At 43.7% G+C, this 144179-nt stretch overlaps 2 protein-coding genes across 3 annotated transcripts; both read left to right on the forward strand.

Annotated features, from left to right (window-relative positions):
• The first annotated feature begins 28197 nt into the window (after positions 1-28197).
• Positions 28198-107376, forward strand: LOC139323660 (adhesion G-protein coupled receptor G1-like). 2 transcript variants are annotated; one of them, XM_070953096.1, is made up of 15 exons: positions 28198-28286; positions 79199-79380; positions 81457-81885; positions 82900-82956; positions 83914-84052; positions 85542-85686; positions 87156-87284; positions 90274-90396; positions 94693-94738; positions 95365-95468; positions 96042-96160; positions 99325-99593; positions 101546-101654; positions 103952-104220; positions 107012-107376. In XM_070953096.1, exons 2-15 carry the CDS (start codon positions 79341-79343, stop codon positions 107125-107127), a joined length of 2094 nt encoding a protein of 697 aa, XP_070809197.1. In that variant the 5' UTR covers positions 28198-28286; positions 79199-79340; the 3' UTR covers positions 107128-107376. The 2 variants fall into 2 exon arrangements, with proteins under 2 accessions (XP_070809197.1, XP_070809198.1); XM_070953097.1 differs by lacking the exon at positions 82900-82956.
• A 17098-nt stretch (positions 107377-124474) lies between these two features.
• ADGRG1 (adhesion G protein-coupled receptor G1) lies at positions 124475-142228 on the forward strand. The gene is made up of 12 exons (XM_070952967.1): positions 124475-124514; positions 124652-124781; positions 126755-126902; positions 128296-128421; positions 130349-130465; positions 132018-132063; positions 132329-132432; positions 133685-133800; positions 135928-136196; positions 137200-137308; positions 139050-139318; positions 141894-142228. The coding sequence occupies exons 1-12, from the start codon at positions 124475-124477 to the stop codon at positions 142007-142009; spliced, it is 1590 nt and encodes a 529-aa protein (XP_070809068.1). The 3' UTR covers positions 142010-142228.
• Positions 142229-144179: the final 1951 nt, after the last annotated feature.

The raw sequence follows: 144179 nt of genomic DNA on the forward strand, positions 1-144179 counted from the left end.
TACTCAGATGATGCTGGCTGATTACTTGACGGTATGAACCTAATTCTGATCGAGAGATAGCGGAGATTGCGGTTTGGGGAATCCAGAGATAAAAGTCATTGCGAGTGTAATTTCTGCATTTCATCGGCTTAAAGTCTGTAGAGATTCTCAGTCCTCGAGGTCATGGGTGTCCCAAAGGTGCTTTTTTTCAGGAGGCAACTGGATTTTCTTGGTTGTTTTTTTTTTTGGAAGACATTTAGCTTCTCGTCCAAGAAGCTTCTTCAGCTCTGACCGGATGGTGGGGAATGGAAGGATTTATATTCCTTGCAGACAGCTGGACATTTGCATCCTTTTAGAAGGTTGTTGAAGCACTTGGAGGTTTGTGTGTGTCCTCAGGGTCACCTGAGTGGTGCTCCTGTAGTCTGCAATTTTTTTCCCCTCTGGAAATCCCTTCCGACTCCCACCCCATTCCAAGGATGTTCATCCCAATTTGTATACCTAAAACCCTGTAGAGATTCTCGGTCCTCCAGACAGGTCATGGTTGTCCCAAAGGTGCTTTTTCAGGAGGCAACTGGACTTGCAAAAGAATGCAGATGACCTGCGGTAATTGAGCAAGTGGTAACTGATAGAAAGAAGGACATGGAGTTCCAAGAAGAACTAAATAGGCTGCCTCTCCACAGCAGGGACAGAATCAAGCAGGGCGTGTGGGAATCAGCAAGATATCTAAATGATCTGATCTTCCCAAAACAAAGAATAGCTTTCTTCAGAGCCAGATTTAATATTCTCCCCTCAGCACTTCTTCAGGGTGGGTACAAGAGAACACCAATAGCAGAACGGGTGTGCATATGTGGAAAAGGAGAAGTCGAAGATATCTCACGTTTTATTTTTTATTTTTTTATTTTTTATTTTGATTTTGATTTATATGCCGCCCTTCTCCGGAGACTCAGGGCGGCTTACAGTGCGTTAAGCAATAGCCTTCATACTTTTGTATATTTTATACAAAGTCAGCTTATTGCCCCCACAAACTGGGTCTTCAATTTACCTACCTTAGAAAGGATGGAAGGCTGAGTCAACCTTGAGCCTGGTGAGATTCGAACTTACTTTAATTGCAGACAGCTGGTGTTAAATTACAGTGTTTCTGTCTGTTGAGCTAAACCAGGCTCCTATTGTACTGTGAGTTATACAGAGTATGTAGGTCAATATATACTGCTCAAAAAAAATAAAGGGAACACAAGCAGAAGACATCCGAGATCTGAATGAATGAAATAGCCTGATTTTTCATCAGGTTCGCCTGATCCGCCAGTTGCAGCCCTTTCTGGATCGGGACTCCCTACACACAGTCACTCATGCCCTCATCACCTCCCGCCTGGACTATTGTAATGCTCTCTACATGGGGCTCCCCTTGAGGTGCACTCGGAGGCTCCAACTGGCGCAGAGTGCGGCCGCGCGGGTGGTTATGGGAGCAACATGGAGCTCCCATGTAACACCTCTCCTGCGCGAGCTGCACTGGCTCCCGGTGGTCTTCTGAGTGCGCTTCAAGGTTTTGGTTACTACCTTTAAAGCGCTCCATGGCTTAGGACCTGGTTATCTACGGGACCGCCTGCTACCACCAATAGCCTCCCACCGGCCAGTACGCTCCCATAGAGAGGGGCTCCTCCGGGTGCCGTCGGCCAAACAATGTCGGCTGGTGGCCCCCAGGGGGAGAGCCTTCTCTGTGGGGGCACCTACGATCTGGAACGAGCTCCCCCCAGAGATACGGAGGATCCCGGATCTTCGTACCTTCCGTCGCGCGCTTAAAACGTTTTTATTTCATCAAGCTGGCCTGGCCTAAATCATCTCCTCTTTTAAATTTAAATTTTAAACATAAATTTTTAATCCATTTAATTATGGGGTATTTTAAAATTCAGCCTAAATTATTTAATTTGTTTTAATTTATTTTAGATTTTGTATTTCCTGTGTTTTATCTTCTGGCTGTTCACCGCCCTGAGTCCTTCGGGAGAAGGGCTTTATAGAAATTTAATAAAATATAAAATAAAAATATAAATATTAAATACTTTGTTCTTTACATACAGTAGTTTATACACTGCTCAAACAACTAAAGGGAACACAAAACTACTGTATGTAACGAATGAAGTATTTAATAAAGCTATTTCATTCATTCAGATCTCGGATGTCTTCTGCTTGTGTTCCCTTTATTTTTTTGATCAGTGTATATTCACCCCTTACTAGAGAGATTGCCAGGACAGATGACTTTTATGTAGGTTTTCTCCTCCAAGACTCAAATCTGGCTACCACGCGGGCAGTGGCAAAATTCTGTGTCATTGCAATGTCCACAAGAAAAAAAAACTGGTTACAGAATTATAGATGTCAACTGGTGCCAATTTTTTAGAGGTATCTATAACAATTATTGGAAAAATACATTTACTCAGATACTTATCGGCTCTCCACTCATGTAAATTAGGGAATGACCCTAACGATGTGAGATTATGTATTTACATAACAGGGATGTTACTATTCATGATTAATGTCAGTATTATTTTTAATTTATTGTATGCCTATTGCTGGTCGAGAACCGTAATAAAGTTTTATTCATTCATTTGTAGGAAGTTAGCACCCACCCCTTTCCTTGAAGAATGAAATATTTTAGGAAATATTAAAAAGGCAGAATATTATATTTCTCTGGATGAGAAATGGAGAAACATGTTTTAAAGACAAAGAAGCTTCCTGCCTCCCCCACACACACCTTTGTTAATGGGCCATAATCTGCAACACAATAGCAACAGAAACTAACACAATGGGACCCATCTAGGACAGAAACTCAGCACATGGCACCTGGGAAGATTAGATCAGCCAGCAAGGCTAGCTAAGACCCCCCACCCCCTGGGAGTCTGACAACCAGTCAGGATACTCTTTCTGGGCCCCAGGAAGTTCAAAGCCAGAGAGGGCATAAAACCTGGGGACTCGCTGTATCTCACCCCTTTTCTGTTCAGGAACTCAAATCATGTGATTCTGTCCACCATTAAACCATCTTTCCAAGCAGTCTCCATGTTTCCAGTGTCTGTTTCCCCACTTGGAGCAGAACCCAGAAGGATATTTCTTCCAACGCATTCATTCAGCTTCTAGGATGAGAAGTGAAACGTCTTTAAAGAAAAAACAAGGAAGTCCAGTTGCCTCCTGAAAAAGCACCTTTTGGGCCAACTATGACCTGGAGGACTGAGAATCTTTACAGACTTGTAGCTATACAGTTTGGGATGAAGAGCCTTGGAATGGGGTGGGAATATGGAATGAATTTCCAGAGGGGGAAAATTGCAGGAAAATTCCAGGAGCACCACTCAGGTGACCCTGAGGACCCAGATAACCCTCCAAGTGGCCTCAACGACCTTCTAAAAGGATGCAAATGACCAGCTGCCTGCAAGGAGTATAAATCCTTCCATTCCCCACCCTCCAGTCAGAGCTGAAGAAGCTTCTTGGATGAGAAGCGAAACGTCTTCAAAAGAAAAAACCCACCAAGAAAATCCAGTTGCCTCTTGAAAAAAAACACCTTTGGGACAATTTCATCTGCTTCTAATGTTTAGTCATCCAGCAGCAAGCAATTTCTGTTGCAATATTTTCAGGATCAGACTCAATAAAGATAATAAAAGTTATAGGTTTAAATATAATTCTCTTTAATCATAATAGGCATTCTATATTCGCTGAATATTCAAGATAGAAGCAAGTAAAATGGGGAGGATGGCTCCTTTTATATACAAGGGGCGGAGCCAGGAATGGGAGTGGTAAATTATGAATACACTAAAGCTCAAGTAATAAGTTAACCCCTGATGTTCCATATATACATTATTTACACATTAGAGAATAAGGCATTTACATCTGACAAATCCCCCTCTAAATGCCGGTTCGTTATACAACACCAGTTACATTCAGATTCAGGACAATATAATACATATAATTTAGAAGTTAAATATTTGTGTTGTTTAGAAGGTAAGGGTTTTGTTAATATGTCAGCTAATTGTTCAGAAGTATCACAATGTATTGCTTTGATGAATCCGTCTTGAGATAGTTGTCTCACGTGCTTAAATTTTATATCAATATGCCTGGACCTTTGTCCAATTGCATCGGATCTAGAAATTTCAATGGCCGCTTTATTATCTTCATGCATAATAAAGGGTAAAGTAGGTTTCTTCCAAACATCTGTGATCAAATCATTGAACCATACAAGGTTATTTGCAGCTTTAGACAAGCAAACATATTCTGCTTCTGTGGTAGAGGTGGCTACCAGTTCTTGTTTACCAGTATACCAGTAAACTGGACAATCGTTCAATAGAAAAACATAACCAGAGGTACTCTTTCTGCATGATGTATCACCGGCCCAATCTGCATCAGCATAACAAGTAATTTTTGGTTCTTTGTCATTATTGGGTTCCAATATTAAACAAAAATCTAATGTACTTTTCAGATATCTTAAAATTCTTTTGACAGCTTCCCAATGATACAAGGTTGGTTTGCTAACATATCTTGACAATAAATTGAGAGGTAATGCAATATCTGGCCTAGTCCAATTAGATATATAAAGGAGTGAACCTATAATTGATCTGTAAAATGTGTTGTCTTTAAACTCAGGGGAAGATTCATCATTGTTTCTAAGAAAATCAGTTTGCATAGGTGTGTCACATGTTTTGGCATTATTTAAGTTACATTTGTTTAGGAGTTCAATGATTTTATCTTTCTGAGTAAGTTTGAATCCCCTTTTTGTTTTGTTAATTTGTACACCAAGGTATTTATTCACTCTACCTAGTGATTTCAATGAGAAGTGTTCGTTTAACTTATTTACAAAGATTTCCCTGCTCTCTTTATGCTTTCCAATATATAAAATATCATCCACATAAATTAATACAAATTCAATATGATCATTACTCTTTTTTACAAAGAAACAGTTATCAGCAGTGGTGGCGTTGAAATCCATGGTCTTTAATACTTTTACCAAACAATCGTACCATCTTTTGCCAGATTGCTTCAATCCGTACAGACTCTTATTTAGTAACCAAATTTCGTTCTTATTAGTGTATTGACTGTGTGGTGCTCTTACATATATTTCCTTATCTAATTTTGCATGTAAGTATGCAGTCTGTATGTCATATTGAAACACGTCTAGATTGAGTGCAGATGCTACTACAAGAGCTGTTTTGACACTCTCTGTTCTCACTGTGGGTGAATATGTGTCAGTATAGTCTTCTGGATATTTTTGTGCATAACCTTGTGCAACTAGTCTGGCCTTGTATAAGGTATTACCTCCTTCTAAATTCTTAATTTTATAAATCCACCTGGTACCTATAATTGTTTTATCCTTAGGTGCGATCGCAGGTGTGAATACATTTAATCCTTGTAAACTTTTCATTTCTTTTTCCATAGCTAGTTCCCATTTTTCTCTTTCTTCACGGGGAAGTTTCAATACTTCCTCATATGTATTAGGTGTTATTTGTTCCCCATCCATATGCATAATATAATCTTTGTATTTATTTGGTATTTGGTTTCTATTATTTCTAATATTTCTTTCAGGTTTGCTATGGTTGTCATGCAAATATCTGGCTTCCTTTTTTGTTAATGTGTCTGTCTTTATTTTATGCTGACTATTTGTCCAAGTTTTGGTTTTGTTCTTACTTTTGCTAATATTTTGATTTTCTGTTGTTCCTTCCTCGCAAGGTATATTATCTTTGCTTTTATTAGGAAAAATTTCATTAAGGTGCAACTTAGACCAATTGGCCTGCTCATGAAACACAGCTGTTCTGGATACTATAAATTTGTTATTATTATCGATGAATCTGTACCCTTTGGTTCCAGTTTCGTATCCCATGAATCTTAATCTCCTGGATACGTTTTCTCCCTTTCTCCTCAATTGTTTAGGTATGTGCACGTCTGCAGTAACTCCAAATATGTGCATGTGTGCTAATTTAGGTTTTCTATTGTACATCACCTCATATGGTGTCTTATTCACAATACTGGACCATGTTCTATTTTGAGTGTAATTTGAATAATGTAAGGCTTCTGACCAAAATTGTTTGCCTAAACCAGCATCCTCTAATGTGCATCTAATCATGGTTTGTAGTGTGGAGTTCTTTCTCTCTGCAATTCCATTTTGAAAGGCAGAAAATGGATTGGACGTGAAATGTAGCATCCCTCTATCCTTTAACCATTGGGAGAATTCTTTAGACATGAATTCACATCCCCTATCTGTCATAATTTGTTTTATTCTGATATTATGTTGTGTTTCTATGCGTTTGTAGAATTCCTTAAATTTCTGAAAGGTTTCATCCTTGTGCTTTAATGTGTAAACAAAACCATAGCGACTGTAATCATCCACTATTGTTAGGAAGTAACGTTTTCTATAGGTAATTGATGGAGTTAATGGACCAACTAAGTCCATATGTACCAAATCAAAAATATTGTTAGTTGATCTGTTAGATTTTTTTGGTCTAGGACTGGTTTTTAGTTTGGTGGATTTACATACTGAGCATTCTAAATAATTTTCACAATTTTTTATTTTTACACCTTCTGCGTGTTCAGTCATTTTTTGTACTACAGGAAAGCTTGCATGTCCTAACTTCCTGTGTAAGATATGAGCACACTCATCATGAATTGGTTTACCTATTTTTGGTTTCTTCTCATTGTGTGTATTTTTGTTATCATGAGTTATTTTACATTCATCATTGTCACTGTTACTGACATTTTCATCATCTGCTTCAATACAATCTTCCATATTTGAATCAATGTTATGTAACCATCTTTCTTTGGTTATCAGATAGGGTAGACCCCCTTTTATCATCACAGTGCCTATATTTGTTTTGTTCTTTTCTATAGTTGCTTTCCCCTTTGAGAAAACTATATTGATGTCAGATTCTCTGCTTAGTTTTATAGCACTTAGTATGTTGTGAGGTATTTCTGGGATTAATAATACCCCCTCTATTTTCCCTAAACCAGGCAAGGTCACATTTCCTCTGCCTAATACTTGAACCTTTTCTTGATTAGCTACCTTTATCACAAACTTATCTTCTGTAAATGAAGATAATATACTTTTGTTATTAGTGGTGTGATTTGTTGCACCAGAATCAATAAGCCAATTATTGTTCTCATCTTGTTGTGTTTTGGTGCTGTCTTGTTTATTTAGCCCATTTAGTGACCCAGATTTTCTCTCTTTTGAATTTTCTCTACCCCCTCTACTTTCTCTGTAGTTTGGTGGGCTTCTATATTTGTGTCTATCTGTGGAAGATTGTCTGTAATTGTATTTGCTCCTATATTCTGGCCTATGTCTCTCCCTTGGGACTTTGGGACAGTCTCTTTTACTGTGTTCCCTGGATCCACAATTGTGGCATCTAAAGGCCTCATTATATTTATCTTGAAAGACTACTTTCCTAAAAGATTTGTGTTCTATTTGGTTATTGGAACGATTTTTTCTTGAATTGTCTTCTGCTATCAATTTGTTAGATAGACTTTCTATTGATAAATATCCCAAATTAATGGTATCTAAGTGTGACATAAAGCTATCCCATGATGGATCAAGTGAATTGATAATAACACTTTTCATAGTTTGATCTGAAATCACTTCCCCCCTCAATTGCAGCTCAGCTCTTATTTTGTTTAGATTTATCAAATGTTCACTTATAGAAACCCCTGGTTTCACTCTAGAAGAAAAGAAATCCTTAGACATTCTTGTGGTTGTGGCTACGCTATCGCTGTGAAATAGATTAAACATGCATTGAATTATTTCTGATACAGTTAGGTTTGGTTTGATGCTATGATACATTGCAGGAGACACGCTAGAAATTATTATGAAAAATGCTCTATGATGTAAACAGTCTATTTTTAAAGTCCAAGGTCTTCTTGGAGGACTAGTTATAAAGAATAGTAAATTTTCTTTCATAAAAATAACCTGAAGCTGTTGGTACCACTCTTGTAAATTAATGCCATCAACTCTAAGTTTTGGGAAGTCACTGGGTAAGTTCCCCACATTATTCTGTCCATTACTTACAACCTGAGGCAGTCCGTGGTCTCTCAAGTGCAGGAAATTACAGAACGGCATTGGGATGCTTGTAACGAGTCTGCGCGGTTCTCTGGCCAGTTCAAGTCTTTCGGGGCCGTCTACGTAGTTTTGCACATGCGCGTTGCTCATTTCTTCTTTGGCGCCGTTGTGGAAGGTTCTCTCCATTTCAGCTCTCTCGATCCGCTCCTCTTCAGATGAGTCGGTCTCTGGCTCGGTTTTTGGGGCTTTGGTGATGGCGGCGGTTCTTCTCTTTCTCTTGTGTGTGCTGGCACTCGATTCTGTCTGCGGTGTAGGACGGAATCGGCATGGCTCTCTGGGCTCGGGTGTCGTAGTTTTCGAAGTCAGGATGGGAGCGTGCAGGTCTTGAGTTGTCGGTTTGATTGCTTGCTTCTTCGTTGATGTCTTAGAAATTTTCAATCTTGGCCCAAAAGCAGCAAAAAGTGTTTTCATTGCTGACTCTACTTGAGACTTTGTTAAATCGTCTTCACTTTCTGATTTTGGTTCATCTGAAGAGTTTGAGACTTCTTTTTCACTTTCTTCGTCTGATAGCGTTTTTCGCGCCAGAAATTTTGAACTGAGCGTTTTGATTGGCTCTGCTTCACTCTCTTTTGAAGTTCGTTGAAACCAAGATGGCTGCCGTTCAAAATTTCGCGCGGGGGTCACATCTTTTCTTTTTTACAACTATTTTCTCAGTAGTCATTTCACTCACAGTTTTTTGATCTTTGGGTTTTTCTTTAATGATGTTTTTCTCTCTCGCTGCTCCGCTGTTCCTCAGCATCTCCTGGAGGTCCGCGATGAGGCTTTCATCATTCTTTTGGCTTTTTAGTATTTTTAATATTTCTGACCTGAGTTCGTTATTTTCTATCTCGATTTCTTCCTGGTCGTTATTTTCACTCATCAGTTCTTCTTCTTCAGTGGTGTATTCTTCGGATTCTCTCGAAATCGCATTAGTGGATTCGTTGATCATCTCTTGATCAGTTTCTATTTCTTTGCTGTAGGCCCTGGTGTTGGGCCTATCTTTCTTGGACATTTTTAACTACTTATTGAGTCAATTAACCATCCTCTGCTACCAGCTTGTTGCAATATTTTCAGGATCAGACTCAATAAAGATAATAAAAGTTATAGGTTTAAATATAATTCTCTTTAATCATAATAGGCATTCTATATTCGCTGAATATTCAAGATAGAAGCAAGTAAAATGGGGAGGATGGCTCCTTTTATATACAAGGGGCGGAGCCAGGAATGGGAGTGGTAAATTATGAATACACTAAAGCTCAAGTAATAAGTTAACCCCTGATGTTCCATATATACATTATTTACACATTAGAGAATAAGGCATTTACATCTGACAATTTCAATAAAATAAATTCTTATCCAGAATTTGATTTCAATTCCTGAGGTATCATTTGCCAATATAATCAGTTATCATTTTATTTAACGAAAAGCTTCTTCTAGCAGAAGCAGTACATTTAGTCCTCGACTTCATTTAGTGACCGTTTGAAGTTACAGCAGTGCTGAAAAAAGGGACTCCTGACCGTTTTTCATTCTTATGACCATCCCCATGGCCATGTGATCAAAATTCCAGACACTTGGCAACTGTCTCATATTTATGATGGTTGCAGTATCCCGGGGGTCACATGATCTCGTAAAAAGAGACATGATCTCTTTTTACGACACTCTGACAAGTCGATGGAGAAGCCAGATTCACTTAACAACCAGGTTACTAACTGAACAGCTGCAGCGACTCACTTAACAGCTGTGGCAAGAAAGATTGCAAAATGGGACAAAATTCACTTATATCTGTCTCAGTAGCAAAAATTTGAGAACTGAATAACAGAAAGTCGAGGGCTAGCTGTATTTGTGTCGTATTTTTTAAAGTTCTCACAATGAATTTTTTTCCCCTTTAAATATTTTCTCCCATTAAATAACTTGCATGCAAATTTCTCCTAAACGTTGACATGTTTTTGCTTGCTACAACTCTCGTAATAGAAAGGCAGGCAGACCTCATTTTCAAGGAATGTTGTTTAACTCCTATAAAGATCTGTCAAGCAGGAAAGCTCTTCTGCTTGAATCTGCCTAGGTGAGGAACATCCTTCTCTCTCTTATTCCAAGTACGGAAAGGATGAAAACAAGAGACACCAGTTCCAATTTGCAGTACGTTGACGTACACAGTATCTAATTTTGAAAATAAGTGTCAGTTAATTGAAATATTTCTTGCAAACCAGACAGGAAACGGGACTAGATGAATTACATCTATTTTTTTTGTGAGCCTATACTAACAGAATCTTGCAAGTCTGAAGGCACAAACTTTCCACCACTCTTTTTATTTAATCGATCCATTAAGAATGAGCTGGAAGGGACCTTGGAGGTCTTCTAGTCCAACCCCCTGCTGAAGCAGGAGACCCTAGACCAGTGTTTCTCAACCTTGGAAGCTTGAAGATGGGTGGACTTCAACTCCCAGAATCCCCCAGCCAGCGCTGCTGGCTGGGGGATTCTGGGAGTTGAAGTCCACCCATCTTCAAGCTTCCAAGGTTGAGAAACACTGCCCTAGACCATTTCAGACAAGTGGTTGTTCAATCTCTTCTTAAAAACCTCCAGTGATGGAGCACCCACAGGATCTGGAGGCAAGCCATTCAGAATAACAAGAGTCGGAAGGGATCTTGGAGAGCTTCTGGTCCAACCACCTGCTCAAACACAAGACCCTAGACCATTTCAGATAAGTGGTTGTCCACTATCTTCTTAAAAACCTCCAGTGATGGAGCATCCACAACTTCTGAGGGCAAGATGTTCCACTGGCTAATTGTTCCTATGGTTAGGAGGTTTCTCCTTAATTCCAGGTTGCTTCTCTCCTTGGTTTTATTTATTTATTTATTAGTCATATTTCTATGCCGCCCACTCTCCGAGGACTCTGGGCGGCTTACACCAAAGACAGTACACTAAATAGCATATTGCCCCCTAATAATCTGGGTCCTCATTTTACCCACCTCGGAAGGATGGAAGGCTGAGTCAACCTTGAGCCGGTGAGATTTGATCTGCTGATCTGCTGAACTAGCAGTCAGCTGAAGTAGCTGCAGTACTCCACTTTAACCACTGCGCCACCTTGGCTCTGTTTGTTAGTTTCCATCCATTGTTTCTTGTCCTGCCTTCTAGTGTTTTGGAAAATAAGTTGACCCCCTCTTCTCTGTGGCAGTCCCTCAAATACTGGAAGACTGCTATCATGTCTCCCCTAGTCCTTTTTTTTTTCTAGATTAGCGAAACCCAAATCCTGCAAACGTTCTTCATATGTTTTAGTTTCCAGGCCTTTAATCATCTAAGTTGCTCTTTTCATAACTCTTTCCAATCTCTCAATATCTTTTTTATAATGTGATGACCAAAACCAGTTGCACTATTCCAGATGTGGTCTTACTAAGGTTTTATAAAGCGGTACTAATACTTGACGTTATTTTGATTCACTTAACAATGTTTTAAGGGGATCTAAAAGGTGATTGTTCCTGGTATCTTTATATTGACTGTTTCCCTATGACTATCATTAAGTGTTGTACCTTATGATTCTTGACGAATGTATCTTGTCTTTTTATGTACACCGAGAGAGTATGCACTAAGACAAATTCCTTGTGTGTCCAATCACACTTGGCCAATAAAGAGTTCTATTCTATTCTATTCTATTCTATTCTATTCTATTCTATTCTATTCTATTCTATTCTATTCTATTCTATTCTATTCTATCCTATCCCATCCCATCCCATCCCATCCCATCCCATCCCATCCCATCCCATCCCATCCCATCCTATCCTACTCTATATTCCAGTCTACTCTAGTCTACTCTAGTCTACTCTAGTCTACTCTACTCTACTCTACTCTACTCTACTCTACTCTACCCTACCCTACCCTACCCTATCCCATCCCATCCCATCCCATCCCATCCCATCCCATCCCATCCTATCCTACTCTATATTCCAGTCTACTCTACTCTACTCTACTCTACTCTACTCTACTCTACTCTACTCTACTCTACTCTACCCCATCCCATCCCATCCCATCCCATCCCATCCCATCCCATCCCATCCCATCCCATCCCATCCCATCCCATCCTATCCTACTCTATATTCCAGTCTACTCTACTCTACTCTACTCTACTCTACTCTACTCTACTCTACTCTACTCTACCCTACCCTACCCTACCCTACCCTACCCTACCCTACTCTACCCTATCCTATCCTATCCTATCCTATCTGCCAATTTTGTGCCAGCAGCAGCGAAGATACCAACCTCCACTGCTGGTCTTTCTCTGCCCAGTTGGCCCCATGATGTGTTGGCATGTGAGTGTGAGTCTTGAGCATCAGAATCAGAGCCACAAAGATCCAAATCTGCCTCGATAAGGAAGACTTTTGTCTCTCTTGTTCCAAGTACTGAAGGACAAAAACAAGAAAAGCCAGTTCCAATCTGCAGTAGGTTGGCATACAGTATCTAATTTTGAAGTTAAATGTCAGTTAAAGGAAATATTTCTGGCATTTGTATAGCCCAAATGCAAACCAGACAGGAAATAGGAGTAGATGAATTACATTTATTTTTTTTGGTGAGCCTATATTAACAGAATATTGCAAATCCGAAGGCACAAACTTCCCACCACTCTTTTTATTTAATTGATCCATTAAGGAAGAGTCCTTCCTAAGAGCAACAAAAATTATTAAGTTCTAGAAAAGAAGGTTGAAATTTACTCCTCAATTGTTCCTATTGGGTATAACTATGGACTGTACAGTATCAGAGACTAAATTGATTTTGAACTTAATATCAGCAGCTAGGCTGTTGGTAGCGCAATATTGGAAGAAGGACTCTTTGCCTACTATTGAAGAGTGGACACTGAAAGTAACGAACTTAGCAGAAATGGTGAAAATCTCAGCGTACCTGAAGGACTATACACAAGAAAGATATTATATTCAAAATAAGTATCAGACAAGAAAATATCAAATAGCTTATGAATGAATGTTAGAAGTATTATGTTATCTATAGTGGAGTTAAGGTTTCGGGGGGGAGTTAGTCTGAGGATAAGTAGGTTAATCTAGTTTATGATTGTTAAATGAAATACCTTGTATTTTGCTCTGGGAAGTCTGGGGGGGAAGGTGGGTTGAGGGGAGGGAAAGGGTGGGGGTAATATGGGGAGGAAGAAAATTCTTTTTTTTCTGTAAAACTTTTCAATAAAAAAAAATTATTAAGTTCTGGAGGCTACATTGTATGACCAACCATTGAACCTAACGAAGAGAAGGATTGGGGGAGTGGGGACATGATAGCAGTTTTCCAGTACTTGAGGGCTGTCATAGAGAAAAGGGGGTTGGCCTATTCTCTAGAGCACCTGTGGGCAGGACATGAAGCATCAGGTGGGAGATCATTAAAGGGAGATCCAACCTAGGAGAAATTTCCTGACAATGAGAACAATTAATCAAGGGAATAGCTTGCCTCCCAGAGCTGTGGGTGCTCCATTACTAGAGGTTTTCAAAAAAAAAAACAAAAAAAACCCAGTCTTTCAAAAAAAAAAAAAAAAAAAAAAGACCAGAGAAAAGACCAGGATGGTATGAGACTCCTGCCTTGAGCAGAAAGTTGGACTAGAAGATGACCAAGGTTCTTTCCAGCCCTGTGATTCCTCTTTTTTTCTCTGATGGTCAAGTCACCAAGGGCTGGGCTTAGGACAACTCGCCATGGCCAACTTGCTGTACCTACTTGCCATAACCATGTGGCCAACTTGCCACCGTCAGTTCACCATGGCCAACTCGTGTGGCCAACTTGCCATGGCCAATTTGCCATAGCTAACTCTTGCAGCCAACTCTTGCAGCCAACTTGCCATTGCCAACTCTTGCGACCAACTTGTCCTGGCCAATTTGCCATAGCTAACTCTTGCAGCCAACTTGCCATTGCCAACTCATGCGGCCAACTTGTCCTGGCCAACTTGCCCTGGCCAACTTGCCATAGCTAACTCTTGCGGCCAACTTGCCATCACCAACTTGCTGTGAGCCAACTCGCTGAGGGACAAGAGTTACACTAATATTGAAGAAATGGTAGAATAGGATCATTTAAGAAAGGCTGTAAAAGGAGGGACCAAATGTAATGTGAATGACAAAATTTAAAATAATGTTTACTTATTGTAAATAAGTAAATTGAATTGTTGCATTGTCGCCTGCGATGAGTTGAACCGTGGCAAGTTGGCCACAGTGAGTTGGCTACAGCGAGTTGGCTGGGTGAGTTGGCCATGGTGAATTGGCCACTGTGAACTGTCCCATTCCGCTGAGGGCTCCTGCCTCTCTTATCTAATTGCTTCCTGGGCAGCATCTCTTTCCCTCTTCCCCCAAGGTCATCCACACACATTCCATTACATTGACTGAAATGGGTGTAGTTTTAAAGCACTCTTTGCTGAAAATCTCCAACAGATCCCCAAAACCAAGGAATGCTGTCTCAGCTACGAACATTTTAATCTTTCCTGCCTTCGGGCACTAGGCTGAGACAGAAGATACATAGGATGCAACCTTCCATTAAAACACCCCTTCATGAAAGGATAGCATTTATGATGCATTCCTGACTCTAATTTCTAAAAGTAATTTGAGTGAGATTTTTCAAACAATATCAGACTGCACCCTTGTTTTAAGTATTACTTATTGTATGCCACCTGGTTGCATGACTTCAGGCAGCTTCCTATCCACATTAAAACATCCATCAACTCATTCTGGTATTAGCCTAAAAGCAATTCTCACAGCTGCCCTGCTACAAAGTGTTTCTCACTAAAAGACCTATGGAAGGAATTGTTTTTACCGATTTCTTAAAACATGAAAGGGTTGGGGGCCAGTCTGATTTCTGGAACAAGTGGTTCCACTGAGAAGGCCATTCCCCAATATTTATTTATTTATTTATTTATTTATTTATTTATTTATTTATTTATTTATTTATTTATTTATTCATTCATTCATTCATTCATTTATTTATTTATTTATTTATTTATTTATTTATTTATTCAATTTATATCCCGCCCTTCTCCAAGTGGACTCAGGGCGGTGCACAGCCAGAACTAAAACACATGCCAATACAAAATTTAAAATTTTTAAAAGAATTATATGACTTTGGCCCAATATTTAAAACATTCAAACTAAAACCCATTGACAATTTAAAGAGCTAAAAAAAGGGGGGGGGTTCACGCCAGCCCTGCTTGATGGAAAAGAAAAGTTTTCAGGGCACGGCGAAAGACCCGGAGATCCGATATCCTTCGTATCTCCGGGGGCAAATCGTTCCAGATGGCAGGAGCTGCCACAGAGAAGGCCCTCCCCCTGGGGGTCGCCAGCCGACATTGCCTGGCTGACGGCACCCTGAGGAGTCCCTCTCTGTGGGAGCGTACTTGTTGGTGGGAGGCTATCGGCGGCAGATCTCTCTAGAACAGTGATGGCTAACCTTTTCTGGACCGAGTGCCCAAAGCATGCATGCCCGAATTCCCAAAATGCAATGCATTCATGGCCCCTCTGCATATGTCCCCCCGTGCATGTATGTCCACCCTCCACATGTGCCCCACCCCTGCACATGTGTGTGTGCCCCCCATATGTGCCTCGGTCCCCCGCTCCCCCACTCCTTGCACGCTGCCTCCTGCACATGCCCAGCCTGCCTCCTGCACATTTGTGCGTGGCACCCCCGCATGCACCCCACCTCCCGCGCATACATGGCAGAGGCCCAATGATTAGTTGGCCGCCGGGAGGCGCGCACACTTGCGTGGCGGAGCTGAACTGGGGCGACGGCTCGTGTGCCCACAGAGAGGGCGTTGAATGGCATGCGTACCATAGGTTCACCATCACGGCTCTAGACCGATGTTTCTCTGCCTTGGCAACTTTAAGATGTGTGGACTTCAATTCCCAGAATTCCCCAGCCAGAAAAAGCTCCATAGTGAGGATAGCAAAGTAGACTTTTTGGCTTCCTCAAGGATGGGTGAACAAAATCCTGACCAACATATCCAAAAGGAAAATGATGGGCCAGAATCCTTTCCAAGAGTTGCATCTGCGATTGACCTTAAAAAAGGCTGTGGAAATGGCTTTTTTTTTATTTTAGCTATTGTTTTGTATGCCCTGTTTCCCCCAAAATAAGACATCCTCTGATAATAAGCCCAATCGGGCTTTTGAGTGCATGTGCTAAAATAAGGGCCTCCCCGAAAATAAGCCTTCCCTGAAAATAAATAAACGCAGAGCTGGAAATCAGGTAAGACGGCAAGAGGAGCCCCATCTTGCTCCAGGCGCCCCAAAATAATAAGACCTCCCCAAAAATAAGGCCAAGCGCTTATTTCGGGGTTCAAAAAAAATATAAGACAGGGTCTTATTTTCAGGGAGAAATGGTATTTCCATTTTCCTAAGTAAATTGGTGTGTTTTCATGTGTCTGCACATCTGCTGGCATTCATGGCTCTTGTTTTAATTTGATTTTAATGTGTTTCATTTTTAAAATGCATCGAGAACTTTTAGTTGGAAACCGCTATATGGGCTGAAGCTTGTAAATGATTGTTTTATGATGAAGAATTTTAAGTGTTGCAGGATCCAAAGAGATATTTTGTAGAATTATGAATTTAATTGCAGCCTAAAATAACTTTTCTGCCTCCATCATTTCTTCTACTGGTATTGTTGATGGATCGGTTAATGGTGGACATGGTGATACTGATTCTTGGGAATTCCTTCCTTCCTTCCTTCCTTCCTTCCTTCCTTCCTTCCTTCCTTCCTTCCTTCCTTCCCTATTAACAAATGTAAGTATATTCAGATTTCATGCCTATTTAGGGATGCATCACATCTCTGTAGGCTTCCAGAGATGGAGGACACCAGATTAGCAAATGTGCTTAAGGCTCCTCATGCACAACATCATGAGAACATCAGTCAAACTTCATGGGTTGGTTGAGCTTCTGCTACCATCTCTGAGTCAAACAGAGTCATCCCAGCATCATCCTTTTCATGGAGCTCCCAGAATCTCAGGGTTGCGCAAAGGAATTCTTAGCTGGAATCTCCTACTTGGTTCAAGCTATCAATCAAAATAGAATAGAGCTGGGAGGGATCTTAGTTCAACCCCCTGCTGAAGCAGGAGATCCTATACCATTTCAGGCAAGTGGCTCTCCAGTCTCTTCTTAAAATCCTCCAGTGATGGAGCACTCACAACTTCTGGAGGCAACTTCTGTTCCACTGGTTAATTGTCCTCACTGTTAGGAAGTTTCTCCTCAATTCTCTTTAATTAGTTTCTCTTTAATTAGTTTCCATCCATTGCTTCTTGTCTTGCCTTTTTGGTGCTTTGGAGAATAATTTGACCCTCTCTTCTTCGGGGCAGCCCCTCAAATACTGAAATAATGCTATCATGTCACCCCCAATTCTTCTTTTCCCTAGACTAGACAAACCCAAATCCTGCAGCCATTCTTCATATGTTTTAGTCTCCAGGCCTTTGATCATCTTACTTGCTCTTTTCATCACTCTTTCCAATCTCTCAATATCCTTTTTTATAACGTGGTGACCAAAACCGGTTGCACTATTCCAGATGTGGCCTTACTAAGGCTTTATAAAGCGGTACTAAATATTTGACGTGATTTCGATTCACTAAACAATGTTTTAAAGGGATCTGCCAATTTTGTGCCAGCAGCAGCGAAGATACCATCCTCCGCTGCTGGTCTTCCTCTGCCCAGTTGGCCCCTTGATGTGTTGGCATGTGAGCGTGAGTCTCGAGCGTCGGAATCAGCGGCACAAAGATCCGATTGTGCACAGAGCAGACATGAGAAGCCGCGTCATCCTGCCTTCGTCACACTGTTTTCACAGAAGGCCATCTGTTCAAAGAAAGCCAAATTAGCCATGCTCCTGCTCCTTTTCAAGTCCGCATGGGAATGAGGGCACACAGTCGCGTCCTATCAGCTATCCCTTTCTATCGATGGGCGCGGCCTTTCCAATGTTGCCTCAGGAAATCTGATCAGAGCTGGTTTTGTTTCCCAGGGTTACAGAAATAATTGCTCAGCCTTCTCCAACCATTCAGGAGAACAGAGATGGGGGAACGATGGCCCCTTTGATGACTTGTGGACTTCAACTCCCAGAATTTCTGAGCCGGCATGGAAATTCTGGGAATTGAAGTCCATAAGTCATCAAAGGACTATGGTTCCCTTCGCCTGCGGTAGAGAAATGGGAGATTGTCACATGATATAAGTCACTATAATTACTATATATATAGTAATTATAACATGTACATGTTAGCAGTTGAAAGCACTACTACTTTGTATGCTTAAATAGTAAATGGTAAGAGATGATGGATAGATACATAATACTTCTTAATGTGGGAGTCGTGGTATTAGGGGTTAGAAAAAAGAGGTAGAAAGTAGAAACCGGGAAAACATTATTATGTACACTGCTACATAATATAATATATTATAACTACGCTGTATTTGTAAGTCTTAGAAGTTGAAAGATTACTATCATGTATACCTGATACAGTAACAGTAACAGTAACAAAGGGACCTTGGAGGTCATCTAGTCCAACCCCCTGCTCAGGCAGGAGACCTATACTAGGGATTTGAACCGCCGAACTGCCGACCTTTCTGATCGACAAGCTCAGTGTCTTAGCCACTGAGCCACCTAGCCAGGCTAATATTATATATAATACCTAATTATTATTATTATTATTATTATTATTATTATTATTATTATTATTATTATTATTATTATTATATCGTATGAAGTAAATTGACCCAGGCAATGTACTGTTCACTAAACACTCATATATGTTAAAGAAAACACCATAAATAAAATCATAAAAAGGAAAGAAAGAAATGGGAGAACTGAGGGGCCGGGAGCTGTGATGTGGCCACGGTTCCCACCAATGGGAAACGGGCACTTCAAGTGGTCCAGGGTCCCAACTGCAGAAATCACAATTTGCAGCGATTCCACCTTGTCCTTTGATTAGCCAGAGATCAACTTGTTTTGTGGCCTACGGACAGTGAGAGTCTATCAAGGACGGGGATGATGTTTGGGTTTTTTTTAAATTTGCCAAATACCATTTGCATGACCGTGACTATAAAGCCGCCGAGAAGCTCGCAGGAATATTTATTTAGAAAGAAGTCAAGCTGTGTGGAGTGAGATATTTTGGAGAAGTATGAATTTAATTGCAGCCTAAAATAATTTTGCTGCCTTCATCTTTTCTTTTAGAGCAGTGTTTCTCAACCTTGGAAGCTTGAAGATGGGTGGACAGTTGGATTCTGGGATTTGAAGTCCACCCATCTTCAAGCTTCCAAGGTTGAGAAACACTGTTTTAGATGTATTGTTGATGGATTGATTAATAGTCATCACGGTGGTGTTGACTTTTGGAGTCCCTCTCTCTCTTTCTTTCCTTACTTTCTTTCTCTCTCTTTCTCCTTATATCTCTCTCTCTTTCTCTCTCTCTCTTTCTCTTTCTCTTTCTTTCCTTCCTCCTCTCCTCTCCTCTCCTTCCTTCCTTCTTACCTATATCAATCTGTCAGTTTTTTGAGGTAGATCTGACTGTAAATGCTAAAACTACTCTTATTATAGTTTCACAGTAACCAAATCTTGCACATTTTAATGTGCCTCCCCTCACCCTGCCTTTATCCTATTTTTTTTTTTTTTTGCCAGCTGTGGTCATTCTGTTTCTTTGTTCAGGTAAGGATATATCCAGGGGCGAAATCCAGCAGGTTCTGACAGGTTCTGGAGAACCAGTAGCGGAAATTTTGAGTAGTTTGGAGAACCGGCAAATACCACCTCTGGCTGGCCCCAAAGTGGGGTGGGAATGGGGATTTTGCAATATCCTCCCTCCAGAAGTGGGGAGGGAATGGGGATTTTGCAGTATCCTTCCGCTGCCATGCCCACCAAGCCACAGAACCGGTAGTAAAAAAAAATTGGATTTCACCACTGGATATATCTCTGAAATGATGACTCAACAGGGCACAGGTTTTCCAGTCCTTTATCATATCAGGACATCATGGGAAGATCGTTTCCAAGGTCTTAATCACCACAACTCTACCGAATGCTGCTCTGCAGGACTTTTGGATATTTATTTATTTTATTTTATTTTATTTTATTAAGCTTATATACCGCCCTATCTCCAACGGACTCAGGGCGGCTCACAACAATAAAAACCACAATAACCATTATACAAAGTTAAAATACCTAATTAAATCAGATAAAAATTAAAAACCAGTATAAAACCCCATCAGTCCAGGCCGGGGGACTCAAATAACCAAGTTTTTAATTCGCAGCGGAAGGTGAGAAGGTCAGGGGCCAACCAGAGCCCCAAGGGGAGTTGATTCCAGAGGGTGGGCATGCCCACAGAGAAGGCTCTACTCCTGGGGGCTGCCAGCCGACATTGTCTCGCCGACGGCACCCTGAGCAGGCCCTCCCTATGGGCACAAACTGGACGATGGGATGTTGTTGCTGGCTGCAGGTGGTCCGCCAAATATCCTGGGCCTAAGCCATGTAGGGCTTTATAGGTCATCACCAGGACCTTGAATCTCACCCGGAGGGCAACCGGTAATCAATGCAGGTCGCTCAGGAGGGGTGTAACATGGGAGTATCGGGATTCTCCCATCACAACCCGCGCGGCTGCATTTTGCACCAGCTGAAGCCTCTGAGTTGGTACTTTGTGAAACTTTTTGGAACTTTTTGAAAGTTCGTATACAGGGAGTCCTCAACTTATGACCAGAACTGAGTCCAACATTTCTGCTGCGAAGTGAGACATTGGAATTTTGCTCTGTTTTCTGACCTTCCTTGCCACATTTGTTAAATGAATTATTGCTGTTGTTTTAAGTTTGTAACCCGGTTGTTAAGTGAGTCTGGATTCCCCACTGACTTGGCTTGTCAGAGGATCGAAATGATCCCGGGACACCGCAAGGGCCATAAATACATGCCAGTTGCCAAGTGTCTGATTTTTTTGATCACATGACTTTGGGGATGCTGCAACATGTGAAAAATGGTCATAAGTCACTTTTTTCAGTGCCGTTTCAGTGTAACTTTGAAGGTCATTAAATCAATCAATCAATCAATCAATCAATCAATCAATCAATCAGCATAGAGCTGGAAGGGACCTTGGAGGTCTTCTTGTCCAGTTCCTTGCTCAAGCAGGATCCCTATACCAGTCATGGCTGACCTTTTCCGGACCAAGTGCCCAAAGTGTGCATGCCTGAATCACCAAAATGCAATGTGCGCACAGCAGGGGTGAAATGCTCCCGGTTCGGAGTAGCGATGGAGGCGGGTGGTTCGGAGAACTGGTAGCAAAAATCTCTGCTCCCCCCACATTGCCCAGCTGAGCCGCGCAATCATCAGAGGCTTTTTTTCAATTTTTAAAAGCATTTTTTCTACAACTCCTTTGGCTGAAAAAAATGCTTTTAAAAGGAAAAAAAAGCCTTTGATGATCGCGCGGCTCAGCTGGGATCATCAGAGGCTTTTAAAAGCATTTTTTCTACAACCTCTTCGGCCGAAGAGGTTATAGAAAAAATGTTTTTAAAAGGAAAAAAAAGCCTCTGCCGATCAGGCAAGTCAGCTGGGATCGTCAGAGGCTTTTAAAGCATTTAAATGGTTTTAAAAGTAAAAAAAAAAACGTTGGCCACGCCCACTCAGTCATATTACCCCACCACCACCAAGCCACGCCCACAGAACCGGTAGTAACAAATTTTACATTTCACCACTGGCGGACATCCCCCATGCATGCACCACCGTGCATGCTTGCACGGCCTCTGTGCAAGCTCCCCCACGCATGTGCATGCTCCCCCCAAGCCACTCCCACTCATGCACGGCAGAGACCCGATGACTAGCTGGCTGGTGGGAGGCGTGCATGCATGCGCGTTGGAGCTGAACTGGGGCGACGGCTCGGGTGTCCACAGAGAGGGTGCTGAGTGCCACCTGTGACACGCGTGCCATAGATTCGCCATCACGGCCCTATACCATTTCAGACAAGTGACTGTCCAGTCTCTTCTTTTTTTTAATAATTTTTATTTAGTTAAAAAAGAAAAACAAACAAGTGCAAAAATGACAATACACAACATACACAACAAATAAACGTAGATCAAGTCTTATAACTTATATTTTAGATAGTCACATCGGTAAACTATATTTCTCTATGTATATTTCTACACCTTTAGTTATATAACGATATTTTGAATTCTCTTCTTAATTGATTGTTTTCTTAGTTGGTACCCAATTCCTGTCTGATTAGTCCATTTCCTTTAGTGTGATCCTATTTTTGTTTTATTTTCCTTTTCCCCAGCCAATCCTACCATTTGTGCCATACCAGGTTTCCTCTTTTTCTTGCATTTCTTTCGTGAGTTTATCCATCTCTGCGCACTCCATCACTTTTAATATTATTCTATCTTCCGATGGTATATTTTCCGATTTCCAGCTTTGTGCAAAAATGATTCTTGCTGCTGTTAAGATGTGGATAATTAAATATGTTATTTCCTTTTCATAATGTGTTGTGAATATTCCTAATAGATAAATTTCTGTCCAGTCTCTTCTTAAAAACCTCCAGGGATGAAGCATCCACAAGTTCTGAAGGCAACTTCTGTTCCGCTGGTTAATTAATTACTATTATAAATTGAGGACATTCTGTGAAGACCTGGCTTTTCCGGCAGGCCTGGGGCTGTTGATCTTGCTCTTGTGATCTGGCGAGATCCGGCCATGAATGGCGTGAATGAGTTTTTAATGATTTTAATTTTTCAACGTTTTTTTATAATTATTTTTTAAAATGTATTGTGAGCCGCCCTGAGTCTTCGGAGAGGGGCGGAATATAAATTTAATTAATTAAATTAAATTAATTAAATTAAATTTTGATACTTTGACTCCTTAGCCTCCTTCACTCATCTAAAGAAACAAAATCTACCTCGCCATCAATCAGAGGACAACCCTCGATGGCTACTCAACATAATATGCCCATATATGCGCACCCCTCAGAATTAATTTGGAATCAGGTGGTGCTTAAACAGAATAAATGATATTTTTAAAAAAATAACCGTGTCCTTGCAGGACACAAAAATAATTGTAAGGATTGTTGATCAAGAGCGGCGTTATTGAGGGGAAGGAAAAATGAAAACATGTTGATTCTGTCTTTGCCACATCCTCTTGTTTTGGCTCACAATGCTATTTTCCCAGGCCTAGCTAGACAAATATTATCTTTATGTTTAGCCACGGCTGCAACTTGCGATTTCATGTCAAGAAGAGGTGGAGAGAAGAAGTAGATAGGCACTGGGCAGAGTAAAATCAAAGTGTTTTGTTGCATTAGGTCAGAGGTCGGCAACCTTAAACACTCAAAGAGCCACTTGGACCCGTTTCCCACAAAAAAGGAAACACCGGGAGCCACAAAACCCTTCCCGTGCCTGACTATTTCTTGAGCGGCCACAAAACTAGCATATGTAGTTGAATTAAATGTTCTGTTTTCTTCTGAAACTTTTCTTTTCTTGGATTTATCCATGGTTGGCCTACCGGGGATTGAAAAGCTCAATACATCGTGTGCCGGTGGGTGTTGCACATTGGCGGTTGTGACGCATATTTTGAGTGACAGGGAGCCGCATCAGAGGGGTGAAAGAGCCACATGCGGCTCCAGAGCTGCAGGTTGCTGACCCCTGCATTAGGTACTTGCTATGCATTAGGGACTAGCTATGCTCCGCCATTGCTACCGGATCACCGAACCACTGGCCAAAATCGCTACCGGATCGGGCAATCCGGTCTGATCTGGGAGCATTTCCCTCCTGCTTACTACCGTTGCTGCACCCTCATAGTCATGAGATTAAAATCCAGATGCTTCATATCTGACTCATATTTATGACGGTTGCAGTGACTGTGATCAACTTTTGCGGGGCAAAACGGGGCAAAATTCACTTCACAAATGTCTGACTTAGCAAGAGAAATTTTGGGCGCGATTGCAGTCGTACGTCGAGGACTACTAAAGCAGGAGAAAACAGGGTAGATTTTTCTTAAAATGAAGACGACAACACTTGCTAAAATTACACCATTCTGTTTTCAGGAGTTGAGTAATCATGTGATAAATTTTGCAGCACTGGAAACCTGGCTGGGTTACCGTGCAGGGGAAATCTCACTGCAAGCGTACAAAAAAAAAAAAAAAAAAACCACCAGTTAGGAAGAGAGGCTGTGTAGTTCTGGAAAAAATGAGGTTCTGCAGGTGTGCTGAGGAGGCCTGTAAACAATCTAGCCCAGATGTCAATGCAACAGCTGCATACCAGGTGTGAAGCCACTTTGCCAAAGGCCACCGCATTTCCATACAAACCAGAGCTGTGATGTCGTGGGGAACTGAGGTCACCTGGGATTCCCCCCCCCCTTTTTTTTCCTTGGCTTGGGGAATTTTTTGCAAGGGTGAGCTGACAATGTTACCATAATAAGCCTTTTTTTAAAGATTCGCTCTCGAGTTTTCATGTGTTTTTCATGTAAAAAAAAAAAAATGGCAGGAAACCAATTTTCGCAAATGCAGCTCAGCATCAACTGTGCACTTTGGAAAGTCTGCCAAAAAAGTGGATTCAAGGGCTTTCTTTGCAAATTGCTCCCGCCTGTGATTTCTTTTTCTTTCTTAATCCTTGGCTTAGTTTTTCGTGGTTTTCATTGCTCGAATCCAGTGATTCCAGTTGCAAATTGGCTTAATCTGGAAGGGCCCTGAAATATTCTTGAACCGGAACCGAGTCACCGTTTCTCCCTTCCTTCTGTTCTCCTTCCATTTTGAGCATTTTGCAGACTGCATTTAGCAGTTGGTTGGCCGAAATCTGGAAAATGCTATGTGCCCAATCCTTGGGCAGAAGTGAGCATTTGGGGACCGTGGCATTAACCTCCCCCTCACACACCCTTATGGTTATCATGTTGGGGAGATGCCCTTTGTGCTCTCCTGTTACAAGACTCAGCGGGATTACGTTGTGCTGCGTCACAGAGCCTGTTCTGGATTTGCTAAACCAGGAGTGTGTGTCCAACCTGGGCAATTTTAGGACCTGTGAACTTCAATTCAGAGAACAGGCTAGGGAATTCTGGGAGTTTGAAGTCCACAGATCTTAAAAGTTCCCAAAGTTGGACACCCCTGTGCTAAAGGTATTCTTTCTAGCTGTGTCATTGCCAATTTCAAATGCTGGTGCATGCAAGGAAAATCAAGGGTGGGGTTTTGGTCTTCATCTCAGTGGTAGGCTGTCTCAGGTCTCTCATCCCAGTGGTTTAGCACCCATAAATTCTGACCTTTTATTATAAAGGAGAGTCCTTGCTTTCAAATGTGGTTTAGAATTATTTTTTTTCAGAATCTTTCTCTTTCTTTCTTTCTCTTCCTTTCCTTTTTTCTTTTCTTTCTTTCTTTTTCTTTTTTTCTCTCTTCTTTTTCTCTCCCTTTTCTTTCTTTTTTCTATCACTCCCTCCCTCTCTCTCTCTCCCTTTTTCTTTTTTCTCTCTCCCTCTTCTTTCTTCTTTCTTTTCTTTCTTTCTTTTTCTTTCTCTCCCTTTTCTTTCTTTTTCTTTCTCTCCCTTTTCTTTCTTTTTCTTTCTCTCCCTTTTCTTTCTTTCTTTCTCTCTATCACTCCCTCCCTCTCTCTCCCTCTTTTTCTTTTTTCTCTCTCCCTCTTCTTTCTTTCTTTTCTTTCTTTCTTTTTCTTTCTCTCCCTTTTCTTTCTTTTTCTTTCTCTCCCTTTTCTTTCTTTTTCTTTCTCTCCCTTTTCTTTCTTTCTTTCTCTCTATCACTCCCTCCCTCTCTCTCCCTCTTTTTCTTTTTTCTCTCTCCCTCTTCTTTCTTTCTTTTCTTTCTCTTTCTTTCTTTCTTTCTCTCAATCACTCCCGCCCTCCCTCCCTCTCTTTTTTCTCTCTCCCTCTTCTTTCTTTCTTTCTTTCTTTCTTTCTTTCTTTTCTTTCTCTCTTTCTTTCTTTTTCTTTCTCTCCCATTTCTTTCTTTCTTTCTTTCTCTCCCTCCCTCCCTCCCTCCCTCCTTCTCCTTCTCCTTCTCCTTCTCCTTCTCCTTCTTTTTCTTTTTTCTCTCTCCCTCTTCTTTTTCTTTCTTTCTTTTCTTTCTTTCTCTCTATCACTTCCTCCCTCCCTCTTTCTTTCTTTCTTTCTCTCTCTCCCTCCCTCTTTTTCTTTTTCTTTTTTTCTCTCTCCCTCTTCTTTCTTTCTTTCTTTCTTTCTTTCTTTCTTTCTTTTTTCTTTCTTCCTTCTTTCCTTTCCCTTTTTCTTTTCTTTCTTCTTTTTCTTTGGTTTTTTTTAAATCTCAATTTTGTTATCTATATCTATCTATCTATCTATCTATCTATCTATCTATCTATCCATCCATCCATCCATCCATCCAACCATCCATCCATCCATCCATCTATCTTTTATCTATTTCTTGTATAGGTTCTCCTACTTTGCAGCGGGTTGTACTAGAAAACCTCCAAGGTCCCTTCCAACTTTTGTTATTCTGTTATGTTGATCATTTGACTTTTACCATACTCACCTAATACACAGTCTTCATATGAAAAAACTATAGAAACCGAATTGTCTTTTAAAAATACATTTACATCCACTGCCCAAAATATTTTTAGCTTTTTTTAAAAAAAAAAAAATAGAATATGCATTTGGTCAAGTTTTTCTTCGTTTTGCTCTTGAATTCTCTTTCCTAAAGCAGAACTTGAAACCTAATTATTAATATTTTTATCCTCATGAATCTCTTTCAGATTTGTCCCTTTTCCGGGTTATTCAGGGTTATTCTTTATTTTTGACTCCAAGAAAATATGGCCACCGTCCCCACAGGGCACCAAACAGAACGTAGCAAAGGGCAGTTGGCATCTTGGAGGCAGCCCAGAGACATCAGCTGCTGTATCAGCAAAACACCAAAACAGCTGACAAAACCGTTGGCAGAGCTTGGCTGCAATAATCATTAATTAATTATAATAATAATTAACCTTAACAGGTCTTGTTTTGATAGTTAAGTGTCTTAAGTGTTCCACTGACCTGATTCCCACAGCATGCAGGGTGGGAAAACACCCACAAAGGATTGAGATCTCTATTCCTTCCCATCTGCCAGATGTGTTAGCCAGGGGTGGGTGAGGACACAGCTGGGGAGAGCAACCTGGAATTAAGGAGAAACTTCCTAACAGTGAGGACAATTAACCAGTGGAACAGCTTGCCACCAGAAATCGTGGGTGCTCCATCATTGGGGGATTTTTAAGAAGAGATTGGAGAGCCACTTGTCTGAAATAGTCTAGATTCTTCTGCTTGAGCAGAGGGCTGGACTAGAAGCCCTCCAAGGTCCCTTCCAGCTCTATACTATTTATAGTATATGCTATATACCAGGGGTGAAATCCAGCAGGTTCTGACAGGTTCTGGAGAACCGGTAGCGGAAATTTAGAGTAGTTTGGAGAACCGGCAAATACCACCTCTGGCTGGCCCCCGAGTGGGGTGGGAATGGAGATTTTGCAATATCCTTCTCCCAGGAGTGGGGAGGGAATGTGGATTTTGCAGTATCCTTCCCCTGCCATGCCCACCCAGCCACGCCCACCAAACCACGCCCAAAGAACCTGTAGTAACAAAAAAATGAATTTCACCACTGCTATATACACTGCTCAAAAAAATAAAGGGAACACAAGGAGAAGACATCCGAGATCTGAATGAATGAAATAGCCTTATTAAATACTTTGTTCGTTACATGCAGTAGTTTTGTGTTCCCTTTAGTTGTTTGAGCAGTGTATAAACTACTGTATGTAACGAACAAAGTATTTAATAAGGCTATTTCATTCATTCAGATCTCGGATGGCTTCTGCTTGTGTTCCCTTTATTTTTTTGAGCAGTATACTATAGTATTCTATTCTAATCAAGGAGAGAAGCAACCTGGAATTGAGGAGAAAGTTCCTAACAGTGAGGACAATTAACCAGTGGAACAGCTGGCCACTAGAAACTGGAGATCTAGACTCCTCTTAAAACTTCCAATGATGGAGCACCCACGATTTCTGGAGGCCAGCTGTTCCACTGGATTGTTAATTGTCCTGTTAGGAAGTTTCTCCTTTAGTTCCAGGTGGCTTCTCTCCTTGATGAGAATAGAATAGGGTAGAGCTGGCAGGGGGCTGGACTAGAAGACCTCCAAGGTCCCTTCCAGCTCTTATTCTAACTGATTGGGTGGGGGAGTGAAGCCGCCGCCCGCCTCTGACTCCGCCTCCGCCGCCGCCTCGCCTTGCCCAGCCGGACGGGCGAGGAGCGAGGAGCGAGAAGCGCCGCCGCCCCTGCAGACCGAGCCGAGCCAAGGCGAGCGCCAGGCGGAGCGGATCCTCTTTGCGCGCGGGGCGCTTCTCCAGCCAAGGTAAGGACCCCCGCCCCGTCCCGCCCGCCCGCAAGGGGTCTTCAGAGCCGGGGACGGTGCTGAACCCGGGCGGGAAGGTTGGAAAGGACCGATAGGCTTCGTTCCTGGCGCCGCTCGCAGAGGCAGAAGCGATTTGCAAGCCCGGGGGAATCGCTACTCCCGCCGCTGCCCCCTTCTAGCCTCCCTCCGGGGGCGCTGGACTACAAAACCCCTCGGGCGTCCCCTGCCTGGACTACAAAACCCCTCAGGCGTCTCCAACCAGGACTACAAAACCCCTCGGGCGTCCCCAACCTGGACTACAAAATCCCTCGGGCGTCCCCAGCCTGGACTACAAAACCCGTCAGGCGTCCCCTGCCTGGACTACAAAACCCCTCGGGCGCCCCCAGGCTGGACTACAAAGCCCCTCGGGCGCCCCCAGGCTTGACTACAAAGCCCCTCGGGCGCCCCCAGCCTGGACTACAAAGCCCCTCGGGCGCCCCCAGGCTGGACTACAAAACCCCTCGGGCGCCGCGGGCGCGGCAGGGAGCGCTCTTGCAAGCACCTGCCGGAGACAGGTTGGTGCCTCGGATTCTTGGCTGGTTTTTTTGCCTGGTTTTCCGCTGCGGAGCTTCGCTGGTTCTCTCGGGCTGCCAGTTCAACCGGTGCAGCGGGGAGCGGCTACGAGGCAGATGGGAGCCCCCCCTCTTTTTTCCCCTGCCGGGCTGCTTGGAAAGCGGTGGGGGTGGGGGAAGCCACCAAACCAAATCAATTGACCTGTCTGAAGGGGGGATGCTGGTAGAGGCCCCCTTTCTCTCGGGTTTCTGCTGTTGTTGTGGCCATTGAGTAACTGCCCATTTGTTTGTGTGTGTGTGTTGGGGGGGGAAGATCGCTTCTGGGGTCTTGCAACAATAGGGTTACCACACCCACCTCCCTTCACCGGTTCCCTCCGCCTGGATTTGAAAAATGCATAAGAGCTGGCCAGGACTAGAATTCCCACTTGACTCATAAAGGAAGGTTCCTGCAGCTGAGGTCTGAGTGGAGTGGGGTGGGAGTGGGGGGGGGGGTGTCTTCAGGCGACTCGGCTGCTTCGGAAGAAGGCAGTGAAGACCCTGAGATACCTGTGGTATCTTGCTGTTTCTCACCTGGTTTTCTCCAGATGTGCTGGAACTATGGTTCCCAGAGTTCCATACGGCTTGGAGATTCTGGGAGATCCTTGCAAGTACATCTGGCCGCTGCCCTTGATGCACCTGGAGAAAATGAACAGGGGGCTGCACTAGAAGACCTCCAAGGTCCCTTCCATCTTATTCTATTCTATTCTATTCTGTTCTACTCTACTCTGTTCACTCTATTCTGTTTTACTCTACTCTGTTCTACTCTACTCTATCTACTCTTGTTCTACTCTATATTCTGTTCTACTCTACTCTACTCTACCCTACTCTACTCTACTCTACTCTTGTTGTTGTTGTTAGTTGCAAAGTTGTGTCCAACCCATTGGGACCCCATGGACAACGTTCCTCCAGGCCTTCCTGTCCTCTACCATCCTCTGGAGTCCATTTAATCTCATACCGACTGCTTCAATGACTCCATCCAGCCACCTCATTCTCTGTCGTCCACTTCTTCTTTTGTCCTTAATTGTTCCCAGCATTCGGCTCTTCTCCAGTGAGTCCTTCCTTCTCATTAGGTGGCTAAAGTATTTGAGTTTCCTCTTCAGGATCTGGCCTTCTAAAGAGCAGTCAGGGTTGATCTCCTCTAGGACTGACCGGTTTGATTGCCTTGAAGTCCAGGAGACTCACAGGAGTCTTCTCCAGCACCAGAGTTCAAAGGCCTCAATTCTTTGGCGCTCAGCCTTCCTTATGCTCCAACTTTCCTACCCTACCCTACCCTACCCTACCCTACCCTACCCTACATTCTGTTCTACTCTACTCTACTCTACTCTACTCTACTCTACTCTACTCTACTCTACCCTACCCTACCCTACCCTACCCTACCCTACCCTACCCTACCCTACCCTACCCTACTCCACTCTAATCTACATTCTGTTCTACTCTGCTCTGCTCTGCTCTGCTCTGCTCTGCTCTGCTCTGCTCTACTCTACTCTACTCTACTCTACTCTACTCTACTCTACTCTACTCTACTCTATTCTAAAAACCAGTTGATTCAATTCTCTCTCACTCAGAACATTAAATGCAAGTTGTGTATGCATCAGCCTGGGCTCAACAGTATGGCTTGTGAGACCTGGTCATCTTAAATGAATTTGATTAAATTTCTAAAAATGCAGATTTATCTCCCCAATTTGGAGACATATATTTGTTTTAGACTGGCAGTCTCTCTTAAGTCACTATCTGTATTCTTTTATGCAGCTAGATTTGGGGCACTTATAACATGGATTTGGGACTTTTCATGGCCACACACATATGCATCATGTTACAGAAGAAAATGTTAAAATCCAGATGAGATGCGGAGATATCTGACCTTGACTGACAATTAGTAACCGTCAATTTCAGGAAGTAATAATAATTTAGATAGATAAAGGGGGGAGAATGTAGGACTTCCTCCATCTTCCACTGCAGTTCTCCATTTATTATTTTAGTGAAGTTTCATAACTGAAAATTGAACATAAAATTAAAGGGTTGGAAGGGTCCTTGGAGGTCTTCTAGTCAGACCCACTGCTTAAGCAGGAGACCTTATACCTTTCTGGACAAATGGCTGTGCAATCTCTTAAAGACCTCCAATGATGGAGCATCCACAACTTCTGGAGGCAAGCCATCCCACTGATTAATTCTTCTCACTGTCAGAAAGTTTCTCCTTTAGTTCGAGGTTGGATCTCTCATGAATGATGAACTTCCACCCACTGTTTCTTGTCCTGGTCCTGTACTTACTGGGGAAAATCGTTTGGGGTAAAAATATGTTTTTGCAGCTTCTCCTGTCCTTTTTATTTTGGGACTAATCGCAGCCAAATTGAATTCTCCCACTCTCAGATCAAGTCGTTTATGTAAAAACTATTTTATGGAACTCCCAAAGGTGCTTTTTCAGGAGGCCACTGGACTTCCTTGTTTTTTTCTTTTGAAGACGTTTCGCTTCTCATTCAAGAAGCTTCTTCAGCTCTGGCTGGGAATGGAAGGATTTGTATTCCTTGCAGACAGCTGGTCATTTGAAGAATGACCTGTCGGAGCTGAAGAAGCTTCTTGGATGAGAAGCGAAACGTCTTCAAAAGAAAAAAAACCAGAAAGTCCAGTTGCCTCCTGAAAAAGCCCCTTTGGGGCAACCATGACCTGGATGGCTGAGAATCTCTACAGACTTATTTATTTATTTATTTATTTATTTATTTATTTATTTATTTATTTATTTATTTATTTATTTATTTATTTATTTAATTTGTATACCGCCCTTCTCCCGGAAGGGACTCAGGGCGGTGAACAGCCAAAATTAAAAAACATACAAATGCAAAAGTTAAGATAATTAAAAGAATTAAATCACTGGCTACCCAATTTAAAACCCCAAATCCATAAAATTTAAAATCCCAATTAAAACCATTTAGGCTAGGCCGGCTTGATGAAATAAAAATGTCTTCAGGGCTTTATGGAAGCTAGGAGACACATTGAGCTCATGCTGCGTGTGAAATATAGGCCATAGTTACAACAAACTTCGCACAGGTTTTCCAGCTAACACACACCTTGTGTGCAAACCTCTGAGCCACCCAGAATCATCGTGAGTCAGGTAGCATACAAATTTAATAAATTATTACCATTAAATTATGATTCAATCTTTGCCTTAAGAAAGTTCAAAACATTCTTAAAGATCCCTCTCATTCTGGGCAACCCCCCCTTTTTTTTTTGAACTATTACCATCTGGCAGACGGTACAGGATAATAAAAACAAGGACAAATAAGCTGAAAAACAGCTTCTATCCCAGAGCAGTAACTATATTGAATTCTATTTTATACTGCAATATTAATGCAATATCAGGAGTTTTCAATTCAATTGTATAGAATGTGAAGGATGTGGGTTTGTGTTTTATTTTTATAGTTATAATGTACACTGAAGATGGCATTTGATTTCGTTATATGAGGTGCAATGACAATAAAGTAAACTAACTTTAAGTTGCCAAAGTGATGTCAGCCCAACAAGCCAGGGCTATTAGCAGGTATAAGGGAAAGTGAAGTAGGTGAGGGACCACTGAGGACGTGAGTGTGTTCAGTGGTTACAGATGTGTAAGGCTTGTGCAAGGGAATGGAGAATCGCAGAACAGGGCAAGTTGCATAGAACTCAGAATGAAGCAGCTCTAGAACCTCAATTGCAATTTTAGGAAGGACAGCCTAAAAATTCACTTTGGGTGGATTTGCAGCTCTGAAAATGTTTGGTCCAAATTTGGGGTGCTTGCAGTTTGGGGTGTCGAGTTAGAAGAGGTGTCCAGTCTAGCAAGGGAGAAACTGGTCTGGGATACGAGAGGACAAATTAAGAGATTTGGGGGTTCTCCGGACAGGTGACCACCTCTCTCTGTGTCTTCTCTTGGGTTTACCGCAAAGATCCTTAATCTGGATTTCTCATTTATCAATATATATCAAATCAAGTCTCTTTATTATGGTCTTTGACCAGCCTTTTTAACAAAAGTAAAAAAATTGAGGAGACCGTGGGTTCCAGTCCCATCTTAGGCACGAAAGCCAGCTGGGTAACCTGGGGCCAGTCACTCTCTCTTTGCCCAACCCACCTCACAGGATTGTTGTGGGAAAAACAGGAGGAAGAAGTTGTATTGGATATGTTTGCACCTTGAGTTATTTGTAAAAACCAATAAAAGCAGGATACAAATAACTAAGAGCTAAAAAGGGAAATAATTTAGCAGATCAATTTGTTATTGGGGAATGGAAAAAAAAATAACAGCAACAAACTTAATTAAAAGTTTTGTGCAGCGGTATATTTATATTCTGTGTTCAGTGAATAGAATAGAATAGAATAGAATAGAATAGAATAGAATAGAATAGAATAGAAAATATGGAATGGAATGGGATAGGATAGGATAGGATAGAATAGAATAGAATAGAATAGAATAGAATAGAATAGAATAGAATAGAATAGAATAGAATAGAATAGAAAATATGGAATGGAATGGGATAGGATAGGATAGGATAGGATAGGATAGGATAGGATAGGATAGGATAGAATAGAATAGAATAGAATAGAATAGAATAGAATAGAATAGAATAGAATAGAATAGAATAGAATTCTTGATTGGCCAAGTGTGATTGGACACACAAAGAATTTGTCTTTGGTGCATACGCTCTCAGTGTACATAAAAGAAAAGATACGTTCAACAAGAATCATAAGGTACAACACTTAATGATAGTTATAGGGAAACAGTCAATATAAATCGTAAGGATACCAGCAACAAGGTTATAGTCATACAATCATAAGTGGGAGGAGATGGGTGATAGGAACGATGAGAAGAGTAATAGTAACTAGTTTGACAGTGTTGAGGGAATTATTTGTTTAGCAGACTGATGGCGTTCGGGAAAAAAGTGTTGCTCCAAAGTGACCTTCAAGTGGCCACTCCAAAGCTCCACTTGTGCTTCTGAACAAAGTTGCTTTCCAAGAACTCTGCTCATCAACATGACAGGAACCAAGGAAGGTGAGCAAACAGCTGGATTGCACCGTGAGAAAGAAAGAGACGACCGAGAAGCTGCTTTGCAGGTCCTTCGTTCTGGAGAGGAAGGGGTTAAGCCGCCCTCCATCTGTGTGCTTGCTTGGCTTGAGTTCGGCCCCTTTTTCATTCAAAACACACACACACACGGGGGGGGGGGGGAGAGAGAGAGCATAAAAGGAGTGTGTGATCTCTATTGGTTGAGCCAGTTGGCAGAGTGGATTCTGCTTTATTTTCCCACCCCCCTTCCTACCAGATCTAATTCATTTCGAGATGAGAAGCAATTTGCCCGAGCAACATTTTTTTTCGAAGGTAAAGGTGGGTTTTCCAGGACAGGTGGTCCTCGACTTATAACCACAATTGAGCCCAAAATTTCTGCGGCTAAGCGAGACACTTGTGAATCTCCGTTGTTAAGCTAGTCACACAGTTGGGAAGTGAATCTGGCCAGAGGTGGGTGTCACATACTGTTACAACAGGCTCGCCCAGAACAGAAAATGTGAGCACGCGTGGGAAAAAACGGCAATTGGTGGCGCCTTGGTGGCGCAGCAGACTAAAGTACTATTAAGTAGCACCAGCTCCCTGCAATTACTGCAAGTTCGAATCTCACCAGGCTCAAGGTTGACTCAGCCTTCCATCCTTCCGAGGTAGGTAAAATGAGGACCCGGATTGTGGGGGCAATAAGCTGACTTTGTATAAAATAGAACACCGCTTAGGGGGGGGCCAAAAGCCCTACTAAGCAGGTATATACAAAAGTATGAAGGCTATTGCTTAACGCATTGGAAGCCGCCCTGAGTCTCCAGAGAAGGGCGGCATATAAATCGAACCAATAAATAAATAAATAAATATAGGATGGGATACCACCTCCCAGCCGCTGGTCGGAACTACCGGTTCGCCTGGTCAGAAAATCGCAAAAGCTGATTGCGTGACCTTGAGACGCTGCAACCATCATAAATACGAATCAGATGCCAAGCATCTAAATTTTGATCACCTGACTGCAACGGTCATAAATGTAAAAAAAAAAAAAACCCGGTCATAAGTCACTTTTTTCAGTGCCGTTATTTCGAACGGTCACTAAACAAACTGCTGTAAGTCGAGGACTATCTATACTTCCCAGAGAGTTTATTAGGAATAAGGCAGGGGTGAAATCCAGCAGGTTCTGACAGGTTCTGGAGAACCGGTAGTGGAAATTTTGAGCAGTTCGGAGAACCGGCAAATGCTACCTCTGGCTGGCCCCAGAGTGGGGTGGGAATGGAGATTTTGCAGTATCCTTCCACCAGGAGTGAGGAGGGAATGGGGATCTTGCAGTATCCTTCCCCCAGGAGTGAGGAGGGAATGGGGATCTTGCAGTATCCTTTCCCTGGAGTGGGGTGAGAATGGGGATTTTGCAGTATCCTTCCCCTGGAGTGGGGAGGGAATGGGGATTTTGCAGTATCCTTCCCCTGGAGTGGGGTGGGAATGGGGATTTTGCAGTATCCTTCCCCTGGAGTGGGGAGGGAATGGGGATTTTGCAGTATCCTTCCCCTGGAGTGGGGTGGGAATGGGGATTTGCAGTATCCTTCCCCTGGAGTGGGGAGGGAATGGGGATTTTGCAGTATCCTTCCCCTGCCATGCTTACCAAGCCACACCCACAGAACTGGTAGTAAAAAAAAAATGGATTTCACCACTGGAATAAGGTACACCAGCCCTTCTCTCTACAGCCTTCTTGGGTTCTGTTCAGGGGGGCAGGAGGGGAGTTCTCGGGGTGCGGGGCGGGGGAGAAGCTTTTACAGTCATCCTGTTTCTGTGATGGGGACGGGCAGTTCTGTTGTCCTGGTGAAACTGCAGGGGAATTTCTTGGTTGCCCCCCCCCCCTTGGAGAAAGTCAGAGGAATTGTCCAGACAATTCTCTGGAAATTCCTCTGGGGTGGGGGTAGAGAAACCACCGGAGGCCAGTTCAAGTCAATTTAATTAAGGGAAGGATATTGGCAAAAGATGCTGAAATACAGAATATAGGAAGATGTTTGTAAGATAAGATTAAAAGCCAGTCTCGTCTCAGGGCCTCTGGGAAGCTTCCTTCTTGTGCAACTGTCCATCAATGGGTTATGTACATGCATGAGTGGGTGGGTGTGTTTGTGTGTCTGTGTGGGAAGAGTGAAGGTGGCATCCATGTTTGACCAAAGCCCTGGAAAGCTGGTGCCAAAAGTCTGAACTTCTGAACCTTCTGAATTTTCTACAACCGAGAGTTGGCCTATCCTGCAGCGGTTGGTAAGCTTCGCGGGAAACCCCAAGAAATTAGACTGCATCAGAAAAGAAAGTCCAACTTCCATATTAATTAATCTGAATTAATTAGGTTGGTGGAAGGTTTTATCAAGGATGGGCAAACAGGAATGGCCAGTGTTGGAGTAGCCAAAGTTTGAGAAGACAATCTTCAATGGAAGGAGTAATCGCTGATGGAGCCATGCCACGTACAAAGTGTTGAAATTTAAGGTGTAGCAGACTCCTTTATGGTCTGCTGAAAGTTTTCATTCCCACCCCCCACCCCCTTTTAAACTCTGCTAAGTTTAACGGAAGGACTTGGGCTACTGTTTCTGTGTGTTTCTGCTGGGAACCACAGATTTTCAGCCTTTGTGGTCAGAAGGTTCTACGGAAGAAAGGGGCACTGCCCAAGCAAGATCATGAAACATTCAGAAGTTGTGTGTGTTTCATCTTTCAGGCATATCTACCCTAAACTGCAGTCTTAGATTAGAATGTGGGAGTTCTTGAGGGACTCCTCTACTCCAGCTCTTGAGGGACCTTCTCTAGCGCTTAAGGGATCTAGCTCTTGAGGGACATCTCTACTCCAGCTCTTGAGGGACCATCTCTACTCCAGCTCTTGAGGGATCTCTCTACTCTAGTTCTTGAGGGACACCTCTACTCCAGGTCTCGAGAGACCTCTCTACTCTAGCTCTTGAGTGACATCTCTGCTCTTGAGGGACCTCTCTACTCCAGCTCTTGAGGGATCTCTCTACTCTAGTTCTTGAGGGACACCTCTACTCCAACTCTTGAGGGACCTTCTCTACTCTAGCTCTTGAGGGATCTAGCTCTTGAGGAACACCTCTACTCCAACTCTTGAGGGACCCTCTCTACTCCAGCTCTTGAGGGACCTCTCTACTCCAGCTTTTGAGGGATCACTCTACTCTAGCTCTTGAGAGACACCTCTACTTCAACTCTTGAGGGACTTTCTCTACTCTAGCTCTTGAGGGACATCTCTACTCCAACCCTTGAGGGACCCTCTCTACTCCACCTCTTGAGAGACCCTCTCTACTCCACCTCTTGAGGGACCTCTCTCATTGGTGTTCCTTAGCTTAGCCTGGTTTTTCACTAGAAAGGTGATCAGGAAGACAATACACTAATCTTCTCCACAGGAGCTCTTATGCTTTCTCATTCATTGCCATCCCCAGCCCATAGTGTGTCTTGCCAACTGCAGATCCTTGCCTGGTTTGAACAGCTGATTCTAGTCAGGGAAGCGCCAGCTGCTTTGCCTGGTCGAAACCAAGACATGAGATCATCCCTGCTCCTGCACAACATCCTAAAAAAAGCTCTTGAGATACTGGTTTAGCAAGTAAACTTTGCTTTAGGGAGAGGCACCTTTTCTCAAAAAAAACCATGAATCCAGTAACGGCTTTCCTGATGAGCACGTTTCTCTAAAAGGCAAAAACACAAGCATTCAATGAAATGTGTTTGTTGGAAAAGGTGCTACCAGCTTCCTGATTTTTCAAAAACTATCGACTAAAAAGGATTTCCTTCCAAGATGGCTCCTTCTTTTAGGCTACTTAGTAGAGAGCACAGGCTCTTTACCTGATGCCTTGTCAAGGAAACCAACCAACCAACCAACCAACCAACCAACCAACCAACCAGAATAGAGCTGGAAGGGACCTTGGAGATCTTCTAGTCCAACCCCCTATACCATTTCAGACAGGTGGCTGTTCAATCTTTTCTTAAAGACCTCCATTGATGAAGCACCCACAACCTCTGATGGCAAGCTGTTCCACTGGTTAATTGTCCTCACTGTTAGGAAGTTTCTCCTTAATTCCAGGTTGCTTCTCTCCTTGATTAGTTTCCATCCATTGTTTCTTGTCCTGCCTTCTGGTGCTTTGTAGAATAAATTGACCACCTCCTCTTCTTTGTGGCAGCTCCTCAAAATACTGGGATGCTGCTACCATGTCCTCCCTGGTCCTTCTTTTCTCTAGACTGGCCCTCCCCAAATAAAGATGATCTGATTTTAGTTTAAAGAGAAGTCTTCCTGCTCTTTTTTCTCAGATGCCAGGGTCGTCTCCTTATTTGGGCTCAGAGTTCAGTTTTGTGCTTTTCCTCTGCACTTTCAACTTCCTGGTGGAGTTTTTTACTGCCCCTCTTCTGGAGGTCAATGTATTTTGCTTCTGCTTTTGTTAGCCTCTGAAACTGGCTGGCCAGAATCGTGAGCTGGCATGGCTGGTGATCCAAACTCAAGGACTTTCTCAAGTTCAGAAATGCTTTTGAAGTATGCCACCGAGCAGGTTGCTTGCTAGGCTATCTCCCTCCCTTGAATGGATGGTGGGCATTCGGGTCTTTTCCCGTGTAAGATTGAGAGTATCTTGGCGACGTTTTGACGAGGTCCCACTTGTCATCTTCAGGCTGGTGTCTTCGGCTTCGTGCTTGTGCGAGGAAAGCATGATCGGAGCTTTCCTCGCACAAGCACGAAGCCGAAGACACCAGCCTGAAGATGACGAGTGGGACCTCGTCAAAATGTCACCAAGATACTCTCAATCTTACATGGGAAAAGACCCGAATACATCAAAACTTGCATACCTCTGCCCGTGAAAATCTACGAAAACATTATATATATATATATATATATATATATATATATATATATATATATATATATATATATATATATATATATATATATATATAATATATATATATATAATCTTTTTCGTAGGTTTTATGTGTATTTCTCTTTAGCCAGGTTCTACCTACGTAAACCAAGATATTATGCAGCCCTAGTTCAGTGAAATCACAATTTCATACACACACACACACACACACACACACACACACACACACACACACATATATATATATATATATATATATATATATATATATATATATATATATATATATATGTATATATATATATATATGCATATTCTTTCTAGCCAGGTTCCACCTATGTAAGCTAAGTTGTTCTTCAGCCCTAGTTCTGTGAAATCTCATTCACAAGTTTCTGGGCTTTTTGTATCCTGCTGAAAAGCAACAACTCTGTGCTGCAATTTGGGAGACTCAAATAGCTATTTCTGCCTTTTAAGGCGTCATCAGTGAGCCACACCCTCTTCTCAAGTAACCTCCCTGTAAAGGTATAATGTGTCTTTTTCTTTTTTTCATAGGCCTATGAAAAAAAGAAAAAGACATATATATATATATATATATATGTTTTCTCAGGTTTTCGATTTCATTGAGGGCTGCATCAGGGTTGTGTTTGACCTTGGGGGGGCCATGGTGGGCGTGGCCAGCTCAACATCACTCGTGTTGGGGCGCCTGTGGTGGTGTGAGCGCTCTGCCAGTGAAAATGGGCTCCCGGGTTCCGTTTCCGGCTGCGATGGCCTCCTGCAACCCTTTGCCAGTAAAAATGGAGCTTGGCAGAACCATGCATGGCCCTCGCGACCTCCGTTTCTGGCTGTGATGGCCTCCTGCAACCCTCTGCCAGTGAAAACAGAGCCTCGGAGAGCTGCATGTGGCCCTCTCAAGCTCCGTTTTCAGTGGCAGAGGCACTGTGGGCTGGTCCTTCGCTGTTTCCAGGGTGGCCCCGTGGGCCAGATCTAAACACCCCCCTGGGCAGGATTCGACCCCTGAGCCTTGAGTTTGACACCCCTGCTATTGGCCATATCAATGTTACAGGTTCAAACCAGAGGTGGGTTTCAGCAAGTTTTTTTTTTTTTATTTTAAAAAGGCAAAACTTTATTCATTCTTAAAAAACATTTAAAACATACAAAAACTTTTTTTTTTTTTTTATTGAAAAAGTTTTCAAATACAAATTTTTCCCCCTTTTTTCCCCCCCCTCCCCCCCCCCTCCCTAACCCCCCCTCCCCACCCTTCCCCCCCTGTGACTTCTTCGTAACAAAAAAAAAAACCCTAATTCATAACAGATTACTTACTCCCTCCTCAAAATACTGACCTTTACTTACTAAAAGTATTATAAATCCCCCTTTATCCATACATTTCAGAAAAGAAGAAGAGAAAAAAACAAAACAAAAAACAAACACATTATACTATAACTATTATAAAATAACTTCTAATTTAGCATAATAGTGTTTTATATCTATACATTATTGCAACAATTCAAAACCACCTTCCACTTTAAAACTATACGATAAGTCCTACTTTAATAACATTTCAAAGCGGACTCCCCATAAAATCTAATTTAACATTTATTCCACTCTATCCATTTCCTCCACTCCCCTAAATGTATCACTTAAAAATCCCTTTTCTTAAACTAATCAATCTGTAGCTAGCTTATTCACCCACTGTCTTACAAATTTACCATACACAACAATTCTTGATATCTTTAATTCACTGCCCACACTACTTAAAAATATATATATATATATATTCCATTATATCTAAATAAAAAAAGAAAAGACAATAACTTTAAATTTATAGTCCATATAATATCTTCTTGAAGTCTTTCCACTGGATTGTTAGAACCAACATCCATAATAGGGTAACATAGCTTGCTGATGCAACAGTTTATTCAAGGTCTCCAATCATATCTGCCCCCATCAGTAATAAACATCTTCTTATATATATAAAAGTAAAAACAACCACCCGAGTGACATTATAATTATATTCCATATAATAATAATTGTGGATTTCATCAGGATTATTAATTTCCATCATCATATTGGGTAACAACCCGATCTTCTGCATGTCCCAATGTGATTCTCTTGCCTTATAATTCAAAATAATTATAATATATTTATCAACACAAAAAGAAGTTTCAAAGTAGATAATTCAAAACCATCAATTTGAGGCTCTTTCCATGTCCCAAAATTACGGCAATGCAGAGATCTGCCACTATCCTCAGGATGATATTGACCAATGTGTCGCCTCCTCTATGTTTTCACATAATCATTCATATTTTAAAATCACTGGCTTCACTGTTGCTTGGGTTAGAAATTTCTATTTTTGTACAACCTATTTCTTTTTTGTTTTCTTTTTGTGGGTTTGACTTCCATCCTAATTTTTTGTGTCTCGCGTTTCTTTTTTATCCCTTGTATATCCTCTAATTGGTTTCCATGCTTGTCCTTGCCTTGATAAGTCATCACATTAAAATCAGATGGCACTTCTCTCGAATTTGTAGATAATCCAGGTGGGGTATCCGATAAATCCAAAGGCAATTTATCTGGTACAGTCTCTGTCTTTAGTTCCAGCTCCTTCTGCTTATCCTGTATTATATCTGAAGACGTTAAATTCATTTTCAACCTATTTTGATAAAATTCTTCCGCTCTTTCAACAGTATTTAACTGGTATCTTTCTCCTTGATATCTCAATATAATACCAACTGGGACGTCCCACCGGAATTGAATATTTCTCCTTTTTAACTCAGACACCAGAAAGCCAAATTTCTTCCTTTCCATTAATATCTTAGGTGGGAGTTCCTTGTAAATCCAAATCTTTCTTCCATACAATTGCAAATTAGAATTGAAGGAATTTTGCACAATTTTATTCCTAATTTCTTTATCTGAAAAATAGATTACCACATCTCTAGGCAATTGCCTTTGCTTGGCAGTCCAGGAGTTTATTCGATAAGCTCTGTCAATCCTACAAAACACTTCCTCAGGTTGAATCTTTAAAATCCCAGCTAGAAATTCAGAAGATATTTTCCTTAAGTCATCTCTGTTATTTTCCTGCAAACCTCTAAGTCTTATTGCATATTCTGTAAAATTATATTGTATCTTTAGAACCTCTTTTTCAATCCTCTGTTGCAGAGTTTCTACATTACCAGACTTTTGATCAGCATCCATTTTAAATTTTTCTTCTGAACTATAATCCTGAATATTTAACAAATCATTTTCAATTTTTTGAATTCTATTGTCCAATTTGTCTTGAATTTCATCCATTTTTGACTCTAGTAAATTAGCATTTGTTTCCAACCGAATCATGAATTCTGACATTTTTAAAATTTTTTGCTGCAAAAAGTCAAACTTGGATTTCACCAATTCCTTAGTTTCCTGCTTAAATTTTTCAAGTTGCTGATTCACAATCTCATCCCTTCTTTCAATCTCCTCTAAGAGAAATTCTATTATATTAAAATCAGGTTTCTGGGACTGAAGAGTTAAAACTTGTTCCTTTAAATTCTTAGTGGGGGAATCCCCCCCACCTATTTTTTTGTCTGACTTCACAAGCCTCAGTGCCATGTTTCCGCCTAAGCAGGCTTTGTTAGAAGGAAAAAAAAAACAAGACAAAAGACTTCCAGCCAGCAACAATCAGGCCTCCAGGGGAAAAAGAGAAAAACAAAAACAGGAGCGGAGTTTTGTCTACAAATGTAGCCAGTGGTATTTATTCCGCTACATTGTAATAATAAAAAACGGAAGAACTTTCCCTCTCAAACTCTTCTCCAGCCGCGGCAGACGCCATTTTAAAAAAAACCTTTTTTCCTCTTTCTCTTCCTCTATTCTCTTAAGTAATTTTTAAAAGATAAGTAAAATACTTGCGCTTCAGTATTACAGGTCCAGCTCACATTTTCTTTGAGTAATCTGTCAAATTCGCAGGCTTGCTTTTGACGCCTAGCTCTGCATTAGCAGAGGTCTCCCAAAGCCCGGAGCAGCGGCTGGGGATATGGGGCATCTCATCCGCTCCATCCCAAAAGTAAAAGAAAAACTTTTGGGACTCTGCAGAGAGTTCTACCCACCCCTGCCGGCTCTATCTCCGTTTCCTCATGGGAACGGAGTTTTTTCGAGCCGCCGTTCCGTTGTGAAGGCGGCTCTGACAGGCTATGGAAGCTGACGATCCCAAAGGAACGTCTGGCGGCGGCCAGCAGCAAACAGGAAGTCCAAACATACAAAAACTTGATTAAGTTAAAAGTTAACTTAATCAAAAAACAAATTTACATATACATATACAATAAACAACTTCAACTACTAACTAATTTCTATTATTATATATACATATATACAAACCTACAGTGACATATTTCATTTTCTATCTATCTGACAGTGCAGTTTCAGCAAGTTCTAACCAGTTCTGGAGAACCGGTAGCGGAAATTTTGAGTAGTTTGGAGAACCGGTAAATACCGCCTCTGACTGCCCCCACCCCCATCTATTCTCGGCCTCCCGAGTCCCAGCTGATTGGGAAGAAATGAGGATTTTACAGTAACCTTCCCCTGGAGTGGGGTGGTAATGGAGATTTTACAGTATCCTTCCCCTGCCACGCTCACCAAGCCACGCCCACCAAGCCATGCCACGCCCACAAAACTGGTAGTAATTTTTTTTTTAAATCCCACCACTGGTTCAAACACATAGTACCAATAAAATTCTAAACAAACAATTTAAAATGAGAGTCTGGTAAAATACAACCGTTATAGGATAAAATACAATAATTTAACACATAAAGATGTAAAATAGAATGAAATGGCATAAAATTATATTTCTGTATCACCCCTGCCATCTACCCCAATCAGGCCCACCACATATGCCGATGATCTCAGTCGGACCATTTTAATCAGAAATTGTGCTGTATTAAATGTCTGTTTTCAGATTCTGGCCACCCATGAGGTATGTTGTTTTAATATGGGCCTCCCACTGGGCACCGGGCCATATGTTTAATATGTGGCTCAAGGTGCTTATTTACTATTCAGGAGTTTTGGACCACGTGAGGGGGGGTTTTCCTCACAGAATCCACCTCCCCCCTCCCCCGTTTGAGTTTTAGGGTAAATCGAAAAGAAGGAAAATTAATTTGCCAGAGATGCGCTCGAAGATGGAAGCTTAATAGTGAAGAGACTGGGGGGGTGAAAGGGGGGGCAGGGAAGACAGAATGCCAAGTAATAATAATAAAAGAAAGGAAAGGTGAAAGGAATTCCTGGCTGGCTGGTGGATGGGATCGGCATACGGGTTGGCCTTGGTAACTGAAAGTGCCGCTTTGTCTGGAGAGGGAGGTAGGCAGAGGGGAGATTAGTCAGCCCCAAACAAAGAATTAATTCACAGCCGTCTGCGGAGGATTCCTGGGAAGGAAGTCACAAAGGTTGCTTCAATTGAAAAGACATTGCAGCCCCCGGAGAGTTGCATCTCTGTCTCTCAATAGCAATAGCGCTTAGACTTACAGACTGCTTTACAGTTCTTTTACAGCCTTCTCTAAGCGGTTTACAGAGTCAGCCTCTTGCCCCCAACAATCTGGCTCCTCATTTTACCCATCTCAGAAGGATGGAAGGATGAGTCAGTCGAACCTGAGATTCAAACTATTGGCAGTCGGTAGAGTTAGCCTGCAATACTGTATTCTAATCATTGTGCAGAGGAAGAAGGGAAGGGAAGGGAAGGGAAGGGAAGGGAAGGGAGGAAGGAAGGAAGGAAGGAAGGAGGGAGGGAGGGAGGGAGGGAGGAAGGAAGGAAGGAAGGAAGGAAGGAAGGAAGGAAGGAAGGAAGGAAGGAAGGAAGGAAGGAAGGGCAATAGCAATAGCACTTAGACTTATATACAGCTTCACAGTGCTGGCTTACAGAGTCAGCTTATTGCCCCCCCCCAACAATCTGGGTCCTCATTTTACCAACCTTGGAAGGATGGAAAGCTGAGCCAACCTTGAGCGAGTCAGTATCGAACTGCTGGCAGTGGGCAGAATTAGCCTGCAATACTACATTCTGACCACTGTGCATCATGGAGGGAGGGAGGGAGGGAGGGAGGGAGGGAGGGAGGAAGGAAGGAAGGAAGGAAGGACAGTAGCAATACCACTTAGATTTACAGACCGCTTCCCAGTGCTTTCCAGGTCTCTCTAAACCAGTGGTTCTCAACCTGTGGGTCGGGACCCCTTTGGGGGTCGAATGACCCTTTCACAGGGGTCGCCTAAGACCATCGGAAAACACATATTTTCAATGGTCTTAGGAATAATTTTATGGTTGGGGGTCACCATAACATGAGGAACTGTATTAAAGGGTCGCGGCATTAGGAAGGTTGAGAACCATGGCTCTAAACCGTTTACAGAGTCAGCCTCTTGTCCCCAACAATCTGGGTCCTCAAATGAGGGAATTTCTCCCTGGGGGTGGCTGTAAGTTGAGGACAGATGCCATCTCACCCCCCTCAGCCCCCTTGCGGTTTGTTCTCCACCCGTCCATCGTTGGGGTTATTGTTTTTGATGTGTTTATTCTCGTGGTCTTCCTTCGTCATCGTCTACTTTATTGCTCTCTTATTTTCAAGAATAGACTGCACAGCCACTTAGAACATAGGGCCATAGACCCATAGGACTGGAAGGGAACCTCAGAGGTCTTCTAGTCCAACCCCCCTGTTCAAGGCAGGAGACCTTAGTCAAACGATTGTCCGGTCTGTATTTGAAAAACTCCAGGGATAGAAGTTCCAAAAGTGCTTTTTTTTTTCAAGAGGCAACTGGACTTTCAGGTTTTTCTTTGAAACTGTTTCGCTTCTCATCCAAGAAGCTTCTTCAGCTCTGAAGGAGCTTCTTGGATGAGAAGCGAAACGTTTTTTTTTAAAAAAACAAAAACTAGAAAATCCAATTGCCTCTTGGAAAAGCACTTTTGGGACAACCCTGACCTGGCTGACTGAGAATCTCCATAGACATCCAGGGGTAGACCATCCACGACTCTGGGAGGCGAGGTATTTATCCCATCAATTAAATGTTCTCGGTGTCAGAAAAATTCTCCTTACGTCTAGATTGGATCTCTCTTTAAGAAGCTTCTGCCCATTACTTCTTGTCCTGCTCTCTGGTGCTCTTGAGAATAAGTCCCCTCTTCTGTGTGACAGCCCCTCAAGTACTAGAAGATAGTACTTGGCCGTGGCCAGGCGGGCTTTTTATCAGATTCGCCTGATATGCCAGTTGCGTCCCTTTCTAGATCGGGACTCCCTACGCACGGTCACTCAGGCACTCGTCACCTCCCGCCTGGACTACTGCAATGCTCTCTACATGGGGCTCCCCCTGGGGTGCACCCGGAGACTCCAGCTGGTCCAGAATGCGGCTGCGTGGGGGATTATGGGAGCGACGGGGCGCTCCCATGTGACACCTCTCCTGCTTAAGCTGCACTGGCTCCCAGTGGTCTTCCGGGTGCGCTTCAAGGTGTTGGTGACCACCTTTAAAGCGCTCCATGGCTTAGGGCCGGGGTATTTACGAGACCGCCTTCTGCCACCAATAGCCTCCCACCGGCCAGTATGCTTGCACAGAGAGGGCCTCCTCAGGGTGCCATCCGCCAGACAGTGTCGGCTGGCGACCCTCAGGGGGAGAGCCTTCTCTGTGGCAGCACCTGCCCTCTGGAACAACCTCCCCCCAGAGATACGCACAATACCAGACCTCCGGACTTTTCATCGGGCCCTGAAAACTTATTTATTTCACCTAGCTGGGCTGGCTTGATCCCACTGTTTTTGGTTAAATTTAATTGATTTTAATTGGGTTGTTTTAAATTGCGGCCAAAATATTTAATTATTTTTAAACTGTTTTTAAATTTTGTATGTTCTGTTTTATTTTGGCTGTTCACCACCCTGAGTCCTGCTGGAGAAGGGTGGTATACAAATTAAAACAAACAAATAAATAAATAAATAAGATAGCTGTCATGTCACACACACCCCCTCCCAGTTCTCTTCATTAGACTAGACCAGGGGTCTCCAATCTTGGCCATTTGAAGACTTGTGGACTTCAACTCCCAGAGTTCCTCAGCCAGCTTTGCACGGCTGTCTTTAGAAGACCACATGGTGGCTGTGGCCAGAGGAGCTTTCTATCAGGTTCGCCTGATTTACCAGTTGCGTCCCTTTCTGGACCGGGACGCCTTACGCACAGTCACTCACGCCCTCGTCCCGTCCCGTCTGGACTACTGTAATGCTCTCTACATGGGGCTCCCCTTAAAGAGCACCCAGAAGCTCCAACTGGTCCAGAATGCGGCCATGCGGGTAATTATGGGTGCGACACGGCGCACCCATGTAACACCTCTCCTGCGCGAGCTGCACTGGCTCCCGGTGGTCTTCCGGATGTGATTATTATTATTATTATTATTATTTATTATTTATTATTATTTATTATATTTCTATACCGCCTTTCTCCCGTAGGACTCAAGGCGGTGTACAGTCAAGAAAAATATAGATACACAAACATCATAAAATTGCTAATTAAAATTATTATTATAACATAGTTTGGCCCAATTAAATAGAACCTAAAATTAGATAACATTTTAAAAACATTCACATGTTCATATGTTTAGCCCCGCTTGTTGGAACATCAGGGTTTTGAGGGCACGGCGGAAAGCACGGAGATCAGGGATATTCCGTATCTCTGGGGGCAGTTCATTCCAAAGGGTTGGAGCCCTCACAGAGAAGGCCCTCCCCCTGGGAGTCGCCAGTCGGCATAATTTGACTGACGGTACCCTGAGTAGTCCCTCCCTGTGAGAACGAACTGGACGGTGGGAGGCTATTGGTGGCAAAAGACGATCTCGTAGGTACCCAGGTCCTAAGCCATGGAGCACTTTAAAGGTGATGACTAACACCTTGAATCGCACCCGGAAGATCACTGGGAGCCAGGGCAGCTCGCGTAAGAGAGGTGTTACATGGGCAAAACGAGCTGCGCCCATAATCACCCACGCGGCTACATTCTGGACCAGTTGGAGCCTCTGGGTGCTTTTCAAGGGGAGCCCCATGTAGAAAGCATTACAGTAGTCCATGCGGGATGTAACTAGGGCATGAGTGACCGTGCGCAAGGCGTCCCGATCCAGGAAGGGACGCAACTGGCGGATCAGGCAAACCTGATAAAAGGCCCCCCTGGCCACGGCCGTCAAATGATCTTCTAAAAATAACCGTGAATCCAGGAGGATTCAAGGTGTTGGTTACCACCTTTAAAGCGCTCCATGGCTTAGGACCTGGGTATGTATGAGATCACCTTCTGCCACCGATAGCCTCCCACCGGCCAATACGCTCCCACAGAGAGGGGCTCCTCAGGGTGCCATTGACCAAACAATGCCGACTGGTGACACCCAAGGGGAGAGCCTTCTCTGTAGGGGCACCAGCCCTCTGGAATGAACTGCCCCTGGAGGTTCGTATGATCCCCGACCTTCGTACCTTTCGCTGTGCCCTTAAGACCCTTTTGTTCCAACAGGCCGGGCTGACTTAATATGAATTTTAAATTGGGTTGCTTGTCTATTTTTAATTTTGTGGGCCAAATTTTATATATTCGTTTTAAATTGTTTTTATATTTTGTGAGTTTATGTGTGTTTTAACATGGCTGTACACCGCCTTGAGTCCCTCGGGAGAAGGGCGGTATAGAAGTTTAATTAAACTAAACTAAACTAAACTAAACTAAACTAAACTAAACTAAACTAAACTAAACTAAACTAAACTAAACTAAACTAAACTAAACTAAACTAAACTGGCCAAGGTTGGAGACTCCTGGTCCAGACATACTGAGCTCCCTCAACAGTTCATCATACAGTGTAACCTCCGGATTCTACAGTATATCCTCTTTGTTGCTCTTCTTTGCATACTTTGTAGGATCTCCTTGCCTTTTTCGGTATCATTTGTCAGGAGTGGTTGCAGGGTCTCCTGCCTTGAGAAGGGGGTTGGACTAGAAGACCTCCAAAGTCCCTTCCAGCCCTCTGTGTTCTTATTCCCCACACTTTTAGCCTTGCAACTTGTCTGTCTTCCCACCCAAAGTTTTTTGCATGGCATCTAACGATGGCTTTCTTAGACTTTTGGTTCCAAGTTGGGAGAATGACTGACTTGCCCGCAGGGTTCTGGCTGGGTCTCTGCAGCCTGACCTTTCCTTCCTTCCTTTCTCTCCGGCTACTTGTGACTCACAAAACCCAGAGGAAGGAGGCTCCTTCTGAAGCAGGTACTTGTTCCGTTTGTTGGGAAAGTCAGCGCTTGGCGGCACAGAGCTGAATTCTGCTTTTAATTTTTAATTTAGAGGCAAAGGATGCCTCCTGGCATGTAACTGCTGGGTAGGGCTGGATCAGACTGGCAACAGGAGGTTCAGGTTGAATGTCCATGGAGATTCTCAGTCCTCCAGGTCATGGCTGGGTGCTTTTTTTCCAAGAGGCAACTGGACTTTCTGGTTTTCCTTTGAAGACGTTTCGCTTCTCATCCAAGAAGCTTCTTCAGAGCTGAGTCAGAGCTGAAGAAGCTTCTTGGATGAGAAGCGAAACGTCTTCAAAGCAAAATGAGAAAGTCCAGTTGCCTCTTGGAAAAAGCACCTTTGGGACTTCAGGTTGAAGCCTCTGCCTTTCCCATCCTAGTCTGACAGTTTTTCTCCAGTGGGTTGGATAGTAGGGGTGGGGGATGCGGGGCGTGGGGCAGTGGTGAAATCCAATTTTTTTTCCTACCGGTTCTGTAGGCATGGCTTGGTGGGCATGGTGTGGCTTGGTGGGTGTGGCAGGGGAAGGATAGTGCAAAATCCCCATTCCCACCCCACTCCTGGGGGAAGGATATTGCAAAATCCCCATTCCCTCCCCACTCCAGAGGAAGGATATTGCAAAATCACCATTCCCTCCCCACTCCAGGGGAAGGATACTTCAAAATCCCCATTCCCTCCCCACTCCTGGTGGAAGGATATTGCAAAATCTCCATTCCCTCCCTACTCCAGGGGAAGGGTACTGCAAAATCTCCATTTCCTCCCCACTCCTGTGGGAAGGATACTGCAGGATCTCCATTCCCTCCCCACTCCTGGGGGAAGGATATTGCAAAATCTCCATTCCCACCCCACTCCAGGGGAAAGGATACTGCAAAATCTTCATTCCCTCCCCACTCCTGGGGGAAGGATACTACAAAATCTCCATTCCCTCCCCACTCCTGGGGGAAGGATATTGCAAAATCTCCATTCCTTCCCCACTCCTGAGGCCAGCCAGAGGTGGTAGTTCTCCGAACTGCTCAAAATTTCCACTACCGGTTTTCCAGAACCTGTCAGAACCTGCTGGAGTGGGGTGGTGAACCCAGGTGAACCCCCTGGGGTGGGGGTGGGGGAACTAGTTAGGAGAAACCTGTGATGCAACCGACATAGGCAAAACATTACAATTACACTACTGTGCAATGCAAGATTCCAGGTTTAATATTACTTCTGGTTTCTTTGGATGCAAATAACCTGTGCTGGTTAAGACTGGCATCATAAAAACTAAGATTTAGGTTCTCAAAGGGCTTTATGAGTCACAAAGCCATTTGTGCATTCCTGAATGTTGCCTAAGGAATAAATTTGTTAGCTGTTAAGGCAGCTGCTGCTTAATCTTTTGCTTTAGTTACCTAAAACCGCTTATCAGAAAGTCTTATCGAAGTTCAAGGACCGGTTGTAAATCTCTTCCTTCAGCGCCGTCATAACTTCCGACAGTCTCTGAATGGAAGGTTGTAAATCACGCACTACCTGTACTTTTAAAAAACAATACCCCGGAAAGATCTTTATGTCATTCCGACACCTTGCCGTCGGTCATTTCATGGCTTTTCCTCTTAATAGAAATTCTTTGGGAGATTTTCAGATATATTTTGGGACACATCGCAATTTTGAAGTCAGTTTAAAGAGCCCTGTTGTGATGGATGGGTCATGGGGTTGGGATGTTGTTACCCAAAGAAATAACACCTTTATACAATTTGGGGGAATTTTCGCAGATTTGGGACGTTCTGCCTTAGGGGAAGATGAGGGAAGAAATTCAGGTGAGAAAAGATTCATTTTTCCCCCCTCCCTCCCTCCCTCTCTTTCTATCACTCTATCCCATCCATCCGTCCGTCTATGTTGGTCTATCAATTTCTATCTATCTATCTATCCATCTATCTATCTGTCTGTCTATCTATCTATCTATCTATCTATCTATCTATCTATCTATGCATTATCTTCCCTCTCTCTTTTCCATCAGTGTATCTATCCATGTTATCCACACATATCTATCTATCTATCTATCTATCTATCTATCTATCTATCTATCTATCTATGCATTATCTTCCCTCTCTCTTTTCCATCAGTGTATCTAACCATGTTATCCACACATATCTATCTATCTATCTATCTATCTATCTATCTATCTATCTATCTATCATCTATCTATGCATTATCTTCTCTCTCTCTCTTTTCATCCATGTGTCTATCCATGTTATCCACACATCTGTCTATCTATCTATCTATCTATCTATCTATCTATCTATCTATCTATCTATGCATTATCTTCCCTCTCTCTTTTCCATCAGTGTATCTATCCATGTTATCCACATCTATCTATCTATCTATCTATCTATCTATCTATCTATCTATCTATCTATCTATCTATCTATCTTATCTATGCATTATCTTCTCTCTCTCTTTTCCATCCATGTGTCTATCCATGTTATCTATCCATGTTATCCACCCATCTCTCTCTCTCTCCATTATCTTCTCTCCCTCTCTCTTTTCCACCCATGTGTCTATCCATGTTATCCACACATATCTATCTATCTATCTATCTATCTATCTATCTATCTATCTATCTATCTATCTATTTATCTATGCATTATCTTCTTTCTCTCTTTTCCATCCATGTGTCTATCCATGTTATCCACACATATCTATCATCTATCTATTTATCTATGCATTATCTTCTCTCTCTCTCTCTCTTTTCCATCCATCCATCCAGCCAGCCAGCCATCTATCTTCTCTCTCTCTCTCTCTCACTCCCTCCCCCTCCCTCCCTCCCTCCCTCTCTCTCACTCATACGATACACTGTGATGGAGCTACCCTGTTCCTTGTTTGTTACAAAGAATGAATTCAGCTATCTATTAGCAAACCCTGGCTTGCATTAAAGCGGATTAGAAACGGATGCTTTCCAAGCGGTGAGGCCTTCACGTTTTATCCTCCCTCTGAGCTCAGGCTGGCAACCGAGGGTCCTTGTCTAGTTTCCAGAGCAGGTCTCCGTGATAGACGAGAGGGGGGCTTGATGTGGACCTCTTTAGTGAGCTGAGGAAGCCGTGCCATGCCAGGGAGTTTCTGTGCCTTCCAGAGGTTTGCAGAGCCCTCTCCCATGGGGAAGTTAAACACAGTGGCGTCCTTGTGTCTGCTGTTTCTGTCTCTCTTGTGACCAAGAGGGAAGCTCACGCCAAAAACACAAGGGGGAGGGGTCCTGGGGGGGCGCAGAGATGCCAAATGTGGGCCAGACTTCAGCAAGAGAGGGGATTTTCTGCAGGGTGGCATGTAGAGGCAGGAAAATGGGCACCTGCTGAGATTCTCTTTGTGCAGCCCTCGTCCTTTGCCCAGGAAAGGAAACTTCTGAATCAAAGTTCTGGAATCTGGTTGCTTCCTGGTTCCTCAGTGGCCAGATTTCATGCTTCGTTAAACCAGCATGCAGAAAAAGCTTGCCGAACTCTGCCCCACCAGACGTTTGATGCTTATGTGCTCAATGAAGGCAGATGCATGTGTCCACAGACATAGGCTGGGTTTTCCTTTCCTGAAAACTGGATCCATTTAGCATCCATTCATCGTATCAGATCCATCAGCTGCTCTCTAACAAGGTAAGTGCCTGTTTGGTCAATGAACAAGACCACTTGGGTCCGTGATGGCGAACCTATGGCACGCGTGCCCAGAGGTGGCACGCAGCGTCCTGTCTAATGGCACGCTAGCTGTCGCCCCAGTTCAGTTCCGCTGTGCATGTGCGCCACTGGTGGGTTTCAAATTTTTTTTTACTACCGGTTCTGTGGGTGTGGCTTGGTGGGCGTGGCTTGGTGGGCGTGGCAGGGGAAGGATACTGTAAAATCTCCATTCCCTCCCCAATCCAGGGGAAGGTTACTGCAAAAATCCCCATTTCCTCCCAATTAGCTGGGACTTGGGAAGCAGAGAATAGATGGAGGTGGGGCCAGTCAGAATTTTTACTACGGGTTCTCCGAACTACTCAAAATTTCTGCTACCGGTTCTCCAGAACTGGTCAGAACCTGCTGAAACCCACCTCTGATGTGCGCGCACTTCCCGCCGGCCAGCTGGTCTTCGGGTCTCTGCCGTGCATGCGTGGGGGGTGTGGGGTGTGCAGGGAAGGACGGAAAAGGTTACCATCACTGAGTTAGGTAGTGGTGATAAACAATTCAAAATCTAGTCACTGTTTGAGCGATATGTAAGAATACCACTGCAGCTCAGCTTTAGGCAAAGTGGGACATTTTAAGGCAAGGTCTACTGACAGGAACTGAATAATGCAATAACAGAGTTGGAAGGGACCTTGGAGGTCTTCTAGTCCAACCCCCTGCTCAGGCAGGAAACTCTATACCGTTTCTTAAAAACTTCCAGCACTCACAACTTCTAGACTCTAGAGGCAGTTCATTTTACTGGTTAATTGTTCTAACTGACAGCAAGTTTCTCCTTGGGTTCTAGGTTGCTTCTCTCCTTGATTAGTTCCCATCCATTGATTCTTGTCCTGTTTTCTGGTGCTCTGGAGAATAGCTTGACTTCCTCCTCTTTGTAGTAGCCTCTCAAATACTGGAACACTGCTCTCATGTCTCCTCTCCCCCAGTCCTTCTTTTCATTAAACTAGACATACCCAATTCCTACAATTGTTCTATATATGTTTTAGCTTCCAGTCCAGTGGTGAAATCATTTTTTTATTTTACTACCAGTTCTGTGGGTGTGGCTTGGTGGGCTTGGTGTGGCTTGGTGGGCGTGGTAGGGGAAGGACACTACAAAATCCCCATTCCCTCCCCCCTCCTGTGGGAAGGACATTGCAAAATCTCCATTCCCACCCTGCTCTGGGGCCAGCCAGAGGTGGTATTTGCTGGTTCTCCGAACTGCTCAAAATTTCCGCTGCCGGTTCTCCAGAACCTGTCAGAACCTGCTGGAGTTCACCCCTGCTCCAGTCCTTTTATCATCTTTGTTGCTCTTCTCTGGACTCTTTCTAGAGTCTCAACATTTTTTTTACATTGTGGCGACCAAAACTGAATGACTATTCCAAGTGTGGCCTTACCAAGGGATTATAAAGTGGTATTAACAACTCACATGATCTTGATTCTATCCCTCTGTTAATGCAACCTAGGATTGCATTGGCATTTTGGCCACCGCAGCACACTCAGGTTTAAATGATTGTCCACTAGGTCTCCGGGATCCTTCTCAAAGTTAATACTATTGAGCCAAGTACCCCGTATTCTTTACCTTCTTTTGGTTTTTCTGGCCTAAATGTAGAATCTTATTTTTTTTCCTCCCCTGAATTTCATATTCTTAACAGGAACTTCCCTGTGCACTGCACTGCTTCACTTCATAATTGTAGGGTAGGGCTGAAGTAGGGATTTCTCTGCTCATTTACAAGTGCATCATTTTATTTGCTTGCCAAAAAAAAAAAAAAAGCCAGGCCAGACACTTCAGCTGGCTCAGTTTGTTGTTGTCATTGGTGTGTTTGTCTGTGTGTGTTTTGCTGCTAATGGCTAGTTACTGGCCAAAAACAGAATGGATGAAGCCTATTGTCACTGGCCTAATGAAAGCACCTTTTAAAAATATTTTTTTTTTGCTTGATTTAAAAAATAAATAAATTCTGGGAATCAAGTTGTGTCACTTGATTTCACTGGCTCTAATGCAGGGGTCCCCAAACTTGGCAGCTTTGTGGACTTCAACTTCCAGAATTCTCCAGCCAGGTCCCAGAGAATTCTGGGAGTTGAAGTCCACAAGTCTTAAAGCTGCCAAGTTTGAAGACCTCTGCTCTAGTGGGTACCAGGAAAGCTGAAAAGATCCTAAAAAGGGATCCTCCCTCAAACGCTGGAGATCAATTTCAGCCAGAAGATGTTTTGGGATTGCACCCAAGGCGTCCATTACTATTGGTATTAACTTTGCTTTCTTTGACCACTTTTATTCTACTTCTATTTGCACGGCTTTGCATTTTGTGATTTTTTTTCTCCAGTTCTTTCTCTTATTAATATGATCCCACACATAGCAATCCAGGTGTTCAGACTGGATTTGGCATTTTTGTCAATTTACCGAGTCCTTCCTGACGACCTGGGATAGACAGATGTGGATATTTTATGGTGCTAGAAGATATTGTCGCAGGATGTAAATCGTTCTGAATAAAACTGCCTTTTGCAATCGACCGATGGGGATTTTGTCAATGCCAATGGTGTTCCAGTGGTGCTCCAGATGTTTTGGGATTGCAGCTGTTGGGAGAAATATCCATTTGGTTCAGTTCCAAGCTGGAAAAAAGACACTGGAAACATGGAGGCTGATTGGTTCTGATTGAAGCAGAACCACCAAGCACATGGTCCTGGTTCAGCTGACCACATGGTGTTGAGAATGAGGGGTATTTATACCTTCTCTTGGGCTTTGCACTTGAACTTCCTGCTCTTGTGCAAGAACATGTATTCTATTGGTTGTTGTAGGGGTCAAAGCTGGCTCTGTAGATTGTCTAGGTTCTCAGGTTTGGTTGAAGTTTGGACTCTGATGCAATGTTGCTTCAGAGATTGTGCAATGTAGTGAGCTCTGCTGTTTAGTGGGTTAATCCTATTATGTCCTGGAGGGTTATGTCTTAATCCCATCACCCTGAAGCTGGAGGTCTTTTGTCTTGTAGATAGGCTGGCCCAGTCTTTCTTAATGGGCAGCAAATATCTGCTGGTGGCAGGGAGCTGCTCTCTGTCTTTAAAACATGTTTCTTCTTTTATCATCCAGGGAAATATAATATTCTGCCTTTTTAATATTTCTCAAAATATTTCATTCTTCTAGGAGAGGGGATGGGTCTTCCCTCACACCCAAGGAGCCTATTACTGTTGGAACTATTCTATTTCTATTTTATTTATTTATTATTTATTAATTGAATTTGTATACCGCCCTTCTCCCAAAAGGGACTCAGGGCGGTGGACAGCCAAAATTATAATACATTTGCTGGTCTTTGTGTTTTGTTATCTTCTTCTCCAGTTCCTTCTCTTCTCTTCTGCTGTCTCCGGGTATTGCCACATCCACTATCCAGAGTTCTTTGTCTTTCTTATCAACCAGGCTTAAGTCTGGGGTGTTATGTGCCAAGTTTCTGTCTGTTTGAAGTTATTCTAATTATTATATGGACTGTTCTTTATTGGTGAAATCACTTCCAGGTGATGCCCTACAAACACACGAATACCTATGATGTCATAATCGTGCAAAAGAGAACTTCCCACTTGCAAAACACAAGCAGATCTTCAAGGGGGCCTGTTTGCAATTTCCCCTGTCTATTTATTGCAATTTGCAGCCAAGCTGAGCCAGAATGCATCACAGCCTCCACACTGACATATAAATCAACCAGCACCTTCTGTTCCCTGCCACTCATAATATATATTTGCCAGCCTCCGACCTTGGCACTGGCCGACTGGCTCTTGCAGAAGGCAGGTTGTGATTCCAAATGTTACATATTTGGTGGGGATCCAGATTGTAACTGAAGGATTCGGAGGGAGGGGCAAAGTAGCATCTGTGTAAACAACTGCAGAGAACTAGGAAGTGGAGAAGGAGAGATTTTGCAAAATAGATGGCATAGGGGAGAAGGCATCCCGCTCGTACCCCAAGCATGTCCATGCTTAGCTTATCTCTTGCCTTCTTTCCTGAGCTGGACAGTTCATCAGAAGCTGAGTCATTCCATCTGCTTCAGAAGCTGGGCTGAAGACCCAGTTGTCCCTTCCCAGCTGTCCGAAAGAGAGCAGCTGCCCGGTGGCAGGAGCTCTTGGCCCCTATAACCCCACCCAGATCAAGAGCTTCTGAGGAGAAGGGTGTCCTCAAGTCGTTCTGCCATCGAGGGGCCAAACACCTCCTGATCTCTAAGCAGGTAGGTGAGTCCCGAGGATAATCTTGGATGTGGAAGGAAGATGGATGTCCAGCTCAAGTGGATGGAGAAAGGGAGGAGGTTCTTCCTTCATGATTCTTCTGCAGAAGAATTAATTTGGAAGATGAAATGCTTGGTATGGAGCTCTGGTGGGCACTCCTCTACCTTGTACTGTAAGTTTCCTTCAGAGTTCATCATTATCATGAGACTAGGGCAGTGTTTCTCAATTTTGGGCACTTTTAGATGGGTGGACTCCAATTCCCTGAATTCTGGGAGTTGAGATCAACTCATCTTAAAGTAGCCAAGGTTGAGAAACCCTGGACTAGGGATTCATGGTTGCCTTTGAAGTTCTGATGGGGGTATTGAGACAACCTTTAGCTGAACCAGAAGATGATTCAGAACTTAACGTATGATGGAGATGTGGGCCTCTCTGCTCTCGCTACATTTTCTCCATTTGAAGTTGCAGCTGGGAATCTTCAAATTATAAAAAAAAATAATAAATAATTCCATGCAAGGGACATTTTGCTGCTGGCCACAGTTGTATTTTGGAAGGAGCATCTGCTTGGAGAGAAGGTCGAACTTCATTCAGATAGCTGAGTTCAACCCGTCTTAACCAGGGTGGATTAAAATGGGACTATCCGTGGAAGGAATCCAGCTGATGTCTTTTCCTGTTGGGTCAACCAGTGGGGCTTATTTCCTTGGGTGCTGCATAGTGTACAAATGCAGAGGTTTGCTTTGTTAACCTGGGTTTGTGAATAAGGGTTGTGTAAACCATCCTTTGATCAGATCAGGGGTCCCCAAGCTCATTTTTTTTAAAATTTGATTTATATGCCGCCCTTCTCCGGAGACTCAGGGCGGCTTACAATACGTTAAGCAATAGCCTTCATACTTTTGTATATTTATACAAAGTCAGCTTATTGCCCCCACAAACTGGGTCCTCAATTTACCTACCTTAGAAAGGATGGAAGGCTGAGTCAACCTTGAGCCTGGCGAGATTCGATCTTACTTTAATTGCAGACAGCTGGTGTTAAATTACAGAGCTCTGTCTGTTGAGCTATCCAGGCTCCCTGGATAGCATTGAGTGCTTCATGACGTTTCTGATTGTTCAGTGACCCCCCCCAATTTTTTTTAAAGAAATCAATTTAATAAATATTACAGGTAGTCCTCGACTTATGACCACGACTGAGACCAACATTTCTGTTGTTAAGTGAGATGTTTGATAAATGCGTTTTGCCCCCTTTTACGACCTTTCTTGCCACAGCTGTTAAGTGAATTAATCACTCAGTGGTGAAATCCAATTTTTTTTACTACCGGTTCTGTGGGCATGGCTTGGTGGGCATGGCAGGGGAAGGATACTGCAAAATCTCCATTCCCACCCCACCCCAGATGAAGGATACTGCAAAATCCCCATTCCCACCCCACTCTGGGGCCAGCCAGAGGTGGCATTTGCCGGTTCTCCGAACTGCTCAAAATTTCCGCTACCAGTTCGCCAGAACCTGTCAGAACCTGCTGGATTTCTGGAATCACTGCAGTTATTAAATTAATAACACAGTTATTAAATGAATCTGGCTTCCCCATTGATTTTGTTTGTCAAAAGTTTGCAAAAGGAGATCACATGACCCTCGGATACTGCAACGGTCATAAATATTAATCAGTTGCCAAGCGTCTGAATTTTGATCACATGATCATGGGGATGCTGCAAATAACTGCCACTGCTGCCATAACAGTGAAAAATGGTCATAAGTCACTTTTTTCAGTGCCGTCGTAACTTTGAATGGTCACTAAACAAACTCTTGTAAGTCAAGGACTACCTGTATTTCAATTAATAGTACAATGAACCACTTGGATAATCCCCTCATAGCTGGCTGGGGAATTCTGGGAATTGAAGTCCACAAGCTAAGCTGGCTGGAGAATTCTGGGAATTGAAGGCCACAAGTCTTAAAGCTGCCAAGTTGGAAGACCTCTGCTTTAAATGAAGAAACCCCACGGATAAGGGAGAGGCCTTGTTTTCAGGACAGGAAAATTTCTAAAAAACGTTGAGAGAGCTGATGCCTGCTTTTGAGCAATGGTTGAGGGCTTCAAATAGGCTGAGTCGACGACAGAATTCTAGGAAAGGAAATGGGTTTAGTTTGATGCAAAAGTCTCATTTTTTTGAATGATCTTGTGGTTTTCTTTTCTCAAGATATTTCCCTCAGCACCTGGGATAGAGGAGTTGGGGCGGTCATTGGCTCCCAAAGCTGGCTGCCAAATGTGATTTTTTTAATGCGAAGGAAAGGAGACATTCATAAATATATGGATGTTTAAATTTTATTTATTTAGATCCACCTTTGTTATTTTTACAAGTAACCCAAGGCAGCGAACATATTCAGCACATCTTCTTCCACCTATTTTCCCCATAACAACAACTCTGTGAGGTGGGTAGGGTTGAGGCAGGACTAGAATTCACCGTCTCATAAGAACTGAGGCAGAATTAGAATTTACAGCCTCCTGGTGACAGGGCCAAATTCACCCAATCGGCTTTCATGCCTAAGGCAGGACTAGAACTCACTATCTCCTGGTGATTGGCCTAAATTCATCCAGCCAGCTTTCATGACTAAGGCGGGACTAGAACTCACCGTCTCCTAGTGATTGGCCTAAATTTATCCAGCCAGCTTTCATGCCTAAGGCAGGACTAGAACTCTCCATCTCCTGGTGATTGGCCCAAAGTCACCTAGGCAGCTTTCATGCCTAAGGCAGGACTTGAACTCACTGTCTCCTGGTGATTGGTCCAAATTCATCCAGCCAGCTTTCATCCTTAAGGCAGGACTTGAACTCACAGCCTCCTGCTTTTTAGCCTAGTGCCTTCACAGCTAGATTACAAGCATTGTTAAAGGACGCTGCTTCTGAGGATTTCTTGGTGGACACGGTCTGGATGACAGACGGAGCTGAGACATGCATTTCACTTATTTCATGAATGACATTGGACATCAAATCTGATTAGTTTTGACTGAAGTGTCCTCCTGCTTTTCTTCTGCTTGTGTCCAAATTGTTGGTATGTCCCCACTTTCAACTTTCATTCAGTCTGGAGCCCTCTAAAAGACCAAGATCACATCTCAAAATCCCCAGTCAGCTGGTTGGGGAATTCTGGGAGTTGAAGTCTACCTGTCTTAAAGTGGCCATTATTGAGTAACACTGGTTTAGATGGTAGTTGCTCTTTGGGAGTAGCAAAACTGGAGGTCTGATTCTGACCCAGTCCTTGAATCCTGATCTGCACATTCGTCTTTGGAGACCTGTCAGGGTGGTTGGGGATTATTGGCATTGCAGTCAAATGCACACGTTTAGGGAAGGGTGACTACTAAAACAGAACCAGTTTGATCTAGTGGTTAAGGCACTAGACTAGAAAGTGGGAGAATCGTGAGTTCGAGTCCTGCTTTAGGCACAAAAGCCATTTGGATGACTTTGGACCAGTCACCAGGAGGCAGTGAGTTCTAGTCCTATCTTTGGGAAAAGCAAGCTGGTGATTTTGAACCAATCACCAGGAGAGGGTGAATTCTAGTTCCGCCTTAGGCATGAAATCCAGTTGGGTGATTTTGAGCCAATCACCAGGAGAGGGTGAATTCTAGTTCTGCCTTAGGCATGAAATCCAGCTGGGTGACTTTGGGCCAATCACCAGGAGAGGGTGAATTCTAGTCCCACTTTAGACGTGAAAGGCAGCTGGGTGACTTTGAGCCAGTCCCTCTCTCTCAGCCCAACCCACCTCACAGAGTTGTTGTTAGAAAACTAGGAGGAGGAAGGTGTGTTAGATACGTTCTTATGTTACTTGGAAAAATAATAAAGGCAGGAAACCAATGCATAAAGAAATAAAATAAGGTTTAGGGGAAGAGAGAGAGTTTGGCACCGAAGAGAAAAGGGCTGAGTAACGGTGTGTCATCTGGGCTGCCAGGATGCCATGACTCATCCTTGGAATGCTGCTTATGTCACTTTACGATCGGGGCCGGTACCTCCTGTCCAGGGACCTGTGAGGTCATTCCGCTTTCCCAGGTAGTTATATGGCTGATAAATGCGGAACAGAAGTGGGGGGAGGCAGGAAGTGCAGTGAAGGGGAGGAAGAACAGTTATAATTGCACGAATATTTTATCCCCCTGGAGTTCTCCTGGGGACACTCTGTGTTCGGCCTCGCCATCTGACGAAGAGGGGACTTTTTATGTCCAATTGTTCTCGCGACCGAATGATGGCTCTTGGGCTGCTGGAAAGAGCGTTCTAAATATACCTCAAGGAGGCTTGTTGGGAACAGCCTGGGCTGGAGATAAAACTCTTTGTTCTGCCACAAAGGAGGAAAAACCTCGATTCCGGTACGCGGGGCGGTTGAAAAATAAAGGATCTTGGCCCTGCAGCATCTGGGAAGAGGAAGATCTGCCTAGCCTGACCTTCCGAGATAAGACGGCTCCTTGCGCCAAGCCCCGGCGTGTATCCCTGCGCTTTGGCTGCGCCGAGAGTGCTGGGTAGGCTGAGCTGCTTGGAGGAGCTGCTCGGTTTCAAAGAACAGGCCAGGCGCCTTGAAGTGAGAAGCGTCTGGCATCGGGCCTTAATTGCAGAAGGAGCCAATGGCAAGAAGGCCCAGCCTCGCCCAAGCTTCTAAGCAGTGGCTTGAGGACACCAAGGCGTCATTGTGGCCAGGAAAGCAAGATGTGGATTGAACAGAGTTTCCTACCTTTGGGACGTGGACTTCCCTTCTCTTCTTGTTGGGCTGCAGCCCAGCTCTGTTGCGGTGGAAACCTAACAGTTCAGTCCCCAATGATCCTGCAGTGTAGTTGGTCACTTAAGATCCAGTCTGGCTTTAGGAGGATCTCATATAAAGGCAATGCAAGTGTAGAAGACATGCTGGAAGTCCACAGTTACCCAGACTGAGATCAGGGACATCTGCAGAGTGGTGTACATGTGTCTAAAAAGTCAAGGTGACATCTGCTCCCAAAGCCCTGTTCCTTTTGCATATGTGTCCCCTTCACCCCATCTCATGGACCTCAATGTCTGAGTCCTAGCTGGAGACTCAGGACTCTTTCAGTTCATCTAGTAATTTTTGACTCCTACCATTTCTCCCAAAATAAGACATCCCCTGATAATAAGCCCAATCGGGCTTTTGAACGCATGGCAATAAGGCCAAGCGCTTATTTCAGGGTTCAAAAAAATATAAGGTTGATTACTGCAATGCTCTCTACATGGGGCTGCCCCTGAAGACCACTCGGAGGCTTCAGCTGGTGCAGAATGCGGCCAGGCGGGTAGTGATGGGAGTGTCCCGACATTCTCATGTTACACCTCTCCTGCGGGGCCTGCATTGGCTACTGGTTGCCCTCCGGGTGAGATTCAAGGTGCTGGTAATTACCTATAAAGCCCTACATGGCTTAGGCCCGGGGTACCTGGCGGACCATCTGCGGCCAGCGACAGCTCCCCATCGCCCGGTGCGTTCCCACAGGGAGGGCCTCCTTGGGGTGCCGGCGGCCAAACAATGTTGGCTGGCGACCCCTAGGGAGTGGGCCTTCCTAACCTATGTGGGTGCACCTAACCTATGGAATCAGCTCCCCCTGGAGCTACGGGTGGCCCCTAATCTTTGCTCTTTCCACCGTGACCTTAAAACATGGTTATTTTGCCTGGCTGGTTTGGACTGAAGGGGTTTTAAAGAGGATTTTAATGGTCTTTTTATAATTTTATCTGGTATTTTTAACATTGATTTTGTTTGTTTTTTATTGTTGTGAGCCACCCTGAGTCCTCTCGGAGATAGGGCGGCATACAAGGTCAAATAATAAATAAATAAATAAATAAGACTGGGGAATTATTCTTATTTTCGGGGAAACACGGTAGTAACCACATGGATGTGGTGGCTCAGTGGCTAAGACATTGAGTTTGTCAATCGAAAGGTCGGCAGTTCAGCGGTTTGAATTCCTAGTGCCGCGTAACGGGGTGAGCTCCCATTACTTGTCCCAGCTCCTGCCAGTTTGAAAGCACGTAAAAAATGCAAGTAGAAAAATAGGGTCCCCCTTTGGTGGGAAGGGAACAGCATTCCGTGTGCCTTTGGCGTTGAGTCATGCCGGCCACGTGACCACGGAGACGTCTTCGGACAGCACTGGCTCTTCGGCTTTGAAATGGAGATGAGCACCGCCCCCTAGAGTCGGGAACGACTAGCACATATGTGCAAGGGGAACCTTTACCTTTTAACCACATGGATAGATTTTCTCCATGATGGTCTATCTCTGTTCTTTCAGTTCTCCTAATAGTGGACTCATTGCCACAGTGACCTATCCACCTTGCTGCTCCTCGTTCTGTTCCTCAAATTCTTTTCAACTTTGCCAGCATCAGAGTCTTCTCCTGGGTGTTGGGTCTCTTGCATAATGTAGGATAATTTGATCCCAATCATTTGTGCCTTGAGTGAGAACTCTGGGTTGATGTATTCAATAATCCGTCAGTTTGTTCCCTTGCCTGGAATCTTCTCCAATACCAGAGTTTAAAGTGCCATCAATTCTCTTCTTCTTCTGAATCTTTAAAGTCCAATTTTTCTTCCACAGAGCATCACGGGGAAGTTTATGGCTTGCACAATCCTGATCTTTGTAGGAATAGTCACATCAAGGCATCTGGATATCTTTTCCAGGGCCTTCATGGCTGCTCTACAAAGTGTGATGTATTTCTTGACTGCTTGTTCCTTTACTGTTGATGGTGGTTCCCAGAAGGCAGAAGCTCTTCACCACTTCGATATTTTCACATTCTAAGGTTGGTTGTTCTGCCTGAGGTTATTAGTTGGGTCTTTATGTTTAATTTTGGTCTCATTTTTTTCCATTCAATCTGCTTTTACTAAAAGTGAAAAAGAAGGCTCGCAGATCCTTAGCATTCTCAGCTACCGGGATAGAATTATAGTGCAGGTTATTGATGCTTCTGTTGTGGTCTGCCCGCAGTCTGCAGAGCTGGCAGCGGAGTTGGACAGCGATGAGGCTGAGGAAGAACATGGGCCAGTCCTGGAGGCTGGGGAAGGCCCGGATGAGGGCTCTGCATCAGAGGCAGAGATGGGGCCAGGGCCATTGGGGAGTGATGCATGGACTTCGGAGCCTCCAGAGGCTGACAGTAGAGAGGCAGAGGAACAGGAGGAGCCTGTTCCTAGTGCACGTATGAGAAAAGCTGCCAGAAGGCAAGAGTAGCTAAAGCAGAGAGGACGACTCGGGAGTAGGGCCAAGAGATGATTGGCCCCTCCCATAAGGCTTAAAAGACCAGCAACGGCTCTTGGCCTCTTTGCCGGAAAACAACGTTGAGAGAATTGCTTCTTGTTTCCCTGTATTCATTTCTTGCCGGCGTCTTCTGCTTCCAAACTTTTGCCAAGAAAAGCCTTTGGCAGTTTGCCTAATTATCCCAAGGTCGGTGATAAACTGAGGAATGGTGTTTTGAAGAATTTGCTCTAATTTAGTTTGGACTACGCTGAGAATGAGTTAATTCTCAGATGTTTATTTATTTATTTATTTTTATTTTATTTATGTTATTTTAATAAAATAAATTTATTTTATTTTATGTTCTAATAAAGTCTGTTTGTTTTTGAACTGTTTGTATTTAATACTAACTACTTGGGCCTGGGTCACAACAATTTCTTCCTCAATTGTAAAATCACACACGCTCTCTTTCAGTTGCAGCTTTTCTATATATATATAGAGAGAGATTGAATAAGAGGAGAGGATAAACTCACTTCATTGCCAACCTAGTGACAACCTCTTTCGTTATGTTCTGTCTGTAGTGTGGCTTCCTGACGTCTCCTGAGAACTAGACAATGGTTCTAGGATTCCCATTTTTGAAAGCCCTTCCCGCCACTTGCTTGATGTGATTAACACAAAGACTTTTCTATAAACAATGAAGAATCGATGGACTTCTTGTTGGTGTTAGTTGGCCTCGTCAATTATCCAGTGTGCATCAGCAAGAATGTTTTATGTCCTTCAACCTTTTCTAAAGTCAGCTTGAACATCTGGCCCCTCTTTTTCCACTCAATCTGTATGAGATGATCCTAAGCATTATTTATTTATTTATTTTATTTCTACTTAAATGACAGTTGCATGGTTGAAATTTGTTACCTTGGCACAGAATTCTATGTGTTTCCTGATGTTAGGCAAATCTGGCTGCTCTCCTTCATGATGAATTTATTTTATCGGAGGTTAAATGGCCTTCTGCTGTTCCTAGCTTTGAGAAAGAGCTTGAACGTGGTGGCCAGGAGATGGCATGGAGATCTAACATAATACAGATTAACAGAGTTGGAAGGGACCTTGTAGGTCATCTAGTCCAACCTCCCACCCAAGCAGGAGACCCTACACCATTTCTGACAGATGGGAGTCCAGTCTCCTCTTGAAAGCTTCCAGTGATGAAGCTCCCACAATTTCTGAAGGCAACTTCTGTTCCATTGGTTGATTGTTCTCACTGTCAGAAAATTTCTCCTTATTTCTAGGTTGAATCTCTCCTTGTTCAGTTTCCATCCATTATTCCTTGTCTGGCCTTCAAAGGTGCCTTGGAAAATAGTTTGACCCCCTCCTCTCTGTGGCAGCCCCTCAAATATTGGAAGACTGCTATCATGTCTTTCCTGGTCCTTCTCTTCACTAGACTAGCCATGCCCGGTTCCTGCAACCATTCATCCTATGTTTTAGCCTCCAGTCCCCTAATCATCTTTGTTGCTCTTCTCTGCACTCTTTCTAGAGTCTCAACATCTTTTTTATGGTGTGGTGACCAAAACTGGATGCAGTACTCTAGGTGTGGTCTTACTAAGGCTTTATAGAGTGGTATTAGTACCTCCCTTGATCTTAATTGTATCCCTCTGTTAATGCAATTTAGGATTGCGTTGGCTTTTTTGGCTGCCACCCCACACTGATGGCTCATATGTCAGCATCTTGTGGGACTGAGAAGACATACCTTTCTCTATTGCAGTGCCTGCCCTATAGATGGTGGTTTCCCCCCACCTACTCTTGGAAATATATCTGTTGGGACTTTAGGAGGCTCTCCATTTGGGGTACGTGGGGTCCATATGGAAAACTGGTACATCGGACGTACACCGACTTGATTTAGGCATAGAAGCAACCTTCCAGTCATCGTCCAGCTGAAGACTTTCATCAATGCCAGCTTCTAGTTTTCAAAGGCAAATCCTTGGCCTCTACGTTCCTCTCCTCTGGTGGTCTTCTCCTTCCCACTGGGGAATTGAGTCTCCTATCTGCTCTCTGGAGATCCAAGAGGACCCAGTTTGATCTTGTTTCAATGCACAAATGCTTGGCCCTTATTTGGAAGAGCAGCCTGCAGAGGAGATTAAGGGCGAGTCTGTGCATGGCATGAGCTCAGCAGGAGAAAACGATGTGGAGAGGACAAATAGCCATTTGGAGGAAGCAGCCCAAGGTGAACATGGTGGAAGGATCTGGTAGGAAAGGAGACATTTGCTTCGGTCGGTGGAATAATCTGAATCCTCTTCTTTTTGTCTTCTTTCTTTTCCTTCTCCTCATCTTCCTCTTCCTTTCTTTTCCTCTCCTGTTTCTCTTCCCACTTTCTCCACCTCCATTCCTCTTTTTCTTCTCCTCCAACTTTTCTTCTGCTGCTTCTTCTCCTTGACTTCTTCTCTGCTTCCCTTATTTTTTTTTCCCTATCATAACAATAATGCAGAAATAAAACTTAGAAGCATAACCAAAGCTCATTCCACTTAGAGATTACAAACCACAGGTTTCCCCATCTCTGCTGAACATCTTAGCACTTTGCTGCCATTGTCCATAAATGACTCTGTAGGAGACCACACGTTCTTCTGAAAAACACAGAGACAAGCAAGCAGGTATCCTTAGTTATTTTGTGAGGCAACTACATTAACCCTTGTCATTTGTTTAGGAAGATAGGTCTTGGAGTCCAAAACAACTGGAGGATACCACACCTTCTCTATCCTGCCAACAGCACCCAACCATGATCCAACTGGTGTTCCACCCATTTCTTGGATATCGATGGAAACCTGCCATATCATATGCCTGCCATCTAAGGCTTTTGAGGAGCATATTGTCTACACCAGGGGTCTCCAACCTTGGCAACTTTAAGCCTGGAGGACTTCAACTCCCAGAGTTCCCCAGCCAGCAAAGCAAAGCTTTGCTTTCCTGGCTAAGAGAAGACTAAAACTTAGACCTTCTTGGCTCCCTTCTAGTTGAACATCTTCACCACTAGGCCATTACACCTATAGGACTTAGTCTTGTCTCCTGAGGACTGCTGTTTTCACGGCGGTCCTCAGGATTGTTTTGTAAACAGTTTGCACTGACTGACTTCCTAGGGCTGAGCGTGAGTCACGGGCCAGAGATTCCCACATCTGGGTTCATGTCTCACGCAAGACTAGAAGTCACGGTCTCCGTTTCTAATCTGGTTCCTTTAAACCATTACAGCAAAATAACTCTTTTTGAGTCAGTCTTGACTCCTGGTCAGTTCCCTGCAGTTTTTTTTGCCACTGAACGAGAAGTGGTTTACCTCTGTTGTCATCTTCCTAGGGCTGAGTATGAGTCACTGGCACAAGGTCTCCCAGCTGGCTTTGTGCTTAAGGCAGGACTAGAACTCACAGCCTCCTGGTTTCTAGTCAAACATCTCCACTGTTAGGATATGGTTTGAGCCTAACAAGTTGTCCAGGCAATATATGTGTTCTGTGACTTTAATATGAATATGTATTGTGTGACTTTAAGGCTTTACTGCTGAATCATTATAATGCTGAGTCATGCTGTAATTAGATAATCACAGGTTTAAGCAAGGTATTGTAAGGTATTCAGTTTGATGATGAAGCTGATATGATATGCTACCAGAGTATGATATGCTACCATAGTGTGAGGAGTTGCTAACCATTGTGCTATCATCGTTTGATGGATCTGCTACCATCGTGGTTTGTGAACCAGAGTGAGTTTGTTATTCTAACCAACTAATGTTTGTTTGGTAAGAAGATATCTGTAACTACTGGATTGTTTTAACTGGCAAAGACTTGGAATTTGTTTAAAGACTATGAGACTGTTTTTCACTATAAAGTAAGCTTTTGATAAACCAGTTTGCATATCTCTTATTCATTGCTCTCAGCAATGTTTCCTTGTGCATTTACTCTGCTGGTTGGTAACACAACACCAATATCCTTAACATCCACCGCCACACCAAGCTGGCTCTCCTTTGCAGGCTGAACCATTTAATTAATTAACCTATCACATTTATTTTTTTAAATAAATTTTATTAATTTTCTGTTGTTTACATTTGTTAGTGCTTAATAAAAATCATGTTGTTTGGGTATTGAATTTGCTTAACAATACAGATTATATTCTTAATCTTCACCCTTTTTTCCAACCACTGGTAAAATACATTCCATGTTTGATAATATTCTGCGTCTTCTTTCTGTTTAATTTTCAGTGTCAGTCTATCCATTTCTGCACCATCTAGTACCTTCCTAATTATCTCTTCGTCTCGTGGTATTTCTTCATTTTTCCAATATTGTGCGAATACAGTCCTCACTGCTGTTAAGACATGTAATATTAAATATATAGTTAACCTATCACATTTATATGGCGGTCAATCTCACCCAAGGAGATTCTGGGCCGTGTATCATAAAATCAACAATTCAAGCATATTGTAAAAGCCATTAAGTCGATTGAATTAATGAATAAGGCTAAGATTGTGAAGGATTAATGAAATGTCATACGTGGTCAACCAATGAGTAGAATCTCTGCTGTCAGGGGATTTCCAGTCTGGTGAAAATAAAAAACAAAACCATGTTTTAAGGGTTTTCTAAAAGGCCATGAAGGTTGGGGCTAACCTCACCTCTCCTGGGTCCCTTCAGATGGAACTCCATTGCAGATGGGTTCCACCATTTCTCTCCTTCTGGATCTGATGGGACAAGTAAATGTAATCCCGGCTAAACCCCCTCAAATAACTGATCCCATGCCATATGGGGATTTATAGGTCAAAACTAATACCTTGGATTGGAACTGGAAGCAAACTTTTACAACGTGCTTAATCAGAGCTGGTTGAAATCTCTCAACAATAGAATATAGAACACTGAATTATAGGATGGGAAGGTACCTGGGAGGCCTTCTAGTCCAGCCCTCTGCTCAAGGCAGGTGACCCTATACCATTTAGGTCAAATGGTTGTCCAGTCTAATTTTGAAAACCTCCAGTGATGCAGCACCAGCAATTCTGGGACGCAATCTGTTCCATTGATTAATTGTTCTCACAATGAGGGAAGTGAGTGTCAGACTAAGACCTGTAGACCTGGTTCCAAATGTTTGTTTGTTTGTTTTTAAAGGTTTGGGGTGGTAAGCTTATGAATGCCACTTACTTTATGGCATGGGATCCCACTGACTCAGCCTTTGTTCACTGTCTCTGCTAATGCAGAACTAAAGAACGCAGAATCATAAGGAATACAGATTTCCAACCTAGAACTAAGGAGAAATTTCCTGACATTGAGAACAATTTATCAGTGCTATCACCTGGAGAGTTATGGAGTTAAAGGTTTGCACACATGTCTACGGCATTGGTTGCCCTGGCTTTGTAGCAATAGCAATAGCACTTAGATTTATATACTGCTTTACAGTGCTTTACAGCCTTCTCTAAGTGGTTTGCAGAGTCTGAGTATCAAGGTTGACTCAGACTTCCGTCTGAGTGCACTCCAACAATCTGGGTCCAACAATCTGGGTCTCATTTTACCAACCTCAGAAGGACGGAAGTCTGAGTCAACCTTGAGCTGGTCAAGATCGAACTTCTAGCAGTTGGCAGAGTCAGCCTGCAATACTGCATTCTAACCACTGCGCCACCAGGGCTCCTAATTAATCCCTGCCTAAGGGGGAAAAAAAGAAATTTAACTGAGTTTTCTCAATGTCCTTCAACTCTGCCCCTTGGATATTTATGCACATATTCAGGAACGATGGACTTCTGCTTCTCCATCTTCCTGGGGCCAAAGGCAATACTCAGTGTTTCTCAACTTTAAACATTTTAAGATGTCTGGACTTCAACTCCCAGAATTCCTCAGCCAGTATGAAGTCCAGTATGTCTTAAAGTTGCTAAGGTTGAGAAACAGCGAATAGGATGTTTTGTGGCTAGACAGCTTCCTATTTAAGCTTTTGAAATAAAACAGGTTTTTCAAGTCGGGTGAAACTGAGAATCTGTGTGGGCCCCCAAATAGCAATTCTTCTCTGCTATAATGTTCCATTGGCTTCCCCTCCTTGAAGGTTGCCAAAGTCAACCTCCATCAGAACAAGAAGCAATGGATGGAAACTAATCAAGAAGAGAAGCAACCTACAGTAGCACTAAGGAGAAATTTCCTGACAGTTGGAACAACTAACCAGTGGGACGGCTTGTGGGGGCTTTATCACTGGACTGGAGGCTTTTAAGAAGAGACTGGACAAGCATTATAGGGTCTCCTGCTTTTGCAGGGGGTTGGACTAGAAGACCTCCAAGGTCCCAACTCTGTTATTCTGTGATGTTCCTTTTCTTATTTCTCATCCCCTGCACGGTTTTTTTCCTGTAGTCATCATGGCATAATTTTTCTTGTACAAAATTGATTTTTGAGATAATAACATTACTAGAAAAGTCTAGGAAGGAAGTAGACTTGAACAACAACAAAAAAAAATCAGCTCCAAAGCGAATTTCCTTCCAGCTTTCAAAACCCGTCATGCGGTAGCCCAAAGTAGGCTGAGATGCATCTGGTCCATGAGCTGATAAGCTCTTGTGCAAAACAGGAATGTCCGCTGTGTGATATTGTCGTAGTAACTGGTTTTGTGCAACCCAGTTTTATCCTCAGCAGCTGAGTGTGGGAGATTCAGAGAAAAGGCAGAAGTTGAGGCAAACCCTCAGTTGCTTGCATTAACTAAAGGCCAACTTTTCAGGTAATCCCTTCGCTCTGTTGCATATTGTTGGGACTTCATCTGGAAAGTTGAGTCTGGTTCTTGAAGCCCCATTTTGAGCAAAGTTCAAATAAACTGGAGCGGATGCAGAAGTGAAGATGGTCAGGAAGCTGGAAAGTAAGTCTCAAGAGAAGAAGCCGAGGGAACGAGACAGGTCTAGTTGGGAAAAGACTAGGAGTACTTTTCAAGTACTTGAAGGGGTCTCCAAAAGATGTTCAATGCCTGTTTTCTGCACTAGAGGCATCCATCTCCATGGCTTAGGACCTGGGTACCTACGAGACCGTCCTTTGCCACCAATAGCCTCCCACCGACCAGTTCGTTCTCACAGGGAGGGACAACTCAGGGTACCGTCAGTCAAATTATGCCAACTGGCGACTCCCAGGGGAAGGGCCTTCTCTGTGAGGGCTCCAACCCTTTGGAATGAACTGCCCTAGGAGATACGGAATATCCCTGATCTCCGTGCTTTCCGCTGTGCCCTCAAGACCCTGTTGTTCCAACAGGCGGGGCTAAACATATGAACATGTGAATGATTTTTAAAATGTTATCTAATTTTAGGTTCTATTTAATTGGGTCAAACTATGTTATAATAATAATTTTAATTAGCAATTTTATGATGTTTGTGTATCTATATTTTTCTTGACTGTACACCGCCTTGAGTCCTACGGGAGAAAGGCGGTATAGAAATAAAATAAATAAATAAATAAATAAATAAATAAATAAATAAATAAATAAATAAATAAATAAATAAATAAATAGGGAAGGTTGGGGTGGGGAATAAAGAAGGTAGGTATGACCATGAAATTGAAATCCGGGTTTTAGTGAACTGGGACACTGATTAAAAAGAGGCACAACTTCAGTTGCATTGTTGCATCCACCACTGTAATTTTTTTTTACCCTTCCTGAGTATGTCCCTGCAGTGCAGGAATAATGGCTTGAAGTGACATAGATTCCTGTTAAATGTCAGGAGGAACTTCCAAGCTTAACAATTTCACAGAGACACCAGGCAACCAGAGTCTCCAAGGTACTTGGGCTTTGAAAGATGGTGGAGCTTTGCAGCTTCATTATTTGAACTATCCTGCCTCAGCAGTGGAGTTTTTATGGTTGGGTGGAGAAGTCCTACAAAGATCTGCTAATCTCCAGGAGCCAGGGAAGAAATGGCGGGTTCAAGGCAAAGTTTTATGTTGCTCAGAAGTCTCTTGTCAATCTTTGTGTGTCAACTCTTTCTAGGTTTGTTTTGTGGCTCTGGAGCTAAACTGCACTGAAACCTAGGGCGTCTCCAACCTTGGCAACTTTAAGACTTGTGGACTTCAACTTCCAGAATTTCTTAGCCAGCCGTGGAATTCTGGGAGCTGAAATCCACAAGTCTTAAAGTTGCCAAGTTTGGAGATTTTTTGCTGTAGCCTAGGGAAAGAAAACTGTGTTTATATTACTTATCCTTTGATTTCTCCTTCTCTTCTCCTTATCTCCCATTTCAGTTCCGATTGTCTGTCTTTGGAAGATATCATGGTATTGTTGACTGTTGCTGTTGTCTTTCCTTCCCCCCCCCCCCGTTTTTTCTAACAAGTATCAGGACTTCAGAGGGTGAGATGCTGAAGATGCAGATGGATTTTTGTTTGGGACTAGATCTCCTGTTTTTAACTTGCCTTGACTGATTTGGTACTTTCAGCCCAACTGCCCGACAAAAATAAATTCACTTCCAAAATTCCGACAACCTCTTTATCTTTCAAAGGGCTCCACGATGTTTCTTGACATCATGCCCTAGAAAGCCCAACTTGTGGCAGAAAACACCACGACCTTCATCTTTCCCACTTTGGGACCCACACTATCCTCTGTGACAGCTTTTCTCACACCGTTCGATAGCTAGCGATGCTGATGTGAACGCGTTCCTCCGCGTGGTGCATTTGATTTGCTTGGGGGAGGAGGTACCTCTATGTGACTTTCTCACCTCCGATGAAACGGCACATTCCCCATTGCACCCAGCAAAGATTTCAGTTTTGATTAGGTGGGTGCAAAGGTTTGGCTTCACAGCGGAGGCAACTGTGAAGTCTCCCATGCCAATCTTGGCTATAACCGTTGAAGGAACTGATTTTTTTTTCTTCATATCTTCCTGCCAGCTGTAGATTACGGTTACAAAAGGTACGTGGTTAGAGCTTTATTTTGGTTTCCCCCCTCCAAATAATGCATTATTTCATTTCTTATGATTATATTTAGTCACTTTATGTTTCCTAAGGGAAAGAAAGATAGGGGAACATCATCATCGTCGTCGTCATCATCATCATCATCATCATCATCATCATCATCATCATCGTTATTGTTGTAATTATTGTTATCGTTATTATTATTGGTTAATCTTTAGTGAGATTCACAGCCTTTGAGGCTGGTTAATCGCTCAGCAGCTCGAGTCCTAACCAAGGACCTAGGAACTGTTAAGGTATCGTCGGAGGATGTAAGCTGTTCCGAGTAAGGTGGTTTTTTGTAGAGTCAAAATGTTCAAGTCCGGCAAATTTAGAATTTCTAAATAGCAGGGTAGCCCTTTGGGTATTGCTCCAAGGGCTCCAATTACAATCGGGACAACACACGATTTCTTTTTCCACAGTCGCTCAACTTCAATTTGCAAGTCCCGGTACTTTGTGATTTTTTCTTGCTGCTTATCTTCAATTCGTGCATCACCAGGTATTGCAATGTCAATGAACCATACTTTTTTTTTTTCAACTATTGTTATGTCAGGTGTGTTGTGGACCAAGTGCCTGTCAGTCTGAATCCTAAAGTCCCACAAGATTTTGTTGTTATTATTATTATTGTTATTATTAATATTATTGTTATTGTTATGAGCTGCAGTGGCGCACAGTGGTTAGAGTGCAGTTCTGCAGGCTACTTCTGCTGATCACCGGCTGCCAGCAGTTCGGCAGATCGAATCTCAGCAGGCTCAAGGTTGACTCAGCCTTCCATCCTTCTGAGATCGGTAAAATGAGGACCCAGATTGTTGGGGGCAAGAGGCTGACTCTGTAAACTGCTTAGAGAGGGATGTAAAGAACTGTGAAGCAGTATATAAGTCTGTGCTATTGCCCTTCTATCCAGCCAGCCAGCCAGCCAGCCAGCCAGCCAGCTATGATGAGCAGTTGCTAGAATGCAGTATTGCAAGCTGACTCTGTCCACTGCCAGGAGTTCGATCCTGACCGGCTTAAGGTTGACTCAACCTTCCATCCTTCTGAGGTCGGTAAAATGAGGACCCAGATTGTTGGGGGCAAGAGGCTGACTCTGTAAACCACTTAGAGAGGGCTGTAAAAGCACTATGAAGCGGTATATAAGTCTTAAGTGCTATTGCTATTACTATTTTATAGCAGACCTCTGGCAGTTCAAGGCAGAATTCGTAGGGGTCTAGTCATATTTTTATCCCTACAGGAAATAGCCCTGAGAGAGTGATACTGATGGTCCCCAGATCTCCTGAGCTTTCATGGGTGAGGATGAATCGATCTGGCTCTCCCCTAATTAAATCAATAAAGATGATAAGGGGTCTGGAGCAGGGGTGGGTTCTACTTACCTTTACTACCGGTTCGCAATGGGATCGTACGTGTGTGCACTTGCTTTGCTCGCACCTGCGCCTTGCTTATGTGCATGCGCAGATCGCTTCGGATGACGTCAGGGTCAGTGGACGGAGCCTCCCGCTGGTTTTACTACCGGTTCTATAGAACTGGTCCAAACTGGGGGCAACCCACCACTGGTCTGGAGGCTAAATCAATATGAAGAGCGGCAAAGGCAGGGGTCTGCAATCTTAAACACTCAAAGAGCCATTTGGACCCGTTTCCCAGAGAAAAAAAAACAACGGGAGCCACAAAACCCTTCCTGTGCCTGACTATTTCTTGAGCGGCCACGAAACTAGCATATGTAGTATTTATTTATTTATTTATTTATTTATTTATTTATTTATTTATCGTCATATTTATATGCCGCCCTTCTCCCGAGGGACTCGGGGCGGCTCACAGAATAAAACAACCCAACAATAAATAGAATTAAAATGTTAAAATCCGATTTAAAACCCCAAATCCCCCAAATTAAAATGCATGGCAGATCAGGGAATTTGCTGAAAGAGCCATGTCTTTAGGTCGGTGTGGAAGGTGCGGAGGTTGGGGGCCATCCGGAGCCCAGTGGGTAAACCATTCCAGAGGGTCGGTGCGACCACGGAGAACGCCCTCATCCTGGGGGCCACCAGCCGACACTGTCTGGCCGATGGGACCCGGAGGAGGGCAGTCCTATGTGAGCGCACTGGGCGGTGGGAGGCCGGTTGGAGGTAGTCCTGCAAGTACCCCGGGCCCATGCCATGAAGGACAATAGTGTGAAGTTGAATTAAATGTTCTGTTTTCTTCTGAAACTTTTCTTTTCTTGGATTTATCCATGGTTGGCCCACCGGGGGTTGAAAAGCTCAACAAATTGCGTGCTGGCAGGTGTCACACATTGGTGGTTGTGACACATATTTTGAGTGATAGAGAGCTGCAGGAGAGGGGTGAAAGAGCCACATGCAGCTCCAGAGCCACAGCTTTCTGGGACAGCCATACTGTAGCTGTCCCAGAAATTCAGTCAATAGCTAGGAAGGATTAGAGGGGACATGACAGCTGTGTCCCAGTACTTGAGGGGCTATCACAGAGAAGAAGGTTGACAACCTATTCTCCAAAGCACCTGAGGGCAGGACAAGAAGTAACGGATGATGGAAACTTATCAAGGAGAGATCCAATCTAGAATTAAGGAGAAATTTCCAGACAGTGAGACAAATTAATCAGTAGAACGGCTTGCTTTCAGAAGTTGTGGGGGATCCATCACTGGTGGTTTTCAAGAAAAGACCAGATAACTATCTGTCCGAAATGGTATGTCTCCTTCTCAAGCAGGGTACCGGACTAGAAGACCTCCAAGAGGTCGTCTTTCAATCTTTTTATTCTATGTTCCATGTTCTACCCTTGATGTGCTTTCTTCTTTCTTTTCTCACCTTGTCAACTTGTGGAATTTAACAAGTCCACACATCTTCAAACTGTCAAGATTGAGAAATGCTAAATTTAACATTTTACAGAAGACTCTCAAACAGCACGGATTAATCCCACCAAGGGACTAAACAAGTAACGCAAAAACAAGTGAACAAAACAGGTTAAAAATGTCCAGGAAGTTATCCTTTTTGTTTATGTTTATGTTTATTGTCTTTGTATACAGCCCTTCTCCCGAAGGACTCGGGGCGGTGAACAGCCCGCAGATAAAATACAGAAAATACAAAATTTAAAACAATATTAAAATCGAATTAAATTAATTTGGCCCACAATTAAAACACCCTTATATTAAAACCCATAATTTAACAATTTAAAATTAAAACAATTAAAAAAGTTAGGTCAGGTCAGCCCGGCTTGATGAAACAGAAATTTCTTTAAGGCACGGCGGAAAGTGCGCAGATCCGGGATCCGCCGTATCTCTGGGGGCAACTCGTTCCAGAGGGTAGGTGCCCCCACAGAGAAGGCTCTCCCCCTGGGGGCCGCCAGCCGACACTGTTTTCCAGCATGCCATTGGTTAATTATGAATAATTGAATATATTGCTCTGGGAAACTAAATCGGAATTTCTAGCAAGGGTAAATCTCACGAATATTATTTTTTTTAACATTGCAATTGTCCTTTTTAAGTCTGTGGGAAGATATGGCCAACCAATATATTTTATAAAGAAAATAAATAACTTTTAATCTGTTTTTTTTTTTACTTTGTTTTTAACAATGGTGTTTATATGATTTTACTGATTTATTTGAATCATGCAAGTGCGATGGGCAGTATAGAAATTTGTTAAACAAATAAACCCCGTCAACACATCCTAAAATACTAAATTCAAGCTATAAACTGCAACGGTTTGAGTCAAAGTGGGAAACCTATTCTGATTGACGTATCTTCCTGTAAATCTCATTAATTCCTGACGGCTTTTACCTTTTAACTGTTCTAAATCTGCTCTTAGATTCCATTTATGTCTTGATTCTAATCGTTTCCAGTTATTCAGAAATATCCCCTTTGGGTTTTCTTTATATCTTTCTGCTGTTCTTTTCGGTTTAAAAGCTATATTTAGGAAAACAGACCGTTCAGTTTGGCTAAGAAGAAGAAACAGTTTGTAATCTGCTGCTCAGACCAAACCTTGAGATGTGCGAACTGCTGGTTATCTGCTCTTTCTCCCACACATTCCTGGGGTTTCTTTCCCAGGGGAAGCTGGGAGTGTTTTAAGAAGGACACAGGACTTGCCTCTTAGCATAGTTGCAATGATCTCTTGGGCCCACCAAGGCCTGGAGAAGTGAGAGGTTGATGGGGGATGTGGAATGCGGAACAGAACAGAACAGAACAGAACAGAACAGAATAGAGAATAGGATATGGAGTGGGATAGGATAGGATAGGATAGGATAGGATGTGGAGGAGTGGAATGGAATGGAATAGAATAGCATAGCATAACATAGAATAGAATAGAGAATAGGATAGGATAGGATAGGATAGGAAGTGGAATGGAATGGAATGGAATGGAATGGAATGGAATGGAATGGAATGGAATAGAATAGAATAGAATAGAATAGAATAGAATAGAATAGAATAGAATAGAATAGAATAGAATAGAATAGAATAGAATTCTTTCTGGCCAAGTGTGATTGGACACACAAGGAATTTGTCTTTGGTGCATATGCTGTCAGTGTACATAAAATGGTAGGACTAGAACTCACCATCTCCTGGTAATTGGCCCAAAGTCACCCAGCTGGCTTTCATGCCTAAATCAGGACTAGAACTCACAGTCTCCTGGTTTCTAGCCCTATGCCTTGACTACTAGACTATTCTTGCTTCTCCACACAGCAAATAGATCAGGATGAACGCACAATTGATCCCACCAAGACATATGAAAAAATAATAATAATGGAGTGCAGCTCCTCATTTCAGGGCTGGAAAATCCTTTTTTTTTTTTTTTTTGGTTTCTTTTTCTCATCAAAATAAATGAAACCCAGTTTGCCTGTGACTTCTGTCTGGCGTGCCATCATTGTCCTGGTTCATTTCAGATTTTAATTGTCTCCAAATTGGGCTGTTTGAGCAGGATTTGGTTGCAACTTAGTGGAAACCTTCCTTGTCTTAACTGGGAAAGGCAAGATGAATAACAATGACTGGAAATGATTCCTTCACCTGTTTCTGCTTAAACTACTCAACTTCATCTGGACCAGGGTGGTCATTCCGTGCACGGCTGACTCAGGCCCCAAATGGGGAAACCATTCCTTGGCATTTTAAGTTCTTAAAAAGAAAAATGCGGTTTGCATTAATCTCTTGCCACACATCGGATGCTGGGTACTGAAGATTTCACACTGCTTGCTTCCTTCCCTTAATAAAAATAAATAAATACAGGGGGTCTCCAGCTCGTTTTGATGCAAGAATTATGGTGCAGGTTTTATGCAGGTTTTTTGTGCAGAGGGAGCCCCTTATTTCTCAGGGGGGAACCAATGCTCACCCCCTTTTTGCCAACATTTCAATGGTGATGCCGTTGAGAGAAGGAGAAACCCTGGTAGGTTGGGGCAGGGCTGCTGGCTGCAATTTAGTCTGTGCTGCGGCTAACAGCAGCTAAACAGCCTTATTTGGAAGTGGTCTGGAATATATTATTTTGTTTTGAAATGAGCTTCAAATTTTAATCCAGAAAAAAAAAAAAAGAAGAAAAAGAGAGAAAATGTCAGGCGCAAAAGACCAGGTCCACACATGAAGGTTCAATTAAAAGACTGATTTATTGCTAAAGCCTGTGCAACAGGAATCTTCTCAGCTAACGGTGGACACCTGGTTAGATAAGGGCCAATGGCACTCAAAGGGTGCTGGACCTAATTTGCTTGTGACTACGTAAGGATGCTAGGCTGATTCCCCCTTTTCATTCCACCCCCAGGTTGGCCAGCTCTTCTACAGAAAAAGAAAGTTAATGAACTGAAGTTTGTGAAATGTAACTGTACCTACTCAAGTTCTGGGCTAAAATAAAATATAAATATACTGTACAGGTGGGTTCTTGACTCACAGCTGGTCTCCTAGCAACGGTTTAAAATTAGGAACAATCCGTAAAAGAAACTTACGACCCAGATTGGAAGTTTTGATGGTTCCCCCGTATGATCAAGTGATCACCATGATCATACGGGGGAACATCAAAAGGTTGGCAGTTCAGCGGTTCGAATCCCGAGTGCCACGTAACGGGGTGAGCTCCCTTTACTTGTCCCAGCTTCTGCCAACCTAGCAGTTTGAAAGCACGTAAAAAATGCAAGTAGAAAAATAGGGACCACCTTTGGTGGGAAGGTAACAGTGTTCCGTGCGCCTTTGGCATTGAGTCATTCCGGCCACATGACCACGGAGACGTCTTCAGACAGCGCTGGCTCTTTGGCTTTGAAACGGAGATGAGCACCGCCCCCTAGAGTCAGGAACGACTACCACATATGTACGAGGGGAACCTTTACCTTTTAGCATCCTATGGGTGACCCAATTATAAACCATGAAAATAATTGACAAGTTCTTCCATTTTCAACCATTCTTTTGCAGAAACACCGTGATGGGATTTTAATTCCAGGATTGCAGATGCTCCCAGAAGACCCACATTTTCAAGAAGAGTGTCTTGCAGAAGATCACAGTTGCCACGTTAAGCCTTTGCTAGATCCCTCAACCCAAGACCAGATCTCCCAGGATGCTCTTCTACCTTCTTTCTGCCTTCTTCCAGCTCCAAGGTAACATAAACACTCTTAATTTTATTTTCTCCATTCATGGAGAATCAGAATCTCTTACGTCATCTCTTCTACGGTGAATTTATCATGATACACACCCCTCTTGCTAAACCTGGTAACTCCCAGTTTCTTTGGACTTTGGTCCCATCATGTATGGTTAATGCCTTTGCTGGTGGTAGGTGAAGGAATAGAGTTAATAGTGGGAAAATATCTGTAAGAGATGACCAGGCTGAGCTTGAGGGAAGGTCAAATACACCATCAGTCTCGAGTCCCTTCATGGTCACAAGAGTCCACCTTTCCTTGAATTCCGCTGATTCTTATCTACCACCAATTTGCTTTGACCATTAGTAGTTCAGATTCCTGTAGAAAATGTTGGCATGCAATAAACCTGTATTGTTTCGAACCGCCTTGGCTCCTGACAATACCTTTGCTATTAATCTGTAGCGTTAAAAACTCCTGTAAGATTGCAGAGAGGAGCAATAAGAATAATTAGGGGGCTGGAGGCTAAAACATCTGAAGAACAGTTACAGGAATTTGGTATGTCTAGTCTTAATGAAAAGAACATCTAGGTAAGACATGATAGCAGTGTTCCAATATTTGATGGGCTCCTACAAAGACGAGCAGGGTCAAACTATTTCCCAAAGCACCAAAAGGCAAGATGAGGAACAATGGATGGAAACTAACCAAGGAGAAAAGCAACCTAGAACTAGGGAGAAATTTCCTAACATTGAGAACAATCAAACGATGGAATGATTGTCTTCAGAAATTGTGGGTGCTCCATCACTGGAGGCTTTCAAAAGGAGTTTGGACAATCTTGTATCTGAAATGATATAGGGTCTCCTGCTTGAGGAGGGGATTGGACTAGAAGGCCCCCAAAGTCCCTTCCAACTCTATTATTCTATGTCAACGGAGAGTTCTTCCAAAAAGTTGGTTTCTTCTTTCACCAATGTGGCAATCTTATGCAACCTCTTTCTTTCCCCCCTTGGTTGGATTTCGGAGGAGGGGGGAATACTCACAAATCTGCTTCTCTCCTTCTCTGAAATGAACTTCATGAAACATAGTGATTGTCCGTGGTGAATACAATGCAGTATTGCAGGCTGACTCTGCCGACTGCCAGCAATTCGATCCTGACCAGCTCACAGTTGACTCAGCCTTCCATCCTTCCCAGGTTGGTAAAATGAGGACTCAGATTGTTGGGCGCAATATGCTGACTCCGTAAACTGCTCAGAGAGGGCTGCAAAACACGCTGAAGCGCTATATTTATTTATTTATTTATTTATTTATTTATTTATTTATTTATTTATTTATTTATTTGTTCGATTTATATGCCGCCCTTCTCCGGAGACTCAGGGCGGCTTACAATGCACTATGCAATAGCCTTCATCCTTTTGTATATTTATACAAAGTCAGCTTATTGCCCCCACAAACTGGGTCCTCATTTTACCCACCTTAGAAAGGATGGAGTCAACCTTGAGCCTGGTGAGATTCGAACTCACAGTAATTGCAGGGAGCTGGTGCTACTTAATAGTACTTTAGTCTGCTGCGCCACCAGGGCTCTATATAAGTCTAAGTGCTATTTCTATTGCACCTCATACAAGAAGTCCTTGACTTATGATCACAAAAGGGTCCAGAATTTCTGTTGCTAAGCCTTGCTTAAGTGAGCCACACCCAATTTTATTACCTTTTTGGCCATTGTGACTTTGAACGGTCACTGAACGAATGGTTGTAAGTCAAGGACTACCTGTAGAATTTCCCTGAGTATTTTTTTCTGCTTTTCTGGAATGAATGCTTCTCTGTTTTCGTAGCATTAACTGCAAAAACTCGTAGATCTTAGGGTAGATCCCTCAGATCAGCGGTGAAGTCCGGCCAGATCTATCTGGCTCACGCGAACCGGTAGTGCCAGTGGCGGGAGGCTCCGCCCACCTGCCGGGACGTCATTACATCCTGTTTTTGATCCTCTGCGCATGCGCAGAAGAAGTGCACGCTCACATTCCCGAACCAGTAGTGAAGGTAAGTGCATTTCACCGCTGCCTCAGATCCTAATTCTTTGCTTTTCTCTTTTGCGGGGGTGCGGTCCAGGAGTGGATGGGGTGAGCAGCTACAAGGAGGACTTCCGCTTCTGTGCTGATCGAAGACAAACGGTTGAAGGCCACATCCGTTATGAAACCCAGCGGGACGCCATTACTATCTCCAATGGAGCTGACGGACTTAATATCAGTGCCCCGTTTCCACCGGGACCTCAGCAATCCTGGGCCTTGCCTTCGCTGTTGGGGCCTTACCGCTTCTGCGTTTACTGGTTTCAGAATGACCATCTATTCAATCTTACCTATGGCATCAGTCATACTTACCAGCTGAGTAACCAAGCTAATTATTCATTCTCCTCTCTAAATGTCACCTGCTGGGGGAGCAAAGATGGGCCAGATTTACTCAGCAACATCTCCTACTACTTCAGCAATGGCCCTGACAATCACTCCCTTTCGAGCATGACAGGATACAAGTGCTTCTTAGGTAAGTTGCGTCAGAACGGGATGGAAAGCGAAAGGCAATATAACATTTGCATTCACTGTTGAACATTACAGATAGTCCTCGACTTAGAACTGTTCGCTTAGTGACCGTTGGAAGTTACAACGGCACTAAAAAAAGCACTTGTGACCATTGCAGCATCCTCATGTCATGTGATCAAAATTCAGACACTTGGGAACTGACCCATATTTATGACGGTTCACGTATCCCAGGGTCATGTGAGATCCCCTTTTGCGACTTTCCGACAAGCAAGGTCAATGGGGAAGCCCAATTCACTTAACAACTGTGTTATTAACTTAACAACTGCAGTGATTCACTTAACAAATTGTCAAGAAAGGTGGTAAAATGGGGCAAAACTCACTTAACAATGGTCGCGCTTAGCAACTGGAAATTTAGGGCTCAGTTGTGGTCGTAAGTCGAGAACTATCTATACTTGGCTGTAGAAAACTTGTATTGTTTTCACAGGTAAAAAAATACATTCGTTTAATTTGTTGTGCTTAGTAGGTTGTGTGAATGCAGCTCCCGGAGGTTACTTGCTTGCTTGTTCGTTAGATTTTTATGGCTGCTCATCTCACCGTAATCATTTGGGAGACTCACAATATTAAAAAGAATAATAGATTGTGTCAGAGTGTTTTCAGCAACGCCATTAGAGGGCGTCTCTCTCTTCCCTTGTGTATTTGCATTGTAGTTCTCTGTGTAGAGTTGAAGAATGATTGCTTGTCTGGTATGTGCCAGGAGTGGGTTCTAAAATTTTTTACTACTGGTTCTGTGGGCATGGCTTATTTTGTGGGCGTGGTTTGACGGTCATGTGACAATTCTTTAGGATTTAGCAGAGGTACTGGTCTACCAGGCTTTTAACTGCTTGCAGAGCTCTACTGGTTTACCCATTTGTTTTTGGAGGCACCGGTCTACCACCACACTGCCTTTTAACACTGATCAGCTGTAGGGCGGCCCTTTGAACCCCCGTGGCAAGAGTTTAAACAGTTTTTTCCCTTCTAGCCGATCAGCTGGGACTCGGGAGGCAGCAAACAGATTGGGGGCGGGGCCAAATAAAAGGTAAGAATAACGCGCGGGGGGTGGGTGGGTGGGAGGGCCCAGCTCCTGAACAAAGAGAAACGATTCGGTGATGTCATAACGTCACCGCTACCGGACCAAACTGGGAGGAACCCACCACTGGTATGTGCCTACCACTTGTACGTCTGTATATAGAAGTTTTGTATATAAACCACTGTTTGTAAAACAAACCTCTGTGTACTGTATTTTGCTCCTGGGTTGTCTCAAACTATAGTAGTCATGCTGTGCACACTCTGACAGATTGCTTAGCCTCTCATATCTACTGTGCACATTCAGAGAAGCAGATTGGAACAAATGATCAAAACGGTACAAAAACTCATACGTTTGCACAGTTTATTCCACCTTAGTCATAGTCGGGGTTAAATATTTTATCAGACACTGCAGGGTGCAACCCTGGGAATTAAAACCGTTCTTAAAAAACCAACAATTAACGGCTATAGTCGTCAAGATGTTGATTACTATTTTTTTTAGCCAATGCCGTTTCCTACCGTTTCAGGAAGTGAGCGTGAGCACTAGAAAGCTTGAATTCCACCTAGCGGGAACTGGAGTGGGATAACTCACTATAGCCAACTCACCGCTGCCAATTTGCAATGGTCAACTTGCCACGGCCGGTTTACCGCGGCCAACTCGCCACAGGATAAGTTGCCACAGGACAAAAATTACATGAAATCAAAGAAATGGTGAAATGGAATCATTAAATAAAAAAATTTGCAAAAGGAGGGACAAAATGAAACGTGAATGACCAGCATTAAAATAATTTCTTAATTATTTTAAATCATGAAATAAAATGGTTGAATTGTCCTGCGGCGAGTTTCTTCCGGGCAAACTGGCCATGGTGAATTATCCTGTGACGAGCTGGCCGTGGTGGTGGGTTATCCCAGGAACAGCCAAACAATGAGGTCCTTTTATTTGACTTTGCTGGTTTGCTTTGCTCTTTAGATTTTGGGAAAAGAGACCAAAAGGAAACAGTTCAAATCAGCAACGTGGAAGAAGAAATGAGACGAACAGAGTTAAAACTGAAGAGCTTAGAAACACGTCTTAGCGGTGATGAAGACGGGCCTCCGGAAGATCCATTTTTGTGAGTATTTGGCAGCCAACCTACATTCTTATTCATTTATATTTAAAAAAAGTAGGCACTGTGTATTGGCTGCAAAAAGGAGTGAGATGGAGCGGGGTGATTCGAGGTATGCTTTCAGTGGTGGGATTAAAATAATTTAACAACTGGTTCTCTGCCCTACTGACCGGCTGGGTGGGCGTGGCCATGGTGGGCGTGGCCAGGAGTGTGACAGGCAGCACTCGGCCTCCTGCACCCCCCTGGGAGCAAAAATTGGCTGGGGGAGGATGCATCCCCCGCATCCCATTTTGGGCCTAGTAGGCCTCCCTGCAGCCTCCTAGGAGCGAAAACGGGCCGCGGGGGGACACCCCCCTGCACCCCGTTTTGGGCCTAGTAGGTCTCCTGGGTGCAAAAATGGGCCACGGGGGGCACGCCGCACTCCCCATGCCCCATTTTGGGCCTAGTAGACCTCCCTGCACTTACCTGGGAGCCAAAATGGGGTGGTCAGTTACGGTCGTAAGTACAGATAGCCCTCGATTTACGACCGCAACTGAAGCCAAAATGTTCATTGCTAAGTAAGAGATAGCTAAGTTGTTGAGTGAAAACGGTTGTAAGTCACTTTCTTCAGGGCTGTTGTGACTTCAAATGGTCACTAAACGAATGGTTGTAAGTCAAGGGCTACCAGTATACCATAAGACTACCTTTATATTGCAAAGTAAGAAGAGATATTTTATCTCTTCTTACTTTGTACTTCTTACAAACCAGGTTTGAAACAGGAGCTGCGTATGAATCAAATGCACAGATGTTTGGACCTTCTGACTGATGGATTGGAAAACTCAGAGATGGTTTAAGAGCAAATTCTTGCACAGTCTTGAGGACCAAACAAGCTGTGATTCGCACGTTGTGTTTAATTATGGTTTGCCTGAATCATGAATGGTCGAAGCATTGACAGCCAGATTCACACAGAAACCTAAGATGTGGTTTATGAATCACAAGAGCTCGGTCCATCCTTCTCGGTTAGCCCAGATATATGATGGTTCAATGTAGTGGGTGATTTTGGTCACGGATGAGCTAATGAAGACCCCAGAACTGGGGTCGGCAACCTTAAACACTCAAAGAGCCACAAAGGTCCTAACCGGAAGACCCCCTCCCCCGGTTCAATTCTGGAGCCAACCGGAAGTCCGGTTCCCCCACCATAGAGTCTCCTCCTAGCGCGGCGTCCTTTTTCCTCTACTGCCCTAACCGAAAGCCCTATTAATTGTGGAGGTGACCGGAAAACCTGCCCCTTACCATAGAGTCTCCTCCTGACACACCGTGCTTTTACCCCCAACTGGAAGCTCCTCTCAAAATTGTGGCAGCGACCGGGAGCCGCAGCAGAGGGATGAAAGAGCCACATGCGGCTCCAGAGCCGTGGGTTGCCGACCCCTGCTCCAGAAGTAGCATCTGGAGACCTGTGGCATGATGTCTGGGGCAAAATATTTCCAGCTACATCCAGTTCTCCCATCCTCAACAGGTTCCTGCACCAGTTGGAGTCGAAGCTGGGCGAACTGCAGTTCCAGGAAGATAATAAGACTTTTGAGGGGACAGTAATGCATGCAAATATCCAGAAAGTCTCACCCGATATTCCTGAAAACCTGCCCATTGAGGTTTCACTGAAGGTGAGTCGAGCATCCAAATGATGTCTGTCAAATTCCACTTTGCTCTGTTTTCTCTTTTTCTCTTGCACATTTGCACTGCCCCGTTTTAGTCATCAGTTTGCAAGTGAAAGAATGTGTCAGCAAGACAACCTGAATGCATTTCCGTGGTTATTTATTATTACCATCTGTGCCTTGAAAACAAATCCATTTTAAATCTCTCTCTTCCTGCATCTTTTTTTTTAATTATTTATTTATTTATTTATTTTTATTCATAAACATTTTGAATACAGTGCATTGTCAGGGTATATCATTGTTCTGCCCCAGCTATGGACCCCAAAGAATGCAGCACACACAAGGTCTGTTCAAACCTTAGTTTACTAAATAAACCAGTCTTTTACAACAATGGCTGTTAATTAACTGCATTAACAGCCGCCAAGAATTCAAAGAATAATAACTGAAAGCTTACTGTGGATGGCAGAATGCCCAGAAGCAATTTGCAGGAAGCTGATAAGATAAGCAAGACAAGACACAAAAGTATGTGAACGAAGTTGTTCCCTGCAAATTGCTTCAGTCGGCGTTCCTCCTTAAATAGGCTCAGGGAGTGGCCAATTAGCCCCAAGCCTTACTCTCGAGGAGACCTCCTCCTGAGGAGCCACTCCTGCCTTTTGGTAGCTCTGCGCGCCCATGCATTGAGAAGAGACTCCTCTTCTTCGTCCTCTTCACTTAAAGGAGCTTCTGGAGGTTCTGAAGGCCCTGGCTGAATCCCCGCCTCTGGCACCACATCTTCTCCAGCCTCCTCATTGTCCGACTCGAGTGCCAGCTGAACAAGCTGCTGGCGTAGCACCACATCACCCTCCTCGCTGTCTGAATCAGCTACTAGCTGCACAGGCCACGTACGGGCCACAACAATCATTTATAAAAGAAAAATAAAGAAAAGACAAAAAAAGAAATATTAACACATATACTGGTAACGATAGTAATAGTATAACAGAATAGTTTTGGCTAAATTTCTCTTCATATTGGCTTATTTATAATTCTATTAATTATATCGGCATATTTATCATTATAAACCATCTTTATACTTAATTCATATGTAGCAATAATCTTTCTTCATCTAATTTCTACCTCTTATCTCTAACCACTCATAAAAATCTATTCCATATCAAGTAATGTTCTGTGTCTTCTTTGTCTTTTATTTTTAAAGTCAGTCTGTCCATCTCAGCACAATTGTAACATTTTCCAAATTACATCCCCATCTGATGGGAGTGTTTTCATTTTTTCAATATTTTGCAAATACAATCCTTGTTGCTATTAGGACATGCAAAACTAGATATGTAGTCCCTTTGTCATAACCCTTCGGCATTATACCCAACATGCATCTCTTAATAAAGACGTCTAGGTAGGTTGGGGAACCATTATGAATTCTCTGCCCTACAAAGTAAGATTTCCTACTTCTCTTTTGTAAAGCTGCGCTTGTTTTCTTTCTGCAGGAGAACAAAATCGTCCATAAGTTCAAAGTTAACCTGCCCAAAAAAGTGTTTGAGAAAACCAGAGACGGCTTCAAGAGTGGGGAAATGAAGGTTGTGGTTTTGTCGGCTACAAGTGAGACCCTCTTTAAGGTAAATGATTGGTGGGGAGGGAAGAATGTTTGTTGCCCTTGGCACAGATTCCTTTGCATATTTAAAAAGTAAAGCAATTACTGCAGGTTCGAATCTCGCCAGGCTCAAGGTTGACTCAGCCTTCCATCCTTTCTAAGGTAGGTAAATTGAGGACCCAGTTTGTGGGGGCAATAAGCTGACTTTGTATAAATATACAAAAGTATGAAGGCTATTGCTTAACGCCTTGTAAGCTGTCCTGAATCTCCGGAGAAGGACGGCATATAAATCAAATTAAAAAAAAAAAAAGTAAAGCATTGGGTGGAACTTAGGAAATGAATTTATTTTGACTGAGTGGTGCGCCGAGAGCAGCTGATGTTCAAAGCAAGTTCAGAGCAGATGTTTTTAGGCTGTTGAAGGTTCCTTCAAGTCAGTCATTAACTTTTCTGCATCAAATAAAAGCGAACAGCTGCGTTAAAAGTGTTTCAGTCTAAAATCAGAGAAAACCTACATCTCCTCATTTCAGAATCTGCACCCAAAACTATGAAATGTTTAGCAGCACATGCTGGAATCTGTTTGCTTTTTGGGGGTTGTGTGGTATTCTTTTTTTCCACGTCAGATGGAAACCTCATCTATTACGAAACCGAGCAGGTTTTTTTTTTCACTCGCATCAGCAAAATTAGGCTTTTAGGAAAGCGTTTGTTGCAAAGTTCACAGCTGGTGCAAGAACCCCAGCTTGAGAAATGTTTCCACAGGAGGTAAACTCTTCTTCAGCTTGAGTGAGCTCAAGTCCTGAATGTGTTGAAGCTTTGTTCATAACAAGACAGAAATGGCTTGCCGCTGTTTTCTTTTGCAACCTTTTTTCCCCCTGAGTTCCCAGTCTACCTTGGAATTCTAAGACTCCTGGGTTGTTTCCCATCCAAATTCTGAACGGAGCAGACCCAGCTTAGCTTCCCAGATCACATAGGTCTAACGAGGGGTGGGCTTCAAAAATTTTAGCAAGGGGGTCTCTGCCTGGTTGCTGGGTGGGCATGGCATGATGGGTGTGGCCTAGTCAGCCTCCTGCACGATGGCGGGGAGGGGGCATTTTTGCCCTCCCCGGGCTCTGGAGGCTTTCCTCTGTCACTGCGTTTTTGTATTTACCAGATGAGCTCTTATTTTTGAGCTTTCAGACTTACCGTAGCTTGCCAAGTTCTTATCTCTAAGCTAACTGCGCATGTCCACATTCTTTCACTTTCTTCTCTTTCTTTGTTCTCCGGCCAGGAGAGGTGGCCGGGAAAACTTTGCCAAGATGTAATTAATTAGCTAGTAAGATGCTTTATTTTCTTTATAACAAATAAATGAGTTTTTCTTAGAAAATATATCTTCGGGTTTATTTTCTTAATGTATACTTCAAGGAAAGGTCACGATCCATTTCTCTAAATCAAGGTGCAATTACCCAAAAGCAGAATGGGATTAATTGTCACCCTGACATCCTCGAGCCTCCAGGAGGGCGAAAACGGCCTCCCAGGCTCCGGAGACCCTCTGGAGGCCTGAAACGGGCCTGTTTCCGGACTTCCCAAACTTCTAGTAGGCCCGTTTTCCGCCATCCCCGAGCCTCCACGCACACCCTGCACTTACCTGCATCCAAAATGGGCTGCGTGGGGACTCCTGGAAGGGGCAGTGTGGGGTGGACGGGGCCAGCCAGGAGTGGGATTTGGGGGTTCTCCGAACTGCACAGAATCTTAGCTAGAGGTTCTCCTGAACCCCTGCGAATCCCCAGCAGCCCACCCCTGTGTCTAACCGTCTAGTAGTCCCTTGCTGTGTATATACTGTATGGTAGGTTACAAGGAATTTAGTTTAGTTATTCAAATATACATGGTCATCAATTTACGAACATTTGTTTAATGACAATTAACCAGTGAGCTCCCGTTACTTGTCCCAGCTTCTGCCAACCTAGCAGTTTGAAAATGCTAGGTAGAAAAATGCAAGTAGAAAAATAGGGATCACCTTTGGTGGGAAGGTAACAGCGTTCCGTGGGCCTTTGGCGTTGAGTCTTGCCGGCCACATGACCACAGAGATGTCTTCGGACAGTGCTGGTTCTTCGGCTTAGAAACAGAGATGAGCACCGCCTCCTAGAGTCAGGAACGGGAACCTTTACCTTTAACACATTCAATCTAGCTACAAAAATGTCCTACTGCATTCTCTGATTATGAAAAATAAATCGAATTGGGCTTGGCATCCTAAGCCATAAAAGGGCTGGCCTTGAACTTTTCTGCAAAAAACGTTTTACCTGTATTGTTTTCCGCATCATGTAGGAAAAATACAAAAAGAGCGAAACAAAGACTAAAAGAAAAAGCAATGACAACAGTTACTACTGTTGTAAAGACAAAATGTCTGAGGATCGAGCAAGCCAACCGTATTGCAGATTAGAAGAGAAAGGTTTCTCAACGTCAAGCAAATTTCTGCTGAGTAACAAATTGTGGGCTTGCATAGTGCTTGGGATTAAGGGACACGGTGGCTCTGTGGCTATGATGCTGAGCTTGTCGATCGAAAAGTCAGCAGTTCGAATCCCTAGTGCTGCGTAATGGGGGTGAGCTCCCATCACTTGTCTCAGCTTCTGCCAGTTCGAAAGCACGTAAAAAATGCAAGTAGAAAAATAGGGACCACCTTTGGTGGGAAGGGAACTGGGTTCATGCTGGCCACATGACCATGGAGACGTCTTCGGACAGCGTTGGCTCTTCAGCTTTGAAACAGAGATGAGCAGCGTCCCCTAGAGTCAGGAACGACTAGCACATATGTGCAAGGGGAACCTTACCTTTACCTATAGTGCTTGGGAAGAAAGTGTAGAACACAGTGCCCATAGATTGTGACTAAAGTGCACAAGTGAAAAAGTCTTTATGGAAAACATATCACGTGTGTCCCAAATTAATGTTGAGGTGTGCAGTTGAAATCAACTATGTATGTATGTATGTATGTATGTATGTATGTATGTATGTATGAATTTTTAGTTTTCAAACTTTCTTTCTGGCAGGATAATGATTCTAACTCTCTCCTTGGTGGAAATGTGGTTGGCATCTCAGTGGGCAACATGCCTGTCCATGGCTTGCCCGAAGAAGAACGGATCTCTATCACCTTTTGGCACCACCTCCTTCCGGTAGGTCTGAAATATCTTCTCCCCATCTCCTGGAAGCTTACTGGTGGGCCAGAAGAGATCTCCCATCAAGATTTTCAATGGGCTGCTTTGAAAGGCTGTGAATGAATCTCATGTGAAGATGAGGAAGCTCTTGAGAACTTAGTGGTAGGATAAATGTCTATGGAGATTCTCCATAATCCAGATCACGGTTGTCCCAAAGGTGTTTTTTTTTTTTTCAAGGGGCAACTGGACTTTCTGGGGGGGGGGGTTTGGAAGACATTTCATCATCCAAGAAGCCGAGCTGAAGAAGCTTCTTGGAGGAGAAGCGAAACGTCTTCAAAGAAAACCAGAAAGTCCAGTTGCCTCTTGAGAAAAGCACTTTTGGGACATAGTGGTAGGATAGACTAAGCCAAAGATTACTCCGTGAGCCATTTATCAAGCAAGGATTCTCCACTTCTTAATGGGACTGGAGCAGGAGTGAAATGCTCCCAGTTCGGACCAGATCGCCCGATCCAGTAGCGATGGTGGCAGGTGGTTCGGAGAACCGGTAGCAAAAATCCCTCCCCACCCCCATGCCCAGCTGAGCCGCGCAATCATCAGAGGCTTTTTATTTTATTTTTTTTTATTCTATTTTTTTTTTATTTTTTAAAGCATTTTTTCTACAACCTCTTTGGCTGAAAAAATGCTTCTAAAGTAAAAAAAAAACAAAACCCTCTGCTGATCAGGCAAGTCAGCTGGGATCGTCAGAGGCTTTTAAAAGCATTTTTTACAACCTCTTCGGCTGAAAAAATGCTTTTAAAAATAAAAAAAAAACCCCTCTGCCGATTAGGCAAGTCAGCTGGGATCATCAGAGGCTTTAAAAAAAAAGAAAAGCCTCTGCCGATCAGCTGGGATCAGAGGCTTTTAAAAGCATTTTTTTACAACCTCTTTGGCCGAAGAGGTTATAGAAAAAATGTTTTTAAAAGTAATAAAAAAAAATTGGCCACGCCCACTCAGTCATATTACCCCCCCCACACACACACACACCAAGCCACGCCCACAGAACTGGTAGTAACAAATTTTATATTTCACCACTGGATTGGAGGTCCAACACATTCACAAAAGGAAGTAGATAAATATGTTCATGATATCCAGTGAATGTGTGAATTAGCTTTGCTCCTAAAATGAATTTCTGGTGTGACTTCAGTGGGAGACACTGATGTGAAAAGGATATAGGCAGGGGTGAAATCCACTTACCTTCGCTACTGGTTTGCAAATGTGAGTGCGCACGCCTACTCCACGCATGCACAGAGCCTTCTGCGCATGTGCAGAGGGTCAAAAACGGGACATGATGACATCCGGGCAGGTGGGCGCAGCCTCCCGCCACCGGTGCTACCAGTTTGCCCGAGCTGGATAGAACTGGCTGCATTTCACCACGGGATAGAGGTAACCTGGTATAGAGATATGAGCCAGCAGCGTGCTTCAGCTGCTAAAAAGCCACTGCAGTTCCGAGCTGCATCAACAGAGAGATAATTTCAAGATCATGAGAAGTGATTGTACCATTTTATGCCTCATTAGTGAGGCCACGCTTGGAATATTGCATCCAGTTTTGGTCATCATGATACAAAAAAAAAAAAAAAAAAGATGTTGAGAGACTCCAGAGAAGAGCAATAAAAACGATAAGAGGTCTGGAGGCTAAATTGTCTTATGAACAGTTGATGGAAATAGATGCAGTATGTTTAATCTATTGACGAGAAGAATTAGGAGGGACATGAGAGCCGTCTTCCAGGACTTGAAAAGCTATCACAGAAAAGATGGGATTGACTTCTTCTCCAAAGCACCAGAGGGTAGGACAAGAAGTAATTGGTGGAAGCTTATTAAAGAAGTAAGGAGAAATTTCCTGACAGTGAGAACAATTTATCAATGAAGCAGCCTCCTGGAGTCGTGGATGCTCCATACTGGAGGGTTTTTGTTTTTTAAAAAAGACTGGGCAGCCATTTGTCTGAGATGGTATAGGGTTGGACAACAGGGGGTTGGACTAGAAGACCTCTAAGGTCCCTTCCAGCCAGGGATAAAATGCTCCCAGTTCGGACCGGACCGTCCGATCCGGTAGCGATGGCGGCAGGTGGTTCGGAGAACCGGTAGCAAAAATCCCTGCCCCACCCCCACCATGCCCAGCTGAGCCGCACAATCATCAGAGGCTTTTTTTTTTTACTTTTAAAAGCATTTTTTCTACAACCTCTTCCGACGAAAAAATGTTTTTAAAAGTAAAAAAAAAGCCTCTGATGATTGCGCAGCTCAGCTGGGATCGTCAGAGGCTTTTCAAAGCATTTTTTTCTGCAACCTCTGGGCCAAAGAGGTGGTAAAAAAAAATGCTTTGAAAAGTCTCTGACGATCCCAGCTGAGTTGCCTGATTGGCAGAGAAGCTTTTCAAAGCATTAGAAAAAATGCTTTTAAAAGTAAAAAAAAAGCGCCTCTGATGATCGCGCGGCTCAGCTGGGATCGTCAGAGGCTTTTCAAAGCATTTTTTCCTGTAATCTCTTGGCCGAAGAGGTGGTAAAAAATGCTTTGAAAAGTCTCTGACGATCCCAAGCTACGTTGCCTGATTGGCAGAGAAGCTTTTCAAAGCATTAGAAAAAATGCTTTTAAAAGTAAAAAAAAAAGCCTCTGATGATCGTGCGGCTCAGCTGGGATCGTCAGAGGTTTTTCAAAGCATTTTTTCCTGTAATCTCTTGGCCGAAGAGGTGGTAAAAAATGCTTTGAAAAGTCTCTGACGATCCCAGCTAAGTTGCCTGATTGGCAGAGAAGCTTTTCAAAGCATTAAAAAAAATGCTTTTAAAAGTAAAAAAAAAAAAAAGCCTCTGATGATTGCGCGGCTCAGCTGGGATCGTCAGAGGCTTTTCAAAGCATTTTTTCCTGCAATCTCTTGGCCGAAGAGGTGGTAAAAAATGCTTTGAAAAGTCTCTGACGATCCCAGCTGAGTTGCCTGATCGGCAGAGGCTTTTCAAAGCATTAGAAAAAATGCTTTCAAAAGTAAAAAAAAAAGCCTCTGATGATCGCGCGGCTCAGCTGGGATCGTCAGAGGCTTTTCAAAGCATTTTTTTCTGCAATCTCTTGGCCAAAGATGTGGTAAAAAAAAATGCTTTGAAAAGTCTCTGATGATCCCAGCTGAGTTGCCTGATTGGCAGAGGCTTTTCAAAGCATTAGAAAAAATGCTTTGAAAAGTTTTTTTTAAAAAAAGTTGGCCACGCCCACCCAGTCATATTACCCCCCCCCAAGCCACGCCCATCAAACCGGTAGTAACAAATTTTACATTTCACCCCTGGTTGGACTAGAAGACCTCCAAGAACCCTTCCAGCTCTATGGTTCGATACAAAGTGTTCAGTTCAGAAACACAAAGATAGAATTTTGTTTTCCTGACTACGGGTGGAGTTGCGTGACTAACTAATCCCTGGCCTCTGGCCCAGAAATCATAGAAAGCATTTCTTACACAATGGTGCATGGTAGAATTACACCTGATATTTAGTATATTTACCCCACCGGTATATTCTAGGATTTTGTTCACAATGCAAATCAAAAGACTATTCTTTAAATTTGTTCAGCCCTTGGGAAATTGGTTCCTTTGTACACTTATACGTAACTCCAGCTCAAAATAAAACAGTGCATCACTCTTAGGAAAACAACATGCAAATATGTGGTTACAAGCAGACGGCTTTTTTAAGCAGCGGTCAACTAGCAGCTATGACAGAGAAATGTAGAATGTTCGTTTGTCATCAGAAATAACTCATTTCTTCCTTTTGTTTTCTGAATACACTTTGGCTTCTTTCCAATTTTTTTTTACTTTTCCTTGATAGCTTTCAAATTGAACAATTATTTTAGACCAATAGGGCTCCCAAGGGAAAAAGAGATAAATGATCACATTTCCCTGTAGCTATTTTGCTTGTGCCATGTGCTGCGTTCACTATTTGAGTGATGCGGTGGCCTAGAGATGGAGCTCTCGCTTCACAATCAGGAGGCTGCGAGTTCCATCCTAGGTAGAGGCAGATATTTCTCTCTCTGGGCACAATGAGGATATATCTGCTGAAAAAAACTCCTCATTGGCGATAGGAAGGGCATCCGGCCAGTAAATTATGATTTTATTGTACTTGTTTCTTAACTTGTGTTCGCCGCCCTGAGTCCTTCGGGAGAATGGCGGCATATAAATACATGTAATAAATAAATAAATAAACACTCAGTTCCATTCAGTTGCCCAGACTTTACCCCGCAAGGGATTATGGAGTCATTAAAAGAGGATGATGATGTGCTGTGTTCACTATTTGGATTTTGGTTTTATTTCAGAGGAATTTGACTCCCACATGTGTGTTCTGGGACATGGGCTCCAAGGGTAAGTGTCTAAAGAAGTTGGAGTGTGAAACAGAGGTGGGTTTCAGCAGGTTCTGACCAGTTCTGGAGAACCGGTAGCAGAGATTTTGAGTAGTTCGGAGAACCGGTAGTAAAAATTCTGACTGGCCCTGCCCCCATCTATTCTCTGCCTCCCGAGTCCCAGCTGATCGGGAAGAAATGGGGATTTTGCAGCAACCTACCCTTGGAGTGGGGTGGGAATGGAGATTCTCCAGTATCCTTCCCCTGCCACACCCACCAAACCACGCCCAAAGAACCGGTAGTAAAAAATTTTGAAACCCACCACTGGTGTGAAAATGAAGTTTTGAAAGCCTGCTCTGGGTTTCTCCTTTAGTGATTTCTGCATTTGTTCATTTGTGAAAAACGCAGCTGCAGTTAACAAAGATTAGGCACCAAATAATACGATATCTGGAGAGCCAGGTTGGTGTAATAGTTAAAATTAGAAACGAAGAGATTGTGAGTTTTAGTCCTGACGTGAGCATGAAGCCAGGTGGGTGTTGGAGAGACACCGGCCGAGACAGAGGGAAGAGTCAAACGGAATTAGTCTGGAATCCCCACATGGACACAAGAAGGTGAATCGTTTGTGAAATAAAATCTTTTTGATTTCAGCCAGCCACCCTGGCAAGTGGAACACATCAGGGTGTGAAATGGTGCAAGGAGAACATCAAATAACCTGCCTTTGTGACCATCTCACCTTCTTTGCGGTACTCATGGTGAGTATCTTGCAGATGTCAGCGTTGCAACGCTGGCATAGAGAGAGCAGAGGAGAACGAAAGATAAACTCTGAAACTTTTGCCTGCAAAATCCCTTTGAAGCTTGGTTGTCGTGGAAATCAGGGGAGGGGGCACATTCCTGAGAAATGACGAGGAGAAGAAGTCTGAAGAATGACTTGGAAGACAGCCAATGAGAAGCAGAGAGTTGGGGATCGGAAAGGGAGGGATTGGGAGGCAAAAGGTCAGTCTTGTCTGCGTGGAGTCATGATCCGGTGGCTGAGCTCAATTAAAGAAAGATTTCCTTAAAGATTGGCAGTTTGGAAATTCATTTAATTTTGAGATAGCACTGCAGTCTGACAGCAGAACAGGTTGGAAAAAATGGGGGCCCTTCCAGGTTGCGGAAGGTCTACAACAACTGACAATCCAAAAGAATTTAGTCACTGATGGTGTTGTAATTTGACACGGTCTGATGGATCTCGGTCCTGAGCTCCTCTGTAGAATCACTGAAAGATTTCTTCTGATCTTTTCTCACCTCTTGTGCTTCCTAAACCACTTCCTTCCTTTCTTCTGCAGGTGTCATCTCCAGAGATAGACCACATCCACTACGAGTACCTGACTATTGTAACTTACGTCGGTTGCATCATTTCAGCTCTAGCTTCGTTCTTCACCATCTTCTTTTTCCTTTGTTCGAAGTAAGTTGGGATGGAGTGGGGAATTCATGCAACATATCAATGGGAAGGTCAGAGGCCTGGACAGAGGTCTGTGGGAGGTGGGAGTTCTGTGTGCATTGGAAGGATAGATGTTTTATGAGCTGGACGGAGGTTGATGACCTGTGACTGTCCAGTCTTTTGGACTTCAGGTTCCATGAGCTCCAACCAGCATGGCCAACAGCAATGGACTATGTGAATGGCCTGCAGAACATCTGGAGGGGGAAGCAGGTTAGATAACTCAGGAATCAGGTCTTGGGGATCAAACCCTTTCCTACAACAGGTTTTAAGACACTTCATGACTGCAGCTTGGAGTCTCATACAACCAAGAAGAGAAGTACAATGCTCTTTGGATTTCAGTTTCCATGAGCCTCAACCAACATGGCCAACAGCATGTCAGAACTCCAGGCAGAACAACAGGGAGGCTGTCAGACCTGGCCCAAACTTGGTCCCTTAGGAAAGAACCATTCTCGACTCCATTTGTAGAGAAAAAAAAATCTTGTGCTAAAAGCCAAATGGTTACAGCAATGCATAGCCAGAATTAAAGTTTGAGTGTGAAAATCCCTAGGTTAACTTCCCCCTTCCCCAAGCCACCCTCCCTCCCCATCTCCCCATTGTCCAGTCACATTTAGAGAAGATGTTTTGGTAATAGTCCCTGTCATGGTTGGTTAGATGGATAGGTGCTGCATTCCATTCCCAGGACCACGGGCTTGAGATGTCTCCAGATGCCACAACTATCACTTCTGGTTTCCCATGTCTTGCTTAAGATCCTTTCCCTAACTCCCCCCCACCAGTTCCTAACCCCAATAACGTAGGGCAGACTGGCATCTAAGCTAGAGGTGAAATGCTCCCGGTTCGGACCGGATCGCCTGATCCGGTAGCGATGGTGGCGGGTGGTTCGGAGAACCGGGAGCAAAAATCCCTGCCCCCGCCCCCCACTATGCCCAGCTGAGCCGCACGATCATCAGAAGCTTTTTTTTTTTTTTTTTTTTTAACTGTTAAAAGCATTTTTTCTACAACTTCTTCGGCCGAAAAAAGTGCTTTTAAAAGTAAAAAAAAAAGCCTCTGCCGATCAGGCAACTCAGCTGGGATCATCAGAGAGACTTTTAAAGCATTTTTTTCCTGCAACTTCTTCAGCAGAAGAAGTGGTTTAAAAAATGCTTTGAAAAGGCTCTGACGATCCCAGCTGTGTTGCCTGATCGGCAGAGGCTAAAATGCTTTGAAAAGTTAAAAAAAAAAAAAGTTGACCACGCCCACCCAGTCACATTAAATCCCCACCACCACCAAGCCATGCCCACAGAACCGGTAGTAACAAATTTTACATTTCACCCCTGATCTAAGCGAAGCATAGAAGTGAGCGAAGGATAGCATGTCTGACAGAGGCAGGCTAAATAACTCAGGGAACCAGTTGTTGGAAGAAATATCCATCTGGTTCAGTTCCAAGCTGGGAGAAAGAGACTGGAAACAGGAGGGCTGATTGGAAAGATTTGTTTAATGATGAAGCAGAACCACGTGGGTTCTGGGCAGCTGACCACATGGAGTTGAGAGTGGGGGGTATTTATACCTTCCCTTGGGCTTTGCACTTGAGCTTCCTGTTCCTGCGCAAGAACATGTATTCTATTGGCTGTTGTCCCATGGGGCCATCTACAAATCCTAGGCGTTTGTCTGAGCTAGGTTTGGTAGAAGTTTGAGGGGGATGCAATGAAGGGGCTTGTGTTCTGAAAGGGTCTTGGGTAATTCCTATGGTGGCTTAATGGCTTGGCCGTGAAGGATAATCCCATCATCCTGGAGCTGAAGGTCTTTTGTTTTGTAGATAGGCTGGCCCAGTCTTTCCTAATGGGCACAAAATATCCGCTGGGGCTATTAAGAAAGTGAGGGTTGCTTTAAAAAAAAACAAACATGTTTCTCCATTTCTCCCTTTGGGGAAATTATAATATTCTGCCTCTTTTAAAAAATATTCCTCAAAATATTTCGTTTTTCTAGGACAGTGATGGCTAACCTTTTTGCCATCGCGTGCCAGGGGGAGGGTGTCGGGGGGGTCATGTGTGCACGTGCCCACACCCATAATTCTATGCACTTCGCCCACATAACGCGCATGACCTCCCCACTCCCACCACTCCTGGCACGTGATGGCCCTGTAGGCCCTCTCTCACCTGGCTCCAGAGCCTTTCTAGGAGTCTGGGGAGGGCAAAAACAGCATTCCCCACCCCCCGGAGGCCCTCCAGAGGCCAGAAACGGCCCATTTGCCAACTTCCGGTAGGACCGTAAGGCCCGTTTTTTGCTGTCCCCAGCCTCCAGAGCCTCTCTAGGAGTCTGAGGAGGGCAAAAACAGCCTTCCCCACCACCCCCGGAGGCCCTCCAGAGGCCAGAAACGGCCCATTTGCCAACTTCCGGTAGGACTGTAAGGCCCGTTTTTTGCTGTCCCCAGCCTCCAGAGCCTCTCTAGGAGTCTGAGGAGGGCAAAAACGGCCTTCCCCATCACCCCCGGAGGCCCTCCAGAGGCCAGAAACGGCCCATTTGCCAACTTCCGGTAGGACCGTAAGGCCCGTTTTTTGCTGTCCCCAGCCTCCAGAGCCTCTCTAGGAGTCTGAGGAGGGCAAAAACAGCCTTCCCCACCACCCCTGGAGGCCCTCCAGAGGCCAGAAACGGCCCATTTGCCAACTTCCGGTAGGACCGTAAGGCCCGTTTTTTGCTGTCCCCAGCCTCCAGAGCCTCTCTAGGAGTCTGAGGAGGGCAAAAACAGCCTTCCCCATCACCCCCGGAGGCCCTCCAGAGGCCAGAAACGGCCCATTTGCCAACTTCCGGTAGGACTGTAAGGCCCGTTTTTTGCTGTCCCCAGCCTCCAGAGCCTCTCTAGGAGTCTGAGGAGGGCAAAAACGGCCTTCCCCACCACCCCTGGAGGCCCTCCAGAGGCCAGAAAGGGCCCGTTTGCCAAGTTCCAGTGGGACTGATATGGCTACACATGCCACCTGTGGCATGTATGTCATAGGTTCACCATCACGGTTCTAGGAGAAGGGTTGGGTACTAACTTTCTACAAAGTCTTGGGGATGAAACCCTTTCGTACAACAGGTTCTCAGACTTTCCATGGCTGCAGCTCTGAGCTTCATACAACCAAGAAAAGAAGCCTGATGCTCTTCCTTCTTCACAGGAAAAAGCAGAGAGACCACATCGTCTATGTCCACATGAATCTCCTCTGGGCCATCTTTCTCCTCGACATGAGCTTCCTCATCGCAGTGCCCCTGGCTCCTACCGGAGGGGACACGGCCTGCAAAGCTGGCGGGATGTTCTTGCACTTTGCCATGCTTGCATGTTTGACTTGGATGGCCATTGAAGGGTACAGTCTCTACCGGCTGGTGGTCGAAGTCTTCAACTCCTACGTCAAGCATTTGCTCCTCAAGCTCTGCTTGGTGGGCTGGGGTGAGTGGCAGAAGCTTTGGGGGAAACAAACCTCTAGTCATCTAGGACTTCAGAGGTTATGACCAGCTCTTTGGAACACGAAGCAGACAGTGAGAGGAAGAAGGTGGGCACGGCCACAGAAGATGCAAAAGCTTCCATTCAGACTCGCTTCTGTGAATTCAGGAAGTGGCTTTAGATGAGCTGGGTTCTCGCAGCCAATCTCCTGGGATGTAGATGCAAGAAGAACAAAGTGCAAGAAAGGACCATATCATGGCAGCCTTTAAAGCAGGGGTCTCCAACCTTGGCAACTTTAAGACTTGTGGACTTCAACTCCCAGAATTCCTCAGCCAGCTGAGGAACTCTGGGAGTTGAAGTCCACAAGTCTTAAAGTTGCCAAGGTTGGAGACCCCTGATTTAAATGGAGGGCATCATGTTTGATTGTAATGTATTAGACATTTTTCCATTTTTGGGGACTTCATCCTCAAGATGCTTTTTTCCAAGAGGCAGCTGGACTTTCTGTTTTTTCTTTGAAGACTTTTTGCTTCTCAGAGCTGAAGAAGCTTCTTGGATGAGAAGTGAAACGTCTTCAAAGAAAAACCAGAAAGTCCAGTTGCCTCTTGGAAAAAAAAGCACCTTTGGGACAACCATGACCTGAAGGACTGAGAATCTCCATAGACTTCTTCATATTCTTAAGAAAATGTTATGCTTTTTTTAAATCTCTTCCTTAGTGTCAGAATGAACTGCTCTTTTTTGTTGAACAAGTGTGATTAAATGGCATCATTTAAAACGAAAACAAAATGCACAGGTACAGTTATATGTGGTACCTCGCTCAATAGTAGTAACTGTGAGAGGGATCTTGGAGTCCTAGTGGACAACCATTTAAATATGATCCAGCTGTGGGCTGCAGCTGCCAAGAAAGCCAACACAGTTCTAGGCGGCATAAATAGAAGGATAGAATCAAGATCATGGGAAGTGTTAATACCACTTTATAATGCCCTGGTAAGGCCACACTTGGAATATTGCATTCAGTTTTGGTCGCCATGATGTAAAAAAGATGTGGACACTCTAGAAAGGGTGCAGAGAAGAGCAACAAAGATGATTTGGGGACTGGAGGCTAAAACATATGAAGAACGGTTGCAGGAACTGGGTATGTCTAGTTTAATGAAAAGAAGGACTAGGGGAGACATGATAGCAGTCTTCCAATATCTCAGGGGCTGCCCCAAAGAAGAGGGAGTCAAGCTATTCTCCAAAGCACCTGAAGGCAGGACAAGAAGCAATGGGTGGAAACTCATCCAGGAGAGAAGCAACCTAGAACTAAGGAGAAAGTTCCTGACAGTGAAAACAATTAATCTGTGGAACAACTTGCCTCCAGAAGTTATGAATGCTCCAACACTGGAAGTTTTTAAGAAGAGATTGGATAACCATTTGTCTGAAGTGGTGTAAGGTTTCCTGCCTAAGCAGGGGGCTGGACTAGAAGACCTCCAAGGTCCCTTCCAACTCTGTTTTTCTGTTAATTAGCGTTTTTAATTTTTAAAAAAAAGCCCTTTTAATCAAATTTGCTCTTCAGAAAAGCTGTTCTCAGAGGGTTTTTTTTCCTCTTTTGTTAGAATAAAACGGCTCTCCGCTTACAGTGTCCTCGCATGATTCTCAGATGATTTCACTTGGCACTAGTTTTAGATTCTCTGATTCCTTTTTTTAATTGGATATTTCTTTATTCAATGTGTCACTCGGGAAGAGAGTAGGAAGGAAATACACACTGGATCAGGGGTCTCCAATCTTGGCAACTTTAAGACTTGTGGACTTCCTCCTGGCTGAGGAACTCTGGGAGTTGAAGTCCACAAATCTTAAAGTTGCCAAGATTGGAGACCCTTGCACTGAACAGTACGGAAATAGTTTAAATCAATGGGGAATATAAAACTTTCTGAGTGAGCACTAGTGGAAGAAGCACTAATGTGGGTTGTTCTCCTCTGCAGGTCTTCCCATATTCATCGTGTGTCTAATTTTTGTGATCGACCAGTCCCACTATGGCCCTTTCTCTTTTAAGATCTACGAGACCGCCGGTGAATACACCAATTCAACCATGTAAGTTCTTGGCATGTAGAAAAAGAGCGCCCCCTACTGTCCATTCAGAAAGGTGCATTTCTCCTTGAGGATTGAACAGCCCTAGAAGCTGACACAATACAGGTAGTCCTTGACTTATGACTGAAACTGGAACTAGAATTTCCATTGCTAAGTAGGCACTTGTTAATTGAGTCACGCCTGGTTTTATGACCTTTTCCCCCCCTGCCCTGTTCAGCAAATCACTGCAGTTAAGCGAATCGCATAGAGGTAGTCCTCGGCTTACGACTATAATTGAGCCCAAAATTTCTGTTGATAAATGAGACAGTTGTTAAGTGAGTTTTGCCCCATTTTATGACCTTTCTGTCCACAGTTGTTAAGTGAATCCCTTCAGTTGTTAAGTTAGACACATGGTTTGTTAAGGATATTTTTGAATTTCACCTGAAGTTGTGGCTTATAAAGCAGAGTACCATAAGAGTTTTACGCACAGAAACGTTTTGAGAGTAATTGTGAATAACATACAGACAAACTGGGTTTTATATATTTTACTTTTAGGGAAAAGCAAAATCATAGTCCTTTAACAATCCAAGTCTTAGCCATAGAAAGTGCAATATAAGAGCAATCCAGGGATATAAAATCTTCTTACCAGTTTGTAGAAAAATACAAGGAACAATCAGGAACAATACAAGGAACAAATACACTCAGCTCCATTCAGTTGCCACAACTCCACCCCCATGCAAGGTATTATGGGGTCATTAAAAGACAAAAAAGCCCCCCCCCAAATAAATGAACTGTTGTAACTCGAGGACTACCTGTAAGTCATTAAGCAAGTCTGGCTTCCCCCATTAACTTTGCTTGTTGGAACTTGACTGGGAAGGTCACTAATGGTGATCACATGACTGTGTGGTGGCATAACTCATAAATACATGCCAACTATCAAGTGCACAATCTTTGATCCTATGACTGGGAGGATGTGACTTTTGTAAGTGTGAGAAGTGGTCCTAAGTCACTTTTTTTAAGTACACGGTGTTTTTTTTTTTTTGAATCGTTGCTAAACAAATGGTTGTATGTTGAGGATGCGGGGATGAGTGTGGGCCACAAAGAGGATGGGATACATCGCAGTTATGATTGGTACCGGAGTGTCCTGGAAAATCCTGTTTTTTGTCCAAGATAGTATAAGCCCTTATCATGAGATGTATGTTCCAGAGGGAAAGTGGCCTCCAATTTAAAAAAAAGTCCTTATCCTTTAAATTCAGTACAATATCGCCAACTCTAGCATTAAAATCCCCAGAAATAATTAAACCATGCGTTGATGTAACATTTCAACTAAAGACTCTTCCAGGTTATCCCACTTTACCTGTTGTCTGGGTGGCATGTGTAAATGTTCACACAGATTAACATTCTCTCTTTAAGTTTTGGGTTAAATATCATAATTTTCTAGATCAGTTTCTTCTAATCTCACATCATGATTGTGCTTCATTGGTGGGTGGGTGGGTGGCTGGTGGCTGGCTGGCAGGATGGTAGGATGGATGGATGGATGGATAGATGGATGGATGGATGGATGGATGGTAAGATGGATGGATGGATGGATGATTGGATGGATGGATGGATGGATGGATGGATGGATGGATGGATGGATGGTAGAATGGATGGATGGATGGATGGATGGTAGGATGGATGGATGGTAGGATGGATGGATGGATGGATGATTGGATGGATGGTAGGATGGATGGATGGATGGATGGATGATGGATGGTAGGATGGATGGCTGGATGGCTGGATGGATGGGTGGGTGGGTGGGTGGGCAGGTGGGTGGATGGATGGATGGATGCTCCATCATTGGAAGTTTTCAAGAAAAGATTGGACAACATTTGTCCAGAATAGTATAAGCTCTTGTGCAGTAGATTGGACTAGAAGACCTTCAAGGTCTCTTCCAGTCCTGGGATTCTATGATTCTATCAAGATGTATTGTGACTAGACTCATTAAGCCCTCGCTTAGCATGGGCCATCTTTTGATCCTATGTTGCTTATGATAAAAACACCTGTAGCCAGGTAATGCTAGAACATCATTTCCATTAATCCAGTTTCTTGGAGAACGAGGGAATCAAGGAATGAGCAGAGACCACAAAGAGGGTGGGACGCATCACATTCATGATTGGCCCTGGAGCATCCTGGAAATTCCTGTTTTTGGGGAAGGTGTCAGCTTAAAGAAAATTTCCCAGCCTATTTGAAAGCTCATATTCCAGTTTTCATGCGCCTTCCAGCTAGTTAAATAGTGCCTAGACTTAACCTTTCTGTGTTTTTCTCTTCTTCTCCTCCAGCTGTTGGATTACCAAAAAGGAGATCAACAATTTCCTGAATTTGGGCTATTTAAGCCTGGTGCTTTTCTTCAACAGCATCATGCTGGCCACCATGGTGTATGAGATTCTCAAGCTGAGACATCGAGAGCATCACTGGGGATATGTGGTGATGCTCCTGGGCCTGAGCTGTGTCCTGGGCATCCCGTGGGGGCTGGTCTTCTTTGCGTTCGCTTCTGGGACCTTCAAGCTGGTGGCCGTGTATCTTTTCACCATCATCAACTCTCTCCAAGGTCAGTGAGTATTCCTGCTCCCCTTATTCTTGAGGTCTGCCACCTTATCAGTTTTTGTCCCCTGGATTTTCACGCAACACAAGAGAGAGTTGCATTTTGGCTCTGTGACTTCATCTTTTCAATTCAATCTGAGCTTGTGAAAGTGATGGGTCTTCTCTTCACTAGACTGACCATGCCCAGTTCCTGCAATCGTTCATCGTATGTTTTAGCCTCTACCATAATCATCTTGGTTGCTCTTCTCTGTGCTCTTTCTAGACCAGGGATAAGCAACCTGCAGCTCTGGAGCCGCATGTGGCTCTTTCACCCCTCTGCTGCGGCTCCCTGTCACTCAAAATATCACTCACATCTGCCAATGTGTGACACTTGTCAGCACGCGATTTATTGAGCTTTTCAACCCCTGGTAGGCCAACCATGGATAAATCCAAGAAAAGAAAAGTTTCAGAAGAAAACAGAAGGTTTAATTCAACTACATATGCTAGTTTTGTGGACGCTCAAGAAATAGTCAGGCACGGGAAGGGTTTTGTGGCTCCCGGTGTTTTCTTTTCTGCGGGAAACGGGTCCAAATGGCTCTTTGAGTGTTTAAGGTTGCAGACCCCTGGAATTAGATTCATCCCTCTGCAGAAATTGGCAGTGGTGGCGTTGTGGGAAACCAAGAAATTTCCAATCAAATATTTGCTGGTTGTGCTCCCTTAATTGCATTCATTCTGAGTCAACATTGAATGACAGCCTGATTTGTCTATATACCTACCATACCATTCATTTTGGAGTTTTCTAGGATAAAGTAGAATTTCAGTTTTTTTTAGAATAACAGAGTTGGAAGGGACCTTGGAGGTCTTCTAATTCAACCCCCTGCTTAGGCAGGAAACCCTACACCACTTCAGACAAATGGTTGTCCAACATCTGTTTTCTTTTCTGCAGGAAACAGGTCCAAATGGCTCTTTGAGTGTTTAAGGTTGCAGACCCGGGTTCTAGACTCTAGAATCTAGAGTCTCAACATCTTTTTTATAGTGTGGTGACCAATGCAAAGAATGTGCATCACCTCTGAATTCCAGTCCTTCTCACACCTTTGATCATCCGCAACAGACAGATCTGATGGTGAAAAGACTTCAACACTGCTGCATTTCAACCTTTCAAGGGAAACCAAAGTTAGGAAACCTCCACAAAAAAAGTTGCTGAGACCCTAGAAAGAGTGCAGAGAAGACCAACAAAGATCGATGATATAGACTGGAGGTTAAAATATATGAAGGACAGTTGCAGGAACTGGGCATGTCTAATCTAATGAAGAGAAGGGCTAGGGGTGACTTGATAGTCTTCCAATATTCTTCCACAAAGAAGACGGGTCAACCTATTCTTCAAAGCACCTAAAGAAACAATGGATGGAAAGTAATGAAGGAAAGGAGCAACCTAGAACTAAGAAGAAATTTCCTGATAGTGAGAGCAATTAATCAGTGGAATGTCTTGCCTCCAGAAATTATGGGTGCTCCATCACTGGAGGCTTTGAAGAAGAGAATAGAATAGCCCCTTGTCTGGAATGTTATAGGGCAGTAATGGCTAACCTTTTGGCCATTGCGTGCCAAAAGCAGGGGGTTGCCCTCGCGCGTGCCCACACCCATAATTCTATGCGCCCTGCCCCCCCTCACATGCGCGTGTAAACCCCCCCCCCCGCTTTAGGCAGGTGATGGCCCGGTAGGCCCGTTTTTCACCCTCCCCAGGCTCCAGAGGCTTTTTAGGAGCCTGGGGAGGGCGGAAAACGGCCTTCCCAACCCCCTGGAGGCCCTCTGGAGGCTGGAAATGGCCTCTTTCCTGACTTCCAGTGGGCCCAGAAGGCCTGAAAATCAGCTAGCGGAGCTGAGCTCGCGTGCCCAATATGGCTCCATGTGCCACCTGTGGCATGCATGCCATATGTTCGCCATCACGGTTATAGGGTCTCCTACTTGTGCAGAGGGTTGGACTAGAAGACCTCCAAGGTCCCTTCCAACTCTGATAATCTGTTATCCGTTACTCTCCAGGCCTTTGATCATCTTAATTGTTCTTCTCTGAAGAACAATAGACAATTATTCTTTGTCTATTGTCTTCTTTTATTATAAGTAATAATAGAGTAATAAAATCCTGCACTTCCACCTCCCTCCCCCTTTTTTAATGTGAACTAAGGAGGTTCCTATCTGAGAACCTGGTTCCTATCTGCCCCGGATTCAAATTTCTTTATCTATCTGTTTCTTTGGCTGCAGCTCTTCCTCCTTTCCTCAAGGTTATTCATACAGTACAACATTACATTGCAGTTCTATCCGTGTGTCCGAATTCCTCACTCCCTTCCAGGAACTGCTTAACATCTGTGATCTTCTGTTTTCTCAGATTCCATTTCTGCCCCAGACTCAGATTTCCTTTTATCTATCTGTTGCCTTGGCTGCAGCTCTTCCTCCTTCCTCCTTTCTTCAAGGGTATTCCTACAGTACAACATTACACTGCAGTCGGTGGAATTCAAAATTTTTTACTACCGATTCTGCGGGCGTAGCTTGGTGGGCGTGGCTTGGTGGACGTGGCAGGGGAAGGATACTGCATTTCCTCCCCACTCCTGGGGGAAGGATAGTGCAAAATCCCCATTCCCTCCCCACTCCTGGGGCCAGCCAGAGATGGTATTTGCCGGTTCTCCGAACTACTCAAAATTTCTGCTATGGGTTCTCCAGAATCTGTCAGAACCTGCTGAATTTCACCCATGACTGCAGTTCTATTTGAATTCCTCACTCCCTTCCAGGAACTGCTTAACATCTGTGATCTCCTCCTGTTTCTCCAGGCTTCTTCATCTTCCTTTGGTACTTGGCCAAAGTGTTGCAGTCTCGCAGGTCGAATTCCATGCAGTGCACGACTTCCAACAGCTTGAAGTTCCAGTCCAGCAGCACCAGCATCTGACCTTGTCCTGGCCAAGGGGACTTTGGATATGAAACGTTCATAGGAGGATCTTCCTGGAAACTTCTTTGGTGGACTTGGGTGACTTCATACCTCTGAGTAGCTTAGAGACAACACTGATCTGTTTTCCTTCAACATTTGTACGGCTCTTTTTTGTAATGTAAATATTTTTTTTTAAATTCCTCTGGTGTAAAAAGTTTATGAGAGTACATTGAAATTTAAACTATGTATATTAAAGGCAAATTTATTTTAGTGCGGATGTGATTACATCTGGATAAATATAGCTCAAAATACTAGTTGTTTGTGTTCTGTGCCAGGCTGGTTGTTTGCAAGTGCAAGGCACCTGGGACTAAGCCTGTCCCAGCCTGTTCTTGGAAGCCCCCATGTTTCAGCAAACCTCCCACTAACAGAATGCAGTTCAGTGGTCAGAAAAGTAATGTTGTGGCAGAGGTGGGTTTCAGCAGGTTCTGACCAGTTCTGAAAAACCGGTAGCAGAAATTTTGAGTAGTTCGGAGAACTGGTAGTAAAAATTCTGACTGGCCCCACCCCCATCTATTCTCTGCCTGCCGAGTCTCAGCTGATCGGGAGGAAATGGGGATTTTGCAGCATCCTTCCCCTGGATTGGGGCAGGAATGGAGATTTTACAGTATCCTTCCCCTGCCACGCCCACCAAGCCACGCCCAAAGAACCGGTAGTAAAATTTTTTGAAACCCACTACTGTGTTGTGGCTTGTTAGCCACCGGCCCCTCCAGCAGCCGAATCAGAGGCGGAGGAGGAGTGGGAGTGGGAATGGAGCTGGCAGAGAGAGAGAGAGAGAGAGAGAGAGAGAGAGAGAGAGAGAGAGAGAGAGAGAGAGGGAGGGAGGGAGGGAGGGGCAGAGCCTGGGCCGTCTGTCAGCCCTCAGATGGAGAGTCAACAGCCCCCAGGTCTGGAGGTGGCTGATGAGGAAGAGGAGGAACAGCTGGGTCCAGTGCCTGACACGTGGATGCGCAGAAGGCAGAGGAGAGGAGAGCAGTGGAAATATGTGGGCTGATCCTCGGGACGGAAGAGTCACCGCTGCTAGCGAAGCCCCACCCTAGCTTTGGGGATAAAAGGCAGGGGGCGGAGATGAATAGGTTTGTCAGACAACTATTCATCTGCCATCCGGATGGACTTGTTAACCTGCGTTGAGAGAGAAACTTTTTGCTGGCGCTCCTAATAAAGGAATCTTTGAGAACTTCAGAGGGTTTGTCGTGTTTGGGGAACTGGGTCAGAACAAGTAAGCTCCTGCACTTGGCCACGAAAAGCCAATTTCCTGGTTGTGAGAGCAATTAATCAATGGAACAGCTCCTCTCCCAGAGTTGTGGGTGCTCCATCACTGGAGGTTTTCAAGAAAAGATTGGACAGGATAGTATAAGGACTCCTGCCTTGGGCAAGGGATTAGACTACAAGACCTCCAGGGTTCCTTCCAGTTCTCAGATTCTATGATCTGGCCCTCTGCCTCTCCTCTTTTCTTCTGGGGCCAGTTCACAAAACAATACAGCAGTTTTCTTTCGAAAGCTTACCTAAGAAATGTTGATGCAAGAGAAGACCACAAATGACCTTCCTCCTTTGTCTCTTGGGTAAAATACAAAACAAAAAACCAAAACCCGCCCCCCCCCCACACACAACATGAAATAAAGGCAGTGTCTGTCTCTGGGTCTCATACATGCTCCAGAAGGGCAACAGTCATCATTCATTTAGCCATTTATTGTCAGGCCTGGGGGAGCAGTGGCTAGAATGCAGTCCTGGAGGCAAACTCTGCCTGCTGTCTGAAGTTCAACTTCACTGGTTCAAGGTTGACTCAGCCTTCCATCTTTCTGAAATCGCTAAAAAGAGGACCCAGATTGTTTGGGGGGCAAGAGGCTGACTCTGTAAACCACCCAGAAGTGCTGGAAAGTCGGAGCAACCGAAGAGCAGCAATAAATAAGGACTAATCTTGGACACCTGGCAAATGCGGTGCATCCCTCTAGAGGGCGCTAAAAGACCACCCAATGCAAATTGGCTGCTGTTGCACATAAAATTGTCTTTATTGGGTGCAGCCAAAGACAAACCTATTTTAATGTAGGCTACGGACATCACTGGATGGAATTGGAAGCAGGATTGAGAGAGTAAGGTGCAGGGGTGAAATGCTCCCGGTTCAGACCGGATCGCCCAATCCGTTAGCGATGGTGGCGGGTGGTTCAGAGAACCGGTAGCAAAAATCTCTGCCGCGCCCCCCATCACCATGCCCAGCTAAACTGCAGGATCATCAGAGGCTTTTTTTTAACTTTTAAAAGCATTTTTTTCTACAACTTCTTCCGATGAAAAAATGTTTTTAAAAGTAAAAAAAAAAAGCCTCTGATGCTTGCGCGGCTCAGCTGGGATCGTCACAGGCTTTTCAAAGCATTTTTTTTTCTGCAACCTCTTGGCCGAAGAGGTGGTTAAAAAAAATACTTTGAAAAGTCTCTGATGATCCCAGCTGAGTTGCCTGATCGGCAGAGGCTTTTCAAAGCATTAGAAAAAACGGTTTTAAAAGAAAAAAATTTTTGGATCGCATGACCATGAGGCTGATGCAAAGGTCGTAAGTAGGGAAAATGATCACTTTTGTAACTTCGAATGGTCACTAAATGAATGATTTTTAAGTCGAGGACTACCTGTAATGTAACCAGGCAGGATGCTTCGCTTAAAAAGACTCTTAAATGACAGTCACTTATCTGAAATAGTATAGGTCAGTGATGGCCAACCTTTTTGCCATCGTGTGCCAAAAGCATGGGGAGCATGGGGGATTGTGCATGTGCGTGCCCACACCCATAATTCAATGCCCCACCACACCCCGCACCCCCGTGCATGCGCACGCGACCCACCCGCGCTACCCCCGCTTTTGGCACATGACGGTAAAAAGGTTAACGGTGGGCCCGGTAGACCCGTTTTTTGCCCTCCCCAGACTCCAGAGGCTTCCTTGGAGCCTGGGGAGGGTTAAAACAGCCTTCCCCACCCCTGCAGAGGCCCTCCAGAGGCCGGAAATGGCCCGTTTCCCGACTTCCAGTGGGCCCAGAAGGCCCAAAAATCAGCTGGCCAGTACGCACTGGAGCTGTGCTAGGGCAACGCTAACATGCCCCCAGATATGGCTCCGCATGCCACCTTTGGCACCAGTGCCATAGGTTCGTCATCATGGGTTCTCCTGGTTGAGCAGGGGGTTGGACTAGAAGACCTCCAAGGTTCCTTCCAGCTCATTCATTCATTCATTCATTCATTCATTCATTCAGGCTCACATTTGATCCTGATCAGTTTCCACCCTTGTGGCACCTGCAGGGCAAATGTATCCATCCCCAGCCTGAAGGACCCTCCTTCAAACAGACCACAATTCCAGGTCTTGTCTAATTTTCCTTGCATTCATAATGCTGCCGACAGCACAGAAGGAGGTTGGCACTGCCACATTTTGCAACCTTTTCTTTCCAGTGCTGGAATTCTGATGGGTTCCCATCCCAAACCTCAACAGGACCGCTTCTGTTTAGCCTGAGAACCCAGACAGTGCCAGTCAGCTGTTTCAAGCAGGGGAATCCCGCAATCGGTTTCACTTAGCTTTTGAAACTGACTAGCCGGGGCTGCCGTTACCAAAATATTCATTCCCAGTTAAGGAGCTCTGTTGGTGTTCAGCACTCCCAGCATTGATCAAATTTAGTGCAGCGTAATTGTTTTTCCTTTTTTACAAATTAGTTTAGAGCCGTGGGCGGGTGGTATAGTGGTTAGAATGAAGTATTGCAGGCTAATTCTGCCCACTGCAGCTGCCAGCAGTTTGGCAGTTCGATCCTGACCGGCTCAAAGTTGACTCAGCCTTCCATCCTTCCAAGGTGGGTAAAATGAGGACCCAGATTGTTGCGGCAATAGGCTGACTCTGTCAACCGCTTAGAGAGGGCTGGAAAGCACTGTGAAGCGGTATATAAGTCTAAGTGCTATTGCTCTTTCTTCTTTCCACCCTCCCTCCCTCAGCCTTCCATCCTTCCGAGGTGGGTAAAACGAGGACCCAGATTGTTGGGGGCAATAGACTGTAAACCACTTAGAAAGAGATGTAAAGCATTGTGAAGCACTGTGTATGTAAGTCTAAGTGCTATTGCTCTTCCTTCCTTCCTTTCTTCCCTCCATTCCTTCTTCCTCCTTCCTCCCTCCCTCCCTTCCATCCATCCATCCATGATGGGCAGTGGCTAGAATGCAATATTGCAGGCTGACTGCTCACTCCCAGGAGTTCAGTTCTGACCGGTTTAAGATTGACTCAGCCTTCCATCCTTCCCTGGTGGGTAAAATGAGGACCCAGGTTGTTGGGGGCAAGAGGCTGACTCTGTCAACCGCTTAGAGAGGGATGGAAAGCACTGTGAAGCGATATGAAAGTCTAAGCTATTATAATATAAAATACAAAAATACAGAAGAAAATAGTAGGAAAATAAGGGAGGGCGAAGGGAAGGCAAAATTATAGAAAAAAAGGAAAAAAGAAAGAAAAGGCATCGACTTCCCACTCTCTATGGTGCAGTAAAATAAAATAATACCATCAAACCAGGGGTGAAATCCAGCAGGTTCTGACAGGTTCTGCAGAACCAGTAACGGAAATTTTGAGCAGTTTGGAGAACCGGCAAATACCACCTCTGGCTGGCCCCAGGAGTGGGGAGGGAATGGAGATTTTGTAGTATCCTTCCCCCAGGAGTGGGGTAGGAATGGGGATTTTGAAGTATCCTTCCCCCAGGAGTGGGGAGGGAATGGAGATTTTGTAGTATCCTTCCCCCAGGAGTGGGGAGGGAATGGAGATTTTGTAGTATCCTTCCCCCAGGAGTGGGGAGGGAATGGAGATTTTGTAGTATCCTTCCCCCAGGAGTGGGGAGGGAATGGAGATTTTGTAGTATCCTTCCCCCAGGAGTGGGGAGGGAATGGGGATTTTGCAGTATCCTTCCCCCAGGTGTGGGGAGGGAATGGGGATTTTGCAGTGTCCTTCCCCCCCAAGTAGGGAGGGAATGGGGATTTTGCAACATCCTTCCCCCTGGAGTGGGAAGGGAATGGGGATTTTGCAGTATTCTTCCCCTGGAGTGGGGTGGGAATGGAGATTTTGCAGTATCCTTCCCCTGGCATGCTCACCAAGCCACACCCACCAAGCCACATCACACCCACCAAACCACGCCCACAGAACTGTTTGTTAAAAAATTTGAATTCCACCACTGGCTGTAGTGCTCCCAGGATGAGGGTGAGGGGGGCACACAGAGCTCCACCAGTGTCTCTTCCCAGGGGAAAGAAAACGTTGAATGATTCTATGTTAACAGAATAACAGATTTGGAAGGGACCATGGAGGTCTTCTAGTCCAGCCCCAAGCTCAGGCGGGAAACCCTATACAGATAGTCCTTGACTTACAACAGTTCATTTAGTCACTGTTCAAAGCTACAGTGGCACCGAAAAAGAGTTATGAGCGTTTTTCACACTTATGAACGTTTCAGCATCCTCCTGATCACGTGATCAAAATTCAGATGCTTGGCAACTGACTCATATTTATGACGGTTGCAATGTCCTGGGGTCACGTGATCCCCTTTTGCGACCTTCTGACAAGCAATGGGGAAATCAGATTCACTTAACAACCGTGTTACTAATTTAACTGCAGCAATTTCCTTAATAAGTATGGCAAGTAAGGCCGTAAAACGGGACAAAACTGACTTAAATAACTGCCTCGCTTATCAACAGAAATTTGGGGCTCCATTGAGGTCGTTAAGCCAAGGACTACCTATACCATTGCAGACAAACGGCGGTCCAGTCTCTTCTTAAAAACGTCCACAACTTCTGGAGGCCAGTCGTTCCACCGACGAATTCTTCTTATTCTATCTACAGGCTTAAGAATAAGCTTTGCTTACCACGGAATTTCATCCTACCCCGTCATCGTTCTCAAAAAAGATTCTTCGGTATCGGTGAGTGAGTTTTTATTCTTGCCCAAGCCAAAAAAAAAAAAAAAAGGGAAGGAAGGGAGGAAAGAAGAGGAAGGAGGGAAGGAGTTTGCAGAAGGAGAATTAGCTCAAACACACCAAGCAACGGCCGAGCGAGCCAAGGCTAAAGTCTCTCTGGTGGTTGCAACGGCGGGGGCGGCCGGCGGCACCCACGAACTTTCCCCAGCCCAAATTCAAGACGCGCATCTTGGATGCCCTTTTCCGCCCGCCCGATCCTCATCTCCTTGAGCCCCCCACGTCCTGCCACCCACGGAGAACCGGATTCCACTCGCGGGAAGGCGGTGCGAAGAGACGCCTTTCCCCCACGCCTCCCACAGCTCCCCCGGTGACCGTCCTCACGTGGGCCACGAAGGGGGAAAAAAAACCCGCCTGGATCGAGCGCAGATCAAACCTCCGCTGATCGTCGCTTGAGTTCTTAGCCTGCGCTTAAGAAGAGGAAAAGCGCGGCAGAGGAAAGGTTGCAGGTAAGCTGTTGCGGGGCTTCGCCCGAAGACTCCTTGCCTCGAGGTTGCGACTGTCCCACCTGGGCGATCCCAACACGCGGCTGCACTGGAGGAGGGGGATTTAGCTGGAGGGTCTGGGGGAAATTCAAGCGAGCCGGAGCCGGTTTCCGACCCTCTTTTTCTTGCAAGGTGAGGGGCCAGAAACCGGTTGGCAATCAGGCAGTTTTACCTTTGGGGATTCGGGGGTCTTCCCTCCGGACCCGTGGATTCCAGAATAACACAGATATGAAGGGACTTTGGAGGTAGAGGTAGAATGAATGAGCTGGAAGGGACTTTAGAGGTCTTCTAGTCCAGCCTTCTTCGCAAGCAGGAAAACCTATACCAATTCAGACAAGTGGCTGTCCAGTCTCTTCTTAAAATCCTCCACAACTTCTGGTGTCCAGCTGTTCCACTGGTTAATTGTCCTCACTGTTAGGAAGTCTCTCTTTAATTCCAGGTTGCTTCTCTCTTTGATTAGTTTCCATCCATTGTTTCTTGTCTTGCATTCTGGTGCTTTGGAGAATAATATTTGATAATAATGGGCCCTGGTGGTGCAGCAGACTAAAGCACTGTGATTAACACCAGCTGCCTGCAATTAGTGTAAGTTCGAATCTCATCAGGCTCAAGGTTGACTCAGCCTTCCATCCTTTCTAAGGTAGGTAAAATGAGGACCCAGTTTGTGGGGGCAATAAGCTGACTTTGTATAAATATACAAAAGTATGAAGGCTATTGCTTAACGCATTGTAAGCCGCCCTGAGTCTCCAGAGAAGGGCGGCATATAAATCAAATAAATATATATATATAATAATAATAAATAATAATTTGAGACCCCCCTCTTCTTTGTGGCAGCCCCTCAACTACTGGATACTGCTCTCATGTTCTTCTTTTCTTTTAGACTAGGCAAACCCAAATCCTACAGCTGTTCTTTGTATGTTTTAGTCTCCAGGCCTTTGATCATCTTAGTTGCTCTTCTTTGAACTTTTTCCAAACTCTCAACATCTTTTTTTTTTTTTAATATGGTGACCTAAATTGGTTGCAGTATTCCAGGTGTGGTCTTACTAGGGTTTTATAAAGCGGCACTAAGACTTCAGGTCTTCTAGTCCAATTCCTTGCATAAACAGGATATCGTTCTGGACAAACGGCTGTCCAATCTCTTCTTAAAAACTTCCAGTGTTGGAGCATTTACAACTTCTGAAGATAAGCCGTTACATTGGTTAATTGTTCTCACTGTTAAGAAATTTCTCCTTCGTTCTAGGTTGAATCTCTCCTTAACAAGCTTCCATCCATTGCTTCTTGTCCTGCCTTCTGGTGCTTTGGAGAATAACTTGACCCCTTCCTCTCTATGGCAGCCCCTCAAATATTGAAAGACTGCTATCCTGTCTCCCCTGGTCCTTCTCTCCACTAGACTAGCCAGGCCCAGTTCCTGCAACGGTTCATCGTATGTTTTAGCCTCCAGTCCCCTAATCCTCTTTGTTGCTCTTCTCTGCACTCTTTCCAGAGTCTCCACATCTGTTTTATATCGTGGCAACCAAAACTGGGTGCAATTTTCCATTATATAGGGTATAAGGTTTCCTGCTAGGAAACCTTATACCCTATATAAGTAGTGGGTTGGACTAGAAGACCTCCAAGGTCCCTTCGAACTCTGTTATTCTGTTATTCTTGCCACGTCACTTGGCTGGCTGGTTCACATCCGGTGTGCAACAGGGAACTATTTTGAGATGTCTTTTTTCAAGAACGAATCCATTGTTTGGGGTTTCTCACCCTGGGTTTGTGGAAGGGAGGGCTAATATAGGAGCAAACAGCTGGGCGGCTGAGTCCTAAATTTCATTCTATTGTTTTTAACCCACTGTATTCCGCCAGAGGTGTCTGCGGGGATGAAAATGACCGTGGCCACAACTATGGGACTGAAGCGCCATATGTTATGGGCATCACGTTAAAAAAGGGGTGAACTTCACTCACGTGCTTGGGGCTGTCATTTTGACTTCCTGACACACCTGCTCTATGCTGGATACCCCAGCAGTAACTCATCCAGATGTTCCTGAGTGCCATCGCTGCCTTGTTTAGCATTTTAGCTGCAGGAAGTCCTCAACTTATGACCACAGGATCAGAATTTCCATTGCTAAGCAAGGCAGCTGTTGAGTTGCGCCTGATTTTATAAACTTTTTGCCACTGCTGTTAAGCAAATCATTGCAGTTGTTAAGTGAAGTGAGTGATGCAGTTGTTAAGTGAATCTGGCTTCTCCACACACACACACACACACCCTTGGCTTTGCTTGGCTGGGAAGGTCACAAATGGAGATCATGTGTCCCTGGGATGCTGCAACCATCATAAATATGTGACAGTTGCCAAGCAACTCAATTTTGATCATGTGACTGTAAAGATGCTGCGATGGTCATAAGTGCGAGGACTGGTTGTAGGTCACTTTTTTCCCCCACCATAACTTTGAATGGTTGCTAAATGAATGATTGTAAGTCAGGGACTGCTCATGACATAGAATCCGGAATCATGGATTTAAGTTACAGGAGCCAGTTTGGTCTAGTGGTAAGGCATCAAGCCAGAAAGCAGGAGGTGGTGAGTTCCAGTCTTGTCTTAACCATGAAAGGCAGTTAGATGACTTTGGGCTGGTCCCTCCCTCTCTCTCTCAACCCAACCTATCTCACAAGGTTGTTGTGGGGAAAATAGGAGAAGGAGGCATCATTGTCTGTGTTCGTTGCCTTGAGTTAAAATAATAAAGGCAGGGAATGAATGAATGAATGAATGACGGAGATTCTGGTTGCCCTGTGCAGAGGTTTGGATTTGATAGTCTCAAGGATCCTGGTCAATTTGTGAGACCCACAACAGCAGGCAACAAAGCAAAGACAGACAGCACACCAGAGAGGAGAGAAACCAATTTTGTTGTATACATCAGGGGTCTCCAATCTTGGCAACTTTAAGACTTGTGGACTTCAACTCCCAGAATTCCTCAGCCAGCAAAGTTGCCAAGGTTGGAGACCCCCTGGTATATACATGATGTACAATGACAATAAAGGCTTTGAACATTGAAACCAGAGTGTTGAAAAGAAATTGGTCTACATTGGGGGAGGAGAGTGAACGTGGAATGAAAGAGGAATTGAAAAACCTGAAGGACTTCAGACAGACTGAATATAGAAACTAAGAACTCCAGCAAAGTTCGCCAAAAAAGGAGAGTGAAAGTTCAGAAATGAGAAACATAAAAGAGACAGGGTGAGGAATAGAGGATAGAAGAATAAAATAGAAGAAGTGAAACAGATTATCTTCTGCGTCAGGGGTCACCAACCTTTTGGACCTCAGGGACCACTAAATTCATAATTTTAAATCCTGCGGACCACTAATATGATCTGCCTAATGACTGGCTGGGTGGGTGTGACCAGGTGGTCATGTGACTGAGTGGGTGTGGCCAACTCGATGTCATTCATGTCGAGGGGTGCCTCGCCCCTCCCCTCCCAGCCACTCCTCGCCTCCCCAGGCTCCTTAGGGCCCCAACAGGAAGCAGTTGTTGAAGCTAAGCAGCCACCATGAGAAAGAGTTGGCAAAACAGTTGGTTCAGTTCAAATTGGATCTGGCCAAGAAGAAGGCTCAGCAGAAGCACCTCGCTGAGGACTAGGAGCATAGGCTTTCCAAGCAGAGGGAAGACCTGCAGGAGTGCAAGGCCAGGAACCGGCACCTGGAGGCTCAGTGGGCTGAGATGGTCAGCCAGTTCCAGTCCATGATGCAGTCCCACTGGAACGAGGCTCTCCGGCTCTTCGCCACCAGTGGCACTTCCCTCCAGCCTTCACCCAAAGCCCCACGCCAGGAGGCCGAAGCAGACCCCAAGTCGGAATTTCTGCTCCCCTCCGACCCACACAAAAAGACCCCAAAGGGGGAGACTCTCTGCAGCAACACAAACATTCATTGCACGTATCTGTCTCGGGGGCTGTAGTTTGAGGACTCCTGATTTAGTGCAATATAAAAAATGTGAATATTTTTTCTGTGGACCACCAAAATTTTCTCGTGGACCACCAGTGGTCCACGGACCACCAGTTGGTGACCGCTGTTCTGGGTAACCAACTCTTACGTTATGGTGGTAGAGAAGTGGCTGAAACTGACAAGTACTGTACTGTGCTGTCCCGCTCGCTCACACACAGACATAAAGGTAGTTTAGTGGGCTTATTAATGTTCCCCAGCAATTCCCTTCACCAAACCCCCAGAATTGTCCCAATGAAGTCCAGCCACAAGCAGACCAATGCTAATTCACAGAGCAATGGCCAAGGAGTCTGCAAGACACTTGAAAGCTTCCCAAACAAGATAAACCCACCAGGCAAAATTAAATCCACAACACAAGAGGGTTCCCAAGGCAAGAAAAGTCCAGAGTTCACAAGGCACAATCCAAGTCAAAATGTCAATCCGAAGCAAGGCAGGAATCACAACCACCAGAAAACACACTGCTAGGAAACGTACACATCATTCCCAGCATTGCCTCCATCTGTCTGCTGTGTTAAAAAGTCAGCTTCTGCTGCAGCCCATCAAGCAGGGCGAGGCTGCCTCCTTACGAGTAATCTGGCTGACCTTCTCTGCTCCTGCCTTTTCTCTGCCCTACCTGTTCTTGGATCAGGTGCAGAAGGCAGTTCCTCTTCCTCATCCTTGACCGGCTGCAGCTACAGGCTTCCCTGCTGTCCTCAGCCAAATCCCTCTCAGATGGCTGCTTGGAGCCATTGACCAACTCCCCTCCAGATGTGCCTGGGACTGGTTCCTCTGAGCTGAGATCTGAAGAGGTATCTGGGGGATGCATCAGGAGAAAGTAGCAGATCTGACTTCTCTTGTTCCATGCTTTAAATAACAATGCTCTGCTCTCTTGGATGTTTCGACAGATGCATTTCCACAACCCAATAATGCTCAGGGTTAACCCTGGCTAGGTTTTGTATAGCTTAGTGTGTTGTGCCAATCCATCCATTTTATCCAGAAATAATCCAGAAGTAGTCTGTCTCAGTAGTGGGAATTAATATTTAAGATCTGGTTCCCTATCAGCACTTGGAGACATTGGCCTTCATGCAGCTAGGTGTGGCTGTTGATACAGAAGAGTCAGAGAAATGGAAGTTGGCAGGTCTGGGGGTTGGACTAGAAGACCTCCAAGGTCCCTTCCAACTCCATTTTTAAACAACAGGTACCAATAGAAGAGAATATTTGTAGCTCAGGGTTGAACAGTGGGGTCTTTGGTGCTCCCTGAGTGTAAATGTTTTCTTGTAGAGTTTCATAACCCAACTACTATAGGTAGCATCATCAGTCTTAGCAACCGACAGAAGAGAAACTGTTTCAATACCCAACTAGGTCATATTTTCAGAAGACATGACCAAGTTGTGTCAGGAAATGTCTGCAAAAAAACACCCAAGACTTAACATTGGAAATATTTGTTATTTATTACTTCCTGGGTTTATATTTTGCTTCAGTCACTGACAACTCTGAGTGACGCACATATTCTCAAATTAGGTCAAACAAACAAACAAAAAAATCAACATACATCTACATATATAAACTTCAAGAAGGTCAACTACATTAGACACATGCTGCAAAGTAAACAAGATGAAAATGTCCTATCTTGGTGATTGTCTTAACACAATTTTAAGATTTGTGTTTTAAGGACACTACTTCGCTTTCCAATATTTGAGAGCTGTCACAGAGAGGAAGGGGGTCAAGCTATTCTCCAAAGCACCCGAAGGCCAGACAAGGAATAACCAGGATGGAAACTGATCAAGGAGAGATTCAACCTGGAAATAGGGACAAATTTTCTGACAGTAAAAACAATCAACCGATGGAAGAGAAGTTGCCTTCGGAAGTTGTGGGAGCTTCATCACTGGAGGCTTTCAAGAAGAGACTGAACTGCCCTCTGTCAGAAATGGTGTAGGGCAATGATGGCTAACCTTTTTGCCGTCGCGTGCCAAAAGCAGGGGGAGCATGGAGGGTTGCGCGCACGCGTGCCCACACCCATAATTCAATGCGCCCCACTCCCCATGCATGTGCGCACGACCCCCCCACACTCCCCACGCTTTTGGCACATGATGGCCCAATGGGCCCGGTAGGCCTGTTTTTCGCCCTCCCCAGGCTCCAGAGGCTTTCTAGGCAGCTGGGGAGGGCAAAAACAGCCTTCCCCACCTCCCCGGAGGCCCTCTGGAGGCCAGAAATGGTCCATTTGCTGACTTCTGGTGGGACCTGAAAGCCCAAAAGTCAGCTGGCCAGTGCGCGTATGTGCACTGGAGCTGAGCTTGGGCAATGCTTGTGTGCCTACCAATAAAGCTCCGTGTGCCACCTGTGGCATGCGTGCCATAGGTTCGCCATCAGGGGTGTAGGGTCTCCTGCTTGGGGGGGGCTGGACTAGATGACCTACAAATCCCTTCCAACTCTGTTATTCTGTTAAGCTTCTGCTGTGTCAGTATTTGTCAGTGAAACAAATATTGCAGTTAATGTGCCTCCATCTCTTTTCACCTGTTTACTTCTGAAATCCCGTCGACTTCTGAATTTCCCGCTGCTCTACTTTGCTGACCCAGTTTGCTTTCAATTTCTTTAAAAAGCCTTTATAGATTGATCGTTTTGTAGTAAACGCCTGATGTAATTGTGGAATAACCCAAAGTCGAGTAAAAATGATTAGGTCAACCTTTTTCCATTCTTTTAGCTGCTGAGACAGCTCAGCTCTTCATCTGGATCAGGGTTGTTAGAGAGAAAAAGAGGAAATGACTTTTTCTCGGCTGACTTTTTGAAAAGAAGCATGACGTTTGTGTCAGTGTTTTTATTTTTAAACCATAGTCTGTTCAGATGTGGAGTCCAACTCAGTTTTGCTTGCGTAGAAAAAAATGGGGGAATTTTGACCTCAAGTTTAATTTGTTAAACAAGTGAATCAGAATAGCATTGAGATATAGTTGACAGTCGACCGCAAAACCTTTGCTTCTTGGAAGGTGATAAGTTACTAACGTTATTTATACCTGTGCTGAAGGGGGAAGTCATTTCTTCATATATTTCTTTTCTTTTTCTTTAGTATATGCGTGTTTTTCGGTTTTTCTTCTTACTCTGTTTTTCTTGTTTTGGTCATATCTGTTTTCTTTTTATCCTTTGAACTTTGTATTTTATTTATTTTCATTTATTAATAGTATCCTGCCTTTACAGTAGTCCTCAACTTACGACCATAATTGAGTCCAAAATTTATGTTGCTAAGTGAGAAATTTGTTAAGTGAGTTTTTCTTCATTTTACGACTTCCCTTGCCACATTTGTTAAGTGAATCTGGCTTCCTCATTGACTTTGCTTGGCAGAAGGTTGCAAAAGGGGACCCTCCCTGGACACTTCAACCGTCATAAATATGAAGCAATTGCCAAGCATCCAAATTTTGATCACATGCAAAGATCATTAGTGTGAAAAATGGTCATAAGTCTCTTTTTTCAGTGCCGCTGTAACTTCGAATAATTATTAAGTGAACTGTTGTAAGTCGAGGACTACCAATATTGATGAAGGCTGTAGTGTCCTCGGGTCATGTGATCACTTTTGTGAATTTCTGGTCACTGGGACCAGAGTTTAGTCTTCCAAGCTTTCGTAGTTGTGCTGGAGCCCATTCTCCCTGAACTTCTCTCTATCAAAACATGTGATTTGGGCAATTCTACACACAGAAGGTTTCCCCTGTCCAGTCTTGTAGAATAGAGTAGAGTAGAGTAGAGTAGAGTAGAGTAGAGTAGAGTAGAGTAGAGAAGAGTAGAGTAGAGTAGAGTAGAGTAGACTGGAATATAGAGTAGAGTAGGATAGGATAGGATAGGATGGGATGGGATGGGATGGGATGGGATGGGATGGGATGGGATAGAGTAGAGTAGAGTAGAGTAGAGTAGAGTAGAGTAGAGTAGAGTAGAGTAGAGTAGACTGGAATATAGAGTAGAGTAGGATAGGATGGGATGGGATGGGATGGGATGGGATGGGATGGGATGGGATGGGATGGGATGGGATGGGATAGAATAGAATAGAATAGAATAGAATAGAATAGAATAGAATTCTTTATTGGCCAAGTGTGATTGGACACATAAGGAATTTGTCTTTGGTGCATAAGCTCAGTGTGCATAAAAGAAAAAAAATACATTCATCAAGAATCATAAGATACAACAGTGATAGTAGGTTACTAATAAGCAATCAAATCATACTAGGAAACAAATAAAACAATTTAAATCGTAAAGATACAAGCAACATAGCTATAGTCATAAGTGGGAGGAGATAATAGGAAGGAAGAGAAGAATAATAGTAATACAGTCTTAGTGAATAGTTTGACAGTGTTGAGGGAATTATTTGTTTAGCAGAGTGATGGCGTTCGGGAAAAACTGTTCTTGTGTCTAGTTGTTCTGGTGTGCAGTGCTCTATAGCGTCATTTTGAGGGTAGGAGTTGAAACAGTTGATGTTCAGGATGTGAGAGGTCTGTAGATATTTTCACAGCCCTCTTTTTGACTTGTGCAGTATAGGGGTCCTCAATGGAAGGCAGGTTGGTAGCCATTGTTTTTTCTGCAATTCTAATTATCCTCTGAAGTCTGTGTCTGTCTTGTTGGGCTGCAGAGCCAAACCAGACAGTTATAGAAGTGCAGATGACAGACTCAATAATTCCTCTGTAGGACTGAATCAGCAGTTCTTTGCACAGTTTGAGCTTTCTGAGTTGGCACAGAAAGAACATTCTATGTTGTGCTTTTTTGATGACGTTTTTGATATCAAGACATTTTAAGTCTTGAGATATGATAGAACCTAGAAACTTGAAGGTCTCTACTGTTGATACTGTGTTGTCTAGTATTGTAAGAGGTGGTAGTATGGGAAAGTTTCTCCTAAAATCTACCACCATTTCTACGGTTTTGAGTGTGTTTAGTTCAAGATTGTTCCGGTTGCACCACGAGGCTAGTTGTTCAACGTCCTGTCTGTATGTCTAGCTTCACCTGCTGCTTCCTGTATGTTAGGAAGCTTGATCCATCTACAAGTTGTGGTCAGGTACAGCTAGCTGACTTAGTTTAGTTAGAAGAATATCTGGAATGATGGTATTGAATGCTGAGCTGAAGTCTACAAAGAGGACCCTTGCATAGGTCTTTGGAGATTCAAGATGTTGTAGGATGTAGTGAGCCATATTAACAGCATCATCTGTCGATCTATTTGCTCCGTAGGCAAATTGCAAGGGGTCTAACATCCGTGATGGTTTTTAAGTGGGACAGCACCAGCCTTTCAAAGGTTTTCATGACTACGGATGTTAGAGCAACTGGTCTGTAGTCATTCAGTTCCTTTGATGGTGGGCTTCTTCGGCACTGGGATGATAGTAGAGCATTTGAAGCAAGAAGGAACGTAGCACATCTCTAGTGATTTATTGAAGATACGGGTGAAGATGGGGGCCAATTGGTTAGCACAGACTTTTAAGCAAGAAGGAGTTATCTTGTCTGGGCCTGGAGCTTTTCCTGGCTTTTGTCTATGAAATAGATCTTGCACTTTTCTGTGATCACCAGGGGTTGTGAACCCAATGGGATGGGGTCAGTTGTAGGAGGCTTGGCTGTTGTTGGTGTGTCTGAGATGGGGGTTGTGGAGATAGGTTTCCTTTCAAACCTGCAATAAAACACGTTCAGGCCATCTGCCAGTTGTTGATTTCCTTCAGCCTGGGAAGAAGGTTTGCTGTAACCGGTGATATTTGTAAGAGTTTTCCACATGTTTGCTGGTTCATTTGTTGAGAGCTGATTCCTTAGCTTTTCAGAGTAGCTTCTCTTTGCTGCTCTGATCTCCCTGGTTAATACGTTTCTTTATATGTTTAACTGTATGGGGCTATGCTTGTCTCCGTTTCTTAGTCAAGGGAGCCAGTGTTGTCTGGTCATGTAGCAAATGAAATGCTGTTACTGAAGTAGTACTTATTTATCTATTCACATTTGCATGCTTTTGAACAGCTAGGTTGGCAGGCGCTGGAGCAAATAATGGAACTCACCCCATCCTGCAATGCTTGGGTCTCAACCCTTGGCTGTCAGCTTTCCAGCTTTCCAGCTGACAAGCTCAGAGTCTTTAACCACTGAACCATTCTGCCCCTTGCACTATAGAATGATACCAATCCAAATACATAGATCCTAGGGATGAAATTCAGCAGGTTCTGACAAGTTTTGGAGAACTGGTAGTGGAAGTTTGGAGTAGTTTGGAGAACCAGCAAATACCACCTCTGGCTGGCCCCAGAGTGGGGTGGGAATGGGGATTTTGCAGTATCCTTCTCCCAGGAATAGGGAGGGAATGGGGATTTTGCAGTATCCTTCCCCTGCCATACCCACCACGCCACACCACGCCCACCAAACCACGCCCACAGAACCGGTAGTAAAAAAAAATTGGATTTCATCACTGATAGACCTGCTCTCTTTCTATGTATTAAAGACCATTATAGTATCTCCAATTGGGGTAGAGTCAGTGGTGGGATTCAGATGGTTCTATCCGGATCGCACAAACTGGTAGCGGCAACTGTGGGAGGCTCCGCCCACCTGCGTAATGCATGATTACTGCGCATGCGCAGAGGTGGCGCGTGCCCTCACATTTGCAAACTGGTAGGGAAGGTAAGCGAATTCCACCTTCCCAGGTAGAGTGGAGGTGCTGCTCTTGTCTCTTTCATGGAAGTCAGCGGTGAGGAACTAAGGATCTTAAATGTGGTTTGTACTATATATATTCATGAGGGACCTACTTTAAAAACATACCAATTCCAGGATATATTCACAGCTCATTTGTGTCTTTCCTGAAAGACAATGGTGAGGTTTTAACTTCCAGAACTGCACACTTTTCCAGGTGCGTTGAAGGAGAGCCAAGCTATTAGAGGTTGTGCAAGGAAACCTGGTTTGTGTAAACAAACATCAAGCCTCTGCAGCATCTGGATTGAGACCAGAGCTCCCGGGATGCCTTTTTATCTTCTCCTTCTCCTTCTCCAGCTCCCAGGTAATATACAGCTGTCTCCCTTTCTATGGAGCACAACACCTCGCCTTCCCTTCTAAGATCCATCACTAGATGTTCCTCAGGGAAGGCTTCTGGTGAGCAAGGTGCTTTTCTGTTATATTCTTTCTTGCTTTATCCAGCAGTGTGGGGGGAAAGAAACCCCGATGGAACAAATGACGTGGAAACAGAAATTAGAAGAATAGAATCGAAACTGAGAAACTTAGAAATGCCTCAGTCAAGTAGGAGTGTCATACGCGAAGATCCCTTTATGTGAGTATATGTGGGCTAATGGCCGCCTGTACTAGTGAAGAAAAGAGAACTGGGCCTTTGATTCCTCACAGCTCCAAAACCGAATGGGCTTACTTTTTTCATCTACATTCCCTAGGTTCAAACCAGGGGTGAAATCCAGCAGGTTCTAACAAGTTCTGGAGAACTGGTAGCGGAAATTTTGAGTAGTTCAGAGAGCTGGCAAATACCATCTCTGGCTGGCCCCAGAGTGGGGTGGGAACGGAGATTTTGCAATATCCTTCCCCCAGGAAGATTTTGCAGTATCCTTCCCCTGCCATGGCCACCAAGCCACACCCACAGAACCGGTAGGGAAACATTTTGGATTTCACCCGTGGTTCAAACCTAGTTGATTCTCAACCTCAGCAACTTCAAGAAGAGTGGACTTCAATTCCCAGAATTCCCAAACCAGCTGGGAATTGAAGACCATTCTTCTTGAAGTTGCTGAGGTTGAGAAATACCATGTTTCCCTGAAAATAAGACCCTGTCTTATATTCTTTTGAACCCCAAAATATGCGTTTGGCCTTATTTTTGGGGAGGTCTTATTATTTTGGGGCATGTGGAGGAAACCAGAGGAAATGGCAGGGACCAGCTGTGCATGCGTTTAAATATTTTCTTTCTTTTTTCAAAATTTTTTTTTTTAAAAAAAGTTTTTATTGTAAACACATTAAAACAAAACACAAACATACAACATTTATATACATAAACTCTTTTTTACAGCTTTTTCATAGTGATCCTTTCTTAATATTTACTATTTATACGTATTTTAATTTTATCTTATTCCATATTGCTATTTATCTTCTTTATTTCATCTACATTTTGCTTGATCTTTACATTTCAGTCATTTATATTATAATTTATCAATTTTCTCTCTTAATTTTAACAGTTCTTTCTCTCTCCTTCATTCCTCTTTCTCATTTTTCCTATCCTCCAACCACTCATACTGTTTAAATATATTCGCGGAGGGCTTATTCTCAGGGGAGGCTTATTTTAGCACATGTGCTCAAAAGCCCGATTGGGCTTATTATCAGGGGAGGTCTTATTTTCAGGGAAACAGGGTATTAAGCAAGTTAATATTAAGGTAAGTTGATGATATTTGTCCATCGCGTTCGAAGAGCACCCCCATAAGAGTGAATGGTGAACGGGGCAAGAGATGATGGATAGATGATTTCTTTTTTATTTTGTTGTTCGGATTTGCTTTTCTTTTCTCTCGCTTTCTTTTCTTTTATTAGATAGGTGACATGACTAGAAGTTAGGTAGGATAGAAAGAAAATGTTTTTTTTAATATAAAGATGACATGATTAAAAGGTAGCATAAGAGACAGAAATAAGAGAAGAGGGAATATTAGCGCACACACTTTTATATAACTAAAAACATGGCTGTTTACATTGCCCAGTCTGGACTGACGGGGATTTTGATTTTTAATGTATTTTAATATGCGTTTAATATGTATTTTAACATGTTTCTTACTTGGATTGAGATTGTATATCTTAATTGTTGTGAGCCGCCCTGAGTCCTATGGAGATAGGGCGGCATACAAATCTAATTAAAATAAATAAATAAATAAATAAAATAAAAGCAATAACAAGAGAAAACATGGGACAATTGGATAATGATAGACTGCAACTTCATATAAATGTGTATTATTAATAGAAATATATAAGTTGATTGAGTGTAGTAGCTATGATCAACTTTACTAGTTTTATTCGTATTAGCACGTGCCACACTGTTCACACATTGATATGTTTGTAAAAAAATAAAAAAAACTTTTTAAAAAAAGTCTGTCACTAAACAAGGACTACCTGTACTGTACAGGTGCTGTATCATTCTAATTTGCTGTAGGTGTTGCTGCCTGTTGGACTAAGATAGACCAGTGAAATGGCAGTCCGCCTCTTTGATGGAGGTGGGCACCCGTGGAACTGTTGCCTGGATCCATCTGGTTCCCCTTTTCTCAACAGATATCTCCAACATCTGGAGTCAGTGTTGACAGAGACACAGTTCCAAGGACTTCACAAGAGGTTTGGGAGATCAAAGATATTTGCCAATGTGCACAAGATTGTACCCCAGACGCTTGAAAAAAATCTGTCCATTGAGGAAATTTTGCAGGTGAGTACAGAACTGGGATGCAAAAAAACCCCCCAGAATATAGAATACTGAACAACAGAATTGGAAGGGACTTTGGAGGTCTTCTAGTCCAACCTCCTGCTTGAGCAGTAGACCTTTAACAGAGGTGTCCAACCTTGACAGCTTGAAGGACTATCTGTATATAATCAGAGGTGGGTTTCAGCAGGTTCTGACTAGTTCTGGAGAACCGGTAGCAGAAATTTTGAGTAGTTCGGAGAACCGGTAGTAAAAATTCTGACTGTCCCCGCCCCCATCTAGTCTCTGCCTCCCGAGTCCCAGCTGATCAGGAGGAAATGGGGATTTTGCAGTAACCTTCCCCTGGATTGGGGATGGAATGGAGATTTTACAGTATCCTTCCCCTGCCACGCCCACCAAACCACGCCCACCAAGCCACATCCACAGAACCGGTAGTAAAAATTTTTGAAACCCAGCACTGATTCTGACCCAAGAAGAATGCGATAATAATTTGGAAATAATTATTTCCAAATAATTCCAAAGCGTAAATTGCCTGCTTGCCAGAGCCAGTAGATGCAAACCAAATTAAGAAAATCCAGATGGGTGGAAGAAATAATTAAGAAAATTCTGGACTGTGCAGAGATGGACAAATTAACGAAAGAAATAAAAGAAAAGGATAAATCAAAGGAGACCAAATGGGTAGAGATGAAAATTAGATGAAATTATTATAAGTAAAAGGAATGCACTGTCAGATAGATAGAAAATGAAATATGTCACTGTAGGTTTGCATATCTGTATATATATAATTAGTTAGTAGTGGAAGTTGATTATTGTACATGTATATGCAAATTTGTTTCTTGATAAGTTAACGTTTAACTTAATCAAGTCTTTGTATGTTTTAAATGTTTTTCTTTTAAGAATGAATAAAGTTTTGCTTTTTAAAATTAAAAAAAAAGAAATAAAAGAAAAGGAAGATACAGAATACTATCAAGTATGGAACAAGTGGTACGATTGGCTCGAGTTTAGGGAAAGTAAATGTGAATAAATGATGGAGAGGAGAATGTGACAAGGGTGTAAAATTCATTTACACTATTTTACACCCTTGTCACATTCTCCTCTCCATTCATGAGATTTAAAGGGATGATAAAGACGATGATAATAAAAGATGGGAAAAATGGGGAATGTATAAAGTAGAAAGTAAGAGGAATGAAACTGACATGTAAAAAGAAACACATATGATGTGTTCTGTATGTTGTATTGTCACAACATACAGAATCAAAATCAATAAAAAAAACTTTAAAAAAAAGAGAGAAGAAAATCCAGATGGGAAATGATGGTCCCAGCCTTCCCTTTATAAGGCAGCTGCTCTTCTTCCTTTCCAATCAGAGTCTGTAATGCCACATCGTTTTCTGTGTTACAGGATGTTGAAATCAACCAGTTCCAAGTGACTCTGTCAAAAACAGTCTTAGCAAAAGCCAAAGGTGCCAAAGTCAACCAGGAGGGAAGAGTTGTGATGTTGGCAGCGACCAGCCCGGTGCTCTTCAAGGTAACGGCCTTGGAGAAAAGCTTAAGGCCGGAGATGTCTCTTATTTTGTCTTCATGGCTCCCATGTGGCTCTGCCAGGGTTACCTCTGCGAGCCTCTAGTCTACAGGAACATTGTTCGTGTGTTGTGGCAAAGCAGGAAAAGAACTTGGAAGCTGCTGTTACTGTTAACAACACAAGCTTTCGTGGATTTATTGGCATCATAGAACAGATACGTTATGGAAAGGGAAAGAGGCAGAAGATGGCCCGTATCTCTGTCTGTCGTCTATATCTATCTATCTATTGGCCTATCCGTCTATTGGTCTTTCTCTAAACTTTGTTTCTGGAAGGATATTGAGATCCATCTCTCTCTATCTATTTAAAATCGATCTATTTGTCTATCTCAATTTCTGTCTATCTGCTTACCTATTTCTCTCTCTCTCTTATCTGTATCTATCATCCATCCATCCATCCATCCATCCACCCACCCAACCCACCTACCTACCTACCTACCTACCTACCTACCTACCTATTTACCTACCTACATACCTATCTACTTATCTACCTACCTACCTGCCTATCTATCTACCTACCTACCTACCTATCTGTCTATCTACTTACCTACCTACCTACCTCTCTCTCTCTCTCTACCTATCATCCATCTATTTATCATCTATCTATCTATCTATCTATCTATCTATCTATCTATCTATCTATCTATCTATCTATCGATCAATCGATCTACCTACCTACCTACCTATCTGTCTATCTATCTACTTACCTACCTACCTATCTCTCTCTCTCTCTACCTATCATCCATCTATCTATCTATCATGTCTCTATCTATCTACCTACCTACCTACCTATCATCTCTCTATCTATCTATCTACCTACCTACCTACCTACCATCTATCTATCTATCTATCGATCTACCTACCTACCTACCTACCTATCATCTATCTATCTATCATCTATCTATCTATCTATCTATCTATCTATCTATCTATCTATCTATCATCTATCTATCTACCTACCTATCATCTATCTATCTATCTATCTATCTATCTATCTATCTATCTATCTACCTACCTACCTACCTACCTACCTACCTATCATCTCTCTCTCTATCTATCTATCTACCTACCTACCTACCTACCTACCTACCTACCTGTCTATCTGTCTATCTATCTACTTACCTACCTACCTATCTCTCTCTCTCTACCTACATCCATCTATCTATCATCTATCTATCTATCTATCTATCTATCTATCTACCTACCTACCTACCTATCATCTATCTATCTACCTCCCTACCTCCCTATCATCTATCTATCTATCTATCTATCTATCTATCTATCTATCTATCTACCTACCTATCATCTATCTATCTATCTATCTACCTACTTACCATCTATCTACCTACCTACCTACCTACCTATCATCTATCTATCTATCTATCTATCTATCTATCTATCTATCTATCTACCTACCTACCTACCTACCTACCTACCATCCATCTATCTACCTACCTACCTACCTACTTACCTACCTACCTACCTATCATATCTCTCCCTCCCTCTCTCTCTCTCTCTCCCTCCCTATCATCTATCTATCTATCTATCTATCTATCTATCTATCTATCATCTATCTATCTACCTACCTACCTATCATCTCTCCCTCTCTCTCTCCCTCTCTCTCTCTCCCTCCCTATCATCTATCTATCTATCTATCTATCTATCTATCTATTTATCTACCTACCTACCTACCTACCTACCTATCATCTCTCTCTCTCTCTCTCTCTCCCTCCCTCCCTCCCTCCCTCCCTCCCTCTCTCTCTCTCTCCCTCCCTCCCTCCCTCCCTCCCTCCCTCCCTATCATCTATCTATCTATCTATCTATCTATCTATCTATCTATCTATCTATCAGTAAAATCTAAAAATTGTCTCCGGCAGGATAATGATTCCTACCCGATCCTTGGTGGAAAAGTGATTGGCATCTCAGTGGGGAACACAACCGTCCACGGGTTGCTCCCGAAAGAGCGAATATCAATAACTTTTTGGCACAACCAGGTAGGTCAGAGATCTCTTCTTCCCATTGCCCTGATTTTGGCTTGTTTTCAGTGCCATGAAGGTCTGTATCAAAATTCTTCATACATTTCTACATTCTTATGGTATGGGATAAGCCAAGTCATATATTGTGGCTTTCTCACATAAATGATGTGAGAAATGAGAAGTAAATGGGATGGCACAGCAAACAGATAGATAGATAGATAGATAGATAGATAGATAGATAGATAGATGATAAAGGATAGGTGAGATAGATGATAGATGAGATAGATAGATAGACAAGCAGTCAGGTAGGCAGGTAGACAGGCAGGCGGGCAGGCAGGCAGGCAGGCAGGTAGACAGACAGACGGACAGATAGATAGATGGATAGGCAGGTAGACAGGTAGAAAGATAGACAGACAGATAGGCAGGCAGACAGACAGACAGATAGATAGGCAAGTAGGCAGGTAGGCAGGTAGAAAGGCAGGCAGGCAGGCAGGCAGGCAGACAAACAGATAGATAGATAGATAGATAGATAGATAGATAGATAGATAGATAGATAGGCAGGTAGGCAGGTAGACAGACAGACAGAGATAGATTTAGTTTATGAGAATAATTATTTAGCACTTTCAGTCTGAAAAAGGGTAACATTAACAATTGTGTAGTCCTTAGTGAACGTTGTCAGCCTCTGTAATGTTTCTGATCATTTGTCATTAGTGCTGGCTGACTAATGCTAATTAGGAGGATTGGAGAAATAGATTCCAGGGCCATCAAGTGATGAATTGATTGATTATTTCAATTTATCTAGCCACCGATCTCAAATTTATGACTCTGCACAGCTCAATGGGGGTCAAATTCAAAAGGAGCCTGGATAGCTCAGCAGACTAATGCATTGTAATTTAACACCAGCTGTCTGCAATTAAAGTAAGTTCAAATCTCACCAGGCTCAAGGTTGACTCAGCCTTCCATCCTTTCTAAGGTAGGTAAATTGAGGACCCAGTTTGTGGGGGCAATAAGCTGACTTTATGAAGGCTATTGCTTAACGCATTATAATCCTGAGTCTCCCGGAGAAGGGCGGCATATAAATCAAATTAAAAAAAAAAATCTGCTTTGTTGTCCCAAGTTTTGGAGGGAGGCAGGAACTAGACCGGGAAGAGAAGCAACCAAGGCGAGAGAAGGATTGACAATGGGACAGCAACACATCACCTAATGATAACATGTTGTGTCATCTGAAAAAAATGAATGGAGGTGGGGGAGAGCAGATCTTCAGTTCCTTTTATATACCACATGGATGGAAGATTGCAATCATCTCAATGACTCATCCAAACTGCATGTAGACCAAAAGTATCAAAAACTATATATCCGTATTTCCCAAGCTCAGCCATTTAAGATGCCTGGACTTTGAAGTGTTGACTTGAAGCTTGAAGTTTGAAGCTGAAGTCCAGACGTCTTAAACTTTTGCAGAGCCTAAGAAACATTGCATGTGTCTCTATGATTGTTCCCTGTATTTTACATTTAAAAAAAAACAAAACAGCCATGCATTATATTCACTCTTTGAATTTTGGTTTTATTTCAGAGGAATTTTACTCCCTGGTGTGTCTTCTGGGTTATGGGCGCCAAGCGTAAGTGTCCAAAGATGTTGGGAGCATGAATGTGAAGATTTGAAAGGAATAACAGAATAATACAGTTGAAAGGGACAATGGAGGTCTTCTAGTCCAACCCCTTGTTTACTATTCTGGTCAAATGGGTCTGTCCAATCTCTTCTCTGGGCATCTCCTTTAGTGTTTCTTGCAGTAGGAACACCAAAAGAATGATGGTTGGTGGGCTCTTTCATTTCCTCTCCTTCAAGAGAATCATCTCTAAAGTAGCCTCTCCTTTTGACCGTAGCTGGTGACATCGGCAAGTGGAATACATCAGGCTGTGAAGTGAAGCATAGAGGTAACCAAACAACCTGCCTTTGTGACCATCTCACCTTCTTTGCGGTGCTCATGGTAAGTACCAAACTCCATATCAGCATCCTGTAGACCAGGGGTTTAACAGATTAACAGATGAGTTGGAAGGGACTCTTACAGGGATGTCAAACTCAATTTCATTGAGGGCTGCATCATGGCTGTGTTTGACCTCGGGGGGTGGGAGGATGGCAGGGTGGGTGCGGCTAGCTCGACACCACTCGTGTCGGGAGCGCCTTTGGTCCGAGCTCTCCGCCAGCGAAAATGGGCTCCCTAGCTCAGTGGTGAAATCCAATTTTTGTTTTACTATTGGTTCTGTGGGCGTGGCTTGGTGGGCGTGGCAGGGGAAGGATACTGCCAAATCCCCAATCCCGCCACACTCCTGGGAGAAGGATATTGAAAAATCTCCATTCCCTCCCCACTCCAGGGGAAAGGATACTGCAGGGGCCTGGTGGCGCAGCTGGCTAATAGCCTGTTATTAACATTCAGCTGCCTGCAATTACTGCTGGTTCGAATCTCTCCAAGGCTCAAGGTTGACTCAGCCTTCCATCCTTTCTAAGGTAGGTAAATTGAGGACCCAGATTGTGGGGGCAATAAGCTGACTTTGTATAAATATACAAAAGTATGAAGGCTATTGCTTAACGCATTGTAAGCCGCCCTGAGTCTCCGGAGAAGGGTGGCATATAAATCAAATTTAAAAAAAAAAAAAAAAAAACCATTCCCTCCCCACTCCTGGGGGAAGGATATTGCAAAATCCCCATTCCCACCCCACTCTGGGGCCAGCCAGAGGTGGTATTTGCTGGTTCTCCGAACTACTCAAATTTTCCACTACCGGTTCTCCAGAACCTGTCAGAACCTGCTGAATAGCACCTCTGCCTTAGCTCCATTTTTGGCTGCAACGGCCTCTTGCAAGCCTCTGCCAGTGAAAATGGAGCTCGGGAGGGCTGCAGTGGGCCGGTCCTTTGCTGTTTCCACAGACAAATGGCTCTCCAGTCTCTTCTTAAAAGCCTCCAATGATGGAGCACCCACAATTTATGAAGGCAACTTCTGTTCCACTGGTTGTAGAACCAGTGACAGAAAGCAAATTTCTCTTCATAGAATATGTTCAAGAGGAAGACAGACAGCTTTCAGGGATTCGACCCCTGACAGGAAGTTGGACTTGAAGGCCTCATTCTTCTAGTTGTGATCCAACCACATTCAGAACATTTATGATTCCTTCAGTCCTGGAGCTGCTGGAAAGTCTTTACTCATTTACCCTTGTTAGATCTTTTCCTTCCTGCCTTTTCTTCCACAGCTCCCCTCCTCAGATATAGACAAGGTCCACCAGGAATACCTGAACATTGTCAGTTATGTTGGTTGCATCATTTCAGCTCTGGCTTCATTCATCACCATTGTCTTCCTTTGCTTGAGGTAGGATACATTGATATTTTGCTCTGAATCAGGATTTGGAAAGGAGGAAGACTTCCTTCCTTTAGAAGGAAGTTAGAGTAGCACCGAAAGAGGAACAAGCAAAGACACACCGTGTTTCTCATTGAAGAAGAACACTATGAGATCATGTGCAGGAACATCTCAGCAGGCATCAGGAAAAATAATTTCCCCAGCTCTCAGTTACATTGGGCAGCATTGTGGCTCTGGGCTTGTCGACCGGAAAACTGCCAGCCCAGGTTTGAGACCTGAGCTCCATGCAGCAGGGTGAGCTCCTGTCCTGAAAGCATGCAACTGAGAATAGATAAATAGGTAGTATTTTGGTGGGGAGGAAACAGTGCCCCGTGATGTCCTGGTGGCCACATGACATGTCTTCGGTCAGTGCTGGCTCAATGGCCTTGAAAGAAGAGATGAGCACCACCCACAGAGTAGCAATGGCTAGGGGAGTAAGATCCGCAGTGAGTCCTTTTTACCCAAGTCACATACGTGGCTGTGAACCCATATAATGAGAGAGAGAGAGAGAGAGAGAGAGAGGGAGGGAGGGAGGGAGGGAGGGAGGGAGAGAGAGAGGGACCCTGGACCATCCATCAAATGTAGTCAAGAGGCCCCTGGATGTGGCTGATGAGGAAGAGGAGGAACAGCTGGGTCCAGTGCCTGACGCATGGATGCACAGAAGGCAGACGAGAGGAGAGCAGTGGAAATCTATGGGCCGGTCCTTGGGATGGAAGAGCCACCACTGCTAGGGAAGCCCTACTCTAGCTCTGGGGATAAAAGGCAGGAGGCGGAGATGAATAGATGTGGCAGACAACTATTCATCTCCCTGCTGGACAGACTGCGGTGAGAGAGAAACTTTTTGCCGGGGCTGCCGGCACTCCTAATAAAGGAATCATTGATTTAGCTACAGAGGGTTTGTCGTATTTGGGGAGCTGGGTCAGAACAGTAGATCTGGGGCTGTTTTGAACCTATTTCAATAAACCCCAGGTAGCTCAGTGAATAGCAATTGACTGTGAAAACTGCAGTGCAAGGTATCTGAAAGTTGCATCTGATAATGCAACCTTGAAGGATTAAGGTGCTCACATTGGGGTCTCATGAAACAGGAAAAAAAGTATGAAGCTCTTTCTTTTTCATAGGACATTGTCTATGTCCACATGAATCTCCTCTGGACAGCAATCTCGGGGGTGGGGTGGGAGTCTGTGCACGTGAAGGATATATGTTTTCTGAGATGGACAGAGGTCGATGACCTGTGGCTGTCCAGTCTTTTGAACTTCAGTTTCCATGAGCTCCAATCAGCATGGCTAACAGCATTGGATGATGAGAATAGCCTGCAGAACATCTGTAGGGAAGTGTTGGAAGGAATATCCATCTGGTTCAGTCCCAAGCTGGGAGAAAGACGCTGGAAACAACATGGAGGCTGATTGGAAGGAAAGATTATTGATGAACAGAGCCACACACAAAGACAGCGTGCAGTTCTGGGTCAGCTTAACCAAAACCTCAAGCTGCTGGTGGTTCTGTTTCATCAATAAACCAACTTCCTTTCCAATCAGCCTCTGTGTTATTTTCAGCATCTTTTTCCTAGCTTGGAACTGAACTAGATGGATATTTCTTCCAACAGAAGCAGGTCTAGATAATTCAGGGATCCATCTTGGGGATTAAACCCTTTCCTACAACAGGTGCTAAGACATTTCATGACTGCAGCTTGGAGCCTCATACAACCAAGAAGAAAAGTATGATGCTCTTTCTTTTTCATCGGAAAAAGCAGACATCACATTGTCTATGTCCACATGAATCTCCTCTGGACAGCAATCTGTGGGGGATGGGAGTCTTTGTGCACGTGAAGGTTATATGTTTTCTGAGATGGACAGAGGTCGATGACCTGTGGCTGTCCAGTCTTTTGGACTTTAGTTTCCATGAGCTCCAACCAGCACGGCCAACAGCAATGAACTATGAGAATGGTCTGCAGAACATCTGGAGGGGGAAGGAGGTTAGATAACACAGGGATCAGGTCTTGGGGATCAAACCCTTTCTTACAACCGGTGCTAAGACATTTCATGACTGCAGTTTAGAGTCTCATAGAACCAAGAAGAGAAGTACGATGCTCTTCCTTCTTCACAGGAAAAAGCAGAGAGACCACATCGTCTATGTCCACATGAATCTCCTCTGGGCCATCTTTCTTCTTGACATGAGCTTCCTCATTGCGGTGTACGTGGCTCTTGAGGGAGGAGACATAGCTTGCAAAGCTAGTGGGATATTCCTACACTTTGCCATGCTTGCGTGCTTGACCTGGATGGGCATTGAGGGCTACAATCTCTACCGGCTGGTGATCCAAGTCTTCAACTCCTACATGAAATGCTTACTTGTCAAGCTGTCCTTAATCGGTTGGGGTGAGTGATAAAAAGATCTCTTTTTTTGCATCCTTGTTTTGGATCTGTCTCTCACTATCTCTTACTCTGGAACTATTATATTTTATAGAATGGTATAGAGTAGAGTAGAGTAGAGTAGAGTAGAGTAGAGTAGAGTAGAGTAGAGTAGAATAGAATAGAATAGAATAGAATAGAATAGAATAGAATAGAATAGAATAGAATAGAATAGAATAGAATAGAATAGAATAGAATAGAATTCTTTATTGCCCAAGTGTGATTGGACACACAAGGAATTTGTCTTTGGTGCATATGCTCTCAGTGTACATAAGGAGAATAAATACATTCATTGAGAATAAAAAGATACAACACTTAGTGATAGTCAAGGTTACTAATAAGCTATCAATTTGTACTAGGAAACAAGTAAAAAAACAATATAAATTGAAAGATACAAGAAGCATGGTTATAGTAATAAGTGGAAAGAGATAGGTACTAGTAAGGAAGAGAAGAAGAATAGTAATACAGTCTTAGTAAATTATTTGACAGTGTTGTGAGAATTAGGTGTTAAGCAGAGTGATGGCGTTCGGGAAAAAACTATCCTTGTATCTAGTTGTTCTGGTGCGCAGTGCTCTATAGCGTCATTTTGAGGGTAGGAGTTGAAACAAGTTTATGTCCAGGATGTGAGGGGTCTGTAGATATTTTCCAGCCCTCTTTTTGACTCGTGCAGTATATGGGTCCTCCATGGAAGGCAGTTGGTAGCCATGGTTTTTTCTGCAGTTCTAATTATCCCCTGAAGTCTGTGTCTGTCTTGTTGGGTTGTAGAGCCAAACCAGACAGTTATAGAGGTGCAGATGACAGACTCAATAATTCCTCTAAGATTATTAATCTAATCATATTATCTAATTATCTAGGATTTCTTTCCCATTTTGGTACTGGCTTGAATTTACCTTTCAACAATTGTTGCGGAATTAGGGGAGGGGGAGCTGTATCTGTATCTGGCATTAACTCTAGCTGTTCTCCTCTGCAGGTCTTCCTACACTCATCATATGCCTAATTTTTGGGATCGATCAGTCCTACTATGGGCTTTCCTCTTTTAAGGTCTACGAGTCTCCTGGTAATTACACCATTTCAGCCATGTAAGTTCCTGAGGGAATAGAACAAAATGCCCCCTATTTTAACAACCGTCCATCTCTGGGTAGCAGAGGCTCAGACCCAACATCTAGAGATGTTACTGTACTAAATCATATCCTTGAGGGTGATATGAACATATTTAACAGATTAACAGAGTTGGAAGGGACTTTATAAGTCATCTAGTCTAAGCCCCCACCTAAGCAGGAGACCCTACACCATTTCTGACAAATGGCAGTCCAATCTTTTCTTGAAAGTCTCAAGTGATGAAGCTCCCACAACTTCTGAAGGCAACTTCTGTTCCATTGGTTGATTGTTCTCACTGTCAGAAATAATATATAATCAACAACTGCACCTATTTCTGGCTGACTGATGTATAGGAACCCGAACTGATCCCATTGTGATCCATATAGACTGAATGTATAAATTTTGTAATATATACATTAATTTATGTAATTCTAATCTGTGTTTATTTTGGGTTTTATTATGAGATATATGTCCCAGAGGGAAAGTGGCCTCCAATTCATAAAAGTCTTTATCCTTTAGATTCAGTATTACCAAATCTGGGTCAATACTAGCGTTAAAGTCCTCACAAACAGTCATAGATGGTCAAATAATTCCTTATTGATAAAGTGTGATTGGACACACAAGGAATTTGTCTTTGGTGCATCAGTGTACATAAAGAAAAATAAAATACATTCATCAAGTATCATAAGATACAACACTTAGTGATAGTCTTACTAATAAGCAATCAAGTCATACTAGGAAACAAGTAAAACAATATAAATTGTAAAGATACAAGCAACGTGGTTATAGTCATAAATGGGAAGAGATAGGTACTAGGAAGGATGAGAAGAATAATAGTAATACAGTTTGAGTAAATAGTTTGACAGTATAGGTGGCCCTATCTTGGGTTTCAGAAAGTAATAGGTCACAATTAAATCATTGATGTAATATGTCAACTAAAGACTTTTCCAGGTTAACCGACATTATTTGTTGTCTGGGTGGTGCATAAATGTTTACACAGAGTAACTGTCTCCCCTTCTGTTTCAACCTCAATATTTGAATTTCATCTATATCATAATTTCCCAGATTAATTTCTTCTAATCTCATATCATGAATGTGCTCCATTGCTGGCTGGCTGGCTGGCTGGCTGGGTGGATGGATGGATGGATGGATGGATGGTAGGATGGATGGATGGATGGATGGATGGATGGATGGATGGATGGTAGGATGGATGGATTGATGGATGGATGGATGGATGGATGAATGCTCCAGCACTAGAAGGTTTCAAGAAAAGATTGGACAACATTTTTCCAGGATGGTGTAAGCTCTTGGGCATTAGGTTGGAGTAGAAGACCTTGAAGATCCCTTCCAGTCCTGGAATTCTGTGATTCTATCAAGATGTATTATGACTAGGCTCATTAAGCCCCGCTTAGCATGACCCATCTTTTTGTCCCTCGTGTCTCATTATAAAACAAATGATGTTGTTTTATACATTTCCATCAACCAAGTTTCTTGGAGAACGAGAGAATCAGGGAATGAGCAGAGGCCACAAAAAGAATGGGATGCATCACATTCATGATTGGCCCTGGAGCATCCTGGAAATTCCTGTTTTGGGGGAAGGTGTCAGCTTAAAGAAAATTTCCCAGCCTATTTGAAAGCTCATATTCCAGTTTTCATGAGCCTTCCAGCTAGTTAAATAGTACCTAGACTTATATTTCTGTTTTTTCTCTTCTTCTTCTCCAGCTGTTGGATTACCAAAATGGAGATCAACAGTTTCCTGAATTTGGGCTATTTAAGCCTGGTGTTCTTGTTCAACAGCATCATGCTGACCATGATGGTGTATGAGATTCTCAGGCTGAAACATCAAAAGCGTCACTGGGGATATGTGGTGATGCTCCTGGGCCTGAGCTGTGTCCTGGGCATCCCGTGGGGGCTGGTCTTCTTTGCAATTGCTTCTGAGACCTTCAAGCTGGTGGCCGTGTATCTTTTCACCATCATCAACTCTCTCCAAGGTCAGTGAGTATTCCTGCTCCCCTTACTCTTGAGGTCTGCCACCTTATCAGTTTTTGTCCCCTGGATTTTCACGCAACACAAGAGAGAGTTGCATTTTGGCTCTGTGACTTCATCTTTTCAATTCAATCTGAGCTTGTGAAAGTGAAGGAGATCCTAAGAGGATGGGATGATCAAGTTGCTGCTCGTCTAACTTTTCTCCATCATCAACAGGGTGAGGTCTACTTCTGGTCTCCTACCTTTGGGCTTCTCCTGTTATGTAATATGGAGATCGCTGCTAACTTGAGATGCACCTTTTCAATCTAATTCAATGTTTTGAAACTTTGCAACTTTCAGAGGGGTGGACTCCAACTCCAGAATTCTGAATGTTGATGTCCACCCGTTTGAACATTGCCAAGACTGAGAAATATTGATCTAATTTGTAAGTGAAGCAGACCCTAGAGGATGGTAAGTAGAACCCATGATTTGTTTGGAGAAGTCTTAGATTGACTTCCAGCATCTCCAGGTAGACAAACAAGGGTGGGATTCAGCCGGTTTGCACCAGTTCGGGTGAACCGGATGTTAATTTTAATCTGGTACACCGAACCGGTTCTTCCAAGGACCGGCTGACCCTGCCCAGCTTTCCCCTCCCAGGAGTCTTCCCGCTCCCCTGCAGGGCAGGGGAGTGCAGGGCGCACACGGAGGCTCTGGGAGGGCGAAAAATGGGCCTACCGGAAATCCAGAAACGGGCCTGTTTCTGGCCTCTGGTGCACGGGAAAGGCCGTTTTTGCCCTCCTGGAGCGTCTAGGAAAGCCTCCGGAGCCTGGGGAGGGCAAAAAACAGGAAGTACCGGATGTCCGGAAATGGGCCCATTCTGGCCTCCGGAGGGCTTCTGGTGCCCGGGGGAAGCTATTTTCACCCTCCTGGAGGCTCGAGGAAAGTCTCTGGAGCCTGGGAAGTGTGAAAACGTCCCCCCTCTGCTGTGTTGCAGGAGACTGAGTAAGCAACGCCCCCCCCCCCCAGCAACCAGGCAGCAAACCGATTGCTGAATTCTTTCAATCCCACCCCTGTAGACAAAGGCTTCAAGTAGAACGAATCTCATCGACCTAACCAATCTACCACGTATAACAACTGTAGTGGGAAAGTTAGAGCACCTAGGACTTGAAGTGAAGACAATTCCTATTGGAAGATTTTGGGGCAATCATTACCTTACCCACACTGTCCACAGGGTATGTTTGCAGAGCATGCTAGACTACATAAAATGAGGTAGGTGGTTTGAGGTTCAGTGTGGAAATCCAGGCATGTGGGATGAGTTAAATCTGCCTGGAAAAATCCCTATAGTTTTGTGTTTAGTATGCCATGGTTTTCCTGAAAACCATCATTTACTTCCAGTTTTTGATCAAACTGGCCCATAGCAGCACTGGTTTGCTTAATGACTGTGACATTTGCTGACAGGAATGACCTGTATATGGAGAAATTGCCAACAATGGAAATAAATATTCTTGACCACTGAATTTCAGTCCTTCCACAGCATATGATGGTCAAAAACCCTCAACCCTGCTGCTATTCTGTCCCTGCAACCCAATTCCACAATTCCTTTCAGGGACTGCTTAAGAACTCCTCCTGTTTCTCCAGCTCCAACTCTATCATTCCATTGTCTACTTTTAAGATAAGGTTATAGTAACAGAACTTTGACAGTCCGACTGCATGTCCATCTCCCTTCCTTTATTTTCATATGAACTAGAGCGTTTCTGTCTTAGATGCTTTCTCAGATTACATTTCTGCCCTGGACTCAAATTTCTTTAATCTATCTGTTTCTTTGGCTGCAGCTCTTCCTCCTTTCCTCAAGGTTATTCCTACAGTACAACATTAGACTGCAGTTCTATCTGTGTGTCTAAATTCTTCACTCCCTTCCAGGAGCTGCTAAACATCAGTGATCTTCTGTTTCTCCAGCTCCAACTCTATTATTCTGTTGTCTACTTTTATTATGAGTAACTGCAACTTGCAAGTCTGATTTACATTTCTGCTCCGGACTGAGATTTCTTTTTATCTATCTGTTGCCTTGGCTGCAGCTCTTCCTCCTTTCTTCAAGGGTATTCCTACAGTACAACATTATACTGCAGTCAGTGGTAGAATTCAATTTTTTTTACTACCGGTTCTGTGGGCGTAGCTTGGTGGGCGTGGTGTGGCTTGGTGGGCGTGGCTTGGCGGGCATGGCAGGGGAAGGATACTGCAAAATCTCCATTCCCTCCCCACTCCTGGGGGAAGGATACTGCAAAATCCCCATTCCCACCCCACTCTGGGGCCAGCCAGAGGTGGTATTTGCCAGTTCTCTGAACTACTCAAAATTTCTGCTACCGGTTCTCCAGAACCTGTCAAAACCTGCTGAATTTCACCCCTGATCCATGCTCAAAGTGATCTCTGGTTCCAAAAATCTGCTCATAACACCAAACTACTCAAAATTTCCACTACCGGTTCTCCAGAACCTGTCAGAACCTGCTGAATTTCACCCCTGACTGCAGTTCTATCCATGTGTCCAAATTTCTCACTCCCTTCCAGGAACTGCTTAACATCTGTGATCTCCTCCTGTTTCTCCAGGCTTCCTCATCTTCCTTTGGTACTTGGCCAAAGTGTGGCAGTCTCGCAGATCGAATTCCATGCAGTGCACGTCTTCCAACAGCCTGAAACTCCAGTCCAGCAACTCTAGCATCTGACCTTGTCCTGGCCAGGGGGACTTCGGATATGAAACACTCATGGGAGGATCTTCCTGGAAACTCAATCAAACAATTCTTTGGTGGACTTGGGTGACTTCATACCTCTGAGTAGCTTCGGGATGACACCGATCTGTTTTCCTTCAATATAGGAAATCTTGACTTACAATAGTTTGTTTAGCGACTTTCAAACTTACAACGGCACTGAAAAAAGTGACTTAAATGACCATTTTTCACACTTATAACCATTACGACATCCTCATGGACATGTGATCAAAATTCAGACACTTGACAACTGACACATATTTTTGTGACCTTCTGATTAGCAAAGTCAACAGGGAAGCCAGATTCACTTAAGAACTATGTAACTAACTTAACAACTGCAGTGGTTCTACTTATCAGCTGTGGCAAGAAAGGTTGTAAAATGGGGAAAAACTCATTTAACAAATATCTCTCTTAGCAACAGAAATGTTGGGCTCAATTGTGTTCATAAGTCAAGAACTACTTATATTGGTATGACTCTTCTTTCTAATGTAAATATATTTTTAAAATTTCTATGGTGTGAAAAGTTGATGAGAGTACATTGAAATTTAAACCACGTGTATTAAAGACAATTTTTTATTAATGCAGGTACCTTCTTAATTACATCTGGACAAAATGTAGCTCAAACAACCATTTGTGTGGTGGTTGTGTGCCTGGTGAAAAGTTGTGGAGAGCGAAAGGAAGCCAGGCTGTACATGGGGAAGTCTGCAGCAGTGATGGGTTCCTCCCGGTTTGGCCCGGTTCTGCCGAGCCAGTAGCGGTGACAATATGACATCACCGAACCGGTTCTGCCCCCGGTTGGAAAACAGGTTGACCCCCCTCCTCTCTGTGGCAGCCCCTCCAGTATTGGAAGACGGCTATCGTGTCTCCCCTGGTCCTTCTCTTCACTAGACTAGCCATGCCCAGTTCCTGCAACTGTTCATTGCATGTTTTAGTCTCCAGGCCTTTGTCCATCGTAGATAGATTCAGATTAACGGAGTTGGAAGGGACCTTGTAGGTCATCTTGTCCAACCCCCTGCCCAAGCAGGAGACCCTACACCATTTCTGACAGATGGCAGCCCAGTCTCGTCTTGAATGTCTCAAGTGATGAAGCTCCCACAACTTCCAAAGGCAACTTCTGCTCCATGGGTTGATTGTTCTCACTGTCAGAAAATTTATCCTTATTTCCAGGTTGAATCTCTCCTTGTCCAGTTTCCATCCATTATTTCTTGACTGGCCTTCAAGGTGCTTTGGAGAATAGCTTGACCCCCTCCTCTCTGTGGCTGCCCCTCAAATATTGGAAGACTGCTCTTCTGTCTCCCCTGGTCCTTCTCTTCATTATAACTTAAAGCTGAATTCTGTCCACACATTTTTCCTGAATTCTGGGAATTGAAATCTGTATATCTTAAAGCTGAATTCTGGAAGTTGACCTCTACACATCTTAAAGTTGCTGAGGTTGAGAAACACTGCTTTAAGGGGTCTAAATTAATATGTGGACTGTGAGGCAGGATAGTGGCTTAACAGGCTGTGTGCATTCACATTGGATGGACAAACAAGGAATAATGGATAGAAAAAATGAACAAGGAGAGATTCAACCTGGAAATAAGGAGGAATTTTCTGACAGTGAGAACAATCAACCCATGGAACAGAAGCTGCCTTTGGAAGTTGTGGGAGCTTCATCCCTGGAGGCTTTCAAGAAGAGACAGGATTGCCATCTGCCAGAAATAGTGTACTATTTCCCACCCAAATACTCCCGCCCAAGCAGGAGAAATAGGTCTCCTGCTTGGGCAGGGGGTTGGACTAGATGACCTACAAGGTCCCTTCCAACTCTGTTAATCTGAGGGAAATCCAAACCCAATAAAATAACACATCTTTTAGCCCCAAGGAACTGTAGAGAAGCCAGGACTCATTTGCATTCTGCCCTTACAGGTTGACTCAGCCTTTCCATCCTTCCGAGGCCACTAAAATGAGGACCCAGATTGTTGGGGGCAAGAGGCTGACTCTGTAAACCGCTTTAGAGAGGGCTGGAAAGCACTGTGAAGCGGTATATAAGTGCTATTGCTACATGTTTACCTAGCACACCATTATGCATGGCACATTAGAAAATATAGCAGGAGAGAAACCTGCCCGAACGGCCTTTTAAACTATGAGC

The sequence above is a fragment of the Pituophis catenifer genome, unplaced genomic scaffold (genome assembly GCF_029215685.1).
Source record: "Pituophis catenifer annectens isolate HBS135680 unplaced genomic scaffold, rPitCat1.0.hap2 SCAF_13, whole genome shotgun sequence".
In the NCBI taxonomy this organism is placed as follows: domain Eukaryota; kingdom Metazoa; phylum Chordata; class Lepidosauria; order Squamata; family Colubridae; genus Pituophis; species Pituophis catenifer.

Excerpts from the sequence above, each read along its gene's own strand:
- LOC139323660 (XM_070953096.1), top strand. The coding sequence starts at position 79,341 with ATGCTCTTCTACCTTCTTTCTGCCTTCTTCCAGCTCCAAG. Across the intron at positions 101,655-103,951 it reads GAATACACCAATTCAACCAT|CTGTTGGATTACCAAAAAGG; the intron begins GTAAGTTCTTGG and ends CTTCTCCTCCAG. Across the intron at positions 104,221-107,011 it reads CATCATCAACTCTCTCCAAG|GCTTCTTCATCTTCCTTTGG; the intron begins GTCAGTGAGTAT and ends CTGTTTCTCCAG.
- ADGRG1 (XM_070952967.1), top strand. The coding sequence starts at position 124,475 with ATGCCTTTTTATCTTCTCCTTCTCCTTCTCCAGCTCCCAG. Across the intron at positions 130,466-132,017 it reads TAACTTTTTGGCACAACCAG|AGGAATTTTACTCCCTGGTG; the intron begins GTAGGTCAGAGA and ends GTTTTATTTCAG. Across the intron at positions 132,433-133,684 it reads CCTTCTTTGCGGTGCTCATG|CTCCCCTCCTCAGATATAGA; the intron begins GTAAGTACCAAA and ends TTTCTTCCACAG.